The 129,350-nt window shown below is 45.5% G+C and overlaps 3 protein-coding genes across 5 annotated transcripts in view; 1 reads left to right on the top strand and 2 right to left on the bottom strand.

Moving 5' to 3' along the window:
* The window catches only part of slx4ip (SLX4 interacting protein), a 127,423-nt gene extending 82,212 nt beyond the window's left edge, over positions 1-45,211 (bottom strand). The window contains exons 1-4 of one of the 3 annotated variants that reach the window (XM_045702279.2): positions 44,879-45,211; positions 44,466-44,516; positions 14,960-15,096; positions 12,206-12,332 (exon numbers count right to left, since the gene is read on the bottom strand). In XM_045702279.2, the coding sequence (XP_045558235.1) occupies positions 12,206-12,332; positions 14,960-14,974 (142 nt within the window). In that variant the 5' untranslated portion in view covers positions 14,975-15,096; positions 44,466-44,516; positions 44,879-45,211. The remainder of the gene's footprint in view (positions 1-12,205; positions 12,333-14,959; positions 15,097-44,465; positions 44,517-44,878) is intronic. The other 2 variants (XM_045702278.2, XM_045702280.2) reach the window with 2 other exon arrangements.
* Positions 45,212-45,295: 84 nt separating this feature from the next.
* On the top strand, positions 45,296-53,539 carry mkks (MKKS centrosomal shuttling protein). Its single transcript, XM_014157932.3, has 6 exons — positions 45,296-46,566; positions 46,769-46,973; positions 47,178-47,365; positions 47,912-48,022; positions 51,569-51,852; positions 52,325-53,539. Exons 1-6 carry the CDS (start codon positions 45,769-45,771, stop codon positions 52,488-52,490), a joined length of 1,752 nt encoding a protein of 583 aa, XP_014013407.1. The 5' UTR covers positions 45,296-45,768; the 3' UTR covers positions 52,491-53,539.
* Positions 53,540-62,103: 8,564 nt separating this feature from the next.
* LOC106590888 (3-oxo-5-alpha-steroid 4-dehydrogenase 2) lies at positions 62,104-128,925 on the bottom strand. The gene is made up of 5 exons (XM_045702276.2): positions 128,577-128,925; positions 112,920-113,083; positions 112,173-112,274; positions 64,978-65,128; positions 62,104-62,449 (listed from the first exon to the last, which is right to left on the bottom strand). The coding sequence occupies exons 1-5, from the start codon at positions 128,867-128,869 to the stop codon at positions 62,383-62,385; spliced, it is 777 nt and encodes a 258-aa protein (XP_045558232.1). The 5' UTR covers positions 128,870-128,925; the 3' UTR covers positions 62,104-62,382.
* Positions 128,926-129,350: the final 425 nt, after the last annotated feature.

Here is a 129,350-nt window from a genome sequence, read left to right as displayed (position 1 = left end):
CTCATTCCTTCTCTCTCTTTCCCTCATTCCTTCTCTCTCTTTCCCTCATTCCTTCTCTCTCTTTCCCTCATTCCTTCTCTCTCTTTCCCTCATTCCTTCTCTCTCTTTCCCTCATTCCTTCTCTCTCTTTCCCTCATTCCTTCCCTTCTCTCTCTTTCCCTCTCTCATTCTCTCTTTCCCTCATTCCTTCTCTTTCCCTCATTCCTTCTCTTTCCCTCATTCCTTCTCTCTTTCCCTCATTCCTTCCCTCTTTCCCTCATTCCTTCCCTCTTTCCCTCATTCCTTCTCTTTCTTTCCCTCATTCCTTCTTTTTCTTTCCCTCATTCCTTTTCTCTTTCCCTCATTCCTTTTCTTTCCCTCATTCCTTCTCTCTTTCCCTCATTCCTTCTCTCTTTCCCTCATTCCTTCTCTCTTTCCCTCATTCCTTCTCTCTTTCCCTCATTCCTTCCCTCTTTCCCTCATTCCTTCTCTTTCTTTCCCTCATTCCTTCTTTTTCTTTCCCTCATTCCTTCTCTTTCCCTCATTCCTTTTCTCTTTCCCTCATTCCTTTTCTCTTTCCCTCATTCCTTTTCTCTTTCCCTCATTCCTTTTCTCTTTCCCTCATTCCTTTTCTCTCTCCCTCATTCCTTCCCTTCTCTCTTTCCCTCTTTCCTTCTCTCTTTCCCTCTCTCTCTTTCTCTCATTCCTTCTCTCTTTCCTTCTCTCTTTCCTTCTCTCTTTCCCTCATTCCTTCTCTCTTTCCCTCATTCCTTCTCTCTTTCCCTCATTCCTTCTCTCTTTCCCTCATTCCTTCTCTCTTTCCCTCATTCCTTCTCTCTTTCCCTCATTCCTTCTCTCTTTCCCTCATTCCTTCCCTCTTTCCCTCATTCCTTCTCTTTCTTTCCCTCATTCCTTCTTTTTCTTTCCCTCATTCCTTCTTTTTCTTTCCCTCATTCCTTCTCTTTCCCTCATTCCTTTTCTCTTTCCCTCATTCCTTTTCTCTTTCCCTCATTCCTTTTCTCTTTCCCTCATTCCTTTTCTCTTTCCCTCATTCCTTTTCTCTCTCCCTCATTCCTTCCCTTCTCTCTTTCCCTCTTTCCTTCTCTCTTTCCCTCTCTCTCTTTCTCTCATTCCTTCTCTCTTTCCTTCTCTCTTTCCTTCTCTCTTTCCTTCTCTCTTTCCTTCTCTCTTTCCTTCTCTCTTTCCTTCTCTCTTTCCCTCATTCCTTCTCTCTTTCCCTCATTCCTTCTCTCTTTCCCTCATTCCTTCTCTCTTTCCCTCATTCCTTCTCTCTTTCCCTCATTCCTTCTCTCTTTCCCTCATTCCTTCTCTCTTTCCCTCATTCCTTCTCTCTCTTTCCCTCTTTCCTTCTCTTTCTTTCCCTCTTTCCTTCTCTTTCTTTCCCTCTTTCCTTCTCTCTTTCCCTCATTCCTTCTCTCTTTCCCTCTTTCCTTCTCTCTTTCCCTCTTTCCTTCTCTCTCTTTCCCTCTTTCCTTCTCTTTCTTTCCCTCATTCCTTCTCTTTCTTTCCCTCTTTCCCTTTCCCTCTCTCTCTTTCCCTCTCTCTCTTTCCCTCTTTCCTTCTCTCTCTTTCCCTCTTTCCTTCTTTCTTTCCCTCATTCCCCCTCTTTCTTTCCCTCATTCCCCCTCTTTCTTTCCCTCATTCCCCCTCTTTCTTTCCCTCATTCCCCCTCTTTCTTTCCCTCATTCCCCCTCTTTCTTTCCCTCATTCCCCCTCTTTCTTTCCCTCATTCCCCCTCTTTCTTTCCCTCATTCCCCCTCTTTCTTTCCCTCATTCCCCCTCTTTCTTTCCCTCATTCCCCCTCTTTCCCTCATTCCCCCTCTTTCCCTCATTCCTTCTTTCACTCTCCCTCATTCCTTCTTTCACTCTCCCTCATTCCCCCTCTTTCCCTCATTCTCTCTCTCTCTCTCCTCTCCCTCCATCTTGACGTCTTCTGCTGCCCGTACCGTGGAGCAGAGCCAAGATGTTTGGTGGGAAAAGTTCTGTCTGTCCAGCCCTCTGAATAACATAAATAAATCACATGGCTATGAGCTAATCATCAATTCTCAAGTAGCCTGATAGAGGAAACAGTGTGTGTGTGTGTGTGTGTAAAGAAAAGCAGGGGAGGAACTGAACTGACATTTGGAAAATGGGCCATGTGGCTAAGAGAGAGACTGAGATCTGAACTGCGTCCCAAATTACATACTATTCACTACTTTCCATAGGGTGCGGTCAAAAGTAGTGCACTATAAAAAGGGAATAGGGTGCCATTTCCAATGCATACCTGGTCTGTAGATATAGCCGTCTGCCTATCACCCAGTGAACGTGTCAGACACACACACACACACACACACACACACACACACACACACACACACACACACACACACACACACACACACGGGGCTGGAGAACGTTAAAATCTGTTGATGGCTCATTTGACGTGCCAACAGCTGAGGGTGTCACAATGTTCTCACCCCCAGTAGCTAGATGAAGCCAATGTGATTCCACACTGGCACCAGCAACAAAACAACCACAAATACCCTTCCTATAGCCTTATAGGCCAGGTCCAGACAGAGACAGACAAATCCTCTTGGCCCTGAGACAATCTATACTAACACGCCTCACTACCACAAAAACGCACACACACACACACAGCCTGTCACCACGTCAAAATATGCTTTCCGTCTTCCTCGTCAAAATATGCTTTCCGTCTTCCTCGTCACTGCTGCTCAAAGCTTTCCCACCACACATTGACTGACTGACAAATAATGCACTTTACTTGCTTTGTTATTTGTTTATTTTGTCCATCTACGATAAGCTACCCCAAATTACATCCATCCATCCATCCATCCATCCATCCATCCATCTACTATAAGCTACCCCATATTAGGTGTATTTCTGATAAGCTACCCCATATTAGGTACACTTCCAGTCAAAATGTTGGAGACATCTACTCATTCAAGGGTTTTTCTTGATTTTTTTACTATTTTCTACATTGTAGAATAATAGTGAAGCCATCAAAACGATGAAATAACACATATGGATTCATGTAGTAAACAAAAAAAAAAAGTGTTAAACAAATGAAAATATATTTTAGATTTTAGATTCTTCAAAGTATCCACCCTTTGCCTTTGTGACAGCTTTGCACACTCTTGGCATTCTCTCAACCAGTGGTGAGGGGGCTGTGCTTTGGAAAAGTAGGTGTGGTTATAATCTACCTGGTTGGCCCGGGGGTATCGTCGGACGGGGCCACAGTGTCGGACGGGGCCCCGACACCCACTGTTTCAGTCCACAGTATCTATGCTGCAACAGTCTGTGCCAGGGGGCTAGGGCCAGTCTGTCATATCTGGGGGTATTACTCCTGTCTTACTTGGTGTCCTGTGTGATCTTAGGCATGTTCCCTCTAATTCTCCCATCTCTCTCCCTCTCCCCCCGGAGGACCTGAGCCCTAAGACCATGCCGCAGGAATACCTGCCATGACAACTCCTGGCTGTCCCCGTCCATGTCCACCTGGTCGTGCTGCTGATCCAGTTTCTGCTGTTCTGCCTGCATCCCGGACATGCTGTTTTCGACCCACTCTCTACCGCATCAGCTGCCTTGACCTCAGAATGCTCGGCTATGAAAAGCCAACTGACATTTACTCCTGAGGTGCTGACCTGTTGCATCCTCCACAACAGTGTTAACTCACAATTGTTTGTAAGGGTGCCACTTTGGGGTGAGACAATCAGAGGGCCGCACAGATCTTTAATTTGTTGTACCTTTTCTTCCAATATTATCATTTATCAATTGAGAGCAAATTCAGAGCACATTGGCTATAAGTTGATGTTTAATACATTGTAAGGCTGCATGATGTGACTCTAATGATGATTTCAAAAAAGTAACTTGAAAGGCATGAGCTCTGCTTAGTTTTTTGCGTGCAGGCTGTACACACTTCATCAGTCTCTCATTCTCAATTTGACAAGCACTTAATAATGCCTTGAATTTCCCGACGGCATTCCATTTGTGTGGTCGTAACGCACCCTAAAAAAAAAAAAGCCTTTTGTAGCAAATTGCCATTGTGATCCTTGGTCCGGAGTGCTGCATTGCACCCTTCTCCCGGATTGCTGTGCAATCCGAAATGCCTCTCACTCAGAGGCTCTGTCATGTGATCAGATCTTTCTCACAGGCTACAAGTTAAGACCGACATATTGGGGACGTAACTGCGCGTACTTATTCAATTCCTTTTCATCAGCCAACAAGATGAGTAGGCCTAATGAACAGCAAAAGCACTAGCCTATGTCAATCTACTATCCCCCATAGTACAAAAGTTGACCTATTCTATGCAAGAAATAAATATTCCAAACATAGTCCGAGACAGTGGTGGGATGCGATAGATCCCAAATTAATACAACCACTAGCATAAATAAAAAATAAAAAAAATGTTTTTACGCAATGTAGCTGACGCAACGGATCAGAACGTTTAGCTTTAAATGTTGATAAACTACTAGGCTATTTCTTCACATTATAAGCGCAGCAATGCACACATGGTAGTAGGCTTTAAGCGCGAATGTTCCAATAGCGGGAAAACACCATTCTCAAAAGTGACTGCAAATGTGATTATGTATGTAATGCTTGGTGAAAATGATCTTCCCCAAACTTGAAACTCACACACTGCTTATATATGCCAGTTAGGCTCTAAACCCCTTGTAAAGTGGATTAATGTGCTCAATTTTAATAAGTTATTTGGCCACTTTAGTTGTGATACAAAACCTTATGAAAACATATAGGCCTATGGGCTAAGGCTACATGAGGTGTGCGACTATGATTAGAAAAAGTCACAGGGAAAAAAAAAGCAGCGATTCTTGCCTTACTGTGGGCATCATTCACGTGTTAATATATACTGCTCAAAAAAATAAAGGGAACACTAAAATAACACATCCTAGATCTGAATGAATGAAATAAACTTACAAAATACTTTTTTATTTACATAGTTGAATGTGCTGACAACAAAATCACACAAAAATAATCAATGGAAATCCAATTTATCAACACATGGAGGTCTGGATTTGGAGTCACACTCAAAATTAAAGTGGAAAACCACACTACAGGCTGATCCAACTTTGATGTAATGTCCTTAAAACAAGTCAAAATGAGGCTCAGTAGTGTGTGTGGCCTCCACGTGCCTGTATGACCTCCCTACAACGCCTGGGTATGCTCCTGATGGGGTGGCGGATGGTCTCCTGAGGGATCTCCTCCCAGACCTGGACTAAAGCATCCGCCAACTCCTGGACAGTCTGTGGTGCAACGTGGCGTTGGTGGATGGAGCGAGACATGATGTCTCAGATGTGCTCAATTGGATTCAGGTCTGGGGAACGGGCGGGCCAGTCCATAGCATCAATGCCTTCCTCTTGCAGGAACTGCTGACACACTCCAGCCACATGAGGTCTAGCATTGTCTTGCATTAGGAGGAACCCAGGTCCAACCGCACCAGCATATGGTCTCACAAGGGGTCTGAGGATCTCATCTCGGTACCTAATGGCAGTCAGGCTACCTCTGGCGAGCACATGGAGGGCTGTGCGGCCCCCCCAAAGAAATGCCACCCCACACCATGACTGACCCACCGCCAAACCGGTCATGCTGGAGGATGTTGCAGGCAGCAGAACGTTCTCCACGGCGTCTCCAGACTCTGTCACGTGCTCAGTGTGAACCTGCTTTCATCTGTGAAGAGCACAGGGCGCCAGTAGCGAATTTGCCAATCTTGGTGTTCTCTGGCAAATGCCAAACGTCCTGCACGGTGTTGGGCTGTAAACACAACCCCCACCTGTGGATGTCGGGCCCTCATACCACCCTCATGGAGTCTGTTTCTGACCGTTTGAGCAGACACATGCACATTTGTGGCCTGCTGGAGGTCATTTTGCAGGGCTCTGGCAGTGCTCCTCCTGCTCCTCCTTGCACAAAGGCGGAGGTAGCTGTCCTGCTTCTGGGTTGTTGCCCTCCTATGGCCTCCTCCACGTCTCCTGATGTACTGGCCTGTCTCCTGGTAGCGCCTCCATGCTCTGGACACTACGCTGACAGACACAGCAAACCTTCTTGCCACAGCTCGCATTGATGTGCCATCCTGGATGAGCTGCACTACCTGAGCCACTTGTGTGGGTTGTAGACTCCGTCTCATGCTACCACTAGAGTGAAAGCACCGCCAGCATTCAAAAGTGACCAAAACATCAGCCAAGAAGCATAGGAACTGAGAAGTGGTCTGTGGTCACCACCTGCAGAACCACTCCTTTATTAGGGGTGTCTTGCTAATTGCCTATAATATCCACCTGTTGTCTATTCCATTTGCACAACAGCATGTGAAATATATTGTTAATCAGTGTTGCTTCCTAAGTGGACAGTTTGATTTCACAGAAGTGTGATTGACTTGGAGTTACATTGTGTTGTTTAAGTGTTCCCTTTTATTTTTTTGAGCAGTGTATATAAATTCACAAGTGATAGGCTAATATTGTCACCCATCAGACTATTCTTGATGTGAAATTTGTTTTGATTTTAGAATGGAGCATTATCATGCACCTGTCTCAAAAAATGCATGTCATCGATGCATTTAAATAGCGAACGGAGGACGCTTTTCCTTTTCCTGTGGCTTTTCATGCCAGCCAGGTAGGCTATAGTCCTGTTGTAAAGATAAGCAATGTGCTTAATATTAAAGAAAGTTGAGAAATAAATATAGTAGCTTTGCCTATAGAAAGATGATCATTAGCATCTGAGCTTGGAGAAGCCTAATTACCGTGACTAAACGGTCACGTGGAATTTGACTGCCTTCATGACTTGTGACCGCAGATGTGGCGGTAATATGGTCACCTGTAACAGCCCTAGTCCTGGATAACCCACCTTTTTCTTGTAATTTATTGAATGACAGAAGAGAGCCATCATAGTACAAATGCAAAAAATTCACAATGCCACTTTGGAACCAGGACTTGGAGGTAAATGTGGAGTTGTTTCAAATAGGGTTGATTGGTGATATGCGTTTCTTCCATTTCATGAATTTATGTTTTCCCAAATACGAATTGAGAATCATTGGATGCCTTTCTTTTTTTTAAGCCTTGGACCCAAAGTTGTGAATATACAGTATTTTAAAATCATATGTATTACATTTATGACTCCAAGCAAAAGGATAGTCTGCTGTCTATTGTTTAAGTGAACATCGGTTGTGCAGCCCAATAATACATTTCCATATGACGTATTCCAAGACCTCCAGATTTATTAGGTAAATGTAAAACATTCAATTTGACTTGAGATCTTTCCATTCCAAATAAAGTTGGAGACTAGGCCATTTATTTTCTTAAAGAAGTCGAATGGAATTGAAACTGGTAAGGCTTGGAATAAATACATCAACCTTGGTAATATATTCATTTTGATTAGGTTGACCCTACCTAATGTGGAAACAGGGAGAGTTCTTCATCTCTGAACATCGGAATCAATCTTATCTAGTAAAGGAAAGTAATTGATTTGATATGCCTCCTCCAAATTGCGTAGTATCAAAATACCCAGGTATTTCCTGTGTCTTTGTCCATTTTCACAGAAGTTATCATTAGAAATGGGCTTATAATATATGCTTACATAAATATTTATCCCAATTTACTTTGAATCCTAATACAGCACAATAAGTGTCCAAGAGTAGTACAACAAATGACAGAGAATGTTCTGGTTGAGATAAATACAGTAAAATGTCATCTGCATACAATGATATCACATGTTGTCTCTCCACCAATCTCTATTCCCCGGATTCCGCCAAGAATTAGAATTATTGATGCTAGGGGTTCCGTGGCTAAAGCAAATAAATAACTGGACAGAGGGCATCCCTGTCTGGTCCCTCTTTATAACTTAAATGGATCAGAGATTTGTCCATTTGTTTTATACCTGCTTTGGGGGGGGGGGCGGGACGGAGAATTTTTACAAATGGCACCATCCAGGAAATAAAATCCACCAAATATACCCATTTCAACCTATCAAACGCCGTTTCATTATCTAATGATACAGCCAATTTTGGAATGTTCAAATTCGTGGTATGATGATTTATATAGAATAAAAAAAATGTATTTATTCATTTTTTTAAATCGCTGGAGATTGTCTGAAGACATCCTATTCCGTATAAACCATGTTTGATCCAAGTGAATCAACAGTTGTTTTACTATTTCTATGTGAAAAGCCAATACCTTAGCAATGATTTCATAATCCACATTCAAAATTGATACTGGGCTGAAGGATCCGCATGACAATGGATCATTATCTTTCTTGTGAAGTAGGGTGATTCTAGTCATTTTTCTCTAGAGCTGCTGTGAGCATACACTACCGTTCAAAAGTTTGGGGTCACTTAGAAATGTCCTTGTTTTTTTAAAGAAAATCATTTTTTTTGTCAATTTAAAATAACATCAAACTGATCAGAAATACAGTGTAGACATTGTTAATGTTGTAAATGACTATTGTAGCTCGAAACGGCAGATTTTTATGGAATATCTACATAGACGTACAGAGGCCCAATTTCAGCAACCATCACTCCTGTGTTCCAATGGCACGGTGTTAGCTAATCCAAGTTTGATGAAAGTCTAATTGATCAATAGAAAACTCTTTTGCAATTATGTTAGCACAGCTGAAAACTGTTGTTCTGATTAAAGAAGCAATAAAACCCGGCCTTCTTTAGGCTAGTTGAGTATCTGGAGCATCAGATTTGTGGGTTCGATTACAGGCTCAAAATGTCCAGAAACAAATTACTTTCTTCTGAAACTCGTCAGTCCATTTTGTGCTGAGAAATTAAGGTTATTCCATGCGAGAAATTGCCAAGAAACTGAAGATCTCGTACAACGCTGTGTACTACTCCCTTCACAGAACAGCACAAACTGGCTCTAACCAGAATAGAAAGAGGAGTGAGAGGACCCGGTGCACAACTGAGCAAGAGGACAAGTACATTAGAGTGTCTAGTTTGAGAAACAGACACCTCATAAGTTCCTAACTGGCAGCTTCATTAAATACTACCCGCAAAACATCAGTCTTAACACCCACAGTGAAGAGGTGACTCTGGGATGCTGGCTTTCTAGGCAGAGTTGCAAAGAAAAAGCCATATCTCAGACTGGCCAATAAAAAGAAAAGATTAAGAGGGGCAGAACACAGACACCAGACAGAGGAACTCTGCCTAGAAGGCCAGCATCCCGGAGTCACCTATTCACTTTCTCAAATTAGACACTAATGTACTTGTCCTCTTGCTCAGTTGTGCACCGGGGCCTCCCACTTTCTATTCTGGTTAGAGCCAGTTTGCAAAACAATTGTCTGTAAAATTACACTGGGTATCTATCATTACCTGGAGATTTCCCATTTTGTAGACTAATAGCCTCAACAGCTCACCTAGGGAAATTATTCCGTCCATATTAATTTTCTCTTGTTCACTTATAATTGGCAAATTGGCCTTAAGGACATTTTCAATATCTCTTTCAACTTTTGTTCTCAGATTGATACAGTTTGTGATCACATGTTTTAAAGACTGAGCCTAGCTGCTAACTAGCTATCAAACTAGCAAGGTTTCCTTGAAAACCTGAACACAACCGCGACGCGGTTAGCTCTTGTGGCTAGGACCGCAGATAGCTCCAGTCTTGTTGATGTTTCCATCTGCCCTGTAACCTGCCCTGTCTGGAACTGCGTTGAGTACCAGCGTTAGGCTACGTTGCTACCATGTCATCCAAAGCCAGTGGGAGTAAGAGAAGACAGTGTTTCTCTATCACAGGTGACAGATCTTTTAAACCAACAAAAAGGGTTCTACAAGCAGTTGTTACAACTGGAAAAATGCTCTTTCCAAATAATGATGGACTCAACTAACAAAAGAATGGACGATCTGACCAAAGAGCTCCAGGACCTTAAGAACAGTTTGCAGTTCTCCCAGGGAGAGGTGGATGTCCTGAAAGAAACTGTGAATCATTATTACAGGTGACCAGGAAAACAGACAATCTGGACAATCCAGGAGGATTGACATCTTTATGGGTGGTATACCAGAATCTCCACATGAGAACTGGGCTGAGTCTGAGGAGAAAGTAAGAAAACCTGATCACTGAAAAGCTGCAGATTGATCATAAGAAGACTGAGGTGGAGCGCGCCCACATGTCTGGGAAACCTGTAACTAGCCCAGGTGACAGACCCAGGCTGGTAGTGGTCAAGTTCTTAAAGTTTAAGGACAAGATGACTGTTCTGGAGAGAGCCAAGTGCTTAAAAGAGGAACCAACATTTTCCTTAATGCGTACTACTCGGAAGCTGTGCGCCAGAAGCGGAAACAATTTAAGGGTGCTCTCGAGTGGCTAGGTGAGAGACCCAGGCCAGTTAGTATCTGTAGGACACACAAACAGCTCAACAGGTATGTCAACAGTGGCAACGGAAGCAGACATTTTCTATGTCCTCACCTCTGTTACCTCTGCGAGAACTGAAGGAAGGGACTATATGTGTAACTATGGGTATGACTAGGACTGACTAGGACTTGCCAAGTTAAACAAAAGCATACAAACTCCATATCACTCCTCGGGTCCATTGGGTGGGTCACACACACCTCCATATCAAGCCATTGGGTTGGGTCACATCCTGGGTGCACGAACAAAGTCGCCACCAAGTCCCAACTAGTCCTGTTTTTTGTTTTTTTAATTCCATCTCCTCCCACGCTGGATCCATCCTAGAACGTATCCCAAATGGCACCCTATTCCCTTTATAGTGCACTACTTATGACCAGAGACATATGTGGCCAGGTCAAAAGTAGCGCACTACATACGATCCCATTTTGGAACAAATACCCAGAAGATACAAACTGCCGCCATGACATGATAACACACATTCTGTTTTGCAACCGAATTCCCACCTTGACTGAATGCATTACAGTGTGTTTCTAGGCCAAACAACTGAATTCCCACCCTGACTGAATGAATTAGTGTGTTTCTAGGCCAAACTACTGAATTCCCACCTTGACTGAATGCATTACAGTGTGTTTCTAGGCCAAACAACTGAATTCCCACCCTGACTGAATGAATTACAGTGTGTTTCTAGGCCAAACTACTGAATTCCCACCTTGATTGAATGCATTACAGTGCGTTTTCTAGGCCAAACAACTGAATTCCCACCCTGACTGAATGCATTACAGTGTGTTACTAGGCCAGATGAGCATCATACAGGTGTTAAGTGAGGAGCAAGAATAAATCATTTTACTAATGTTTATGGATAGAGGTTATGAGAACAGGTAAACACAGGGACATAGAGTGGATACACCAGGACTGACTGACTAAAATGTAGATCAGATCAAACTTGAGAACATTGTCACTTTAATAATGTTTAAATAATGTTTACATACTGCTTTAATCATTTCATATGTATATACTGTATTCTATTCTACTGTATTTTAGTCAATGCCACTCCGACATTGCTCGATCTAATATTGATATATTTCTTAATTCCATTATTTTACATTTTGTTGTGAATTGTTTTTAGATACTACTGCACTGTTGGAGCTAGGAACAAAAGCATTTAGTTAGATATTACTGCACTTTTGGAGCTAGGAACACAAGCATTTAGTTAGATACTACTGCACTGTTGGAGCTAGAAACACAAGCATTTCGTTAGATATTACTGCACTGTTGGAGCTGGCAACTGTTGGAGCTGGCAACTGTTGGAGCTGTTCCTGTCACCTTCCCAACAGGTTGTTAGGAACACAATCATTTCGCTACACCTGCAATACCATCTGCTAAATATGTGTATGTGACCAAATAAAATGTATTTAATTTGAAACCTACAGCACTGATGGCTGTGTTTGTATCATGAAGGTTTTATGATGGTGATTGTGATAGGTTACTGATTGTTATGTCATATGATGTATAACAGCTGCTCAGACCTTGAAAGTTACAGCTCTTAGATAGCATCACTGTACTCTTTCGGCACGAGACAAAAATAAATACATTTTTGAAGGAAAGCATCAATATAGGTATTCTACAGACCGGGCAGCAGATGGAACGGATCTGGCTTAAAGGACCAACTAAGATTCCACACCTCCAGTCGGGTGCACTACGGCGTCCAAAGCTGACATTTACTTTAACTGGGTTACATGTTAAAGGACTACCTTTCACACAGAGGGGTTTGGCATGAAGCAGCTTTCTCTTGTGCTTGGGCTGTCCTCTCTTGTGAAGGGACGTACGGACGGACAGGGGTCAGAGGTTACAGATGAGAATCCTACCTTTCACACAGAGGGGGTTGGCATGTGGAAGCTCTCTCTTGTGTTTGGGCTGTCCTCTCTTGTGAAGGCAGTCTATGTAGAGCCTCACCCTCCGGTCCACAGCATCTCTCACCAGACTAGTGACCTCCTGGAGAGGATAGAGGACAAGATGGTACAGGGAGGGAGAAGGAGACATTATGGTAGAGGTACAACCACACCAGGTCCACAGCAGTCTCATGAGCAAAGACAGGGAGGAGATGCTAAGAGAGAAGTGGGGTGGAGTGGTACCCATCTATATTAATACACATCTCAGTGGGGTGGGGTGGTACCTATCTATATTAATACACCTCAGTGGGGTGGGGTGGTACCTATCTATATTAATACACATCTCAGTGGGGTGGGGTGGTACCTATCTACACTGCTCAAAAAAATAAAGGGAACACTAAAATAACACATCCTAGATCTGAATGAATGAAATAATCTTATTAAATTATTTTCTTTACATAGTTGAATGTGCTGACAACAATATCACACAAAAATAATCAATGGAAATCCAATTTATCAACCCATGGAGGTCTGGATTTGGAGTCACACTCAAAATTAAAGTGGAAAACCACACTACAGGCTGATCCAACTTTGATGTAATGTCCTTAAAACAAGTCAAAATGAGGCTCAGTAGTGCGTGTGGCCTCCAGGTGCCTGTATGACCTCCCTACAACACCTGGGCATGCTCCTGATGAGGTGGCGGATGGTCTCCTGAGGGATCTCCTCCCAGACCTGGACTAAAGCATCCGCCAACTCCTGGACAGTCTGTGGTGCAACGTGACGTTGGTGGATGGAGCGAGACATGATGTCCCAGGTGTGCTCAATTGGATTCAGGTCTGGGGAATGGGCGGGCCAGTCCATAGCATCAATGCCTTCCTCTTGCAGGAACTGCTGACACACTCCAGCCACATGAGGTCTAGCATTGTCTTGCATTAGGAGGAACCCAGGGCCAACCGCACCAGCATATGGTCTCACAAGGGGTCTGAGGATCTCATCTCGGTACCTAATGGAAGTCAGGCTACCTCTGGCGAGCACATGGAGGGCTGTGCGGCCCCCCAAAGAAACACCATGACTGACCCACCGCCAAACCGGTCATGCTGGAGGATGTTGCAGGCAGCAGAATGTTCTCCATGGCGTCTCCAGACTCTGTCACGTCTGTCACATGTGCTCAGTGTGAACCTGCTTTCATCGGTGAAGAGCACAGTGCACCAGTGGCGAATTTGCCAATCTTGGTGTTCTCTGGCAAATGCCAAACGTCCTGCACGGAGTTGGGCTGTAAGCACAACCCCCACCTGTGGATGTCGGGCCCTCATACCACCCTCATGGAGTCTGTTTCTGATCGTTTGAGCAGACACATGCACATTTGTGGCCTGCTGGAGGTCATTTTGCAGGGCTCTGGCAGTGCTCCTCCTGCTCCTCCATGCACAAAGGCGGAGGTAGCGGTCCTGCTGCTGGGTTGTTGCCCTCCTACGGCCTCCTCCACGTCTCCTGATGTACTGGCCTGTCTCCTGGTAGCGCCTCCATGCTCTGGACACTACGCTGACAGACACAGCAAACCTTCTTGCCACAGCAAACCTTCTTGCCACAGCTCGCATTGATGTGCCATCCTGGATGAGCTGCACTACCTGAGCCACTTGTGTGGGTTGTAGACTCCGTCTCATGCTACCGCTAGAGTGAAAGCACCGCCAGCATTCAAAAGTGACCAAAACATCAGCCAGGAAGCATAGGAACTGAGAAGTGGTCTGTGGTCACCACCTGCCGAACCACTCCTTTATTGGGGGTGTCTTGCTTATTGCCTATAATTTCCACCTGTTGTCTATTCCATTTGCACAACAGCATGTGAAATGTATTGTCAATCAGCGTTGCTTCCTAAGTGGACAGTTTGATTTCACAGAAGTGTGATTGACTTGGAGTTACATTGTGTTGATTAAGTGTTCCCTTTATTTTTTTGAGCAGTATATATTATTACACATCTCCGTGGGGTGGGGTGGTACCTATCTATATTATTACACATCTCAGTGGGGTGGGGTGGTACCTATCTATATTAATACACATCTCAGTGGGGTGGGGTGGTACCTATCTATATTAATACACATCTCAGTGGGGTGGGGTGGTACCTATCTATATTAATACACATCTCAGTGGGGTGGGGTGGTACCTATCTATATTAATACACATCTCAGTGGGGTGGGGTGGTACCTATCTATAGTAATACACATCTCAGTGGGGTGGGGTGGTACCTATCTATATTAATACACATCTCAGTGGGGTGGGGTGGTACCTATCTATATTAATATACATCTCAGTGGGGTGGGGTGGTACCTATCTATATTAATACACATCTCAGTGGGGTGGTACCTATCTATATTAATACACATCTCAGTGGGGTGGGGTGGTACCTATCTATATTAATACACCTCAGTGAGGCGGTGATGGTACCTATAAGGACACATACTAAAACATAAGTCCAGTATTTATTTATGGATTTTTTTTGGGGGGGGGGGGGGGGAAATCTTACTCAAATTACCTTTTTGTTATTGTTGATGTTGACGGTATTGACATTTTTATCCTGATACCTGTTATTATTTTCATTTTTATCCTGATACCTGTTATTATTTTTGTACCCTTCTTATTTTTTCTATTAAATGAAAAGTTGAGAAAAAAGTTTCCTCCCTCCAACCCTCACCACCCCCATGATCAACACACACCTTGTTTCCCATATCTCCATACCTCAGTGTGCTCCATAGTGAACCAGCTGGTTTCCTGTGGTGATCCGCGGCCCAGAGGCCCAATGATCTGGAGATCCAACAGCACCGCATAGCTCCCACACTGTAACACACACACCAGGTTGCTGAGAGGCTCCCACACTGTAACACACACAACAGGTTGCTGAGAGACTCCCACACTAACACACACAACAGGTTGCTGAGAGGCTCCCACACTGTAACACACACACACACACACACACACACACACACACACACACACACACACACACACACACACACACACACACACACACACACACACACACACACACACACACACCAGGTTGCTGAGAGGCTCCCACACTGTAACACACACACAACAGGTTGCTGAGAGGCTCCCACACTGTAACACACACAACAGGTTGCTGAGAGGCTCCCACACTGTAACACACAACAGGTTGCTGAGAGGCTCCCACACTGTAACACATACACAACAGGTCCCAGGGCCCTAACATCAGTTCTCCTTCCTTATCATGGCCCCAGGGCGCAAAAAATAAGTTCTCCTTCCTTATCATGGCCCCAGGGCCCTAACATCAGTCCTCCTTCCTTATCATGGCCCCAGGGCCCTAACATCAGTCCTCCTTCCTTAACATCGCCCCAGGACGCTTGCGTCCCACCCTAGTCAACAGCCAGTGGAATCGCGTGGCGCTAAATACAAATACCTCAAAAATGCCATAACTTCAATTATTTTACACCATTTTAAAGACAAGACTCTCGTTAATCTAACCACATTGTCCGATTTCAAAAAGGCTTTACAGCGAAAGCAAAACATTAGATTATGTCAGGAGAGTACCCTGCCAAAAATAATCACAGCCATTTTCAAAGCAAGCATATATGTCACAAAAACCAAAACCACAGCTAAATGCAGCACTAACCTTTGATGATCTTCATCAGATGACACTCCTAGGACATTATGTTATACAATACATGCATGTTTTGTTCAATCAAGTTCATATTTATATCAAAAACCAGCTTTTTACATTAGCATGTGATGTTCAGAACTAGCATACCCACCGAAAACTTCCGGTGAATTTACTAAATGACTCATGATAAACGTTCACAAAATACATAATTATTTTAAGAATTATAGATACAGAACTCCTTTATGCAATCGCGGTGTCAGATTTTAAAATAGCTTTTCGGCGAAAGCACATTTTGCAATATTCTGAGTACATAGCTCGGCCATCACGGCTAGCTATTTTGACACCCACCAAGTTTGGGGCTCACTAAACTCAGAATTACTATTAGAAAAATTGGATTACCTTTACTGTTCTTTGTCAGAATGCACTCCCAGGACTTCTACTTCAACAACAAATGTTGTTTTGGTTCCAAATAATCCATAGTTATATTCAAATAGCTCCGTTTTGTTTGTGCGTTCAGGTCACTATCCGAAGGGTGACGCGCGAGCGCATTTCGTGACAAAAAAAAAAATCTAAATATTCCATTACCGTACTTAGAAGCATGTCAAACGCTGTTTAAAATCAATTTTTATGCTATTTTTCTCGTAAAATAGCGATAATATTCCAACTGGGCAACGTTGTATTCATTCTGAAAGAAAAAAATGGAGTAGTCTCGTGAACGCACATCTCAGTCTCACTGTCCCCAGGCTGACCACTCACAAACTCTGCTGCTGTTCTTTGCCCAGAGACAGCAGACACCCCATTCCACTATCTGGCGGCTTCTGAGAGCCAAAGGAAGCCTTAGAAAATGTCACGTTACAGCACAGATGCTGTATTTTCGATAGAGATGCAACAGAAGGATAACAAATTGTCAGACAGGGCACTTCCTGCATGGAATCTTCTCAGGTTTTGGCCTGCCATACGAGTTCTGTTGTACTCACAGACACCATTCAAACAGTTTTAGAAACTTTAGAGTGTTTTCTATCCACATCTACTAATTATATGCATATTCTCATTTCTGGGCAAGAGTAGTAACCAGTTTAAATCGGGTACGTTTTTTATCCGGCCGTGCAAATACTGCCCCCTAGCCCAACAGGTTAACCTTTCTGGGAAGGGGGTTCTGCTAGCGGAACACCTGGCCTACAGCCAGTGAAATTGCAGGGCGCTAAATTCAAACAACAGAAAACTCATAATTAAAATTCCTCAAACATACAAGTATTATACACCATTTTAAAGATAAACTTCTCAATAATCCAACCACTTTGTCCGATTTCAAAAAGGCTTTACGGTGAAAGCACACCATGCGATTATGTTTGGTCAGTGCCTAGCCACAAAAAAAAAAAAAACATACAGCCATTTTCCAAAGAAGGAGAGGTGTCACAAAAGTCAGAAATAGCATTAAAATGAATCACTAACCTTTGATGATCTTCATCTGATGGCACTCCCAGGTTAGACAAAAAAATGTTTGTTTTGTTCGATAAAGTTAATCTTTATGTCCAAAAACCTCATTTGAAATTGGCGCGTTATGTTCAGAAATGCATTGTCTTAAACAAACATCCGGTGAAAATGCAGAGAGCCACATCAAATTACAGAAATACTCATCATAAACATTGATATAAGATACAAGTTTTATACATACAATTAAAGATACACTTCTTGTTAATCCAGCCGCTGTGTCCGATTTCAAAAAGGCTTTACGGCGAAAGCACACCATGCGATTATGTTAGGACAGCGCCTAGCCACAAAAAACCATACAGCCGTTTTCCAACAAAGGAGAGGTGTCACAAAAGTCAGAAATGGCGTTAAAATTAATCACTTACCATTGATGATCTTCATCTGATGGCACTCCCAGGTCTCCATGTTAGACAATAAATGTTCGTTTTGTTCGATAAAGTTAATCTTTATGTCCAAATACTTCATTTTTGTTCGCGCATTTAGTCCAGTAATCCATATGCACAAAGCACGGGCAGAAAGTCTAGACGAAAAGTCAAAAAAGTTCCATTTTAGTTTGTAGAAACATGTCAAACGATGTTTCTAATCAATCCTTAGGGTGTTTTTATCATAAATATTCAATAATGTTTCAACCGGACAATACTGTTTTCATTAGAAAGGAAAGGGAAGGGAACGGAGATCGCGGTCACGCGCGAGACTAAATTAAAGGCTTTCACCTCAGCCATCTGCTTAGAGTGCTCTTATTCACTCCCCTTTCACAATAGGAGCCTGAACAACTTCTAAAGACTGATGACATCTAGTGGAAGCCTTAGGAAGTGCAATCTGTCCCCAAAGACACTGGATATTCGATAGGCATTCACTTGAAAACTACAAACCTCAGAATTCCCACTTCCTGGTTGGATTATTCTCGGGTTTTCGCCTGCCATATCAGTTCTGTTATAGTCACAGACATTATTTAAACAGTTTTGGAAACTTTAGTGTTTTCTATCCAAATCTACTAATTATATGCATATTCTAACTTCTGGGCTTGAGTAACAGGCAGTTTACTCTGGGCACGCTTTACGTCCAAACTTCCCAATGCTGCCCCCTATCCCTAAAGAGTTTTAACATTAGCCCTCCTTCCTTAACATCGCCCCAGGGCCCTAACATCAGTCCACATTCCTTAACATCACCCCAGGGCCCAAACATCAGCACATCTAGAGTACCTTCATCCTCTTCTCCTCTATTGAGTGTCTATCCATCTCACCAGCCATGTCTTAAAAACTATACCCATCTCTTTAGAAACTAGACCCATCTATCTAGCCATCTCTTCAGAAACTAGACCCATATCTATACCCATCTCTTTAGAAACTAGACCCATATCCCTAGCCATCTCTTCAGAAACTAGACCCATCTCTCTAGCCATCTCTCCAGGCATCTCTCTAGAAACTAGACCTCTCTCTCTAGCCACCTCTCTAGAAACTAGACCCATCTCCCTAGAAACTAGACCCATCTCTCTAGAAACTAGACCCATCTCTCTAGAAACTAGACCCATCTCTCTAGAAACTAGACCCATCTCCCTAGAAACTAGACCCATCTCCCTAGAAACTAGACCCATCTCCCTAGAAACTAGACCCATCTCTCTAGCCATCTCTGTAGAAACTAGACCCATCTCCCTAGAAACTAGACCCATCTCCCTAGAAACCAGACCCATCTCTCCAGCCATCTCTTTAGAAACTAGACCCATCTCTCTAGAAACTAAACCCATCTCTCCAGCCGTCTCCCTAGAAACTCGACCCGTCTCCCTAGAAACTCGACCCGTCTCCCTAGAAACTCGACCCGGCTCCCTAGAAACTCGACCCATCTCTCTCCAGCCACCTTTAGAAATTTGACCTCTCTCTAGAAACTTGACCCCTCTCTCTAGCCACCTCTAGAAACTAGGCCCGTCCCCTCTAGAAACTAGGCCCGTCCCCTCTAGAAACTAGGCCCGTCCCCTCTAGAAACTAGGCCCGTCCCCTCTAGAAACTAGGCCCGTCCCCTCTAGAAACTAGGCCCGTCCCCTCTAGAAACTAGGCCCGTCCCCTCTAGAAACTAGGCCCGTCCCTCTAGAAACTAGACCCGTCTCTCTAGAAACTAGACCCGTCTCTCTAGAAACTAGACGCATCTCTCTAGAAACTAGACGCATCTCTCTAGAAACTAGACCCATCTCTCTAGAAACTAGACCCATCTCTCTAGAAACTAGACCCATCTCTCTAGAAACTAGACCCAACTCCCTAGAAACATCTCCCTAGAAACTAGACCCGTCTCCCTAGAAACTAGACCCGTCTCCCTAGAAACTAGACCCATCTCTCTAGCCATATTTGTAGAAACTAGACCCATCTCCCTAGAAACCAGACCCATCTCTCCAGCCATCTCTTTAGAAACTAGACCCATCTCTCAAGCCATCTCCCTAGAAACTAGACCCATCTCTCTAGAAACTAAACCCATCTCTCCAGCCGTCTCCCTAGAAACTCGACCCGTCTCCCTAGAAACTCGACCCGTCTCCCTAGAAACTCGACCCGTCTCCCTAGAAACTCGACCCGTCTCCCTAGAAACTCGACCCATATCTCTCCAGCCACCTTTAGAAATTTGACCCCTCTCTCTAGCCACCTCTAGAAACTAGGCCCGTCCCCCCTCTCTAGCCACCTCTAGAAACTAGGCCCGTCCCCCCTCTCTAGCCACCTCTAGAAACTAGGCCCGTCCCCTCTCTCTAGCCCCCTCTAGAAACTAGGCCCCTCCCCTCTAGAAACTCGACCCATATCTCTCCAGCCACCTTTAGAAATTTGACCCCTCTCTCTAGCCACCTCTAGAAACTAGGCCCGTCCCCCCTCTCTAGCCACCTCTAGAAACTAGGCCCGTCCCCTCTCTCTAGCCCCCTCTAGAAACTAGGCCCGTCCCCTCTAGAAACTAGGCCCGTCCCCTCTAGAAACTAGGCCCGTCCCCTCTAGAAACTAGGCCCATGTCTCTAGCCACCTCTCTAGAAACTCAACCATACTCTAGCCACCTCTAGAAACTCGACCCCTCTCTCTAGCCACCTTTCTTGAAACTCGGCCCGTCCCTCTAGAAACTAGGCCCGCCCCTCTAGAAACTAGGCCCGCCCCTCTAGAAACTAGGCCCGCCCCTCTAGAAACTCAACCCATGTCTCTAGCCACCTCTCTAGAAACTCGACCCATCTCTAGAAACTCGACCCATCTCTCTAGCTATCCCTGTAGAAAGAGGCAGTGTCTCTCGCTCTCTTGCTATCCCTGTAGAAAGAGGCTGTGTCTCTCTCTCTCTGTTCCAATCTCCGTGTCTCCCACTGCCTCTCCTCTCTCTGTTCCACTCTCCCTCCCACTGCCTCTCTCTGTTCCGCTCTCCCTCTGTTCCAATCTGTCTCCCACTGCCTCTCCTCTCTCTGTTCCCCTCTTGCTCTCCCCTTTTTCCTCCTCTCTTCAATTCTCTCTCTGCCTCTCTCCTTTTATATGTTAGAATGCAACCCCTCCCAGCTTGGAAACAAGTTTGAATCACCCAAACAAATTCCTCAGAAAAATCTCTCCTACAATGAGATATTCATTACCAGACTTTGAAGACAAGTACTGTTGTTGGGTTGGGAAGAATCTCCAGTCAAGTGGGATTAAAAGATCATATTAGTAAAGGGACAGTTGAGTAAATTACTCTGGCAAATGTTTTAATTTTGCACATGAAAGCATTGTAATTGACAGAGTAAACAGGAATGTAAGAGAGGAGCTGCTGTGACTTGTTCTACTCAAAGAGAGGCGAGTAGGAAGACTGCCCCCATGTGGTTGAAAAGGAAGCAACACTTTCTGAACAATATGTCCCTTTGGTAAACACTGCAGAACTTGACTCATATGTCATGGGGACTTCAAAATACAACATGCACAAGACTTATTTGAGACATCTATAGTCAGTTGAAGTGAGTGATTACTGACCTAAATTCCTCATATGCTGTATAACAGGGCTCTCCAACCCTGTTCCTGGAGAGAAACCCTCCTGTAGGTTTTTGCTCTAACCCTGTTCCTGGAGAGATACCCTCCTGTAGGTTTTTGCTCCAACCCTAATCTAGCACACCTGATTTTTAAGATGTATCAGGTCAGTTGAAACTGGGGTTGATGCAAAAACCTACAGGAGGATATCTCTCCAGGAACAGGGTTGGAGCAAAAACCTACAGGAGGGTATCTCTCCAGGAACAGGGTTGGAGAGCCCTGCTAACCACCATTAGGCGAGTTTCAGAACTGATAAGGCTACACAAAACGTCAAAAACGCTTAGTTGTAATTGACTGAACAGTTCAAAACAAACATAGCCCACATTTTTCAAAAACCATGTGACCTTTCAGAAATATGACAAAATAGAAGCTACAAAAGCCTTACGCCTGAACAGAACATGCTTTATGAACAAGCTACTGCCTTAGGCCTGAACAGAACAAGCTACTGCCTTAGGCCTGAACAGAACAAGCTACTGCAATTTTCCTGGGCCCCGGCAAACAATCCTGCAATTTGTTCTTCAAATGTTATAAGATAAATACCACTGATTGAAACATATTTGTTGAACAGTGGAGTAGGAAGTGCTGTACCACAATGATTACAAGGTCTCCTCTGACTGTCCATGTTTTTCCATGGTCTCCTGTCTCTATGGCCAGGCTATGGTCACAGAGCCCGTACGTTGGTAATGTCTCTGTTTGTTTGACGAGTTGTGCTAATTTGATATCTGTTCAGAATTTAATTTAGCCAATAATTAGACAGATTTCTATTTGTTATTCTCCCTCCCTCCCCCTCTCTCTCCCTCCCCTGTGGTCTTTGTCCGGCAGTGATCCATGGATGGACCGGTGGTTTCAACTCACTGCTTCCGACATTTACCCCCAATGCAGCGTGGGAACGCCAGGCTAAAGGCGGCAGGGGCCTGTCAGTCACACGTGCACATGTGTATGTGTGTGTGTGTGTGTGTGTGTGTGTGTGTGTGTGTGTGTGTGTGTGTGTGTGTGTGTGTGTGTGTGTGACTGCCACATAAGACACAGTCCCACGGTGACTTCCTGGACCAGACCAGTTCTACTGCTGCTCCTTGAGATCAGTCTCTCTCTCTGCCTTCTGAGATGTGAAAACACTATTTCCACCATTACAGCTGAGGGATAGGAATGTTCCCAGTGCTAGACTGATGTTCAGCTGGTGAAAATTTGAAATTGAAGCAGGCAGGGCATTGGTAGCCAACAAACAGCAATACGTCCTGACTGACATAAGGACTAGGAATTCAATGTACGTGGTGCAGAATTAGTAGTGACGGCTGGCCAGCCACATGGTACAGCCCTAGAGCCGAGGACTGACAGAAGGCTAATGCCTGAGGGATCAATAGGGTCTCTGTGTGAATGGATGGTCCGTATGGACGACAGACCTGAGTCAGTGACGGTGAAGCCCTTTAAAGATGGTGGTCTGATTAAGGTTGTGTTTGCTGGGGCCGGGGACCAGGCAGAGAGCCAGGTTGTGTTTGTTGGGGCCGGGGATCAGGCAGAGAGCCAGGTTGTGTTTATTGGGGCCTTGGGTCAAGCAGAGAGCCAGGTTGTCTTTGTTGGGCCTTGGGTCAAGCAGAGATCCAGGTTGTGTTTGTTGGGGCCTTGGGTCAAGCAGAGAGCCAGGTTGTGTTTGTTGGGGCCGGGGACCAGGCAGTGAGCCAAGTTGTGTTTGTTGGGGCCGGGGACCAGGCAGAGAGCCAAGTTTTTGTTGGGGCCTTGGGTCAAGCAGACAGCCAGGTAGCTGATTCCCAAACAACACCCTATACACTGAGTGGACTAAACATGGAGACTGACCAGGTGAATCCAGGTGAAACCTATGATCCCTTATTGATGTCACAATCGGTGTAGATGAAGGGGAGGAGACAGGTTAAAGAAGGATTTTGAGACATGGATTATGCATGTGTGCTATTCAGAGGGTGAACAGGCAAGACAAAAGATTTAAGTGCTTTTGAACGGGGTATGATGGATAGGTGCCAGGCGCACCGGTTTCTGTCAAGAACTGCAACACTGCTGGGTTTTTCAAACTCAACCATTTCCCGTGTGTATCAAGAACGGTCCACCACCCAAAGGACATGCACAACTGACACAACGGTGGACAGCATTAGAGTCAACATGGACCAGCATCCCTGTGGAACGCCTTCGAATACCTTGTAGAGTCCATGCCCCGACGAATCAAGGCTCTTATGAAGGCAAAAGGGGGGTGCAACTCAATATTAGGAAGGTGTTAATGTTTTGTACACAATGTAGTGGACTACTTTTGACCATAGCACTCTGGTAAAAAGATGGCGCTACCTATTCCCTATATAGCACACTGAGACCCTTAGAGGGTGTAGTTCTTCCTGATGTCCTGTATTACCTCTAAGTGTTGAAACACATCACCCCAACTGGTAATACACTCGTGTGTGTCCCGGCGATCGGTTCATAAAAAAGCATCCTATCAGGATGCTAAGGAATCGGTTTCCTCCTGAACTAGCATATTTTCCAGTCCCACCCCCCCAGAGACAAGCCTTTAAAGCTAGTTAAAGGGATACTTTGGGATTTTGGCGATGATGCCCTTCATCTACTGACCCAGAGTCAGATGAGGCCCTTCATCTACTGACCCAGAGTCAGATGAGGCCCTTCATCTACTGACCCAGAGTCAGATGAACTTGCGGATACCATTTGTATGTCTTTGTGTGCTGTTTAAAAGTCCTGTGCCATTATTTTATATTACATTTCAATTTCATCTTCAAAACAAATAAAATGTTATTGGTCACATGCAGATGTTATTGCGAGAGTAGCGAAATGCTTGTTTCTAGCTCCAACAGTGCAGCAATATCTACTAATATGTCAAATTTGTTTCGATTTAGAATGACCCATTATCAAAATGGGCAGGAACAGGGGCAGGGGGAAAAAGACATCAGCCGTATGCACTCAATAGCAAATGGAGGCCGTGCGCTTTCCGGCCGGTCCGTTTTTCAAGGCTACAGATTTGGCTACTCTGGTTTTATAGTGGAGCTGTGCTTAATATAAGCAGCTGAGAAAATAAATAACCAAGGTCATTTCACTCCACACATCAACCACTGTTTACGGGACATGCGCTCGCTGCGCGACAAGTGATATTTCACCCAAACGCTTTCTGTATGCCATGGGCTCTCCAAACTTGTTCCTGTAGCTACGTAGTGCTTCATTTGTGTAACCAAATTAAATCTGTTCGGGAACATCAATACTAACATGGTTTTTGTAAGTAAACATATTTAGGACCGAAACGAGCTGGTCGGTCCTATGAAGCAAAATCGTTTTTTTATATTGGATAAAAGTAGAGACTCCGAGCTAGAAAATTGTATATCATACACTGCAGTTGAGGAACAATGGGAAAATAATTCTGCTTTGAAAGTTGATAAACCTGTAACACGACGTTTGAGAAAATGGCCTTTGAATATTTTGGTAAACCTACTGGAGAGCTCTTCCATGTCTAAACCCATTCAGCATCGTTCACACCCTCTTAAGCCTTAGCCCCACCCATCTCTTCCAGGATTCACATGTGAAGCCATGTGCTAAACAGAGTGAGTAAGGTAGTGTAGTAAACAACCAAAGATTTCAAGACTAAAAGTGGTGAATGTAGTAGCAAAAATCTAATCCATGACCTATATCCTACTCTGACTTTGGTGCAGGTCATGTTGTTCTTCCTATTACCGTTTCTGATAAACATTATATCAAATAAAAATCAAAGTACATTTGTTACATGCACAGGATACAGAAGGTGTAAAACGGTACAGTGAAATGGTTACTTGCATATTTGCATAGTAGCAATATCAAAACTGGCAAGTGTCCCTATAAATATGTTATAATTATTAGATGATTCTTAGCCAGACACACTGGTCTAAATTGCTGGGTCATGTGAAAGAAATGCTACAAACCCCCCAGCCACATCTAGCTAAGTGGATGGGTCACTATTGTCTAGAAATGTACACATGTTCATGAAATACAATAGATTATAGTAATCACCCCCAGACACACCTGGCTAACTTGATGGGTCATGTAATAATCTGGTGAAGTGGAGTCTTTTGTTAAGACATGAAGCTAGCAAGGTAAACAATTAACCTAAATGCTGCTTTCAAGACAACTGGGAACTTGGAAAAATACAAGGTCAAATCATGACGTCAGTGATCTTCAGGTCGGAAAGTTGGAATTCCGAGTTGGATAAACGTTCAAACTGATTTTTCCCCAGTTGGAGCTAGTCTCTTTGTTGAGTTCCCAGTTGTCTTGAATGCACTAAACTCTGAGATTTGAGTTACGAGTCGCCCTCTCTGTGACGGATGCCATGGTTGCCATTAGTTTGACGATGTAATCCAGAGACAGGTGTTTTATACAACAAGCCTTCTGTGTTCTCTTTTAGACTCCCTCCGCATATTTGCAATCAAACGGCAGAATTTCTCCATCTCCATAGCTATCATACTCTGCCTCCACCGGGCATTCCACTGATTTCAAAACTCAGTAAAAACAATTTGTGAAAACACTGTTGATCACCGTTTCTTCCCCGTGATCAGAAGACTACAATGTCTGGTTCAATTAAAATGTGTTTACCTAAATCAAATCAAATTTCATTTGCCACATGCGCCGATTTAGATGCACTATTGTAAAGTGGTTGTTCCACTGGATATCATAAGGTGAATCCACCAATTTGTAAGTCACTTAGGATAAGAGCGTCTGCTAAATGACTTAAATGTAATGTAATGTAAATGAATACAACAAGTGTAGACTTTACCGTGAAATGCTTACTAACAAGCCCTTTAACCAACAATGCAGTGTAAGAAGAAGAAAATATTTACCAAGTAGGCTAAAATAAAAAGTTATGTAAATTGTCCGGTGGCAATTTTTATGAATTGCTCAGCAGTCTAATGGCTTGGGGGTAGAAGCTGTTGAGGAGTCTTCACGACTGTCTTGGTATGTTTGGACCATGATAATTCGTTGGCGATGTGGACACCAAGGAACTTGAAACTCTCAACCCGCTCCACTACAGCCCCGAGGGATTTCCTCATCGTCAGATTCATTTTCAGAGTCAGAAAGAGTCAGCACCGTCCTGCAGAATGTGGCAGACCAATCCGAACTCATGTCTCAGCATTGTCCAGCCCATCCATTATCTCAGCCAATCATGGCTAGGGGGAAGGTTCCTGACTTTTTCCGTGTCTAAACCAACTAGGCTCATAATTTAACAATTGTATTTGTATTTACAGGTGGCACGCAAGTTTGATATTAAAAGGCACACGAAAGTTCACATTTCAGAAGACATTTCTAACAAACAAAAAAACGCTTTTCGCAAAAATAAATTGTTTACGTTGAAATTAAGTAGTGACGTGCAACATAGGCCTAGTTCCTGAAACGAGTCACATTTCATTAAACTATTGACAGCCCCTCGGCAACCTCGAGAAAGAAATAAAGGAGAGCGAGGAGGAGATGGAAACACACGGTGAGATATTCTGTATAGCTAAAGGTAATGTCACCCAATTAATTATGAAAAATTCCATATTACTATGCTATTCAAAATGGCCCAATCAATTTTATTTAATGTTTTTCTGCCATGTGTAGTATGCAGGCCATGTATTGTATAAGGCACAATCACAATTATTTTACTTTTTTTTTTATCCCGGCCATGGGCTCATAAGCACTAATAGGCGTATGATTGTTTTGAATTTAGGGTCGGCAGGTAGCCTAGCGGTCGGAGCGTTGGGGCGGCAGGTAGCCTAGCGGTCGGAGCGTTGGGGCGGCAGGTAGCCTAGCGGTCGGAGCGTTGGGGCGGCAGGTAGCCTAGCGGTCGGAGCGTTGGGGCGGCAGGTAGCCTAGCGGTCGGAGCGTTGGGGCGGCAGGTAGCCTAGCGGTCGGAGCGTTGGGGCGGCAGGTAGCCTAGCGGTCGGAGCGTTGGGGCGGCAGGTAGTCTAGCGGTCGGAGCGTTGGGGCGGCAGGTAGCCTAGCGGTTGGAGCGTTGGGGCGGCAGGTAGCCTAGTGGCCACGCTTTTTGATGTATTTCAGAACTGCAGTTTCCTCTGCTTAAAGCAACAGTGAAGTGGGCAGGGCAGTATGGATTTATTCTGTTACATCTGCAAGCAGAGTCTGAACATCAGACAGGATGGCATTGTCTCCCTCGATCCGTGCAATGGCTACTGCTATAGGTTTCAGGAGTTTCAGACTGCTTACCACTCATCCAGGAGGATCCTCTTGATGGGGCTGTCCATATCAGCAGACTGTGACATGGCCATTTCTTGGAGAGACTCCTTCCCCTCCAGGAGACTGTCAAACATGATGACAACACCACCCCAACAGGTGTTGCTGGGCAGCTTCAATGTGGTGCTCTTAATCTTCTTACTTTGCTTGGTGAGGTAGATTGCTGCAGATAACTTGATGACCCTTCACATACCTAACCATTTCGTTGGCTCTCCATTGTTTTCAGTGCCATGATGTCCTTGAGGAGCAGATTCAATGCATGAGCAGCACAGCCAATGCGTGTGATGTGAGGGTAGGACTCCTCCACTTTAGACCAAGCAGCCTTCATGTTCGCAGCATTGTCTGTCACCTGTGCAAATACCTTCTGTAGTCCACGGTCATTGATGACTGCCTTCAGCTCATCTGCAATGTAGAGACCGGTGTGTCTGTTGTCCCTTGTGTCTGTGCCCTTGTAGAATACTGGTTGAGGGGTGGATATGATGCAGTTAATTATTCCTTGCCCACGAACATTCGACCACCCATCAGAGATGATTGCAATACAGTCTGCTTTCTCTATGATTTGCTTGACCTTCACTTGAACTCTGTTGAACTTTGCATCCAGCAAATGAGCAGATAAAGCATGTCTAGTTAGAGGGGTGTCTGCTAGGCGAAGAACATTCAGAAATCTCTTCCAATACACATTGCCTGTGAGCATCTCGAGGTGAACCAGTTGCATACGCAGCTCAAGCAAACATGCATCAGCATTTCTCAGACTACGTTCTTCCATTGAGTCAAAAAAAACTTCTGATTCCAGGAGGACCATGAGCTGTTGGCTATCGATAAGGGGTCCGATTCATCATTTTCACCTCGAATAGAAGTAGAGGGACTTTTGTCAGAGGTTGCTTGTTGTGAGCGCTGAGGGAACTTTATGCACTTGGCCAGATGATTCTGCATCTTTGTTGCATTCTTCACATATGATTTGGCACAGTATTTGCAAATGTACACAGCTTTTCCTTCTACATTAGCTGCAGTGAAATGTCTCCACACATCAGATAGTGCTCGTAGCATTTTCCTGTAAAGATAAGGAAAATAATACAATTCCATGTACGGATAAATAGTTAAGCAGTTAGATTAAACAACTCCTTTGTAAGATAAATGTTTTAAAATGAAACATGTATGGAAACAGGTGAATTAACACTCCTCAGTTAGCAGGCTCAGGCAAGCTAAAACCCACATGGTAGCAAAAACTAACTAGCAGAAATTGTTGACAAGTTAGAAATGATTTAAACACACTTTGCTGTAGGCTATTATTTACTAGTTAACAAAAAAATCATGTATGTCATGTAAAATATATTCACCCCACCCAGTATTGTAATCTAAATTTACCTTGGCTCAGACAGTGTAGTAGCGTGGGCTCAACAGCATCTCATTAGTGTGCAAGATCTTGAGAATCAGCTGTGCATGTGATGGAAGAATGCACTGTGCATGCAGAGGGTTGCAATTCCATTGAATTGGGGATAGTTTAACCAAAATATGCCACAAGACCTAGAATTCCCTCATGTGTATCCCACAAAAAAAAGGTTCACTGTTATAAGCTAACTGTTTTTGATGAATTTAAGCAAAATTCACAAAAGTCCAGGGCTTAACTTCCCATGGAGGATCCCCGGAAATTTACCGGAAAGTTCCCGACCCTTTGCAACCCTACTCGTGACCGCCGGTGTGTCGGTAATATGGTCACCGCAACAGCCCTAAATGTATTTGGGGCTTCTTGGAAGTGGGATCTTTGGAAGAAAGGTTTTCCTGAAGCAATTCCATCCTTACACAGTTGGCCTACATTCCAGACGAGTATTGATTATTCAATAATCAAATCAGCTGACCAGCGTCAGGAGTAGGTTATGCACAATCGCATTAGACATGGTTAGGGTAGTATGCTAACACAATTGACATTTGGTCTTGTCTAGTCCTCTATTCAGTCACACAGCAGCAGCAGCACCGTGTGAATATATGGGGATTCTCAGAAGTGGGGGGGGGGGGGGTTTAGCAGGAAGTAACTGGAATGGTATCAGGACAAACTAACACACTTAGCCTACATTCCAAATGATTAGGGTCTATTGATTACTCAATAATCAAATCATGTGATCAGCTTCAAAAAAGGTATCAATCATTTTCACTGGGCAGCCCAACCAAAGGCTGCATCGGACCATGAACACGTGACCACATCGTCAGCAAACCACAAAAGGGTGACCTGCCTGATCCTGAGGTGACCTCTGAGCTGACCTCGGGTTTGACTTATGACCCCCACGTGATCAGGCCTCTTTAAAGAGGATGGAATAATCCCTTTTGGGGGGGTGGGGGGGGGGGGCAGACAGCAGTAATAGAAACCACAAATGCCTGAATATCCATCCTAGATGAAAGGAGCTAACTACTGACACACAGAGCTGCTCCAATACTAGATTGTGTCTAAATGTAAGTCCTCTTCTTGTTTGAGACTTTCATGATACTACTACAGAAATACTTGAATACTGTAGGTGTGTCTGCTCCAAGACATTCAAACAAGACATTACAGGCAAGTGTTGCTGTTACTGGGAAGAGAGACAAACGATTTAGGGCCAACTCCAGAAGGAGGAGTCACCTTTTCATACGGTGTACTAAAACTGGGCCAACACGGTTTTGTGCTCTCCTCAACACAGGCTTCGTCTAGTTGTATAGAGGGCGTGAGGACGCAACAATACAACAGCACAGAGTGCTACTTAATACCAAGTCCTGTATTGTGTTCTGTCACAGTAGCGTGAATACACCGGAGTCCTTCTGTATGTCAGGGCTCAGCATCTCTATCCTAAACTCTCTTTTACACCAAGACTCTGATTAGCAGTGACCTGACAGAGGACAAACACAAAAGTGAGTGCTATGGGGCCATATTTATTTAGTTCAGTTACCTTTGCTTTCTTGGGTACAAAAACAATGATGGACATCTTGAAGCAAGTGGGGACAGCAGACTGGGACAGGGAGAGATTGAATATGTCCGTCATTCCTATAGGCCGAAACTCAAACAGGAAGTACCTCGCAGCCTTGCGAGGGTTAACACGCTTAAACGTCTTACTCACGTCGGCCACGATAAACGAGAGCTCACAGTCCACGAAGCGGGCGAAGAATGTGTTTTTAGCTTGTCCGGGAGCAAGACATCGGTGTCCGTGACGTGGCTGGTCTTCCCTCATGTCTGAGCCGTTGAATTGCGACTCCACTTTGTCTCTGTACTGACGTTTTGCCTGTTTGATTGCCTTACGGAGGGAATAACTACACTGTTTGTATTCAACCATATTCCCAGTCACCTTGCCATGGTTAAATGCAGTGGTTCACGACTTTCAGTTTTGCACGAATGCTGCCATCTATCCGCAGTTTTTGGTTTGGGTAGGTTTTAATAGTCACAGTGGGAACAACATCCTCTATACACTTCCTGGTGAACTCAGTCACCGTGTCAGTCTATACTTAAATGTTATTCTCAGAGACGACCCGGGAACATGATCCCAGTCCGCGTGATCAAAACAATCTTGAAACACAGATTCCGATTGGTCAGACTAGCGTTGAACAGTCCTTACTACAGGTACTTCCTGTTTGAGTTTCGGCCTATATGAAGGGAGAAGCAGGAAGCGTGATCTGATTTGCTGAAGGGAGGGCAGGGAAGGGCCTTGTAGCTTTTAACAGGCTGTTGATTGTGGCTTGTGGAATGTTACCCCACTCCTCTTCAAAGTTACTAAATCACTAACAGGGATGAAAACTAATTTGTGAACAACATTTGAGCGAAATAAGCTTTTTGTGTGTATGGAACATTTCTGGTATCTTATTTCAGCTCATGAAACATGGGACCAACACTTTACATGTTGTGTTCATATTTTTGTTCAGTATAAATAAAACATTTTCTACCCAGTCAGTCTAATCACTCAGTTAACCTGTTGGGGCTAGGGGGCAGTATTTGCACGGCCGGATAAAAAAAACGTACCCGATTTAATCTGGTTACTACTCCTGCCCAGTAGCTAGAATATGCATATAATTAGTAGATTTGGATAGAAAAACACTCTAAAGTTTCTAAAACTGTTTGAATGGTGTCTGTGAGTATAACAGAACTCATATGACAGGCCAAAACCTGAAGATTCCATGCAGGAAGTGGAAATCTGATTTGTGGAATCACGTTCAACACTTTGCCTATGAAACACACCGTGAGTTAGGATTCATTTAGCACTTCCTAAGGCTTCCACTAGATGTCAACAGTCTTTACAAAGTGGTTTGAGTCTTCTCCGGTAAAAACTGACCGAACGAGAGGCCTGGAAAGTTGGTCATAGGGGGAGGGCCATTACTACTATGATGCGGGCGCCCGTGGGTACCCTCTCGTTCCGAAACGTTTAGTAAGACAATGCAATCGTCCACCTTGAATATTAGTGAAGCTCTGATTGAAAAAGGCCCTAAAGATTTATGTTATACAACATTTGGCATGTTTGAACGAACGTAAATCTATTTTTTTGCACATTCGTGACGACAAGTCCCGCGCACTTCAGTACATTATGAGTAGCCTTCGGAACGAGCTAACAAAAAAGGAGCTATTGGGACATAAATTATTAACTTTTTCGAACAAAACTACATTTGTTGTGGACCTGGGATTCCTGGAAGTGCCTTCTGATGAAGATAATCAAAGGTAAGGGAATATTTACAATAGTATATTTGATTTTAGATGGTTCCAAGATGGCGCTAACCTGTATCGCCTAGCCTATTTTTCTGAGCATAGCACCTCGTTTATTGCAAAGTGTGATTTCCCAGTAGTTATTTTTAAAACTGGCATGCGGTTGCATTCACGAGATGTTAATCTATAATTCTTTGAATGACAATATTACATTTTAACAATGTTTTCGAATAGTAATTTTATAAATTGTAGCACTGATTCACAGGAAGCATTTGAGGGAAAATATTTTCTGAACGTCACGCGCCGATGTAAAATGCTGTTTTTATATATAAATATGAACTTTATCGAACAAAAAATGCATGTATTGTGTAACATGATGTCCTAGGAGTGTCATCTGATGAAGATTGTCAAAGGTTAGTGCTGCATTTTAGCTGTGTTTTGGGTATTTGTGATGCATGCTAGTTGCTTTGAAAATGGCAGTGTGATTATTTTTGGCAGGGTACTCTCCTAACATACTCTCCTAACATAATCTAATGTTTTGCTTCTGCTGTAAAGCCTTTTTGAAATCGGACAACGTGGTTCGATTCAGGAGAGGTGTAGCTATAAAATGGTGTAAAATAGCCATATGTTTGAGAAATTGAAGTTATAGCATTTATGAGGTATTTGTATTTCGCGCGACGCGATTACACTGGCTGTTGACTAGGGTGGGACCCAAGCGTCCCAGGTTCCCAGACAGGTTAATAAAGCAGTGGAATGGAGTACTATTTTCTACCCAGTCAGTCTAATCACTCAGTTAACCTCTATGGGCTACAACGACCGCAGAGGGTAGTGCGTACGGCCCAGTACATCACTGGGGCTAAGCTGCCTGCCATCTAGGACCTATATACTAGCCTCTTACATCTAGACGTTCCGCTAGCGGAACACCTGCTCCAATATCCAATGATAGGCGTGGCGCGAATTACAAATTCCTCAAAAAAACTAAAACTTCAATTTTTCAAACATATGACTATTTCACAGCATTTTAAAGACTCTCCTTTATCTAACCACACTGTCCGATTTCAAAAAGGCTTTACAGCGAAAGCAAAACATTAGATTATGTCAGGAGAGTACCGAGCCAGAAATAATCAGACACCCATTTTTCAAGCTAGCATATAATGTCACATAAACCCAAACCACAGCTAAATGTAGCACTAACCTTTGATGATCTTCATCAGATGACAACCCTAGGACATTATGTTATACAAAACATGCATGTTTTGTTCAATCAAGTTCATATTTATATCAAAAACCAGCTTTTTACATTAGCATGTGACTAGCATGTGACTAGCATTCCCACCGAACACTGCCGGTGAATTTACTAAATTACTCACGATAAACGTTCACAAAAAGCATAACAATTATTTTAAGAATTATAGATACAGAACTCCTCTATGCACTCGATATGTCCGATTTTAAAATAGCTTTTCGGTGAAAGCACATTTTGCAATATTCTCAGTAGATAGCCCGGCATCACAGGGCTAGCTATTTAGACACCCAGCAAGTTTAGCACTCACCAAAGTCAGATTTACGATAAGAAAAATGTTATTACCTTTGCTGTTTACATTTACATTTTACATTTAAGTCATTTAGCAGATGCTCTTATCCAGAGCGACTTACAAATTGGTGCATTCACCTCATGATATCCAGTGGAACAACCACTTTACAATAGTGCATCTAAATCTTTTAAGGGGGGGGGGGTTAGAAGGATTACTTTATCCTATCCCAGGTATTCCTTAAAGAGGTGGGGTTTCAGGTGTCTCCGGAAGGTGGTGATTGACTCCGCTGTCCTGGCGTCGTGAGGGAGCTTGTTCCACCATTGGGGTGCCAGAGCAGCGAACAGTTTGGACTGGGCTGAGCGGGAACTGTGCTTCCCCAGATGTAGGGGGGCCAGCAGGCCAGAGGTGGATGAACGCAGTGCCCTTGTTTGGGTGTAGGGCCTGATCAGAGCCTGAAGGTATGGAGGTGCCGTTCCCCTCACAGCTCCGTAGGCAAGCACCATGGTCTTGTAGCGGATAAGAGCTTCAACTGGAAGCCAGTGGAGAGAGCGGAGGAGCGGGGTGACGTGAGAGAACTTGGGAAGGTTGAACACCAGACGGGCTGCGGCGTTCTGGATGAGTTGTAGGGGTTTAATGGCACAGGCAGGGAGCCCAGCCAACAGCGAGTTGCAGTAATCCAGACGGGAGATGACAAGTGCCTGGATTAGGACCTGCGCCGCTTCCTGTGTGAGGCAGGGTCGTACTCTGCGAATGTTGTAGAGCATGAACCTACAGGATCGGGTCACCGCCTTGATGTTAGTGGAGAACGACAGGGTGTTGTCCAGGATCACGCCAAGGTTCTAATCACTCTGGGAGGAGGACACAAGGGAGTTGTCAACCGTGATGGCGAGATCATGGAACGGGCAGTCCTTCCCCGGGAGGAAGAGCAGCTCCGTCTTGCCGAGGTGCAGCTTGAGGTGGTGATCCGTCATCCACACTGATATGTCTGCCAGACATGCAGAGATGTGATTCGCCGCCTGGTTATCAGAAGGGGGAAAGGAGAAGATTAATTGTGTTCTTCGTCAGAATGCACTCCCAGGACTTCTACTTCAATAACAAATGTTGGTTTGGTCCCAAATAATCCAGTTATATCCAAATAGCGGCGTTTTGTTCGTGCGTTCAAGACACTATCCGAAAGGGTAAATAAGGGTGACGAGCATGGCGCAATTCGTGACAAAAAAATTATAAATATTCCATTACCGTACTTCGAAGCATGTCAACCGCTGTTTAAAATCAATTTTTTATGCCATTTTTCTCATAAAAAAGCGATAATATTCCGACCGGGAATCTGCGTTTAGGTAAACAGACGAAAGAAAATAAAGCATGGGGTCGACTCGGGCACGCGCCTAAGCCCATAGTACTCTGATCGGCCACTTGCCAAACGCGATAAAGTGTTTCAGCCAGAGGCTGCCTCGATATCGTTCAGCTTTTTCCCGGGCTCTGAGAGCCTATGGGAGCCGTAGGAAGTGTCACGTTATAGCAAAGATCCTCAGTCTTCAATAAAAAGAGCCAAGATGAAACACAACTTGTCAGACAGGCCACTTCCTGCATGGAATCTTCTCAGGTTTTGGCCTGCCATATGAGTTCTGTTATACTCACAGACACCATTCAAACAGTTTTAGAAACTTTAGGGTTTTTCTATCCAAAGCCAATAATTATATGCATATTCTAGTTACTGGGCAGGAGTAGTAACCAGATTAAATCGGGTACGTTTTTTATCCGGCCGTGTCAATACTGCCCCCTAGCCCTAACAGGTTAATAAAGCAGTGGAATGGAGTACTATTTTCTACCCAATCAGTCTAATCACTGCCTTTCCCATTTCTTCCTGCTGGAGGGTCTCCATGGCTCTGGTTAGTATCACTCTTCACCTTCTCTTATCTCTGTCCCAGACCTTCCCTCCCCCTCCATCCTCTCCCTCCCTTCCCCATCCATGCTGCTTCAAATCAGGCACTGAGTCCAAATGCTCAGAGAACCATCACTACCCACTATCACAGCCCACCCCCCCTGCCCTTTGCCATGGCTATCGCTGCGTATGAGAACCAGACCCCCTTTCCATTCCCCTGCACTTGCTCACATGCTAACAGCTCTAACATTATCCAATGGGCTCTGATCAAAATAAGTGCACTATATACGGAATAGGGTGCCATTTGGGTAGCAGCCAATCTGACATTAACCAGCCATGTGTTTCCATTATACAGACAGGGCAGCAGATGCGGTCATAGTCAATAAAACTGCATCTCTGTCTGATTCTTTCCTCCTTTTTATTTTCTACTCCCCCTCCTTCACAGAGTAGCACATTGTCATTCCCCTTCCATCACAATGTGCCACTCTGTGATGGAGGGGCAGGTGTAAATATGCCCCAGGCCCACATTATGATACAAGGCAGGTGTAAATATTCCTCAGGCCCACATTATGATATTTCCAGACAGTTTGTTTGCAGAGGAGTAAACTCCTGAGAAAAACCTCTTCTCATTCAGATGGATGTTAGCATCACACCTTAGAGCTCTGTCTATATTTCATAAAGAAAAGGACATAACCCAGAGGAGGAATTCACAGAGCAAGAATCGACAGGACTCTGCCTGAAGCTCTCACTGCATGCCAAATGGCAGCCTATTCCCTAGATAGTGCTCTAGTTTTGTCAAATAGTAGTGCACTATATAGGGAGTAGGGTGTCCGTTGGGATGCACACTGTACCAGAACAACTAACAATCCTCAGCAAACATCCTAAAGACAACACAGAGACAAACACCTGGGCTCATTAGGAGAATGGTCATCCTAACAGCATTCCAGGTGAAGCTGGTTGAGAGAATGCCAAAATTTGATTTGTTTAACACTTTTTTGGTTACTACATGATTCCATATGTGTTATTTCATAGTTTCGATGTCTTCACTATTATTCTACAATGTAGAAAACAGTAACAAAAAAAATAATAAAAAAAAAAAAACCTTGAATGAGTAGGTGTCCAAACTTTTGACTGGTACTGTAAGTCTTCGTGGGAGACGTGGCATTCCCTCTGAGGATAAACCTGATGCGACGATATCCAAGAAAGATAACCTACATACGTGACCACACAATCATGTCATTACAACGTCTATATTGGTATAATCTGGCATTCCAATAAGATGATAAAGGCCTATGTCCAAAGCATAGACTACACAGTTGTTACAGTACACATTGATAGCCTTCATGTTCCTGTTCAAAACTAATGGAAAAACATATATATTTTTTTTTTTTAAAAGAAGAAAAAAAAAAAAAAGGTTCTTCTTGCCTTGATGACGTCAAGAAGATCTACAACTACCGACCCTCAAGAGCCAGAAGAATTTCAGAACGGCTTTGGGATCCTAGCTGCAAGATGGAGGTTGTACCAGAGTAAGCCGACACCAGGTAGCCTAGCGGTTAGCGCGTTGGGGCGGCAGGTAGCCTAGCGCGTTGGGGCGGCAGGTAGCCTAGCGCGTTGGGGCGGCAGGTAGCCTAGCGCGTTGGGGCGGCAGGTAGCCTAGCGCGTTGGGGCGGCAGGTAGCCTAGCGCGTTGGGGCGGCAGGTAGCCTAGCGCGTTGGGGCGGCAGGTAGCCTAGCGCGTTGGGGCGGCAGGTAGCCTAGCGCGTTGGGGCGGCAGGTAGCCTAGCGCGTTGGGGCGGCAGGTAGCCGAGCGGTTGGGGCGGCAGGTAGCCGAGCGGTTGGGGCGGCAGGTAGCCGAGCGGTTGGGGCGGCAGGTAGCCGAGCGGTTGGGGCGGCAGGTAGCCGAGCGGTTGGGGCGGCAGGTAGCCTAGCGGTTGGGGCGGCAGGTAGCCGAGCGGTTGGGGCGGCAGGTAGCCTAGCGGTTGGGGCGGCAGGTAGCCTAGCGGTTGGGGCGGCAGGTAGCCTAGCGGTTGGGGCGGCAGGTAGCCTAGCGGTTGGGGCGGCAGGTAGCCTAGCGGTTGGGGCGGCAGGTAGCCTAGCGGTTAGAGCGTTGGGGCGGCAGGTAGCCTAGCGGTTAGAGCGTTGGGGCGGCAGGTAGCCTAGCGGTTAGAGCGTTGGGGCGGCAGGTAGCCTAGCGGTTAGAGCGTTGGGGCGGCAGGTAGCCTAGCGGTTAGAGCGTTGGGGCGGCAGGTAGCCTAGCGGTTAGAGCGTTGGGGCGGCAGGTAGCCTAGCGGTTAGAGCGTTGGGGCGGCAGGTAGCCTAGCGGTTAGAGCTTGTCAGAATGTGGGTTTTTGTTTGTCCACCCGCCTCTTGAGGATTGACCACAAGTTCTCAATGGGATTAAGGTCTGAGGAGTTTCCTGGCCATGGACCCAAAATATAAATGTTTTGTTCACCGAGCTTTCTTGCTTAGCGGTCTCAGGTTATATCGATATAGGACTCGTTTAACTGTGGATATAAATACTTTTGTACCTGTTTCCTCCAGCATCTTCACAAGGTAATTTGCTGTTGTTCTGGGATTGATTTGCACTTTTCACACAAAAGTATGTTCATCTCTAGGAGACAGAACGCGTCTCCCTCCTGAGCGGTATGACGGCTGCGTGGTCCCATGGTGTTTATACTTGCGTACTATTGTTTGTACAGATGAACGTGGTACCTTCAGGCATTTGAAAATTGCTCCCAAGGATGAACCAGACTTGTGGAGGGCAACAATTTGTTTTCTGAGGGCTTGGCTGAGTTCTTTTGATTTTCCCATGATGTCAAGCAAAGAGACACTGAGTTTGAAGGTAGGCCTTGAAATATATCCACAGGTACACCTCCAATTGACTCAAATGATGTCAATTAGCCTATCAGAAGCTTCTAAAGCCATGATATAATTTTCTGGAATTTTCCAAGCTGTTTAAAGGCACAGTCAACTTAGTATTTGTAAACTTCTGACCCACTGGAATTGTGATGCAGTGAATTATAAGTGAAATAATCTGTCTGTAAACAATTGTTGGAAAAATCACTTGTGTCATGCAAAGTAGATGTCCTAACCGACTTGCCAAAACTATAGTTTGTTAACAAGAAATTTGTGGAGTGGTTGAAAAACTAGTTTTAATGACTCCAACCTAAGTGTACGTAAACTTCCGACTTCAACTGTACAGCTAATATCGGGCGATTCCGATGTGTTCACCGATATATCATGCATCCCTAATTATGATGTTACAGTCTCTACCCACTGGTAGAGTAAGAGTATTATTATGATGTTACAGTCTCTTCCCACTGGCAGAGTAACAGTATTATTATGATGTTACAGTCTCTACCCACTGGCAGAGTAACAGTTTTATTATTCTGTTACAGTCTCTACCCACTGGCAGAGTAACAGTATGATTCTGTTACAGTCTCTTCCCACTAGGAAGGAACATTTATTAAACCTCCCAGAGAGAGAGTATTCTATATGAACTGGTGAGAGAGTGATGAGGCTTTTCTGAACTGTGCGTATGCAGGCAGGCATGCATGTGAAACAGAAAGAAGGTGAACGCCACGTCTAGTCAATAGGGGCAACAGGGCATTAGGGAGGACGTGAGAGACCAGTGCAGACGTCCATTGTTGCTTATCCTTAAACTTTCAATAAATGAAACATAAACAAAAAGAAGGAGACAAGTGGGCTTTCCGGGCTTTCTTGCTCTGCACTTTAAACACACGCATCTGGTGTGCATTACTCCTGGAAATCATGAGAGAATGGCCAGGGCTAGTTCAGGAGATTCCTCAGGCTCAGCCTCGCGCTGGTTAAACCAGCATGAATGCCCTAAGAGATATAAAGCAATACAATATACATGTAATGCTATAAAAAAAAAACTAGAGTCAGTTTAAGCTAGAGATATCTGCTTCTCAATACACTGCATCTGCCTACGTCGGCCTTCCGTATCTACGGTGGAAGGTGGCAGAGCTATAGCAGTATTTGTCAGACCAGGATACATCTAGAAAAGCAGTGCTCACGAGAAATTCTGTAGCATCCGAACGGCTTGGTTTACAAACTCATATGACCAGAAACATGGAAAAGATGAGACTCTCACGAACATGTTGGTTGTTTTGGGATACCATCCCCACAAGACTCATCTGAAGATTACACTCTTGGTACCGGGTTATCATTATTCCAAACAGAAATTAGAATTTCTATTGGACAATTTTGGTAGGTCCCTCTACTGTTTTGTTCAGCTTGCTTCCATTTAAGAAACGTTTTACAAAATCGCCATAACGAATACAACCCAATTTGAAAAAAAGTGAACGGATGTATTTTAGTGCCCAAAACAAAAGTGGTTAAATATTGGTTAAAAAAAAAACTTGAAATATAATGATCTTTCTTAGATGTCCCAGATATAGGACAGAAACTTAACAACAAACTTAATTTTGATTTATTTTTTGACTATATGTTTTGCCATGAATTAATATATTATTAAATGCATTATCTATGGGCTAATAGCAATAAGGCCAAATTCAACGGTTCATTTTATTTTTTTAAAACTTTTTTTAGTTTTTTTGTTTTTATACCTACAGGGGTCCTAAATATCTAAATCAACTAACTAAATGATCCTTGGTATGACCTTCTTAAAACAATTCCATTGTTACCTGACTATGGAAAAGGAACAGCAGACATTTGACAAAACCAGGGGGAAAGCTTCAAGTGGACAGACACTTTAAAAACAAGGCAATGAACAGCACTAGACCACCAGCCAAGGGCTTGCGATGGCGTTCACTTGAGTTATTGGAATCGCAGTTGGGCTCAAATTATGTAAATTGAGAGACAAGTCCCTAGAATTGAATTGAACAAGAACACATTGCTTGCACACTTGACTTATGAAATCAACTCATTTATGGCTGCAGATGCCCTGTGGAAGTGAGGCAAGACTTCTCAAATGTACAGCAACAGCTCCCTCTAGTGGTAGTCTAAATGACTAGTACTAACTGAAGAACACAGTGAACAAAACATTAATTATTACACCTTCCTAATATTGAGTTGGCGCAAGGACTCTAGAAGGTGTCGAAAGCTGTTACAAACTGCGCGGTCTGCGGTTGTGAGGCCAGTTGGACATACTGCCAAGTTCTATAAAAACGATGGACGCGGCTTATGGTAGAGAAATTAACATTTCATTTTCCATACGCACAAAATGTTGTGCACAAATTAGTTTACATCCCTATTAGTGAGCATTTCTCCTTTGCCAAGACAATCCATCCACCTGACAGGTGTGGCATATCAAGATGAATAAACAGCATGATCATAACACAGGTGCACCTTGTGCTGGGGACAATAAAAAGCCACTCTAAAAGATGCAGTTTTGTCACACAACACAATGCTACAGATAACTCAGGTTTTGAGGAAGCGTGCAATTGGCATGCTGACTGCAGGATTTTCTACCAGAGCTGTTTCCAGAGAATTTAATGTTAATCTCTCTACCATAAGCCGCTTCCAATGTCATTTTAGAGAATTTGGCAGTATGTCCATGCGACTTTACAACCGCAGAACATGTGTAACGATAGCCCAGGACCTCCACATCCGGTTTCTTCACCTGCGGGATCATCTGAGACCAGCCACCCGGACAGCTGAAGAAACAGAGGAGTATTTCTATAATAAAGCCCTTTTGTAGGGAAAAACTGGGCCTGGTTACCCAGTGGGTATACCCTCCCACGCCCACCCATGGCTACGCCCCTGCCCAGTCATGTGAAATCCATAGATTAGGGCCTAATGAATTCATTTAAATTGACTGATTTCCTTATATGAACTGTAACTCAGTAAACTGTTGCGTAATATAAATACATACACACAAAGAGAGAACCAAATAACTGATTAAAAAACACAATTTTGTAATTAAGGTCTACAGTAGCCTGAACAGCACCCTCTAGGGTAGCACCATGGTGTAGCCAGACACCAGCCTGTTTCTGTCCTCTTCAACACAAAACCAAGGAGGCTCATGATTCTCACCCACTTCCCATAGATTTAAACAGCAATTAATCATGGCTTCCGGACGACGTCCCACAATCTATCAGAGCTCTTGCAGTACGAACCGACATCTTGTCCATCCAATCAAAAGGATCAGATAGTTAATCTAGTACTGAAAGCAGAAACTAAAATCAGTATATTTCAGTTTAACCACAACATTTTTTCTACCTTTTCTGGAGGATTAAAACTGAAATTGTAACCAGTTCTGTATGGCTTGTTTAAGAAAGGGCGATACTTTAAACAAAATTCCATTTTCAATGAGTGGGAAATGAGAAGATGTAATCTGTATGAAGGCAAAAAGGCAATGTTTGAACAATGAGCCTTTCTTAATCTACTGGAGAACCATTTTGTGTTTAAGTATAATTTATGTATGAGTGAAGCTTTTAGTGAGAGGTTTAAAGCTTTAATATTTAATCATTTTTGCCCCCCAAATATTAATTATATCAATAGGCACATTTAATTTTGTCTGGTTTAGCATTCCAAATAAAATTGTATATTTTTTGCTCATATGATTTTAAAAAACGAGTCGTCTGGAGTAGGCAGTGCCAATAGTAAGTAAACTGTGATAGGACCAAAGAGTTAATCAATGTTATTTTTACTCTCCATGGTTGCAGAATCTTGTCTATTTTTGCTAACTTTCTAATGAAATTGTGGTAAGTTCATTTATATTCTTTGAGATGTAAATACCGAGTACGTCTCCTTCACCATCCGCCCATTTTATTGGTAAACTACAAGGTAGTGTAAACACTGTATTTTTTAACTATCCAATACGTAATATGGTACACTTGTCATAATTAGGTTTTAATTCAGAGAGGCTAGAAAAGTGATCAAGATCTTCAATGAGGCTGTGCAGGGATTCAGATTGCGGACTAGAGTCATCGGCATACATTGACGCTTTTGTTTTTAAATCGCCTGGATTTCTAACCCCTTGATGTTCTTGTTGGATATAATTTTAATAGCTAGCATTTCAATGGGCATAATAAATAGCTTACCATTTACAGACTTAGCTAATGCAGCTAATTTAGCCTACTCAACAACCTGACAGAGAGGAATGCTATTTACTCTAGCTAGCTGGCTAAGGCTATCGAACACTGCAACTCAAGGTAAGCTTTCGGCTTTATTCATTTATTCCCACCAGGGCCCGCCCGTGGGAGCTTCAAGTTTCTCGTGTCCACATCACTAAGAATGTATCATGGTCCAAACACCAACAGTTGTAAGGAAGGCAAGACCACACCTCTTCCCCCTCAGGAGGCTGAGAAGATTTGGCATGGGCCCTCAGATCCTGAAAAAGTTCTACCACTGCACCATCGAGAGCATCTTGACTGGCTGCATCACCGCTTGGTATGGCAACTGCTTGACATCCGACCGCAAGGCGCTACAGAGGGTAGTGTGTACAGCCCAGTACATCACCGGGGACGAGCTCTCTGCCATCCAGGACCTCTATACCAGGCGATGTCAAAGGAAGGGACAAAGAAATGTGTTAAAGACTCCAGCCACAGACTGTTCTCTCTGCAACCGCACAGCAAGCGGTACCGATGCACCAAGCCTGGAACCAACAGGACCCTGAACAGCTTCTACCCCCAAGCCATAAGACAGATAAACAAGACTGCTAAATAGTTAATCAAATGGCTACCCGGACTATCTGCATTGACACTTTTTTTGCATTAACTCACAAAGTTCTTTGCACATACGCTGCTGCTACAGTCTATTATCTATCCTGTTGCCTGGTCACGTTACCTCTACCTATATGTAAATATCTACCTCGTACCCCTTCACATCGACTCGGTACTCCCTGTATATAACCATGTTATTTTCTACTCGTTATTCACTGTGTATTTATTCCTTGTGTCAGTATTTCACTTTTTTTTAATCTTATCTTTAACTCTGCATTGTTAGAAAATAACCCGTAAGTAAGCATTTCACCGTTTTAGTCTACATCGGTTGTCTACAAAGCATGTGACAAATACAATTTTACTTGATTTGTTGTTCACCTTAGTCCATAAGCGAAGGGAAAGGTGAGAGTAGGAGAGCGCGTAGATGTCAGAAGGAATTATACATCGAGCATTAGTGATGAGGCTATTAAAAGTGAACTGTGTATTCAGGTGATCAGGGGTGTATTCATTCCGCCAATTCTGTTGAAAAACGTTTCCTAAACGGAAGCAAACGCAATGAAATGGGGAGGGACCTACATGAATTTGTCCAATAGAAACTCTCGTTTAAGTTGCAAAAAGGTATGTTTTTGCAACTGTTTGGACTAATGATTACACCCCAGATCAGCTAGATGCAGGCAAGAGTGCGCAAGGTGGTATTGAATGTGTCACTGTCTGCCACCTTGATTACTCCAACTTGTCTCTCGACCTGTACACCTACATTATAAACTTTAGTTCATAGGCTAGGTTGTAGCAACCTTGTGATGCGTATAGGGCAAATTCAAGTATCATGTAGTAACCTATCACTGTTACATTGAACTGGGTGAATGGAATTTGAATGACAGTCATCCAATATGCTCTGACAGAAATAAAGCCATACAAATTTTTTTTAAAAATGAATGGTCCTCCCTAATCTTGAACGGCTCAAACCGCCATTGCTTATGCTTAGTAGTTGCCAAAGTTCTGGAGCATGTCTTTTACCATTTTAAAATTTCAACTTCAATGTAGGGATGTCCCAAAGATCCCGGATTACAAGGACCACATCCAATCATCGAATGCGTCAAACATTACAGAATAAACTTGTTTATCAGTTACCTGAAGACAGAGCAATAACAGTCAGATGAATAAAACGTCTTTCCACTTACCTTGACAACAACCTTGTGAGGAGCCATTCTTGTTGAGTCTACTAGTAGTAACTACGACCGGAAACAAACACGTAACGTTAATGTTCTTTAGATTTGCCCACACCATAACCTTTCATAAACATCCCTATGATTTATATGACCTGATGGGGAACCACAAAGTAACCTAACTGTGGTTTTTGCTTGAGTCACAATAGCTAGCATACATTAGATATACAGCTATGGAACAACGGATAGTAATTGCAATACTTATTTTACCAGACTACTGTAGATGTTACCGTTGCGTTTGGGGCAGCAAGTATTGTAGCTAACGTTAGCTACAAAACTTTTCTCGTTGAACAAGAACATGACGTAAAAGCTAAGCAGCTAAACGAGTTAACGTTAGGCAGCTTGTAAGCCGTGTTTGTTGTATTTACCGTAGCTAAGCAAGGAAGAAACCGACTGTTATGCAATCATCTGACTTCTGGACGAGCTGTAACGTTAGCTAACTACGTTAATTTAATAGCTGCATACCAACTTATTTTCCACTAGTTACCACAGCCACAAGGTTAAAATGAGGCTTTATCGTTAAAAACACATTAAAACAAAGGTTATGGTTAACATTGTAGATACGTTTCAGGTTAGGGTTAGCTTTAAAATCAGATTAAAAAAATATGAATTCTAGAAATAGGCTGGTTTTAGACCTAATTATGACTTTGTGGCTGTAGTAACTAGTGACGACCATTTTCCGCCGAATGTTTTTGAAAATGTATCACGTGACTTTTAGGACCCCGTAGCGGGTCTTTGTTGTCATGGAAATGGTTTGGCTGGCCAACAGAAGCCTTTGTTTCTCATCAAATAACCTCCAGGAAAATACACATTTCACCATAGACAACGAATAGAATAATTAATATACTATTATAATACACATTTCACCGTGTATAGGTACAATAATTTCTGAGTAATCTGATTTAATCAACGTAATATATTATATTGTAATCAGGTATTTTTCAATATACCTAAAACTAACAGCTATCAGATTTTCGACCACAGAACAATCAAATACAGTAGCGTACTGTTGCTGTTTCGCAGCTCTAAAATATGAGTTAAATGTGTTTAAAGACAGAAAAAAATCCAAGGGTATATTTAGCAATACCAAAGGGTGATTTAAATCTTTGTAATCGATCAAAATCACACCCGAATTTATCAGAGAATGTGTGATATGATAGTATGTAGCTAACACTGGCTAGCCATGCAACATTTAATTTGGATGGCTTCTCGTCTTGTGTCCAGCTCCAATGATTTGCGCATGAAATAATAAGTAACTATGTCTCGAGTTACCAAGAAAGCGTCATCTGTCTGTACAGACAGCCCACTGAGCATGAGTGAAGTCTGTCAGAAGATGACACTGATGAGGCAGATCCTCACCTCTTGTTTCGGACCCAATGGCAGACTGAAGCAAGTCCATAACAACGTAGGTGGACACGTCTTGACCACCTCCACCTCTACATCCCTACTTCAAGCTGTTTCCTCATCGGAGCCGTTACTCAAACTTATAACTGCCTCCATCCTAAACCACCTGTCTCGGTTCAGTGACTGTGGTCTGTACACTGGCATCCTCTGTTTTTCCCTCATTGACCATGTTCAGAAGTCAGGCTTGAGACCAAGTGTTGCGATCAAAATCAACAAACAACTTTTGGAGGTTTGCACCAGTTTCCTCAACCAGGAGGACTGTGGCTGTAAAGTGAATGTCGATTTCAACAGCTGCCAGAGCTTGGTGACACTAGCCAGGAGTGTCATCTCTAGCAAACCTGCCTGTGTGTTGACTGAGGGTGAACAACAGCATATCAGCACGTTGGCTGTCCATGCCTTTCTACTGACTGTCCCCTGTGGTGACACCCTGAGCTCCCCAGTCCGTCTTGGTAGGACTGTGACTGTCTCCATCGAGGGACAGTTTGTTCTAGATTCTACAGTGTTTCCAGGTTTGCTGGTGAATGTCCCAGACATGCAGCTTCACCCCACAGACTCGGAGAGAATCAGACGGGGGCCCGGTCCCTTCCGACTGGCCCTGTTCACGGTGTCTCTCTCAGGGGATCTATCTGAGTTTGGAGAGGGCTTCCTGGAGGTAATGGTATACCTTACTTTTGCCACTAAATGCAATATTTTAGTAACCCCAAACATAAATGTACATATTGTCAAGGTTTTTATTCAAAAACTCGTTTTAACTTGAATGTTTTCTTTGTCTGTTTGTCAATGCAATATCCATGTATTTCAAAGTCTTTTGACTGCCATGTGGGTGTTTATTATTATACATTTGATCTTGAAAGGTGCACTGTGGAGCCCCTGACCCAGAAGACCTAATCCTGGATCAGTTACTGAAGCTGGGAGAGCAGGCAGTTACAGACCAGGTGGAGGTGTTTATGTGTCAGAGAGTAATACACCCTGTACTGCAGCATTACCTCCGGAGGCACGGGCTCTTGGTCGTAGAGAGACTCGGCATTGCACTCATTCAGCCCATTGTTCAAATGACAGGTAAATGTAATATACTGTAGTTATCAGTAATGCTTTACCCAGCATAGATATATTAGTATTTTGTAGTAGGTAGGTTAGTGCTGAGAATAAAATACATTTAGGGGCCTACTTTCTATTTTGTTATAATACATGGGTTTTTATATATAAATATAAATCCTACTAGATTCGAGAAAGCATTGGTTTTCATATCTCCCACTGTTCCAGGTGCTCAAGCAGTGGCATTGTACCAGACCCCTATCCCTCCTGAGGCCTATGGCCAGGTGAAAGGCTGCTTTGTCAGGACTGTTGGATCCAGAAAGATGCTGCATCTCCTTCCACCTCGGGAACCAGTACCAGCTGTCTGCACTATGGTCCTCTGCCACAGGAATGACACCATGCTCAATGAACTGAAGGTAGACTAGACTGAGCCTATTGTGTTCTATGTGTAACAGAGATAAGAGCGTGAAGTAAGCTCACTCCACAGCTAGCTTGAAATGTTGCCAATGTTGGTGTGATAGAATTGGAGGCGTGCTGACCCTGGTTTAAGCCCATTCAGAGGCTTGTTCAGGAAGGCAACGCTAAGGTAGCACCCTTTACATATGATCAATAAACTGAGGTAGGAACACTGACACCCTTTACATATGCTCAATGAACTGTAGGTAGACACACTGACACCCTTTACATATGCTCAATGAACTGTAGGTAGACACACTGACACCCTTTACATATGCTCAATAAACTGAAGGTTGGAACACTGACACCCTTTGCATATGCTCAAATAGTCAAATAATAACAGTCTACCTATACTCCGAATGTAATCCAGGCCTGTCTTAGAAGTGTAATCTAGTTCCTCTCGTTGTTTAGATCATGTTAGAATCTTGCTAAATGTTTTTCTTGGAGGCAATGATTTTTGTATTGATCTGTTGTTACTCTGTGTCTCTGTGGTTGTGATGTTCCAGGCTGCGTGTCAGAGGGCAGAGCATGTGTTGAGGCTGACCCTGAGAGACCCAGTAGGTCTGCTGGGAGGAGGATGCACTGAGACACACATGGCAGCCTACGTCAGTAACAAGGTCTGTACAGTGGTTGCTCCTTTAAAAGTTGAGTCATGCTGCAGCATTCTGTGGCACGTTATTTAATTGTCAGCCATGTCTTACGTAAATGCAAGTTAGTGCTAGTTTGACCACCAGAGGGCAACTTTGAGAAGCATTTGATAGTCTCCCATATTGGCTTTACTAGAGAATTTAAAACCTTTTTTATAATAACGTAGTACATGGGATTGATTTTAAGAAATGTGGCTTAATTAATTTGATTAATATTATGGTGTTTCTATTCCGAGAAAAACGAAACCCTCAGGGTTTCCGTTAGGATGGAATGGAAAATATTGTGCTGTACAACGTGACGGTCGGGAGTAGGCTACTGCATAAGAGGATTGGAGGATTGTAAATTAATATCTAAGGGGCATAACATTTCCACACCCTAATTGTAGTGTAACCAATACTAATTTTGCCTATGGTAGGCCTACAGCATATCTAAAAATATTTTTTTCAATGATGTGACCCTCCTCCAATAATTACATTTAGAGGATTGGAGGTTTCTAAATTAATACCTAAGGGGCATTTTCCGTTAGATATTCTCAGATATTCTCACAGATCCTAAGGGGCTTTTATATAATTATAAATGAATTAATAATAGTAATCGCTTTGTTAATTAAAAGTAACACTATTTTGGAGATTATTTCGTTTTTCTTTTAAACGACATTGAGTGATTGTAATTTGAGTAAAGGCCAGAATAATATTTATAAAGGCCAAAATATAGCCCTGCTAATAGCCATAATGATGCTGTACAACGTGACCATGTGTGTTTGAAAGAGTATTTTCCAGTAAGCAACCATTTGTTTGCCATCATTAGACAGCTTTGTTCCAATATTTCTGTAATTCAGTGATATTTATTCCCATAGTAATTTGTTATGGATCCATAACTAAATCAACATCTGCATTTTGAAAGATTATTTTTATCATTATTTTATTAACGAAAGCATAAAGGTGCTGATGAAGAAATACAGTACTGTACAGTATATGCTTTTACATTTGGATAATAAAGCATTTAAAGCATTTTGCAGATATAAGCCAACTGCATTTGTTTATTAGGCTACTGTGTAGTCTTACAAGTAAACATAGCCTACAATACATACTGTAGTAAACATGGGAAAGTGCCTAATTCCTTACATAAGGGAGAGCAGGCCATGTCCAGACTTTCTCGGTGACCTCAAGTACCTTCAATAATGGCTGTACTAGAGAATGCGGGCACGTGGGAGACCGGGGTTCAATTCCCCGACGGGTAGGAAGGAGTCCTTGTAAATAAGAATTTGTTCTCAACTGGATGTGCTATTTCATAGTTTTGATGTCTTCACTATTATTCTGCAATGTAGAAATGTAAAAATAAAGAAAAATCCTGGAATGAGTAGGTGTGTCCAAACTGGTACTTGCTTAATTCATTTGATTAATATTATGGTGTTTCTATTCCATGAAAAACAAAAAACCCTCTGGGTTTCCGTTAGGATGGAACGGAAAATATGGCGCTGTACAGCGTGACGGTCGGCAGTACAGTACTGGCTATTTAGCTAAAGAATCCCAATGTCGTGCCGGCAGGGCACGTGGGAGACCGGGGTTCAATTCCCCGATGGGAAGGAAGGAGTTGACTGTCCTTGTAAATTAGGTAGTTGTTGTGAAATTGTTAGGTTACTTGTTAGATATTACTGCATGGTCGGAACTAGAAGCACAAGCATTTCGCTACACTCACATTAACATCTGCTAACCACGTGTATGTGACAAATAAAATTTGATTTGATTTCTGATTTGATTAGGACTCCAGTCTACCATAACACTATACTGTACCTAACAGCCTACGTCAGTAACAAGGTCTGTAGGACACCAGTCTACCATAACACTATACTGTACCTAACAGTCTACGTCAGTAACAAGGTCTGTAGGACGCCGGTCTTCCATCTTATAGCTTGGCACGTGTGACACATAAGCCTTTATAAATACATCAGTGTTATTAACACCCTAAGGTCGATTTCCCCCGTGGAAATAATAATAAAATAAATAAAAGAATCCCCATAAAAATATGTCAATTTAACTTGGAGATATCTGGGGTTTTTTTTGCATTGGATACGTCTCAATCCAATGTCGGCCTTCCTCATCTGCACAGGAAGGTGGCAGAGCTACAGCAGTGTTTGTCAGACCATGAAAAGTCCCGAAAATCGGCCTTCTCACAAAATAGTATGTAGTGTCCAAACGGTTTGGCCTACAAAACTATTATGACCCCTCTGTGGAAAAGATGAGACTCTCTGTAGTGTCCGAACAGTTTGGCCTACACACTAATATGTGTAAAGATGGGACTCTCAAGAGCACGTATATGTCGGTTGTTTTTATCTAGGACGCCCACAGGCCTCGTCAGAAGGTCCAGTTCATTCTGAAAGTATTCAGACCCCTTGACTTTTTTCCACATTTTGTTACATTACAGCCTTATTCTAAAATGGATTAAATACATGTTTTTCCTCATCAATCGCAGACAATACCCCATAATGACAATATACCCCATAATGACAATATACCCCATAATGACAATATACCCCATAATGACACAATACCCCATAATGACACAATACCCCATAATGACTCAATACCCCGTAATGACTCAATACCCCATAATGACACAATACCCCATAATGACACAATACCCCATAATGACACAATACCCCGTAATGACACAATACCCCGTAATGACACAATACCCCGTAATGACTCGATACCCCATAATGACTCGATACCCCGTAATGACACGATACCCCATAGTGACTCAATACCTCATAGTGACTCAATACCCCTTAATGACTCAATACCCCATAATGACTCAATACCCCATAATGACAAAGAAAAAACAGCTTTTGAGAAAATAAATGGTTCCTAATCTTTCTTATATTTATCAGGATAGACGCTAAAGAACAAACTTCCTTTACATTTTTTGGAGGGGGGACTATCTGTTGTTCCATGTGGTGAATCTGTTATTCAATGCGTTTGTATGGGCTAATAGCAGTAAGGCCAAATACACATTTTTCATCAAATAATTGTAAAAAAAAAAAACAATTGTGGAATACTTCAAGGGGTTTTTAAAATTCAAAATGAACTAGCTAATTGATCCATGGTATGACCTTCTTAAAACAATTCCATATAGCCTAGTACAGCCCCCCCCCCCCCCCCCCCTCCCCCCGCTTAGACTCTGATGGATTAAGCACTAATAACACAATAACAGTTATTACTGTTAACCAATAAGGTTTATATCATTGTTATTACATACTGCTCAATAACACTGATCCAGAATTACTCATTTATGACTGATTTCATGTGGTCCTATGTGGCTCAATTGGTAGAGCATGGCGCTTACAACGTCAAGGGTTCGATTCCCGCTGTGGCTACCCACTGAAAAAGACATTCACAAACGATTAAGTCGCTTTGGATAAAAGGGTCTGGTAAATGGCGTATATAGTTATATTATTATATTATATTTGCTGATTTTAAATGATTGAAATCTAATGTTATCTAATCCCGTCACAGGGCACTACTGAAGCAGCGGAGGCAGCGTTATCCCTGGGAGTCTCCCAGTCTCATTACCTACTGGGACTGAATGGATTCTGCTCCTCCCTGGAGACCGTAGCGCTGGCGCTGGAGCACGATGGAGGAACCAACCTCGTAGACCTCACCTACGCCCACCACTGGCCTGTGCCCCAGGGAGAGGGACTCCAGCGGGGTGATGAAGGTGAGGTTCCAGCCACCTGTGGCTGTGGCCTGGTGGAGAGGAGCTCCAGGCCTGGGCTGGAGTGGACCCCCCTCAACACCAGGTACCCACCATAGATTCATGAATATGTTGATGTTGGACGTTGTATGTGATGTATGTTATTGGATGTGATGTATGTTTTTGGATGTGATGTATATTAGTGTATGTTGTTGTCAGTGATGTGTGTTGTATGTTATTGTATGTGATGTATGTTGTTGTCTGTGATGTGTGTTGTATGTGATGTATGTTGTTGTCTGTGATGTGTGTTGTTGTTGTCTGTGGTGTGTTATGTTGTTGTCTGTGATGTGTGTTGTTGTATGTTGTTCAAATCAAGCTTTATTTGTCACATGCGCCGAATACAACAAGTGTAGACTTTACCGTGAAATGCAGTTGGATGTTTTTGTATGTGATGTATGTTGTTGTATGTGATGTATATTGTTGTATGTTATTATATGGGATGTATGTTGTTGTATTTTATTGTATGTGGAAGAGGATGTGTGTATGTCCTCTGAATAAACAAGCTTTACGTTCACCAGGTACCCTTTACGTCATGCCCCCCTGGTTGTGGGTAAGGACACTACCCCTACCCCTCAGCTCAGGGTACTGGACTCCTTCACAGCCAAACTCAATGCTCTGCAGGTTGCCGTGGAAATGGCTAATCTGGTACTGGACATTGGATACGTCATCCAAGATGTCAACTGACACCAACCTCTCTCTCTCAATTCAAAGGGGCTTTATTGGCATGGAATGTGTTTACATTGAAATAAACTGTAAACAAAACAATGACAATCAGCTTTTAACAGTTAACATTACACACAAACCTTTCAAGAGAATACCAACATTTAAAATATGATATTACTAGCGGTTAAAAAATCTAGTATAACATTTAAAATGTTACATAAGCTAGGTGTTGTGACAATGTGCAAATAGTAGACTGTACGAATGACAGGGGTGGGAATGAATAGGCAGATAGATATAGGTTTTATTACATTGTTGTTTCTGACCCACTGGTCGACCTTTTCGTGTGGCAGCAGGTCACACATCTTGCTACTGTGATTGCACACTGCGATATTTCGCCTAGCAGATACAGGAGTTTGTCAAAATTATATGTGTTCGATTTCTTTGTGGGTTTGTGTAATTTGAGGGAAATATGTGTCTCTAATATGGTCGTACATTTGGCAGGAGGTTAGGAAGTGCAGATCAGTTTCCACCTCATTTTGTGGGCGGTGGGCACATCTTCTCTTGAGAGCCAGGTCTGCCTACGGCGGCCTTTCTAAATAGCAAGGCTATGGTCACTGAGTCTGTACATAGTCAAAGCTTTTAATTTTGGGTCAGTCACAGTGGTCAGGTATTCTGCCACTGTGTACTCTCTGTTTAGGGCCAAATAGCATTCTAGTTTGCTATGTTTTTTTGAAAATTCTTTCAAGTGTGTCAAGTAATTATCTTTTTGTTTTTCTCAAATTTTGGTTGGTTCTAATTGTGTTGCTGTCCTGGGGCTCTGTGAGGTCTGTTAGTGTTTGTGAACAGAGCCCCAGGACCAGCTATTCTCTAGGTTAATCTCCTTGCAGGTGAGGGCTTTGTGCAATGTTTGGTAATCGCTTTCCTTTAGGTGGTTGTGGAATTTAATGTCTTTTTTCTGGATTTTGATCCCTAGTGGGTACAGTAGGGGGGAAAAGTATTTGATCCCCTGCTGATTTTGTACGTTTGCCCACTGACAAAGAAATTATCAGTCTATAATTTTAATGGTAGGTTTATTTGAACAGTGAGAGACAGAATAACAACAAAAATATCCAGAAAAACGCATGTCAAAAATGTTATAAATTGATTTGCATTTTAATGAGGGAAATAACTATTTGACCCCCTCTCAATCAGAAAGATTTCTGGCTCCCAGGTGTCTTTTATACAGGTAACGAGCTGAGATTAGGAGCACACTCTTAAAGGGAGTGCTCCTAATCTCAGTTTGTTACCTGTATAAAAGACACCTGTCCACAGAAGCAATCAATCAATCAGATTCCAAACTCTCCACCATGGCCAAGACCAAAGAGCTCTCCAAGGATGTCAGGGACAAGATTGTAGACCTACACAAGGCTGGAATGGGCAGCTTGGTGAGAAGGTGACAACATTTGGTGCGATTATTCGCAAATGGAAGAAACACAAAAGAACTGTCAATCTCCCTCGGCCTGTGGCTCCATGCAAGATCTCACCTCGTAGAGTTGCAATGATCTTGAGAACGGTGAGGAATCAGCCCAGAACTACACGGGAGGATCTTGTCAATGATCTAAAGGCAGCTGGGACCATAGTCACCAAGAAAACAATTGGCAACACACTATGCCGTGAAGGACTGAAATCCTGCAGCGCCCGCAAGGTCCCCCTGCTCCAGAAAGCACATACACATGCCCGTCTGAAGTTTGCCAATGAATATCTGAATGATTCAGAGGACAACTGGGTGAAAGTGTTGTGATCAGATGAGACCAAAATGGAGCTCTTTGGCATCAACTCAACTTGCCGTGTTTGGAGGAGGAGCAATGTTGCCTATGACCCCAAGAACACCATCCCCACCGTCAAACATGGAGGTGGAAACATTATGCTTTGGGGGTGTTTTTCTGCTAAGGGGACAGGACAACTTCACCGCATCAAAGGGACGATGGACGGGGCCATGTACCGTCAAATCTTGGGTGAGAACCTCCTTCCCTCAGTCAGGGCATTGAAAATGGGTCGTGGGTGGGTATTCCAGCATGACAATGACCCAAAACACACGGCCAAGGCAACAAAGGAGTGGCTCAAGAAGAAGCACATTAAGGTCCTGGAGTGGCCTAGCCAGTCTCCAGACCTTAATCCCATAGAAAATCTGTGGAGGGAGCTGAAGGTTCGAGTTGCCAAATGTCAACCTCGAAACCTTAATGACTTGGAGAAGATCTGCAAAGAGGAGTGGGACAAAATCCCTCCTGAGATGTGTGCAAATCTGGTGGCCAACTACAAGAAACGTCTGACCTCTGATTGCCAACAAGGGTTTTGCCACCAAGTACTAAGTCATGTTTTGCAGAGGGGTCAAATACTTATTTCCTTCATTAAAATGCAAATCATTTTATAACATTTTTGACATGCGTTTTTCTGGATTTTTTTGTTGTTATTCTGTCTCTCACTGTTCAAATAAACCTACCATTAAAATTATAGACTGATCATTTATTTGTCAGTGGGCAAACGTACAAAATCAGCAGGGGATCAAATACTTTTTTCCCTCACTGTATTTATATAATTGGGATGTCAATTTTTGTAGTAAAAATAAAGAAAACCCCTGGAATGAGTAGGTGTGTCCAAACTTTGACTGGTACTGTCTATGTAGATATCTAGGTAGATCTCTACTGTCTATATGTAGAGATCTAGGTAGATCTCTACTGTCTATATGTAGATATCTAGGTAGATCTCTACTGTCTATATGTAGATATCTAGGTAGATCTCTACTGTCTATATGTAGATATCTAGGTAGATCTCTACTGTCTATATGTAGATATCTAGGTACATATCTACTGTCTATATGTAGATATCTAGGTAGATCTCTACCGTCTATATGTAGATATCTAGGTAGATTTCTACTGTCTATATGTAGATATCTAGGTAGACCTCCACTGTCTATATGTAGATTTCTAGGTAGATCTCTACTGTCTATATGTAGATATCTAGGTAGATCTCTACTGTCTATATGTAGATTTCTAGGTAGATCTCTACTGTCTATATGTAGACATCTAGGTAGATCTCTACTGTCTATATGTAGATATCTAGGTAGACCTCCACTGTCTATATGTAGATTTCTAGGTAGATCTCTACTGTCTATATGTAGATATCTAGGTAGATCTCTACTGTCTATATGTAGATTAGGTAGATCTCTACTGTCTGTATGTAGATATCTAGGTAAATCTCTACTGTCTATATGTAGATCTCTACTGTCTATATGTATATATCTAGGTTATGATCTCTACTGTCTATATGTAGATATCTAGGTAGATCTCTACTGTCTATATGTTGAGATCTAGGTTATGATCTCTACTGTCTATATGTAGATATCTAGGTAGATCTCTACTGTCTATATGTACATACCTATGTTATTATCTGTCTATATGTAGACACCTAGCTTATGATCTCTACTGTCTATATGTAGATATCTAGGTAGATCTATACTGTCTATGTGTAGATATCTAGGTAGATCTCTACTGTCTGTATGTAGATATCTAGGTAAATCTCTGTCTATATGTAGATCTCTACTGTCTATATGTAGATATCTAGGTTATGATCTCTACTGTCTATATGTAGATATCTAGGTAGATCTCTACTATCTATATGTAGATATCTAGGTTATGATCTCTACTGTCTATATGTAGATCTCTACTGACTATATGTAGATATCTAGGTTATGATCTCTACTGTCTATATGTAGACATCTAGGTTGATCTCTACTGTCTATATGTAGATATCTAGGTTGATCTCTGTCTATATGTAGATATCTAGGTTATGATCTCTGTCTATAAGTAGATATCTAGGTAAATCTCTGCTGTCTATATGTAGATATCTAGGTAAATCTCTACTGTCTATATGTAGATATCTAGGTTGATCTCTACTGTCTATATGTAGATATCTAGGTAGATCTCTACTGTCTATATGTAGATATCTAGGTAGATCTCTACTGTCTATATGTAGATATCTAGGTTGATCTCTACTGTCTATGTAGATATCTAGGTAGATCTCTACTGTCTATATGTATTTATCTAGGTAGATCTCTACTGTCTATATGTAGAGATCTAGGTAGATCTCTACTGTCTATATGTAGATATCTAGGTAGATCTTTGTCTATATGTAGAGATCTAGGTAGATCTCTGTCTATATGTAGATATCTAGGTAGATCTCTGTCTATATGTAGATATCTAGGTAAATCTCTGCTGTCTATATGTAGATATCTAGGTAAATCTCTGCTGTCTATATGTAGATATCTAGGTAAATCTCTACTGTCTATATGTAGATATCTAGGTTGATCTCTACTGTCTATATGTAGATATCTAGGTTGATCTCTACTGTCTATGTAGATATCTAGGTAGATCTCTACTGTCTATATGTAGATATCTAGGTAGATCTCTACTGTCTATATGTAGAGATCTAGGTAGATCTCTACTGTCTATATGTAGAGATCTAGGTAGATCTTTGTCTATATGTAGAGATCTAGGTAGATCTCTGTCTATATGTAGATATCTAGGTAGATCTCTGTCTATATGTAGATATCTAGGTAGATCTCTGTCTATATGTAGATATCTAGGTTATGATCTCTGTCTATATGTAGATATCTAGGTTATGATCTCTGCTGTCTATATGTAGACATCTACGTAGCTCTCTACTGTCTATATGTAGACATCTAGGTAGCTCTCTACTGTATATGTAGACATCTAGGTAGATCTCTACTGTCTATATGTAGATATCTAGGTAGATCTCTACTGTCTATATGTAGATATCTAGGTACATATCTACTTTCTATATGTAGATATCTAGGTTATGATCTCTACTGTCTATATGTAGACATCTAGGTAGATCTCTTCTGTCTATATGTAGATATCTAGGTTGATCTCTACTGTCTATGTAGATATCTAGGTTGATCTCTACTGTCTATATGTAGAGATCTAGGTAGATGTCTGTCTATATGTAGAGATCTAGGTAGATGTCTGTCTATATGTAGAGATCTAGGTAGATGTCTGTCTATATGTAGATATCTAGGTTATGATCTCTGTCTATAAGTAGATATCTAGGTAAATCTCTGCTGTCTATATGTAGATATCTAGGTAAATCTCTACTGTCTATATGTAGATATCTAGGTTGATCTCTACTGTCTATATGTAGATATCTAGGTTGATCTCTACTGTCTATATGTAGATATCTAGGTAGATCTCTACTGTCTATATGTAGATATCTAGGTAGATCTCTACTGTCTATATGTAGATATCTAGGTTGATCTCTACTGTCTATGTAGATATCTAGGTAGATCTCTACTGTCTATATGTAGATATCTAGGTAGATCTCTACTGTCTATATGTAGAGATCTAGGTAGATCTCTACTGTCTATATGTAGAGATCTAGGTAGATCTCTACTGTCTATATGTAGATATCTAGGTAGATCTTTGTCTATATGTAGATAACTAGGTAGATCTTTGTCTATATGTAGAGATCTAGGTAGATCTCTGTCTATATATAGATATCTAGGTAGATCTCTGTCTATATGTAGATATCTAGGTAAATCTCTGCTGTCTATATGTAGATATCTAGGTAAATCTCTGCTGTCTATATGTAGATATCTAGGTAAATCTCTGCTGTCTATATGTAGATATCTAGGTAAATCTCTACTGTCTATATGTAGATATCTAGGTTGATCTCTACTGTCTATATGTAGATATCTAGGTTGATCTCTACTGTCTATGTAGATATCTAGGTAGATCTCTACTGTCTATATGTAGACATCTAGGTAGGTCTCTACTGTCTATGTAGATATCTACTGTCTATATGTAGACATCTAGGTTGATCTCTACTGTCTATATGTAGACATCTAGGTAGATCTCTACTGTCTATATGTAGATATCTAGGTACATATCTACTTTCTATATATAGATATCTAGGTAGATGTATACTGTCTATATGTAGATATCTAGGTACATATCTACTTTCTATATATAGATATCTAGGTAGATGTATACTGTCTATATGTAGATATCTAGGTAGATGTATACTGTGTATATATGTAGATATCTAGGTAGATCTCTACTGTCTATATGTAGATATCTAGGTACATGTATACTGTCTATATGTAGATATCTAGGTAGATCTCTACTGTCTATATGTAGATATCTAGGTACATATCTACTTTCTATATGCAGATATCTAGGTAGATCTCTACTGTCTATATGCAGATATCTAGGTAGATCTCTACTGTCTATATGTAGACATCTAGGTGTCATGACGTGGCCCTTTTTGGGTATAGCTAGTGGCTTCCCCCTCTCTCTCTCCTACACCCAGGTTTTGTTATCTCACGTCGTACATACCTGGAGGAGACTCTCTCCCCCTGGCCACGCAGAAAGAAACACAAAGAAAAAACAGAGGATTTCACATGGCGAACTCCTAAATCCCCAAAATGGGGTTTGATACAAAATGTCCACTTGTGGGAATGGTCCGTTGACACTTAAGGGACGGCTGTGACGAGTGTTTTTCATTTGGTGACCTCAGAGAGGACAGGAAACACACATAACTATATCTCTGAATATGTACATTTCTCAATTATGGGGTTTGCATCTAATTCTTGTAATAAAATTAATGATTAAAGATTAAACTATTTGTGAAATGATGTAATATGCTGTTAAACCTTTAAAACCTCTTGGAGACCCCTTCCCGCTCTGATCCCGTTAACGGGATTGATTTTGACAACAGCAAGTGAAAAATCAGCGCCAAATTCAAAACAACAAAAATGTCATAATTCAAATTTCTCACACATACAAGTATTATACACCATTTTAAAGATAAGATTCTCTTTAATCTAACCACATTGTCCGATTTCAAAAAGGCTTTACGGCGAAAGCAAAACATTAGATTATGTTAGGACACCACCTAAACAAGAAAAGCCACACAGCCATTTTCCCAGCAAGGAGAGACGTCACAAAAACCAGAAATACAGCTAGAATTAAGCACTAACCTTTGATGATCTTCATTAGATGACACTCATAGGACTTCATGTTAAACAATACATGTATGTTTTGCTCGATAAAGTTCATATTTATATCCAAAAACCATATTTTACATTGTCGCGCAATGTTCAGAAATGTTTTCCCTCCGAAACTTCCGGTGAATGAGCACAATGAGCACACATATTACAGAAATACTCATCATAAACTTTGATCAATATACAAGTGTTATGCACAGAATTATAGATAAACATCTCCTAAATGCAACCGCTGTGTCAGATTTAAAAAATGCTTTACGGCGAAAGCACACTTTGTAATAATCTGAGTACTGCGTTCAGACCACAACAACAAGCCAACCAGAAACCCGCCATGATGGAGTCAATAAAACTAAGAAATTACATGATAAATATTCACTTACCTTTGATGATCTTCATCAGAATGCACTCCAAGGAATCCCAGCTCCACAATAAATGTTCGATAAAGTTTATCTTCTGAAGCTAAGCAGGGTTGGTCCTGGTCAGTCCCTGGATGGGAGACCAGATGCTGCTGGAAGTGGTGTTGGATGGCCAGTAGGAGGCATTCTTTCCTCTGGTCTAAAAAAATAAATATCCCAATGCCCTGTGTAGGGTGCCGTCTTTCGGATGGGATGTTAAACGGGTGTCCTGAACACTGAGGTCATTAAAGATCCCATTGCACTTATCGTAAGAGTAGGGGTGTTAACAACGGTGTCCTGGCTAAATTCCCAATCTGCCCCTCATACCATCACGGCCACCAAATCATCCCCAGCTTACAATTGGCTTATTCATCCCCCTCCTCTCCCCTGAAACTATTCCCCAGGTCATTGCTGTAAATGAGAATGTGTTCTCAGTCAACTTACCTGGTAAAATAACGGTAAAATAAATAAATGTCCAAATACATCCATTTTGTTCGCGCGTTAGGTTCACTATCCAAATCCACAAGTCGTGTCCTTACTTAGTCCAGACAAAAAGTCAAAAAAGTTATACTACAGTTTGTAGAAACATGTCAAACGATGTATAGAATCAATCTTTAGGTTGTTTTAAACATATATCTTCAATAAAATTCCAACCAGACCTATCCGTTCTCTTTAGGAATGAATATGAACTCAGCTCGCTCCCAAGTCTCTGCGCGTGACTGAACCCATGCCTTATAATGGGACACCTACTTCCTTGGGCTGTTATTCCCTTCAAATTCACCATAGAATCCTCAAACAATGTTCTAAAGACTGTTGACACCTAGTGGAAGCCTTAGGAAGTGCAAAATGAACCCTAAGTCACTGTATACTGTAAAGGTAATCACTTGAAAAAACTACAACCTCAGATTTCCCACTTCCTAGTTGGATTTTTCTCAGTTTTTTGCCTGCCATATGAGTTCTGTTATACTCACAGACATCATTCAAACAGTTTTAGAATCTTCTAATAATATGCATATCCTACCTCCTGGGCCCGAGTAGCAGGCAGTTTAATTTGGGTGCGTTTTTGATCCGGCCGTGAAAATACTGCCCCCTATCCCTAAGAGGTTTTAATATGAAAGATTTTCCCTTTAACATTTAACTAAGTCATTGGCCCGCCCCTGTGAGCACAGACATGATCTGGCGTCATGGAACAGCCCTTTTCTACTGTTACAAATAAAACCCCTTCCTGAGGAAATCCTCTTCGGACCACAAAAACCTCCGTGTCCACTAAGGTTACGATGGTTGTTGAATTCCTAACCATACCACGTGGAGCATTGGCTACACGGCTGGAAATGGTTAAACTCTGAGACTATCGATCCTGACAGAATAAGAGCAAATCTTAGATACTAATTACTAGTCTGCAGCTAGAAATTATGTCAACCTGGGATGCGAAGACCGACAACCGCCGAAACATCTAAACTATGGGAACATTTCTGAATGGCACTCTGAAGTAATCATTTTAACCACGAAAGACTTGATCTTCAGGGAAACAGAGAGAGAGAGACTCGGATGAACTCTCCAACAGACAGACGGACGATTCCAACAGAGATCACGACGACACACTGAGCGTAAATATATATTGAATACAGTTATTCCCGAATGAGTGAGCGTTCATGTGCAAAGGGTTAGCATTTCAATTCATGTAATTATCAACTGCAGTGATTCCTTTTTTGTCTTTCCCGCCCTTTTCGGTCCACACCACTTCCCTTTGTCCACCAAGCCGTCATATCGGCTTAGCCCACTAGGGAACCTCCCATATGATTTCCTCGTAACCATATCTACTGTTTATTTGCTTATGCATTTCTGTGATTATTTAGTTCGTTAGTAAATAAATTATTAAAACAATTGGTGCATGGATGATTCAAAGTAAAGGCTGGGTTCGTGCTGATAACCAACAATTTACGATGTTTGGAATGAGACTAACGTGAGGTAAAGAATAATTAATTAATTAGAAGACTAATTGATCAGATATTAAAATATCTGAAGCGTTATATTAGGAAAATTATAACTTGGTAATCTGAAGATTTTCCTTGCTGCCCCGACTTCCAAGTCAATTACATTTACATGATTAGTTTCATCACATAATAATAATAAATTCAGAGAATTGATTTGATAAAATAACAGTCTTCACTTTAATGATGCCAAAGACACGACATAGGTTATGATTTCTACTGTCTATATGCAGGTCATCTAGGTAAATCTGTACTGTCCATATGTAGATATCTAGGTAAATCTCTACTGTCTATATGCAGGTCATCTGATCATATCTGGACTTTGTCCCAAATGTCACATTATTCCATAAATAAAGTACTGCACGACTTTTAACCAGAGGACCATATAGGGAATAGGGTGCTATTTGGAATGCAAGCCCGATCTAAAGAGCTTGATTGGGTTGGAATGCAGGAGCTTCATCTGTTCTTTAGAAGATGAATGGAATCAGAGCTTTCCGTGACCTGGGGTAGTTATGGAATTTCTCATGGTAGTACCTGTGACAGAGGGTTAGAACAAGGATCATGAATAAATGTACATTACCAGATTTTGTCAAATGTCTACCATAGGTTTAGCCTGGTCTTCCATTCTGACCTCCTTTCACGTCATTGTGTATCAAAACCAAATGTAAGCTTGCGAGATCAGGACGGGCGTACAAGGCCACCATAGGTTGGTCAAGCATCAACAACTAGGTAGATCTCTACAGTCTATACGTAGATATCTAGGTTATGTCATCTAAGTCAAATCAAAGTTTATTTGTCACATGCGCCGAATACAACAGGTGTAGACCTTACAGTGAAATGCTTACTTACAAGCCCTTAACCAACAATGCGGTTTTAAGAAAATACCCCAAAAAGTAAGAGATAAGAAAAACAAATAATTAAGGAGCAGCAATAAATAACAATAGCGGGGCTATATACAGAGAGTACCGGTACAGAGTCAATGTGGAGGCTATATATACGGGGGACCGGTGTCGGGGTAATTGAGGTAATATGTACAGTTGAAGTCGGAAGTTTACATACACTTAGGTTGGAGTCATTAAAACTCGTTTTTCAACCACTCCACAAATTTCTTGTTAACAAACTATAGTTTTGGCAAGTCAGTTAGGACATCTACTTTGTGCATGACACAAGTAAATTTTCCCAAAAATTTTTACAGACAGATTATTTCACTGTATCACAATTTCAGTCGGTCAGAAGTTTACATACACTAAGTTGACTGTGCCTTAAAACAGCTTGGAAAATTCCAGAAAATTATGTTATGGCTATAAAAGCTTCTGATAGGCTAATTTACATAATTTGAGTCAATTGGAGGTGTACCTGTGGATGTATTTCAAGGCCTACCTTCAAACTCAGTGCCTCTGCTTGACATCATGGGAAAATCAAAAGAAATCAGCCAAGACCTCAGAAAAAAATGGTAGACCTCCACAAGTCTGGTTCATCCTTGGGAGCAATTTCCAAACACCTGAAGGTAGGACATTCATCTGTACAAACAATAGTACGCAAGTATAAACACCATGGGACCACGCAGCTGTCATACCGCTCAGGAAGGAGACGCGTTCTGTCTCGTGGAGATGAACATACTTTGTTGCGAAAAGTGCAAATCAATCCCAGAACAACAGCAAAGGACCATGTGAAGAGGCTGGAGGAAACAGGTACACAAGTATCTATATCCACAGTTAAATGTCACTGGTGCTTCCTGCTGTTGGATATTCACAAAATCATTTTGCTTTAATTTTTGCTTGTAAGCAGGGATCAGGAGGATAGAATTATGGTCAGATTTGCCAAATGGAGGGCGAGGGAGAGCTTTGTACGCGTATCTGTTTGTGGAGTAAAGTTGGTCTAGAATTGTTTTCCCTCTGGTTGCACATTTAACATGCTGATAGAAATCAGGTAAAACTGATTTAAGTTTCCCTGCATTAAAGTCCCCGGCCACTAGGAGCGCCGCCTCTGGATGTTTTCCTGTTTGCTTATCACGGTATATAGCTCATTGAGTGCAGTCTTAGTGTTAGCATCGGTCTGTGGTGGTATGTAGACTGCTACGAAAAATACAGAAGAAAACTCTGTAGGTAGATAGTGTGGTCTTCAGGTTATCATGAGATACTCTACCTCAGGTGAGTAAAACCTTAGATATTGTGCAGCAGCTGTCATTTACATATATGCAAAGGCCCACGCCCAGAGTCTGCTGTTCTATCCTGCCGATAGAGTGTATAACCCGCCAGCTGTATGTTCTTAATGTCGTTGTTCAGCCACGACTCGGTAAAACACAAGATATTACAGTTTTTAATGTCCTGCTGGTAGGACATACATGCTTTCAGATCATCCCATTTATTTTCCAGCGATTGAACATTACCTAGCAGGACGGAAGGCAAAAGCAGATTAGCCTCTCATCGCCTGAACCTCACAAGTCACCCTGATCTTTTCCCGCGAAATCTCAATTTCCTTCTCCAGGAAATGACGGGGATCTGTCTGTAGTATATCCCTCCCATCTGACTCATTGAAGAAAAACTCTTAGTCTAATCTGAGGTGAGTAATCACAGTTCTGATGTCCATAAGCTCTTTTCGGTCATAAGAGACGATAGCAGCAACATTGTGTACAAAATAAGTACAAAACATGTACAAAACATTATGTACAAACAAAATAGCATGGTTGGTTAAGAGCTGATAAGACCGCAGCCACCCACTCCAGCACCATCTTTTATGAGTTAATCTAGTGTCTATATGTAGACATTTAGGTAAATCTCTACTGTCTATATGTAGATATCTAGGTAGATCTCTACTGTCTATATGTAGATATCTAGGTAGATCTCTACTGTCTATATGTAGATATCTAGGTAGATCTCTACTGTCTATATACAGCTAATTTGATCATATCTGGACTTCGTCCCAAATGGTAACCTATTCCCTACATAAAGTACTGCAATACGTTTTACGAGAGGACCACATATAACATAGGGTGCTATTTGAAATGCTATAACCTGTATAGATTATTTTGCTGTAGTAAAGATTATGTGTGCCTAATGTACCTGTGATGGTGGAATGCCCGTCGCCCAATAAAGCACAGACTGCAGAAGGCAAAGGAGAAGGTAGTCAGCGACCAGGTTGCGATGGCGTAGCCCAACCACTCCACAATTTCACCAAAGTAGTTGGCCCCCGACACATACTGAAACAGACCCCCTGGGGGAGAGGACACATACTGAAACAGACCACCTGGGGGAGAGGACACATACTGAAACAGACCCCCTGGGGGACAGGACATATACTGAAACAGAACACCTGCGGGAGGGGACACCTACTGAAACAGAACACCTGGGTGAGAGGAAACATACTGAACCAGACAACCTGTGGTTGGGGAGAGGACACACACACACTGAAACAGACCACCTGGGGGAGAGGACACACACTGAAACAGACCACCAGGGGGAGAGGACACACTGAAACAGACCACCTGGGGGAGAGGACACATACTGAAACAGACCACCTGGGGGAGAGGACACCTACTGAAACAGAACACCTGGGTGAGAGGAAACATACTGAACCAGACAACCTGTGGTTGGGGAGAGGATACACACACACTGAAACAGACCACCTGGGGGAGAGGACACACACTGAAACAGACCACCAGGGGGAGAGGACACACTGAAACAGACCACCTGGGGGAGAGGACACATACTGAAACAGACCACCTGGGGGAGAGGACACCTACTGAAACAGAACACCTGGGTGAGAGGAAACATACTGAACCAGACAACCTGTGGTTGGGGAGAGGATACACACACACTGAAACAGACCACCTGGGGGAGAGGACACACACTGAAACAGACCACCAGGGGGAGAGGACACACTGAAACAGACCACCTGGGGGAGAGGACACATACTGAACCAGACCACCTGGGGAGAGGACAAATACTGAACCAGACCACCTGGGGGAGAGGACACATCCTGAAACAGACCAACTGGGGGACAGGACACATCCTGAAACAGACCACCTGGGGGAGAGGACACATCCTGAAACAGACCACCTGAGGGAGAGGACACATACTGAAACAGACCACCTGCGGTGGGGGAGAGGACACATACTGAAACAGACCCCGTGGGGGAGGGGACACATACTGAAACAGACCACCTGCGGTGGGGGAGAGGACACATCCTGAAACAAACCACCTACGGTGGGGGAGAGGACACATCCTGAAACAGACCACCTGGGGGAGAGGACACATCCTGAAACAGACCACCTGGGGGAGAGGACACAACCTGAAACAGACCACCTGGGGGAGAGGACACCTATTGAAACAGACCACCTGGGAGAGAGCACACATACAGAAACAGACCACCTGGGGGAGAGGACACATACAGAAACAGACAACCTGGGGGAGAGGACACATACTGAAACAGACCACCTGGGGGAGAGGACACATACTGAAACAGACCACCTGGGGAGAGGACACATACTGAAAAAAAAGCAACCTGGGGAGATGACACATACTGAAACAGACCCCCTGGAGGAGAGGACACATACTGAAACAGACCACCTGGAGGAGTAGACACATAATAAAACAGTCCTCCTGTGGTGGGTTAGAGGACACATACTGAAACAGAATTCCTGGGAGAGAGGACACATACTGAAACAGACCACCTGGGGAGAGGACACCTACTCAAACATAACACCTGGGGGAGAGGACACATACTGAAACAGACCTCCTGGGGTAGAGGACACATGCTGAAACAGACCTCCTGGGGGAGAGGACACCTACTGAAACCGACCCCGTGGGGGAGGGGACACATACTGAAACAGACCACCAGGGGGAGAGGGCACATACTGAAACAGACCACCTGCAGTGGGGGAGAGGACAAACACTGAAACAGACCACCTGGGGGAGAGGATACCTACTGAAACAGAACACCTGGGGGAGAGGACACATACTGAAACAGACCAACTGGGGGAGAGGACACCGACTAAAACAGACTACTTAGGGGAGAGGACACATACTGAAACAGACCTCCTGGGGGAGAGGACACATGCTGAAACAGACCTCCTCGGGGAAAGGAAACATATTTTAACAGTCCTCCTGTGGTGGGTTAGAGGACACATACTGGAACAGAACTCCAGGTGGAGAGGACACATACTGAAACAGACCACCTGGGGAGAGGACACCTACTGAAACAGAACACCTGGGGGAGAGGACACATACTTAAACAGACCCCCTGGAGGAGAGGACACATACTGAAACAGACAACCTGGGGAGAGGACACATACTGAAACAGACCACCTGCAGTGGGGGAGAGGACAAACACTGAAACAGACCACCTGGGGGAGAGGATATCTACTGAAACAGAACACCTGGGGGAGAGGACACATACTGAAACAGACAAACTGGGGGAGAGGACACCGACTAAAACAGACTACTTAGGGGAGAGGACACATACTGAAACAGACCACCTGGGGGAGAGGACACCTCCTGAAACAGACCAGCTGGGGGAGAGGACACCTACTGAAACAGACAGGCTGGGAGAGGGCACATACTGAAACAGACCTCCAGGGGAGGGGACACATACTGAAACAGACCCCCTGGGAGAGAGGACACCTATAAAACACACTACCTGGGGAAGAGTACACCTACTGAAACAGACCACCTAGTGGAGAGTACACATACTAAAACGTTCCCCTGGTGGAGAGGACACATACTGAAACATACCTCCTGTGGTGGGGGAGAGAACACCTTCCGAAACAGACAGCCTGGGGAGAGAACACCTACTGAAACAGACCACTTGGGAGACATGACACATACTGAAACATACCTCTGGGGGAGAGGACACATACTGAAACTCAACACCTGGGGGAGAGGACACATACTGCAACAGACCACCTGGGGAGAGGAAACACACTGAAACAGACCACCTGGGGAGAAAACACACAAACTGAATCAGACCAACCGGGCGAGACGACACCTATGAAACACACCACCTGGGGGAGAGGACAGCTACTGAAACAGACCCCCTGGGGGAGAGGACACATAAAGAAACAGACGACCTGGGGGAGAGGACACATACTGAAACAGACCACCTGGTGAGGGGACTCACACTGAAACAGACCTCCTGGGAGAGAGGACACATACTGAAACAGACCCCCTGGGAGAGAGGACACCTATAAGACACACTACCTGGAGAAGAGTACACCTACTGAAACAGACCACCTGGTGGAGAGTACACATACTGAAACATTCCCCTAGTGGAGAGGACACATTCTGAAACAGACCAACAGGGGGAGAGGACTCATACTGAAACAGACCTGCTGGGAGAGATGACACACACTGAAACAGACAACCTGGGGGAGAGAACACATACTGAAACAAACCACCTGGGGGAGAGGACACATACTGAAACAGACTACCTGGGGGAGAGGACACCTACTGAAACAGACCCCCTGAAGGAGAGGACACATACTGAAACAGACCAAATGGGGAGAGGAAACCTAATGAAACAGACCCCCTAGGGAGAGGACACATACTGAAACAGATCACCTGGGGAGAGGACACATACTGAAACAGACCTCCTGGGGGAGAGGACCTATTCTGAAACAGACCACCTGGGGGAAAGGACACATACTGAAACATACCTCCTGTGGTGGGGGAGAGAACACATATTGAAACAGACCACCTGTGGGAGAGGACACCTTCCGAAATAGACCACCCGTAGGAGAGAACACATACTGAAATAGACACCCTGGGGGAGAGGACACATCCTGAAACATACCCCTGGTGGAGAGGACACACACTTAATAAGACCACCTGGGGGAGAGGACACATACTGAAACAGACACCATGGGGGATAGGACACATACTGAAAAAGATCGCCTGGGGAGGGGACACATTCTGAAACATACCACGTTGGCGAGAGGACACTTACTGAAACAGACCACTTGGGCGATAGGACACCTATGAAACACACCACCTGGGGGAGACGACACCTACTGAAACAAACCACCAGTTGAGAGTACACATACTGAAACATTTCCCTGGTGGAGAGGACACATACTGAAACAGACCACCTGGGGGAGATGACACAAACTGAATCAGACCACCCCCGTGAGAGGACACATTCTGAAACAGACCACCTGGGAGAGATGACACACACTGAAACATACAACCTGGGGGAGAGGACACCTACTGAAACAGACTACCTGGGGGAGAGGACACATTCTGAAACAGTCCACCTGGGGGAGAGGCCACATACTGAAACAGACCACCTGGAGGAGAGGAAACACACTGAAACAGACCTCCTGCAGGAGAGGACCTATTCTGAAACAGACCACCTGGGGGAGAGGACACCTACTGAAACAGACCACCGGGGGGGAGAGGACACATACTGAAACAGACAGCCTGGGAGAGAGGACACATACTGAAACAGACCACCTGGGGTAGAGGACACATACTGAAACAGACCACCTGGGGAGAGAACACCTACTGAAACAGACCACCTGGAGGAGATTAAACACACTGAAACAGACCTCCTGTGGGAGAGGACCTATTCTGAAACAGACCACCTGGGGGAGAGGACACCTTCCGAAATAGACCACCCGTACGAGAGAACACATACTGAAACAGACACCCTGGGGGAGAGGACACATCCTGAAACATACCCCTGGTGGAGAGAACACACACTGAATAATATCACCTGGGGGAGAGGACATATACTGAAACAGGCCACCTGGGGAGAGGACACATACTGAAACAGACACCCTGGGGGAGAGGACACATACTGAAAAAGACTACCTGGGGAGGGGACACATTCTGAAACGGACCACGTTGGCGAGAGGACACTTACTGAAACAGACCACTTGGGGGATAGGACACCTATGAAACACACCACCTGGGGGAGACGACACATACTGAAACAAACCATCTTGGAGAGAGGACACATACTGAAACCGTCCTCCTGTGAGAGAGGACACCTATGAAACACACCACCTGGGGGAGAGGACACCTACTGAAACAGACCACCTAGGGGAGAGGACACATCCTGAAACAGAACCTTGGTGGAGAGGACACATACTGAAACAGATCACCTGGGGGAGATGAAACAAACTGAAACAGACCCACTGGGGAGATGACACCTACTGAAACAGGCCACCTGGGGGAGAGGACACCTACTGAAACAGACCACCGGGGGGAGAGCACACATACTGAAACAGACAGCCTGGATGAGAGGACACATACTGAAACAGACAGCCTGGGGAGAGAACACCTACTGAAACAGACCGCCTGGGAGAGATGACACATACTGAAACATACCTCTTTGGGAGAGGAGACATACTGAAACACAACACCTGGGGGAGAGGACACATTCTGCAACAGACCACCTGGGGAGAAGAAACACACTGAAACAGACCACCTGGGGAGAGGACATATCCTGAAACAGACCACCTGGAGGAGATTAAACACACTGAAACAGACCTCCTGTGGGAGAGGACCTATTCTGAAACAGACCACCTGGTGGAGAGGACACCTTCCGAAATAGACCACCCGTAGGAGAGAACACATACTGAAACAGACACCCTGGGGGAGAAGATATAAACTGAAACATACCCCTGGGGGAGAGGACACATCCTGAAACATACCCCTGGTGGAGAAGACACACACTGAATAAGACCACCTAGGGGAGAGGACACCTACTGAAACAGACCCCCTGAGGGAGAGGACACACTCTGAATAAGACCACCTGGGGGAGAGGACACATACTGAAACAGGCCACCTGGGGAGAGGACACATACTGAAACAGACACCCTGGGGGAGAGGACACATACTGAAAAAGACCGCCTGGGGAGGGGACACATTCTGAAAAACAACACGTTGGCGAGTTGACACTTACTGAAACAGACCACTTGGGGGATAGGACACCTATGAAACACACCACCTGGGGGAGACGACACATACTGAAACAAACCATCGTGGAGAGAGGACACATACTGAAACCGTCCTCCTGTGAGAGAGGACACCTACTGAACCAGACAGCCTGGGAGAGAGGACACATAATGAAACAGACCACCTGGGGAGAGAACACCTACTGAATCAGACCACCTGGGAGAGATGACACATACTGAAACATTCCTCTTTGGGAGAGGACACATACTGAAACACAACACCTGGGGGAGAGGACACATACTGCAACAGACCACCTGGGGAGAAGAAACACACTGAAACAGACCACCTGGGGAGAGGACATTTCCTGAAACAGACCACCTGGAGGAGATTAAACACACTGAAACAGACCTCCTGCGGGAGAGGACCTATTCTGAAACAGACCACCTGGTGGAGAGGACACCTTCCGAAATAGACCACCCGTAGGAGAGAACACCTACTGAAACAGACACCCTGGGGGAGAAGACACAAACTGAAACATACCCCTGGGGGAGAGGACACATCCTGAAACATAACCCTGGTGGAGAGGACACACACTGAATAAAATCACCTGGGGGAGAGGACACATACTGAAACAGACACCCTGTGGGATAGGACACATACTGAAAAAGACCGCCTGGGGAGGGGACACATTCTGAAACATACCACGTTGGCGAGAGGACACATACTGAAACAGACCACTTGGGGGATAGGACACCTATGAAACACACCACCTGGGGGAGACGACACCTACTGAAACAAACCACCTGGTGGAGAGTACACATACTGAAACATTTCCCTGGTGGAGAGGACACATACTGAAACAGACCACCTGGGGGAGATGACACAAACTGAATCAGACCACCCCCGTGAGAGGACACATTCTGAAACAGACCACCTGGGAGAGATGACACACACTGAAACAGACAACCTGGGGGAGAGGACACCTACTGAAACAGACTACCTGGGGGAGAGGACACATTCTGAAACAGTCCACCTGGGGGAGAGGCCACATACTGAAACAGACCACCTGGAGGAGAGGAAACACACTGAAACAGACCTCCTGCAGGAGAGGACCTATTCTGAAACAGACCACCTGGGGGAGAGGACACCTACTGAAACAGACCACCGGGGGGGAGAGGACACATACTGAAACAGACAGCCTGGGAGAGAGGACACATACTGAAACAGACCACCTGGGGTAGAGGACACATACTGAAACAGACCACCTGGGGAGAGAACACCTACTGAAACAGACCACCTGGAGGAGATTAAACACACTGAAACAGACCTCCTGTGGGAGAGGACCTATTCTGAAACAGACCACCTGGGGGAGAGGACACCTTCCCGAAATAGACCACCCGTACGAGAGAACACATACTGAAACAGACACCCTGGGGGAGAGGACACATCCTGAAACATACCCCTGGTGGAGAGAACACACACTGAATAATATCACCTGGGGGAGAGGACATATACTGAAACAGGCCACCTGGGGAGAGGACACATACTGAAACAGACACCCTGGGGGAGAGGACACATACTGAAAAAGACTACCTGGGGAGGGGACACATTCTGAAACGGACCACGTTGGCGAGAGGACACTTACTGAAACAGACCACTTGGGGGATAGGACACCTATGAAACACACCACCTGGGGGAGACGACACATACTGAAACAAACCATCTTGGAGAGAGGACACATACTGAAACCGTCCTCCTGTGAGAGAGGACACCTATGAAACACACCACCTGGGGGAGAGGACACCTACTGAAACAGACCACCTAGGGGAGAGGACACATCCTGAAACAGAACCTTGGTGGAGAGGACACATACTGAAACAGATCACCTGGGGGAGATGAAACAAACTGAAACAGACCCACTGGGGAGATGACACCTACTGAAACAGGCCACCTGGGGGAGAGGACACCTACTGAAACAGACCACCGGGGGGAGAGCACACATACTGAAACAGACAGCCTGGATGAGAGGACACATACTGAAACAGACAGCCTGGGGAGAGAACACCTACTGAAACAGACCGCCTGGGAGAGATGACACATACTGAAACATACCTCTTTGGGAGAGGAGACATACTGAAACACAACACCTGGGGGAGAGGACACATTCTGCAACAGACCACCTGGGGAGAAGAAACACACTGAAACAGACCACCTGGGGAGAGGACATATCCTGAAACAGACCACCTGGAGGAGATTAAACACACTGAAACAGACCTCCTGTGGGAGAGGACCTATTCTGAAACAGACCACCTGGTGGAGAGGACACCTTCCGAAATAGACCACCCGTAGGAGAGAACACATACTGAAACAGACACCCTGGGGGAGAAGATATAAACTGAAACATACCCCTGGGGGAGAGGACACATCCTGAAACATACCCCTGGTGGAGAAGACACACACTGAATAAGACCACCTAGGGGAGAGGACACCTACTGAAACAGACCCCCTGAGGGAGAGGACACACTCTGAATAAGACCACCTGGGGGAGAGGACACATACTGAAACAGGCCACCTGGGGAGAGGACACATACTGAAACAGACACCCTGGGGGAGAGGACACATACTGAAAAAGACCGCCTGGGGAGGGGACACATTCTGAAAAACAACACGTTGGCGAGTTGACACTTACTGAAACAGACCACTTGGGGGATAGGACACCTATGAAACACACCACCTGGGGGAGACGACACATACTGAAACAAACCATCGTGGAGAGAGGACACATACTGAAACCGTCCTCCTGTGAGAGAGGACACCTACTGAACCAGACAGCCTGGGAGAGAGGACACATAATGAAACAGACCACCTGGGGAGAGAACACCTACTGAATCAGACCACCTGGGAGAGATGACACATACTGAAACATTCCTCTTTGGGAGAGGACACATACTGAAACACAACACCTGGGGGAGAGGACACATACTGCAACAGACCACCTGGGGAGAAGAAACACACTGAAACAGACCACCTGGGGAGAGGACATTTCCTGAAACAGACCACCTGGAGGAGATTAAACACACTGAAACAGACCTCCTGCGGGAGAGGACCTATTCTGAAACAGACCACCTGGTGGAGAGGACACCTTCCGAAATAGACCACCCGTAGGAGAGAACACCTACTGAAACAGACACCCTGGGGGAGAAGACACAAACTGAAACATACCCCTGGGGGAGAGGACACATCCTGAAACATAACCCTGGTGGAGAGGACACACACTGAATAAAATCACCTGGGGGAGAGGACACATACTGAAACAGACACCCTGTGGGATAGGACACATACTGAAAAAGACCGCCTGGGGAGGGGACACATTCTGAAACAGACCACGTTGGCGAGAGGACACATACTGAACAGACCCCCTGGGGGAGAGGACACCTATGAAACACACCAACTGGGGGAGAGGACAGCTACTGAACAGACCCCCTGGGGGAGAGGACACCTACTGAAACAGATCACCTGGGGTGAGGATACACAATTAAATAGACCACCTGGGGAAGAGGACACATCCTGAAACAGACCACCTGGGGGAGAGGACCTATTCTGAAACAGACCACCTGGGTGGAGAGTACACATACTGAAACATTCCCCTAGTGGAGAGGACACATTCTGAAACAGACCAACAGGGGGAGAGGACTCATACTGAAACAGACCTGCTGGGAGAGATGACACACACTGAAACAGACAACCTGGGGGAGAGAACACATACTGAAACAAACCACCTGGGGGAGAGGACACATACTGAAACAGACTACCTGGGGGAGAGGACACCTACTGAAACAGACCCCCTGAAGGAGAGGACACATACTGAAACAGACCAAATGGGGAGAGGAAACCTACTGAAACAGACCCCATAGGGAGAGGACACATACTGAAACAGATCACCTGGGGAGAGGACACATACTGAAACAGACTTCCTGCGGGAGAGGACCTATTCTGAAACAGACCACCTGGGGGAAAGGACACATACTGAAACATACCTCCTGTGGTGGGGGAGAGAACACATATTGAAACAGACCACCTGTGGGAGAGGACACCTTCCGAAATAGACCACCCATAGGAGAGAACACATACTGAAATAGACACCCTGGGGGAGAGGACACATCCTGAAACATACCCCTGGTGGAGAGGACACACACTTAATAAGACCACCTGGGGGAGAGGACACATACTGAAACAGACACCCTGGGGGATAGGACACATACTGAAAAAGATCGCCTGGGGAGGGGACACATTCTGAAACATACCACGTTGGCGAGAGGACACTTACTGAAACAGACCACTTGGGGGATAGGACACCTATGAAACACACCACCTGGGGGAGACGACACCTACTGAAACAAACCACCTGGTGGAGAGTACACATACTGAAACATTTCCCTGGTGGAGAGGACACATACTGAAACAGACCACCTGGGGGAGATGACACAAACTGAATCAGACCACCCCCGTGAGAGGACACATTCTGAAACAGACCACCTGGGAGAGATGACACACACTGAAACAGACAACCTGGGGGAGAGGACACCTACTGAAACAGACTACCTGGGGGAGAGGACACATTCTGAAACAGTCCACCTGGGGGAGAGGACACATACTGAAACAGACCACCTGGAGGAGAGGAAACACACTGAAACAGACCTCCTGCAGGAGAGGACCTATTCTGAAACAGACCACCTGGGGGAGAGGACACCTACTGAAACAGACCACCGGGGGGGAGAGGACACATACTGAAACAGACAGCCTGGGAGAGAGGACACATACTGAAACAGACCACCTGGGGAGAGAACACCTACTGAAACAGACCACCTGGAGGAGATTAAACACACTGAAACAGACCTCCTGTGGGAGAGGACACCTTCCAAAATAGACCACCCGTACGAGAGAACACATACTGAAACAGACACCCTGGGGGAGAGGACACATCCTGAAACATACCCCTAGTGGAGAGAACACACACTGAATAATATCACCTGGGGGAGAGGACACATACTGAAACAGGCCACCTGGGGAGAGGGCTCATACTGAAACAGACACCCTGGGGGAGAGGACACATACTGAAAAAGACTACCTGGGGAGGGGACACATTCTGAAACGGACCACGTTGGCGAGAGGACACTTACTGAAACAGACCACTTGGGGGATAGGACACCTATGAAACACACCACCTGGGGGAGACGACACATACTGTAACAAACCATCTTGGAGAGAGGACACATACTGAAACAGTCCTCCTGTGAGAGAGGACACCTATGAAACACACCACCTGGGGGAGAGGACACCTACTGAAACAGACCACCTAGAGGAGAGGACACATCCTGAAACAGAACCTTGGTGGAGAGGACACATACTGAAACAGATCACCTGGGGGAGATGAAACAAACTGAAACAGACCCACTGGGGAGATGACACCTACTGAAACAGGCCACCTGGGGGAGAGGACACCTACTGAAACAGACCAACGGGGGGAGAGGACACATACTGAAACAGACAGCCTGGATGAGAGGACACATACTGAAACAGACAGCCTGGGAAAGAGGACACATACTGAAACAGACCACCTGGGGAGAGAACACCTACTGAAACAGACCGCCTGGGAGAGATGACACATACTGAAACATACCTCTTTGGGAGAGGAGACATACTGAAACACAACACCTGGGGGAGAGGACACATTCTGCAACAGACCACCTGGGGAGAAGAAACACACTGAAACAGACCACCTGGGGAGAGGACATATCCTGAAACAGACCACCTGGAGGAGATTAAACACACTGAAACAGACCTCCTGTGGGAGAGGACCTATTCTGAAACAGACCACCTGGTGGAGAGGACACCTTCCGAAATAGACCACCCGTAGGAGAGAACACATACTGAAACAGACACCCTGGGGGAGAAGATACAAACTGAAACATACCCCTGGGGGAGAGGACACATCCTGAAACATACCCCTGGTGGAGAAGACACACACTGAATAAGACCACCTAGGGGAGAGGACACCTACTGAAACAGACCCCCTGAGGGAGAGGACACATACTGAAACAGACCAAATGGGGAGAGGACACATACTGAAACAGACCATCTGGGGAGAGGACACATTCTGAAACAGTCCACCTGGGGGAGAGGACACATACTGAAACAGACCACCTGGAGGAGAGGAAAGACACTGAAACAGACCTCCTGCAGGAGAGGACCTATTCTGAAACAGACCACCTGGGGGAGAGGACACCTACTGAAACAGACCACCGGGGGGGAGAGGACACATACTGAAACAGACAGCCTGGGAGAGAGGACACATACTGAAACAGACCACCTGGGGAGAGAACACCTACTGAAACAGACCACCTGGAGGAGATTAAACACACTGAAACAGACCTCCTGTGGGAGAGGACACCTTCCAAAATAGACCACCCGTACGAGAGAACACATACTGAAACAGACACCCTGGGGGAGAGGACACATCCTGAAACATACCCCTAGTGGAGAGAACACACACTGAATAATATCACCTGGGGGAGAGGACACATACTGAAACAGGCCACCTGGGGAGAGGGCTCATACTGAAACAGACACCCTGGGGGAGAGGACACATACTGAAAAAGACTACCTGGGGAGGGGACACATTCTGAAACGGACCACGTTGGCGAGAGGACACTTACTGAAACAGACCACTTGGGGGATAGGACACCTATGAAACACACCACCTGGGGGAGACGACACATACTGTAACAAACCATCTTGGAGAGAGGACACATACTGAAACAGTCCTCCTGTGAGAGAGGACACCTATGAAACACACCACCTGGGGGAGAGGACACCTACTGAAACAGACCACCTAGGGGAGAGGACACATCCTGAAACAGAACCTTGGTGGAGAGGACACATACTGAAACAGATCACCTGGGGGAGATGAAACAAACTGAAACAGACCCACTGGGGAGATGACACCTACTGAAACAGGCCACCTGGGGGAGAGGACACCTACTGAAACAGACCAACGGGGGGAGAGGACACATACTGAAACAGACAGCCTGGATGAGAGGACACATACTGAAACAGACAGCCTGGGAAAGAGGACACATACTGAAACAGACCACCTGGGGAGAGAACACCTACTGAAACAGACCGCCTGGGAGAGATGACACATACTGAAACATACCTCTTTGGGAGAGGAGACATACTGAAACACAACACCTGGGGGAGAGGACACATTCTGCAACAGACCACCTGGGGAGAAGAAACACACTGAAACAGACCACCTGGGGAGAGGACATATCCTGAAACAGACCACCTGGAGGAGATTAAACACACTGAAACAGACCTCCTGTGGGAGAGGACCTATTCTGAAACAGACCACCTGGTGGAGAGGAAACCTTCCGAAATAGACCACCCGTAGGAGAGAACACATACTGAAACAGACACCCTGGGGGAGAAGATACAAACTGAAACATACCCCTGGGGGAGAGGACACATCCTGAAACATACCCCTGGTGGAGAAGACACACACTGAATAAGACCACCTAGGGGAGAGGACACCTACTGAAACAGACCCCCTGAGGGAGAGGACACATACTGAAACAGACCAAATGGGGAGAGGACACATACTGAAACAGACCATCTGGGGAGAGGACACATTCTGAAACAGTCCACCTGGGGGAGAGGACACATACTGAAACAGACCACCTGGAGGAGAGGAAAGACACTGAAACAGACCTCCTGCAGGAGAGGACCTATTCTGAAACAGACCACCTGGGGGAGAGGACACCTACTGAAACAGACCACCGGGGGGGAGAGGACACATACTGAAACAGACAGCCTGGGAGAGAGGACACATACTGAAACAGACCACCTGGGGAGAGAACACCTACTGAAACAGACCACCTGGAGGAGATTAAACACACTGAAACAGACCTCCTGTGGGAGAGGACACCTTCCAAAATAGACCACCCGTACGAGAGAACACATACTGAAACAGACACCCTGGGGGAGAGGACACATCCTGAAACATACCCCTAGTGGAGAGAACACACACTGAATAATATCACCTGGGGGAGAGGACACATACTGAAACAGGCCACCTGGGGAGAGGGCTCATACTGAAACAGACACCCTGGGGGAGAGGACACATACTGAAAAAGACTACCTGGGGAGGGGACACATTCTGAAACGGACCACGTTGGCGAGAGGACACTTACTGAAACAGACCACTTGGGGGATAGGACACCTATGAAACACACCACCTGGGGGAGACGACACATACTGTAACAAACCATCTTGGAGAGAGGACACATACTGAAACAGTCCTCCTGTGAGAGAGGACACCTATGAAACACACCACCTGGGGGAGAGGACACCTACTGAAACAGACCACCTAGGGGAGAGGACACATCCTGAAACAGAACCTTGGTGGAGAGGACACATACTGAAACAGATCACCTGGGGGAGATGAAACAAACTGAAACAGACCCACTGGGGAGATGACACCTACTGAAACAGGCCACCTGGGGGAGAGGACACCTACTGAAACAGACCAACGGGGGGAGAGGACACATACTGAAACAGACAGCCTGGATGAGAGGACACATACTGAAACAGACAGCCTGGGAAAGAGGACACATACTGAAACAGACCACCTGGGGAGAGAACACCTACTGAAACAGACCGCCTGGGAGAGATGACACATACTGAAACATACCTCTTTGGGAGAGGAGACATACTGAAACACAACACCTGGGGGAGAGGACACATTCTGCAACAGACCACCTGGGGAGAAGAAACACACTGAAACAGACCACCTGGGGAGAGGACATATCCTGAAACAGACCACCTGGAGGAGATTAAACACACTGAAACAGACCTCCTGTGGGAGAGGACCTATTCTGAAACAGACCACCTGGTGGAGAGGAAACCTTCCGAAATAGACCACCCGTAGGAGAGAACACATACTGAAACAGACACCCTGGGGGAGAAGATACAAACTGAAACATACCCCTGGGGGAGAGGACACATCCTGAAACATACCCCTGGTGGAGAAGACACACACTGAATAAGACCACCTAGGGGAGAGGACACCTACTGAAACAGACCCCCTGAGGGAGAGGACACATACTGAAACAGACCAAATGGGGAGAGGACACATACTGAAACAGACCATCTGGGGAGAGGACACATTCTGAAACAGTCCACCTGGGGGAGAGGACACATACTGAAACAGACCACCTGGAGGAGAGGAAAGACACTGAAACAGACCTCCTGCAGGAGAGGACCTATTCTGAAACAGACCACCTGGGGGAGAGGACACCTTCCGAAATAGACCACCCGTAGGAGAGAACACATACTGAAACAGACACCCTGGGGGAGAAGACACAAACTGAAACATACCCCTGGGGGAGAGGACACATCCTGAAACATACCCCTGGTGGAGAGGACACACTCTGAATAAGACCACCTGGGGGAGAGGACACATACTGAAACAGGCCACCTGGGGAGAGGACACATACTGAAACAGACACCCTGGGGGAGAGGACACATACTGAAAAAGACCGCCTGGGGAGGGGACACATTCTGAAAAAGAACACGTTGGCGAGTTGACACTTACTGAAACAGACCACTTGGGGGATAGGAAACCTATGAAACACACCACCTGGGGGAGACGACACATACTGAAACAAACCATCGTGGAGAGAGGACACATACTGAAACCGTCCTCCTGTGAGAGAGGACACCTACTGAACCAGACAGCCTGGGAGAGAGGACACATAATGAAACAGACCACCTGGGGAGAGAACACCTACTGAATCAGACCACCTGGGAGAGATGACACATACTGAAACATTCCTCTTTGGGAGAGGACACATACTGAAACACAACACCTGGGGGAGAGGACACATACTGCAACAGACAACCTGGGGAGAAGAAACACACTGAAACAGACCACCTGGGGAGAGGACATTTCCTGAAACAGACCACCTGGAGGAGATTAAACACACTGAAACAGACCTCCTGCGGGAGAGCATCTATTCTGAAACAGACCACCTGGTGGAGAGGACACCTTCCGAAATAGACCACCCGTAGGAGAGAACACATACTGAAACAGACACCCTGGGGGAGAAGACACAAACTGAAACATACCCCTGGGGGAGAGGACACATCCTGAAACATACCCCTGGTGGAGAGGACACACACTAAATAAAATCACCTGGGGGAGAGGACACATACTGAAACAGACACCCTGTGGGATAGGACACATACTGAAAAAGACCGCCTGGGGAGGGGACACATTCTGAAACAGACCACGTTGGCGAGAGGACACATACTGAACAGACCCCCTGGGGGAGAGGACACCTATGAAACACACCAACTGGGGGAGAGGACAGCTACTGAACACACCCCCTGGGGGAGAGGACACCTATTGAAACACATCACCTGGGGTCAGGATACACAATTAAATAGACCACCTGGGGAAGAGGACACATCCTGAAACAGACCACCTGGGGGAGAGGACCTATTCTGAAACAGACCACCTGGGGGAGAGGAAACATACTGAAACATACCTCCTGTGGTGGGGGAGAGAACACATACTGAAACAGACCACCTGTGGGAGATGACACCTTCCGAAACAGACCACCTGGGGAGAGAACACCTACTGAAACAGACCACCTGGGAGACATGACACATACTGAAACATACCTCTGGGGGAGAGGACACATACTGAAACTCAACACCTGGGGGAGAGGACACATACTGCAACAGACCACCTGGGGAGAGGAAACACACTGAAACAGACCACCTGGGGAGAAAACACACAAACTGAATCAGACCAACTGGGCGAGACGACACCTATGAAACACACCACCTGGGGGAGAGGACAGCTACTGAAACAGACCCCCTGGGGGAGAGGACACATAAAGAAACAGACGACCTGGGGGGGGGGACACATACTGAAACAGACCACCTGGTGAGGGGACTCACACTGAAACAGACCTCCTGGGAGAGAGGACACATTCTGAAACAGACAGCCTGGGAGAGAGGACACATACTGAAACAGACCCCCTGGGAGAGAGGACACCTATAAGACACACTACCTGGGGAAGAGTACACCTACTGAAACAGACCACCTGGTGGAGAGTACACATACTGAAACATTCCCCTAGTGGAGAGGACACATTCTGAAACAGACCAACAGGGGGAGAGGACTCATACTGAAACAGACCTGCTGGGAGAGATGACACACACTGAAACAGACAACCTGGGGGAGAGAACACATACTGAAACAAACCACCTGGGGGAGAGGACACATACTGAAACAGACTTCCTGGGGGAGAGGACACCTACTGAAACAGACCCCCTGAAGGAGAGGACACATACTGAAACAGACCAAATGGGGAGAGGAAACCTACTGAAACAGACTCCCTAGGGAGAGGACACATACTGAAACAGATCACCTGGGGAGAGGACACATACTGAAACAGACCTCCTGCGGGAGAGGACCTATTCTGAAACAGACCACCTGGGGGAAAGGACACATACTGAAACATACCTCCTGTGGTGGGGGAGAGAACACATATTGAAACAGACCACCTGTGGGAGAGGACACCTTCCGAAATAGACCACCCGTAGGAGAGAACACATACTGAAATAGACACCCTGGGGGAGAGGACACATCCTGAAACATACCCCTGGTGGAGAGGACACACACTTAATAAGACCACCTGGGGGAGAGGACACATACTGAAACAGACACCCTGGGGGATAGGACACATACTGAAAAAGATCGCCTGGGGAGGGGACACATTCTGAAACATACCACGTTGGCGAGAGGACACATACTGAAACAGACCACTTGGGGGATAGGACACCTATGAAACACACCACCTGGGGGAGACGACACATACTGAAAAAAACCACCTGGTGGAGAGTACACATACTGAAACATTTCCCTGGTGGAGAGGACACATACTGAAACAGACCACCTGGGGAAGATGACACAAACTGAATCAGACCACCCCCGTGAGAGGACACATTCTGAAACAGACCACCTGGGAGAGATGACACACACTGAAACAGACAACCTGGGGGAGAGGACACCTACTGAAACAGACTACCTGGGGGAGAGGACACATTCTGAAACAGTCCACCTGGGGGAGAGGACACATACTGAAACAGACCACCTGGAGGAGAGGAAACACACTGAAACAGACCTCCTGCAGGAGAGGACCTATTCTGAAACAGACCACCTGGGGGAGAGGACACCTACTGAAACAGACCACCGGGGGGGAGAGGACACATACTGAAACAGACACCCTGGGAGAGAGGACACATACTGAAACAGACCACCTGGGGTAGAGGACACATACTGAAACAGACCACCTGGGGAGAGAACACCTACTGAAACAGACCACCTGGAGGAGATTAAACACACTGAAACAGACCTCCTGCGGGAGAGGACCTATTCTGAAACAGACCACCTGGGGGAGAGGACACCTTCCGAAATAGACCACCCGTACGAGAGAACACATACTGAAACAGACACCCTGGGGGAGAGGACACATCCTGAAACATACCCCTGGTGGAGAGAACACACACTGAATAATATCACCTGGGGGAGAGGACACATACTGAAACAGGCCACCTGGGGAGAGGACACATACTGAAACAGACACCCTGGGGGAGAGGACACATACTGAAAAAGACTACCTGGGGAGGGGACACATTCTGAAACGGACCACGTTGGCGAGAGGACACTTACTGAAACTGACCACTTGGGGGATAGGACACCTATGAAACACACCACCTGGGGGAGACGACACATACTGAAACAAACCATCTTGGAGAGAGGACACATACTGAAACCGTCCTCCTGTGAGAGAGGACACCTATGAAACACACCACCTGGGGGAGAGGACACCTACTGAAACAGACCACCTTGGTGGAGAGGACACATACTGAAACAGATCACCTGGGGGAGATGAAACAAACTGAAACAGACCCACTGGGGAGATGACACCTACTGAAACAGGCCACCTGGGGGAGAGGCCACCTACTGAAACAGACCACCGGGGGGAGAAGACACATACTGAAACAGACAGCCTGGATGAGAGGACACATACTGAAACAGACAGCCTGGGAAAGAGGACACATACTGAAACAGACCACCTGGGGAGAGAACACCTACTGAAACAGACCGCCTGGGAGAGATGACACATACTGAAACATACCTCTTTGGGAGAGGAGACATACTGAAACACAACACCTGGGGGAGAGGACACATTCTGCAACAGACCACCTGGGGAGAAGAAACACACTGAAACAGACCACCTGGGGAGAGGACATATCCTGAAACAGACCACCTGGAGGAGATTAAACACACTGAAACAGACCTTCTGTGGGAGAGGACCTATTCTGAAACAGACCACCTGGTGGAGAGGACACCTTCCGAAATAGACCACCCGTAGGAGAGAACACATACTGAAACAGACACCCTGGGGGAGAAGATACAAACTGAAACATACCCCTGGGGGAGAGGACACATCCTGAAACATACCCCTGGTGGAGAAGACACACACTGAATAAGACCACCTAGGGGAGAGGACACCTACTGAAACAGACCCCCTGAGGGAGAGGACACATACTGAAACAGACCAAATGGGGAGAGGACACATACTGAAACAGACCATCTGGGGAGAGGACACATTCTGAAACAGTCCACCTGGGGGAGAGGACACATACTGAAACAGACCACCTGGAGGAGAGGAAAGACACTGAAACAGACCTCCTGCAGGAGAGGACCTATTCTGAAACAGACCACCTGGGGGAGAGGACACCTTCCGAAATAGACCACCCGTAGGAGAGAACACATACTGAAACAGACACCCTGGGGGAGAAGACACATCCTGAAACATACCCCTGGTGGAGAGGACACACTCTGAATAAGACCACCTGGGGGAGAGGACACACTCTGAATAAGACCACCTGGGGGAGAGGACACATACTGAAACAGGCCACCTGGGGAGAGGACACATACTGAAACAGACACCCTGGGGGAGAGGACACATACTGAAAAAGACCGCCTGGGGAGGGGACACATTCTGAAAAAGAACACGTTGGCGAGTTGACACTTACTGAAACAGACCACTTGGGGGATAGGAAACCTATGAAACACACCACCTGGGGGAGACGACACATACTGAAACAAACCATCGTGGAGAGAGGACACATACTGAAACCGTTCTCCTGTGAGAGAGGACACCTACTGAACAAGACAGCCTGGGAGAGAGGACACATAATGAAACAGACCACCCGGGGAGAGAACACCTACTGAATCAGACCACCTGGGAGAGATGACACATACTGAAACATTCCTCTTTGGGAGAGGACACATACTGAAACACAACACCTGGGGGAGAGGACACATACTGCAACAGACCACCTGGGGAGAAGAAACACACTGAAACAGACCACCTGGGGAGAGGACATTTCCTGAAACAGACCACCTGGAGGAGATTAAACACACTGAAACAGACCTCCTGCGGGAGAGGACCTATTCTGAAACAGACCACCTGGTGGAGAGGACACCTTCCGAAATAGACCACCCGTAGGAGAGAACACATACTGAAACAGACACCCTGGCGGAGAAGACACAAACTGAAACATACCCCTGGGGGAGAGGACACATCCTGAAACATACCCCTGGTGGAGAGGACACACACTGAATAAAATCACCTGGGGGAGAGGACACATACTGAAACAGACACCCTGTGGGATAGGACACATACTGAAAAAGACCGCCTGGGGAGGGGACTCATTCTTAAACAGACCACGTTGGCGAGAGGACACATACTGAACAGACCCCCTGGGGGAGAGGACACCTATGAAACACACCAACTGGGGGAGAGGACAGCTACTGAACAGACCCCCTGGGGGAAAGGACACCTACTGAAACACATCACCTGGAGTGAGGATACACAATTAAATAGACCACCTGGGGAAGAGGACACATCCTGAAACAGACCACCTGGGGGAGAGGACCTATTCTGAAACAGACCACCTGGGGGAGAGGAAACATACTGAAACATACCTCCTGTTGTGGGGGAGAGAACACATACTGAAACAGACCACCTGTGGGAGATGACACCTTCCGAAACAGACCACCTGGGGAGAGAACACCTACTGAAACAGACCACCTGGGAGACATGACACATACTGAAACATACCTCTGGGGGAGAGGACACATACTGAAACTCAACACCTGGGGGAGAGTACACATACTGCAACAGACCACCTGGGGAGAGGAAACACACTGAAACAGACCACCTGGGGAGAAAACACACAAACTGAATCAGACCAACTGGACGAGACGACACCTATGAAACAAAACACCTGGGGGAGAGGACAGCTACTGAAACAGACCACCTAGGGGAGAGGACACATCCTGAAACAGAACCTTGGTGGAGAGGACACATACTGAAACAGATCACCTGGGGGAGATGAAACAAACTGAAACAGACCCACTGGGGAGATGACACCTACTGAAACAGGCCACCTGGGGGAGAGGACACCTACTGAAACAGACCACCGGGGGGAGAGGACACATACTGAAACAGACAGCCTGGATGAGAGGACACATACTGAAACAGACAGCCTGGGAAAGAGGACACATACTGAAACAGACCACCTGGGGAGAGAACACCTACTGAAACAGACCGCCTGGGAGAGATGACACATACTGAAACATACCTCTTTGGGAGAGGAGACATACTGAAACACAACACCTGGGGGAGAGGACACATTCTGCAACAGACCACCTGGGGAGAAGAAACACACTGAAACAGACCACCTGGGGAGAGGACATATCCTGAAACAGACCACCTGGAGGAGATTAAACACACTGAAACAGACCTCCTGTGGGAGAGGACCTATTCTGAAACAGACCACCTGGTGGAGAGGACACCTTCCGAAATAGACCACCCGTAGGAGAGAACACATACTGAAACAGACACCCTGGGGGAGAAGACACAAACTGAAACATACCCCTGGGGGAGAGGACACATCCTGAAACATACCCCTGGTGGAGAAGACACACACAGAATAAGACCACCTAGGGGAGAGGACACCTACTGAAACAGACCCCCTGAGGGAGAGGACACATACTGAAACAGACCAAATGGGGAGAGGAAACCTCCTGAAACAGACCATCTGGGGAGAGGACACATTCTGAAACAGTCCACCTGGGGGAGAGGACACATACTGAAACAGACCACCTGGAGGAGAGGAAAGACACTGAAACAGACCTCCTGCAGGAGAGGACCTATTCTGAAACAGACCACCTGGGGGAGAGGACACCTTCCGAAATAGACCACCCGTAGGAGAGAACACATACTGAAACAGACACCCTGGGGGAGAAGACACAAACTGAAACATAGCCCTGGGGGAGAGGACACATCCTGAAACATACCCCTGGTGGAGAGGACACACTCTGAATAAGACCACCTGGGGGAGAGGACACATACTGAAACAGGCCACCTGGGGAGAGGACACATACTGAAACAGACACCCTGGGGGAGAGGACACATACTGAAAAAGACCGCCTGGGGAGCGGACACATTCTGAAAAAGAACACGTTGGCGAGTTGACACTTACTGAAACAGACCACTTGGGGGATAGGACACCTATGAAACACACCACCTGGGGGAGACGACACATACTGAAACAAACCATCGTGGAGAGAGGACACATACTGAAACCGTCCTCCTGTGAGAGAGGACACCTACTGAAACAGACCACCAAGGGGAGAGGACCTATTCTGAAACAGACCACCTGGGGGAGAGGACACATACTGAAACATACCTCCTGTGGTGGGGGAGAGAACACATACTGAGACAGACCTTCTGTGGTGGGTTAGAGGATACATATGGAAACAGAGTTCCTGTGGTAGAGGAAGCCTACTGAAACAGACCACCTGGGGGAGAGGACCTATTCCTAAACAGACCACCTTTGGGGAGAGGACACATATTGAAACATACCTCCTGTGGTGGGGGAGACGACACATCCTGAAACATACCCTTGGTGGAGAGGACACACACTGAAACAGACCACCTGGGGGAGGTTACACCTACTGATACAGACCACCAGGGGGAGAGGACACATACTGAAACAGACAGCCTGGGAGAGAGGACACATACTGAAACAGACCACCTGGGGAGAGAACAACTACTGAAACAGACCACCTGGGGGAGAGGAAACACACTGAAACAGACCACCTGGGGGAGAGGACACATACTGAAACATACCTCCTGTGGTGGGGCAGAGAACACATACTGAGAAAGACCACCTGTGGGAGAGGACACCTACCGAAATAGACCACCCGTAGGAGAGAACACATACTGAAACAGACACCCTGGGGGAGATGACACAAACTGAAACATACCCCTGGGGGATAGGAAACATCCTGATACATACCCCTGGTGGAGAGGACACATACTGAATCAGACTACCTGGGCGAAAGGACACATACTGAAACAGATACCCTGGGGGAGATGACACAAACTGAACCAGATCGTCTTGGGGAGACGTCACATTCTGAAACAGACCACGTTGGCGAGAGGACACTAACTGAAACAGACCACTTGGGGAGAGGACACCTATGAAACAAACCACCTGGGGGAGAGGACACATCCTGAAACATACCCCTGGTGGAGAGGACACCGTTGAAACACACCACCTGGGGGAGAGGACAGCTACTGAACAGACCCCCTGGGGGAGAGGACACCTACTGAAACAGACCTCCTGGCAGAGATGACACACACTGAAACAGACCACCTGGGGGAGAGGACACGTACTGAAACAGACCCCCTGGGGGAGAGCACGCACTCTGAAAAAGACCTCCTTTGTTGGGTGAGAGGACACATACTGAAACAGACCACCTGAGGGAGAGTTCACCTACCAAAACTGACTACCTGGGGGAGAGGACACATACTGAAACAGACCCCTTGGGGGAGAGGCCACATAAAGAAACAGCCCACCTGGGAAGAGGGCACATACTGAAACAGACCGCCTGGTGGAGAGTACACATACTGAAACATACCCCTGGTGGAGAAGACACATACTGAAACAGACCAACTGGGGGAGATGACAAAAATTGAAACAGACTACCTGAGGGAGAGGACACCTACTGAAACAGACCCCCTGAGGGAGAGCACAAATTCTGAAACAGACCAAATGGTGAGAGGAAACCTACTGAAACAGACCCCCTGGGAAGAGGACACATACTGAAACAGACCTCCTGGGGGAGAGGACACATACTGAAACAGACCTATTGGGGGAGAGGACACATGCTGAAACAGACCCCCTTCGGGAGAGGACTCATACTGAAACAGAACCCCTGGGGGAGAGGACACATACTTAAACAGACCACCTGGTGGAGAGGACACATATTTAAACAGACCACCTGTGGGAGAGGACACATACTGAAACAGACCTCCTGTGGTGGTGGGAAGGACACACACTGAAACAGATGACCTGTGGGAGAGGACTCCTACCGAAACAGACCACCCGTAGGAGAGAACACATACTGAAACAGACACCCTGGGGGAGATGACACAAACTGAATCAGACTCTCTGGGGAAGAGGACACTTACTGAAACAAACCACTTGGGGGAGAGGACATATCCTGAAACATACCCTTGGTGGAGAGGACACATACTGAAACAGATCCCACGGGGGAGAGGACACATTCTAAAACAGACCACCTGTTGTGGGGTAGAGGACACATACTGAAACAGACCACCTGGTGGAGAGGACACATACTGAAACAGACAGCCTGGGAGAGAGGACACATACTGAAACAGACCACCTGGGGAGAGAACAACTACTGAAACAGACCACCTGGGGGAGGTTACACCTACTGATACAGACCACCAGGGGGAGAGGACACATACTGAAACAGACAGCCTGGGAGAGAGGACACATACTGAAACAGACCACCTGGGGAGAGAACAACTACTGAAACAGACCACCTGGGGTAGAGGACACATACTGAAACAGACCACCTGGGGAGAGAACACCTACTGAAACAGACCACCTGGAGGAGATTAAACACACTGAAACAGACCTCCTGCGGGAGAGGACCTATTCTGAAACAGACCACCTGGGGGAGAGGACACCTTCCGAAATAGACCACCCGTACGAGAGAACACATACTGAAACAGACACCCTGGGGGAGAGGACACATCCTGAAACATACCCCTGGTGGAGAGAACACACACTGAATAATATCACCTGGGGGAGAGGACACATACTGAAACAGGCCACCTGGGGAGAGGACACATACTGAAACAGACACCCTGGGGGAGAGGACACATACTGAAAAAGACTACCTGGGGAGGGGACACATTCTGAAACGGACCACGTTGGCGAGAGGACACTTACTGAAACTGACCACTTGGGGGATAGGACACCTATGAAACACACCACCTGGGGGAGACGACACATACTGAAACAAACCATCTTGGAGAGAGGACACATACTGAAACCGTCCTCCTGTGAGAGAGGACACCTATGAAACACACCACCTGGGGGAGAGGACACCTACTGAAACAGACCACCTTGGTGGAGAGGACACATACTGAAACAGATCACCTGGGGGAGATGAAACAAACTGAAACAGACCCACTGGGGAGATGACACCTACTGAAACAGGCCACCTGGGGGAGAGGCCACCTACTGAAACAGACCACCGGGGGGAGAAGACACATACTGAAACAGACAGCCTGGATGAGAGGACACATACTGAAACAGACAGCCTGGGAAAGAGGACACATACTGAAACAGACCACCTGGGGAGAGAACACCTACTGAAACAGACCGCCTGGGAGAGATGACACATACTGAAACATACCTCTTTGGGAGAGGAGACATACTGAAACACAACACCTGGGGGAGAGGACACATTCTGCAACAGACCACCTGGGGAGAAGAAACACACTGAAACAGACCACCTGGGGAGAGGACATATCCTGAAACAGACCACCTGGAGGAGATTAAACACACTGAAACAGACCTTCTGTGGGAGAGGACCTATTCTGAAACAGACCACCTGGTGGAGAGGACACCTTCCGAAATAGACCACCCGTAGGAGAGAACACATACTGAAACAGACACCCTGGGGGAGAAGATACAAACTGAAACATACCCCTGGGGGAGAGGACACATCCTGAAACATACCCCTGGTGGAGAAGACACACACTGAATAAGACCACCTAGGGGAGAGGACACCTACTGAAACAGACCCCCTGAGGGAGAGGACACATACTGAAACAGACCAAATGGGGAGAGGACACATACTGAAACAGACCATCTGGGGAGAGGACACATTCTGAAACAGTCCACCTGGGGGAGAGGACACATACTGAAACAGACCACCTGGAGGAGAGGAAAGACACTGAAACAGACCTCCTGCAGGAGAGGACCTATTCTGAAACAGACCACCTGGGGGAGAGGACACCTTCCGAAATAGACCACCCGTAGGAGAGAACACATACTGAAACAGACACCCTGGGGGAGAAGACACATCCTGAAACATACCCCTGGTGGAGAGGACACACTCTGAATAAGACCACCTGGGGGAGAGGACACACTCTGAATAAGACCACCTGGGGGAGAGGACACATACTGAAACAGGCCACCTGGGGAGAGGACACATACTGAAACAGACACCCTGGGGGAGAGGACACATACTGAAAAAGACCGCCTGGGGAGGGGACACATTCTGAAAAAGAACACGTTGGCGAGTTGACACTTACTGAAACAGACCACTTGGGGGATAGGAAACCTATGAAACACACCACCTGGGGGAGACGACACATACTGAAACAAACCATCGTGGAGAGAGGACACATACTGAAACCGTTCTCCTGTGAGAGAGGACACCTACTGAACAAGACAGCCTGGGAGAGAGGACACATAATGAAACAGACCACCCGGGGAGAGAACACCTACTGAATCAGACCACCTGGGAGAGATGACACATACTGAAACATTCCTCTTTGGGAGAGGACACATACTGAAACACAACACCTGGGGGAGAGGACACATACTGCAACAGACCACCTGGGGAGAAGAAACACACTGAAACAGACCACCTGGGGAGAGGACATTTCCTGAAACAGACCACCTGGAGGAGATTAAACACACTGAAACAGACCTCCTGCGGGAGAGGACCTATTCTGAAACAGACCACCTGGTGGAGAGGACACCTTCCGAAATAGACCACCCGTAGGAGAGAACACATACTGAAACAGACACCCTGGCGGAGAAGACACAAACTGAAACATACCCCTGGGGGAGAGGACACATCCTGAAACATACCCCTGGTGGAGAGGACACACACTGAATAAAATCACCTGGGGGAGAGGACACATACTGAAACAGACACCCTGTGGGATAGGACACATACTGAAAAAGACCGCCTGGGGAGGGGACTCATTCTTAAACAGACCACGTTGGCGAGAGGACACATACTGAACAGACCCCCTGGGGGAGAGGACACCTATGAAACACACCAACTGGGGGAGAGGACAGCTACTGAACAGACCCCCTGGGGGAAAGGACACCTACTGAAACACATCACCTGGAGTGAGGATACACAATTAAATAGACCACCTGGGGAAGAGGACACATCCTGAAACAGACCACCTGGGGGAGAGGACCTATTCTGAAACAGACCACCTGGGGGAGAGGAAACATACTGAAACATACCTCCTGTTGTGGGGGAGAGAACACATACTGAAACAGACCACCTGTGGGAGATGACACCTTCCGAAACAGACCACCTGGGGAGAGAACACCTACTGAAACAGACCACCTGGGAGACATGACACATACTGAAACATACCTCTGGGGGAGAGGACACATACTGAAACTCAACACCTGGGGGAGAGTACACATACTGCAACAGACCACCTGGGGAGAGGAAACACACTGAAACAGACCACCTGGGGAGAAAACACACAAACTGAATCAGACCAACTGGACGAGACGACACCTATGAAACAAAACACCTGGGGGAGAGGACAGCTACTGAAACAGACCACCTAGGGGAGAGGACACATCCTGAAACAGAACCTTGGTGGAGAGGACACATACTGAAACAGATCACCTGGGGGAGATGAAACAAACTGAAACAGACCCACTGGGGAGATGACACCTACTGAAACAGGCCACCTGGGGGAGAGGACACCTACTGAAACAGACCACCGGGGGGAGAGGACACATACTGAAACAGACAGCCTGGATGAGAGGACACATACTGAAACAGACAGCCTGGGAAAGAGGACACATACTGAAACAGACCACCTGGGGAGAGAACACCTACTGAAACAGACCGCCTGGGAGAGATGACACATACTGAAACATACCTCTTTGGGAGAGGAGACATACTGAAACACAACACCTGGGGGAGAGGACACATTCTGCAACAGACCACCTGGGGAGAAGAAACACACTGAAACAGACCACCTGGGGAGAGGACATATCCTGAAACAGACCACCTGGAGGAGATTAAACACACTGAAACAGACCTCCTGTGGGAGAGGACCTATTCTGAAACAGACCACCTGGTGGAGAGGACACCTTCCGAAATAGACCACCCGTAGGAGAGAACACATACTGAAACAGACACCCTGGGGGAGAAGACACAAACTGAAACATACCCCTGGGGGAGAGGACACATCCTGAAACATACCCCTGGTGGAGAAGACACACACAGAATAAGACCACCTAGGGGAGAGGACACCTACTGAAACAGACCCCCTGAGGGAGAGGACACATACTGAAACAGACCAAATGGGGAGAGGAAACCTCCTGAAACAGACCATCTGGGGAGAGGACACATTCTGAAACAGTCCACCTGGGGGAGAGGACACATACTGAAACAGACCACCTGGAGGAGAGGAAAGACACTGAAACAGACCTCCTGCAGGAGAGGACCTATTCTGAAACAGACCACCTGGGGGAGAGGACACCTTCCGAAATAGACCACCCGTAGGAGAGAACACATACTGAAACAGACACCCTGGGGGAGAAGACACAAACTGAAACATAGCCCTGGGGGAGAGGACACATCCTGAAACATACCCCTGGTGGAGAGGACACACTCTGAATAAGACCACCTGGGGGAGAGGACACATACTGAAACAGGCCACCTGGGGAGAGGACACATACTGAAACAGACACCCTGGGGGAGAGGACACATACTGAAAAAGACCGCCTGGGGAGCGGACACATTCTGAAAAAGAACACGTTGGCGAGTTGACACTTACTGAAACAGACCACTTGGGGGATAGGACACCTATGAAACACACCACCTGGGGGAGACGACACATACTGAAACAAACCATCGTGGAGAGAGGACACATACTGAAACCGTCCTCCTGTGAGAGAGGACACCTACTGAAACAGACCACCAAGGGGAGAGGACCTATTCTGAAACAGACCACCTGGGGGAGAGGACACATACTGAAACATACCTCCTGTGGTGGGGGAGAGAACACATACTGAGACAGACCTTCTGTGGTGGGTTAGAGGATACATATGGAAACAGAGTTCCTGTGGTAGAGGAAGCCTACTGAAACAGACCACCTGGGGGAGAGGACCTATTCCTAAACAGACCACCTTTGGGGAGAGGACACATATTGAAACATACCTCCTGTGGTGGGGGAGACGACACATCCTGAAACATACCCTTGGTGGAGAGGACACACACTGAAACAGACCACCTGGGGGAGGTTACACCTACTGATACAGACCACCAGGGGGAGAGGACACATACTGAAACAGACAGCCTGGGAGAGAGGACACATACTGAAACAGACCACCTGGGGAGAGAACAACTACTGAAACAGACCACCTGGGGGAGAGGAAACACACTGAAACAGACCACCTGGGGGAGAGGACACATACTGAAACATACCTCCTGTGGTGGGGCAGAGAACACATACTGAGAAAGACCACCTGTGGGAGAGGACACCTACCGAAATAGACCACCCGTAGGAGAGAACACATACTGAAACAGACACCCTGGGGGAGATGACACAAACTGAAACATACCCCTGGGGGATAGGAAACATCCTGATACATACCCCTGGTGGAGAGGACACATACTGAATCAGACTACCTGGGCGAAAGGACACATACTGAAACAGATACCCTGGGGGAGATGACACAAACTGAACCAGATCGTCTTGGGGAGACGTCACATTCTGAAACAGACCACGTTGGCGAGAGGACACTAACTGAAACAGACCACTTGGGGAGAGGACACCTATGAAACAAACCACCTGGGGGAGAGGACACATCCTGAAACATACCCCTGGTGGAGAGGACACCGTTGAAACACACCACCTGGGGGAGAGGACAGCTACTGAACAGACCCCCTGGGGGAGAGGACACCTACTGAAACAGACCTCCTGGCAGAGATGACACACACTGAAACAGACCACCTGGGGGAGAGGACACGTACTGAAACAGACCCCCTGGGGGAGAGCACGCACTCTGAAAAAGACCTCCTTTGTTGGGTGAGAGGACACATACTGAAACAGACCACCTGAGGGAGAGTTCACCTACCAAAACTGACTACCTGGGGGAGAGGACACATACTGAAACAGACCCCTTGGGGGAGAGGCCACATAAAGAAACAGCCCACCTGGGAAGAGGGCACATACTGAAACAGACCGCCTGGTGGAGAGTACACATACTGAAACATACCCCTGGTGGAGAAGACACATACTGAAACAGACCAACTGGGGGAGATGACAAAAATTGAAACAGACTACCTGAGGGAGAGGACACCTACTGAAACAGACCCCCTGAGGGAGAGCACAAATTCTGAAACAGACCAAATGGTGAGAGGAAACCTACTGAAACAGACCCCCTGGGAAGAGGACACATACTGAAACAGACCTCCTGGGGGAGAGGACACATACTGAAACAGACCTATTGGGGGAGAGGACACATGCTGAAACAGACCCCCTTCGGGAGAGGACTCATACTGAAACAGAACCCCTGGGGGAGAGGACACATACTTAAACAGACCACCTGGTGGAGAGGACACATATTTAAACAGACCACCTGTGGGAGAGGACACATACTGAAACAGACCTCCTGTGGTGGTGGGAAGGACACACACTGAAACAGATGACCTGTGGGAGAGGACTCCTACCGAAACAGACCACCCGTAGGAGAGAACACATACTGAAACAGACACCCTGGGGGAGATGACACAAACTGAATCAGACTCTCTGGGGAAGAGGACACTTACTGAAACAAACCACTTGGGGGAGAGGACATATCCTGAAACATACCCTTGGTGGAGAGGACACATACTGAAACAGATCCCACGGGGGAGAGGACACATTCTAAAACAGACCACCTGTTGTGGGGTAGAGGACACATACTGAAACAGACCACCTGGTGGAGAGGACACATACTGAAACAGACAGCCTGGGAGAGAGGACACATACTGAAACAGACCACCTGGGGAGAGAACAACTACTGAAACAGACCACCTGGGGGAGGTTACACCTACTGATACAGACCACCAGGGGGAGAGGACACATACTGAAACAGACAGCCTGGGAGAGAGGACACATACTGAAACAGACCACCTGGGGAGAGAACAACTACTGAAACAGACCACCTGGGGGAGAGGAAACACACTGAAACAGACCACCTGGGGGAGAGGACACATACTGAAACATACCTCCTGTGGTGGGGCAGAGAACACATACTGAGAAAGACCACCTGTGGGAGAGGACACCTACCGAAATAGACCACCCGTAGGAGAGAACACATACTGAAACAGACACCCTGGGGGAGATGACACAAACTGAAACATACCCCTGGGGGATAGGAAACATCCTGATACATACCCCTGGTGGAGAGGACACATACTGAATCAGACTACCTGGGCGAAAGGACACATACTGAAACAGATACCCTGGGGGAGATGACACAAACTGAACCAGATCGTCTTGGGGAGACGTCACATTCTGAAACAGACCACGTTGGCGAGAGGACACTAACTGAAACAGACCACTTGGGGAGAGGACACCTATGAAACAAACCACCTGGGGGAGAGGACACATCCTGAAACATACCCCTGGTGGAGAGGACACCGTTGAAACACACCACCTGGGGGAGAGGACAGCTACTGAACAGACCCCCTGGGGGAGAGGACACCTACTGAAACAGACCTCCTGGCAGAGATGACACACACTGAAACAGACCACCTGGGGGAGAGGACACGTACTGAAACAGACCCCCTGGGGGAGAGCACGCACTCTGAAAAAGACCTCCTTTGTTGGGTGAGAGGACACATACTGAAACAGACCACCTGAGGGAGAGTTCACCTACCAAAACTGACTACCTGGGGGAGAGGACACATACTGAAACAGACCCCTTGGGGGAGAGGCCACATAAAGAAACAGCCCACCTGGGAAGAGGGCACATACTGAAACAGACCGCCTGGTGGAGAGTACACATACTGAAACATACCCCTGGTGGAGAAGACACATACTGAAACAGACCAACTGGGGGAGATGACAAAAATTGAAACAGACTACCTGAGGGAGAGGACACCTACTGAAACAGACCCCCTGAGGGAGAGCACAAATTCTGAAACAGACCAAATGGTGAGAGGAAACCTACTGAAACAGACCCCCTGGGAAGAGGACACATACTGAAACAGACCTCCTGGGGGAGAGGACACATACTGAAACAGACCTATTGGGGGAGAGGACACATGCTGAAACAGACCCCCTTCGGGAGAGGACTCATACTGAAACAGAACCCCTGGGGGAGAGGACACATACTTAAACAGACCACCTGGTGGAGAGGACACATATTTAAACAGACCACCTGTGGGAGAGGACACATACTGAAACAGACCTCCTGTGGTGGTGGGAAGGACACACACTGAAACAGATGACCTGTGGGAGAGGACTCCTACCGAAACAGACCACCCGTAGGAGAGAACACATACTGAAACAGACACCCTGGGGGAGATGACACAAACTGAATCAGACTCTCTGGGGAAGAGGACACTTACTGAAACAAACCACTTGGGGGAGAGGACATATCCTGAAACATACCCTTGGTGGAGAGGACACATACTGAAACAGATCCCACGGGGGAGAGGACACATTCTAAAACAGACCACCTGTTGTGGGGTAGAGGACACATACTGAAACAGACCACCTGGTGGAGAGGACACATACTGAAACAGACCACCTGTGGGAGAGGACACCTACAGAAATAGACCACCTTGGGGAGAGGACATATCCTGAAACATACCCTTGGTGGAGAGGACACATTCTGAAACAGATCACCAGGGGGAGATGACACAAACTGAAACATTCCCCCTGGGGAGAGAACACCTACTGAAACTGACCACCTGGGGGAGAAGAAACACACTGAAACAGTCCTCCTGCGGGAGAGGACCTATTCTGAAACAAACCACCTGGGGGAGGGGACACAAACTGAGACAGTCCACCTGTGGTGGGTTAGATGACACATACGGAAACAGAACTCCTGGGGTAGAGGAAACATACTGAAACAGACAACCTGGGGGTGAGGATACACAATTAAATAGACCACCTGGGGGAGTGGACACATCCTGAAACAGACCACCTGGGGGAGAGGACACATACTGAAACATACCTCCTGTGGTGGGGGAGAGAACACGTACTGAAACAGACCACCTGTGGGAGAGGACACCTACCGAAAAAGACCACCCGTTGGAGAGAACACATACTGAAACAGACACCCTGGGGGAGATGACACAAACTGAAACATACCCTTGGGGGAGAGGACACATCCTGAAACATATCCTTGGTGGAGAGGACACAAACTGAACCAGACCATCTTGGGGAGAGGACACCTACTGAAACAGACCTCCTGGGAGAGATGACACACACTGAAACAGGCTACCTGGGGGATAGCACACACTCTGAAACAGAACTCCTGTGGTGGGAGAGAGGACACATACTGAAACAGACCACCTGAGGGAGAGTTCACCTACCAAAACTGACTACCTGGGGGATAAAACACATACTGAAACAGACCCCCTGGGGGAGAGGACACAAAGAAACAGACCACCTGGGGGAGAGGACACATACTGAAACAGACCACCTGGGGAGAGGTTACATACTGAAACAGACCACCTGGGGAGGGGACACATACTGAGACAGACCTCCTGTGGTGGGGGAGAGAACACATACTGAAACAGACCACCTGTGGGAGAGGACACCTTCCGAAATAGACCACCCGTAGGAGAGAACACATACTGAAACAGACACCCTGGGGGAGAAGACACATCCTGAAACATACCCTGGTGGAGAGGACACACACTGAATAAGACCACCTGGGCGAGAGGACTCGTTCTGAAACAGACCACGTTGGCGAGAGGACACTTACTGAAACAGACCACTTGGGGGAGAGGACACCTATGAAACACAACACCTGGGGGAGAGGACACATACTGAAACATACCCCTGGTGGAGAGGACACCTATGAAACACACCACCTGGGGGAGAGGACATCTACTGAACAGACCCCCTGGGGGAGAGGACACCTACTGAAACAGACCTAATGGGAGAGATGACACACACTGAAACAGGCAACCTGGGGGAGAGGACACATTCTGAAACAGACCTCTTGTGGTGGAGGAGAGGACACACACAGAAACAGACCACCTGAGGGAGAGTTCACCTACCAAAACTGACTACCTGGGGGAGAGGACACACACTGAAACAGACCCCCTGGTGGAGAGGACACATAAAGAAACAGACCACCTGGGGTAGAGGACACATTCTGAAACAGACCACCTGGGGAGGGGACTCACACTGAAACAGACCTCCTGGGAGAGATGATACACACTGAAACAGACCCACTGGTGGAGAGGACACATAAAGAAACAGACCATCTGGGGGAGAGGACACATACTGAAACAGACCACCTGGGGAGGGGACACATACTGAATCAGACCACCTGGGGGAGAGGACACATACTGAAACAGACCACCTGGGGAGGGGAAAGATAGTGAAACAGACCACCTGGGGGAGAGTTCACCTACCAATACAGACTACCTGGGGGAGTGGACACATACTGAAACAGACCCCCTGGGAGAGAGGACAAACACTAAAACAGACCACCTGGGGGAGATGACACAAACTGAATCAGACCACACTCCCGAGAGGACACATTCTGAAACAGATCACCTGGGGAGAGGACAGCTACTGAACAGACCACCTGGGGGAGAGGACTCACACTGAAACAGACCTCCTGGGAGAGATGATACACACTGAAACAGACAACCGGTGGGAGAGGACACATACTGAAACAGACCACCTGGGTGAGAGGACACATACTGAAACAGACCACCTGGGGAGAGGACACATACTGAAACATACCCCTGGGGGAGAGGACACATATGGAAACAGACCCCCTGGGGGATAGGACACATACGGAAACAGACCCCCTGAGGGAGAGGACACATATTGAAACATACTACCTGGGGGAGAAGACACATACTGAAACAGGCCACCTGGGGGAGGACACATACTGAAACAGACAGCCTGGCGGAGAGGACACATAATGAAAAAGACCGCCTGGGGAGGGGACACATACTGAAACAGACCACTTGGGGGAGAGGACACATACTGAAATAGACCACCTGGGGAAGGGACACACACTGAAACAGACCACCTGGGGGAGAGGACACATACTGAAACAGACTACCTGGGGGAGAGGACACATACTGAAACAGACCACCTGGGGGAGAGGACACCTATGAAACACACTACCTGGGGAAGAGGACACCTACTGAAACAGACCACGTGGTAGAGAGTACACATACTGAAATATACCCATAGTGGAGAGGACACATACTGAAACAGACCACCTGGGGAGATGACACAAACTGAATCAGACCACACTCCCGAGAGGACACATTCTGAAACAGATCACCTGGGGAGAGGACAGCTACTGAACAGACCACCTAGGGAGTGGACACGTACTAAAAACAGACCACTTGGGGGAGAGGATGCCTACTGAAACAGAGGACCTGGGGTGAGAGGACATATGCTGAAGCTGACCCCTTGGGGGAGAGGACACATACTGAAACAGACCCACTGGGAGAGAGCACAGATTCTGAAACAGACCTCCTGTGGTGGGGGAGAGGACATATACTGAGAAAGACCACCTGAGGGAGAGTTCACCTACCAAAACTGACTACCTGGGGAAGAGGACACCTACTGAAACAGACCACCTGGTAGAGAGTACACATACTGAAATATACCCATGGTGGAGAGGACACATACTGAAACAGACCACCTGGGGGAGATGACACAAATTGAATCAGACCACACTCCCGAGAGGACACATTCTGAAACAGATCACCTGGGGAGAGGACAGCTACTGAACAGACCACCTAGGGAGTGGACACGTACTAAAAACAGACCACTTGGGGAAGAGGATGCCTACTGAAACAGAGGACCTGGGGTGAGAGGACACATGCTGAAGCTGACCCCTTGGGGGAGAGGACACATACTGAAACAGACCCACTGGGAGAGAGCACACATTCTGAAACAGACCTCCTGTGGTGGGGGAGAGGCCATATACTGAAAAAGACCACCTGAGGGAGAGTTCACCTACCAAAACTGACTACCTGGGGGAGAGGACACAAACTGAAACAGACCCCCTGTGGGAGAGGACAAACACTAAAACAGACCACCTGGGGGAAAGGACACCTATGAAACACACTACCTGGGGAAGAGGACACCTACTGAAACAGACCACCTGGTGGAGAGTACACATACTGAAATATACGCATGGTGGAGAGGACACATACTGAAACAGACCACCTGGGGGAGATGACACAAACTGAATCAGACCACACTCCCGAGAGGACACATTCTGAAACAGATCACCTGGGGAGAGGACAGCTACTGAACAGACCACCTGGGGGAGAGGACTCACACTGAAACAGACCTCCTGGGAGAGATGATACACACTGAAACAGACAACCGGTGGGAGAGGACATATACTGAAACAGACCACCTGGGTGAGAGGACACATACTGAAACAGACCACCTGGGGTAGAGGACACATACTGAAACAGACCACCTGGGGAGAGGACACATACTGAAAGAGACCCCATGGGGAGAGGACACATACTGAAACAGACCACCTGGGGAGAGGACACATACTGAAACATACCCCTGGGGGAGAGGACACATATGGAAACAGACCCCCTGAGGGAGAGGACACATATTGAAACATACTACCTGGGGGAGAAGACACATACTGAAACAGGCCACCTGGGGGAGGACACATACTGAAACAGACAGCCTGGTGGAGAGGACACATAATGAAAAAGACCGCCTGGGGAGGGGACACATACTGGAACAGACCACTTGGGGGAGAGGACACATACTGAAAAAGACCGCCTGGGGAGGGGACACATACTGAAACAGACAGCCTGGCGGAGAGGACACATACTGAAACAGACTACCTGGAGGACAGGACAACAACTAAAACAGACCACCTGGGGTAGAGGACACATACTGAAACAGACCACCTGGGGGAGAGGACACATACTGAAACAGACTACCTGAGGGAGAGGACACATACTGAAACAGACCACCTGGGGAGAGAATACACATACTGAAACAGACCACCTGGGGAGAGGACACATTCTGAAACAGACCACCTGGGGAGAGAATACACATACTGAAACAGTCAACCTGGGGGAGAGGACACATATTGAAACAGGTCACCTGGGGGAGAGGACACATACTGAAACAGACCACCTGGTGGAGAGGACACAAACTGAAACAGACCCCCTTAGGGAGAGGACAGCTACTGAACAGACCCCCTGGGGGAGAGGACACATACTGAAACAGACCTCCTGGTGGAGAGGACACGTACTGAAACAGACCTATTGGGGGAGAGGACACATACTGAAACAGACCACCTGGGGTAGAGGACACATACTGAAACAGACCACCTGGGGAGAGGACACATACTGAAAGAGACCCCATGGGGAGAGGACACATACTGAAACAGACCACCTGGGGAGAGGACACATACTGAAACATACCCCTGGGGGAGAGGACACATATGGAAACAGACCCCCTGAGGGAGAGGACACATATTGAAACATACTACCTGGGGGAGAAGACACATACTGAAACAGGCCACCTGGGGGAGGACACATACTGAAACAGACAGCCTGGCGGAGAGGACACATAATGAAAAAGACCGCCTGGGGAGGGGACACATACTGGAACAGACCACTTGGGGGAGAGGACACATACTGAAAAAGACCGCCTGGAGAGGGGACACATACTGAAACAGACAGCCTGGCGGAGAGGACACATACTGAAACAGACTACCTGGAGGACAGGACAACAACTAAAACAGACCACCTGGGGTAGAGGACACATACTGAAACAGACCACCTGGGGGAGAGGACACATACTGAAACAGACTACCTGAGGGAGAGGACACATACTGAAACAGACCACCTGGGGAGAGAATACACATACTGAAACAGACCACCTGGGGAGAGGACACATTCTGAAACAGACCACCTGGGGAGAGAATACACATACTGAAACAGTCAACCTGGGGGAGAGGACACATATTGAAACAGGTCACCTGGGGGAGAGGACACATACTGAAACAGACCACCTGGTGGAGAGGACACAAACTGAAACAGACCCCCTTAGGGAGAGGACAGCTACTGAACAGACCCCCTGGGGGAGAGGACACATACTGAAACAGACCTCCTGGTGGAGAGGACACGTACTGAAACAGACCTATTGGGGGAGAGGACACATACTGAAACAGACCACCTGGGGTAGAGGACACATACTGAAACAGACCACCTGGGGAGAGGACACATACTGAAAGAGATCCCATGGGGAGAGGACACATACTGAAACAGACCACCTGGGGAGAGGACACATACTGAAACATACCCCTGGGGGAGAGGACACATATGGAAACAGACCCCCTGAGGGAGAGGACACATACTGAAACAGGCCACCTGGGGGAGGACACATACTGAAACAGACCACTTGGAGGAGAGGACACTTACTGAAACAAACCACCTGGGGGAGACGACACATACTGAAACAAACCATCTTGGAGAGAGGACTCTTACTGAAACAGAGCACTTGGGGGAGAGGACATCTATGAAACAGACCACCTGGGGGAGAGGACACATACTGAAACAGACCTCCTGGGGGAGAGGACACATACTGAAACAGACCTATTGGGGGAGAGGACAAATGCTGAAACAGTCCACCTGGTGGAGAGGACACATACTGAAACAGACCTCCTGTGGTGGTGGAAAGGACACATACTGAAACAGATGCCCTTTGGGAGAGGACTCCTACCGAAACAGACCACCCGTAGGAGAGAACACATACTGAAACAGACACCCTGGGGGAGATGACACAAATTGAAACATACCCCTGGTGGAGAGGACACAAACTGAACCACACCATCTTGGGGAGAGGACACGTTCTGAAACAGACCTCGTTGGCGAGAGGACACTTACTGAAACAGACCACTTGGGGGAGAGGACACCTATGAAACACACCACCTGGGGGAGTGGACACATCCTGAAACATACCCCTGGAGGAGAGGACACCTATGAAACACACCACTTGGGGGAGAGGACAGCTACTGAACAGACCCCCTGGGGGAGAGGACACCTACTGAAACAGACCTCCTGGGAGAGTTGACACACACTGAAACAGGCAACCTGGGGGATAGCACACATTCTGAATCAGAACTCTTGTGGTGGAGAGGACACATACTGAAACAGACCACCTGAGGGAGAGGACACAAAGAAACAGACCACCTGGGGGAGAGGACACATACTGAAACAGACCACCTGGGGAGAGGGCACATACTGAAACAGAACACCTGGGGGAGAGGACACATACTGAAACAGACTACCTGGGGGAGAGGACACCTACTGAAACAGACCCCGTGAGGGAGAGCACACATTCTGAAACAGACCAAATGGGGAGAGGAAATCTACTGAAACAGACCCCCTGGGGAGAAGACACATACTGAAACCGACCACCTGGGGGAGAGGACACATACTGAAACAGACCACCTGGGGTAGAGGACACATACTGAAACAGACCACCTGGGGAGAGGACACATACTGAAACAGACCATCTTGGAGAGAGGACTCTTACTGAAACAGAGCACTTGGGGGAGAGGACATCTATGAAACAGACCACCTGGGGGAGAGGACACATACTGAAACAGACCTCCTGGGGGAGAGGACACATACTGAAACAGACCTATTGGGGGAGAGGACAAATGCTGAAACAGTCCACCTGGTGGAGAGGACACATACTGAAACAGACCTCCTGTGGTGGTGGAAAGGACACATACTGAAACAGATGCCCTGTGGGAGAGGACTCCTACCGAAACAGACCACCCGTAGGAGAGAACACATACTGAAACAGACACCCTGGGGGAGATGACACAAATTGAAACATACCCCTGGTGGAGAGGACACAAACTGAACCACACCATCTTGGGGAGAGGACACGTTCTGAAACAGACCTCGTTGGCGAGAGGACACTTACTGAAACAGACCACTTGGGGGAGAGGACACCTATGAAACACACCACCTGGGGGAGTGGACACATCCTGAAACATACCCCTGGAGGAGAGGACACCTATGAAACACACCACTTGGGGGAGAGGACAGCTACTGAACAGACCCCCTGGGGGAGAGGACACCTACTGAAACAGACCTCCTGGGAGAGTTGACACACACTGAAACAGGCAACCTGGGGGATAGCACACATTCTGAATCAGAACTCTTGTGGTGGAGAGGACACATACTGAAACAGACCACCTGAGGGAGAGGACACAAAGAAACAGACCACCTGGGGGAGAGGACACATACTGAAACAGACCACCTGGGGAGAGGGCACATACTGAATCAGACCACCCTCGCGAGAGGACAAATTCTGAAACAGAACACCTGGGGGAGAGGACACATACTGAAACAGACTACCTGGGGGAGAGGACACCTACTGAAACAGACCCCGTGACGGAGAGCACACATTCTGAAACAGACCAAATGGGGAGAGGAAATCTACTGAAACAGACCCCCTGGGGAGAGGACACATACTGAAACCGACCACCTGGGGGAGAGAACACATACTGAAACAGACCACCTGGGGTAGAGGACACATACTGAAACAGACCACCTGGGGAGAGGACACATACTGAAACAGACCCCCTGTTGTAGGGGAGAGGACACCTACTGAAACAGACCCCCTGGGGGAGAGGACACATACTGAAACAGACCCCTGGTGGAGAGGACACAAACTGAACCACACCATCTTGGGGAGAGGACACGTTCTGAAACAGACCTCGTTGGCGAGAGGACACTTACTGAAACAGACCACTTGGGGGAGAGGACACCTATGAAACACACCACCTGGGGGAGTGGACACATCCTGAAACATACCCCTGGAGGAGAGGACACCTATGAAACACACCACTTGGGGGAGAGGACAGCTACTGAACAGACCCCCTGGGGGAGAGGACACCTACTGAAACAGACCTCCTGGGAGAGTTGACACACACTGAAACAGGCAACCTGGGGGATAGCACACATTCTGAATCAGAACTCTTGTGGTGGAGAGGACACATACTGAAACAGACCACCTGAGGGAGAGGACACAAAGAAACAGACCACCTGGGGGAGAGGACACATACTGAAACAGACCACCTGGGGAGAGGGCACATACTGAATCAGACCACCCTCGCGAGAGGACAAATTCTGAAACAGAACACCTGGGGGAGAGGACACATACTGAAACAGACTACCTGGGGGAGAGGACACCTACTGAAACAGACCCCGTGACGGAGAGCACACATTCTGAAACAGACCAAATGGGGAGAGGAAATCTACTGAAACAGACCCCCTGGGGAGAGGACACATACTGAAACCGACCACCTGGGGGAGAGAACACATACTGAAACAGACCACCTGGGGTAGAGGACACATACTGAAACAGACCACCTGGGGAGAGGACACATACTGAAACAGACCCCCTGTTGTAGGGGAGAGGACACCTACTGAAACAGACCCCCTGGGGGAGAGGACACATACTGAAACAGACCCCCTGTGGTAGGAGAGAGGACACATACTGAAACAGACCCCTGGGGGAGAGGACACCTACTGAAGCAGACCCTCTGGGGGAGAGGACACCTACTGAAGAAGACCCCCTGGGGGAGAGGATACATACTGAAACAGACCCCCTGTGGTAGGGGAGAGGACACCTACTGAAACAGACCACCTGGGGGAGAGGACACATACTGAAACAGACCCCCTGTGGTTCGTTTTCAGACGGGATTTACTTGTTTTTGTTTAGTTTCAGTTAGTTTTCAGACTTTATTTAATCGTTTTAATTTCGTTTTAGTGTTAGGGACAATAAGTAGCCTTATGCATGGGAGGTTAGGATACAGCTGGTGTGCATTCGGAAAGTATTCAGACCCCTTGACTTTTTCCACATTTTGTTACGTTTCAGCTTTTTTCCCCTCATCAATCTTCACACAATACCCCATGGTGACAAAGAAAAACAGATTTTTAGGAAATGTTGCAAATTGATAAATAAATAAAAAACAGATATCATATTGTATTCAGACCATTTACTCAGTACTTTGTTCAAGCAACTAATGGCAGAGATTGTAGCTTTGAGTATTCTTGGGTGTGACGCTATAAGCTCGGCACACCTGTATTTGGGGAGTTTCTCCAAGTCTTCCTTGCAGATCCTCTCAAGCTCTGTCAGGTTTAATGAGGAGCGTCGCTGCACAGCTATTTTCAGGTCTCTCTAGAGATGTTCGATCGGCTTCAAGTCCGGTCTCTGGCCGGGCCAATCAAGGACATTCAGAGACTTGTCCCGAAGCCACACCTGCGTTGTCTTGGCTGCGTTGTCCTGTTGGAAGGTGAACATTCGCCCCAGTCTGAGGTCCTGAGCACTCTGGAGCAGGTTTTCATCAAGGATCTCTCTGTACTTTGCTCTGTTCACCTTCCCTCGATCCTGACTAGTCTCCCAGTCCCTGCAACTGAGAAACCTCCCCACAGCATGATGCTGCCACCATTATGCTTCACTGTAGGGATGGTGCAAGGTTTCCTCCAGATGTAACGCATGGCATTCAGGCCAAATGGTGCCATCTTGGTTTCATCAGAGTGAGAATCTTGTTTCTCATGGTCTCGCTCTTTGGAGCTCTGTCAGAGTGACCATCGGAGTCTTGGTCCCCTCCCTGATCAAGGCCCTTCTCCTCCAATTGCTCAGTTTGGCCAGGCGGCCAGCTCTAGGAAGAGTATTGGTGGTTCCAAACTTCTTCCATCTAAGAATGATGGAGGCCACTGTTTTCTTGGGGACCTTCAATGCTGCAGACATTTTTGTATCCTTGCCTCGATCTGTGCCTCGACACAATCCTGTCTCGGAGCTCTACGGAAAATTCCTTCGACCTCATGGCTTAGTTTTTGCTCAGACATGCACTGTCAACTGTGGGATCTTATATAAACAGCTGTGTGCCTTTCCAAATCATGTCCAATGAATTGAATTTACCACAGGTGGACTCCAATCAAGTTGTAGAAACATCTCAAGGATGATCAATGGAAACAGGATGCACCTGAGCTTAATTTCGAGTCTCATAGCAAAGGGTCTGAATACTTATGTAAATAAAGTATTTTCGTTTTTTATTTCTAATAAATTTGAAAAATTTCTCAACCTGTTTTTTCTTTGTCATTATATGGTATTGTGTGTAGATTAATTAGGAAAAAATGTAATTTGATCAGGCTGTAACGCAACAAAATGTGGAAAAAGTAAAGTGGTCTGATGCTTTCCCAATGCACTATATTCCAGTACTGTTTATTAATGTGTTGTAGACCTATAGCAGGGGTACAGCAGTACTATTTATTAATGTGTTGTAGTCCTATAGCAGGGGTACAGCAGTATTATTTATTAATGTGTTGTAGACCTATAGATGGGGTATTCCAGTACTATTTATTAATGTGTTGTAGACCTATAGCAGGGGTACAGCAGTACTATTTATTAATGTGTTGTAGACCTATAGCAGGGGTATTCCAGTACTATTTATGAATGTGTTGTAGACCTATAGCAGGGGTATTCCAGTACTATTTATTAATGTGTTGTAGACCTATAGCAGGGGTTTTCCAGTACTATTTATTAATGTGTTGTAGACCTATAGCAGGGGTATTCCAGTACTATTTATTAATGTGTTGTAGTCCTATAGCAGGGGTACTAGAGTACTATTTATTAATGTGTTGTAGACCTATAGCAGGGGTATTCCAGTGCTATTTATTAATGTGTTGTAGTCCTATAGCAGGGGTATTCCAGTACTATTTATTAATGTGTTGTAGACCTATAGCAGGGGTATTCCAGTACTATTTATTAATGTGTTGTAGTCCTATAGCAGGGGTATTCCAGTACTATTTATTAATGTGTTGTAGACCTATAGCAGGGGTATTCCAGTACTATTTATTAATGTGTTGTAGTCCTATAGCAGGTGTACTAGAGTACTATTTATTAATGTGTTGTAGTCCTATAGCAGGGGTATTCCAGTACTATTTATTAATGTGTTGTAGACCTATAGCAGGGGTACTGCAGTACTATTTATTAATGTGTTGTAGTCCTATAGCAGGGGTACTAGAGTACTATTTATTAATGTGTTGTAGTCCTATAGCAGGGGTATTCCAGTACTATTTATTAATGTGTTGTAGACCTATAGCAGGGGTACTGCAGTATTATTTGAGATGGTGTGGTCACACACATTTCCGAGGTGGCAAAGGTCTGGATGGATGTTGTCATTTATCGCCGTAGTAACAAACCCCCCACCTCGCAACCCATGCAGCCCCAAACTGTTCACACCCTTCTTGTTTGCAATGAGAAACATTTGCAGGTTTAAAGCTCATTTTCTGCAATTCTAAACATTTTCCACATCTTATGTGTGTTCATATGATACCAGGAGTCAAATCCTGACAAAATTCCCCAAAATAAAATGTCTCACCATCACTTTATTCTGAAATTGTTTGTGGGTTCTGTTCAGATTAACGTTGAGGTTGGTTGGGTTTTTCCCCCTTTTATCTCTGTTCCACACATTCTGCCATCTTCTGACACTAAAATACATTTGCTTTTGTCCTTTCCAGCAATGTACTCAAAATAATCCCAAATTGTTTTTTGCCTTTTGTGGTGTTTTTTTTTTACTCCTATGGTCTGTGCTGATGTCTTCCCTGTTAGCTAGTGTTAGCTAGTGTTAGCTAGTGTTAGCTAGTGTTAGCTAGTGTTAGCTAGTGTTAGCTAGTGTTAGCTAGTGTTAGCTAGTGTTAGCTAGTGTTAGCTAGTGTTAGTGATGCACCGACCAGGCCTATTTGAAACTATCTACTAGCAGCATTTACCCGCAAGATTCAGACACATCTGTCAGGTGGATGGATTATCTTGGCAAAGGAGAAATGCTCACTAACAGGGATTTAAACAAATTTGTGTGCGTATGGAACTTTCCTGGGATCTTTTATTTCAGCTTATTAAACATGGGACCAACACTTTACATGTTGCGTTTATATTTTTGTTCAGTGTATAATAACTTTAGTGGGAAGACATGACACTTTGTCATTATAGTGTAAACAAGTAGTAGTTTGGGTTTTAGATATTACAATAGGGTTAAAAGTCACTAGATGTCACGCCCTGACCTGAGAGAGCTGTTTTTCTCTGTTTAGTTGGGTCAGGGTGTGATATGGGGTGGGCATTCTATGTATTTTATTTCTATGTTTTGGCCGGGTATGGTTTCCAATCAGAGGCAGCTGTCTATCGTTGTCTCTGATTGGGAGCCATACTTAGGCAGCCTTTTCCCACCTGGGGTTTTGTGGGTAGTTATTTTCTGTTTTGTTATTCTGTGACCTGACGGAACTGTTTGGCTGTTTTCGGTTTGTTTCTTTGTTAGTGTTTTCATTGTCTAAATAAATAGAATGAACACTCACCACGCTGCGCTTTGGTCCCCTCCTTTTGACAGCCGTAACAGAACTACCCACTAGAGGTACAAAGCTAGTAGCCTGGATCCATTCCCTTTTGTACTGTCTTGCTATGGCAATTATCAGAATCTAAACGTCCACACAGCCACATTCTAGATTATTGGACCATTGGTTTTTATAGTTTTTGAATTCTTGCCAAGTGAGAATAACTTGAAAAAAAGGAGTTGGCAAGACAGTACACAACCAATTACCTTCAGAAGTCACATAATTAGTTAAATAAAGTCCACCTGTATGCAATCTAAGTGTCACATGATCTGTCACATGATCTCAGTATATATACACCTGTTCTGAAAGGCCCCAGAGTCTGCAACACCACTAAGCAAGGGGCCCCACCATGAAGACCAAGGAGCTCTCCAAACAGGTCAGGGACAGAGTTGTGGAGAAGTACAGATCAGGGTTGGGTTATAAAAAAATATATCCGAAACTTTGAACATCCCACAGAGCACCATTAAATCCATTATAAAAAAATGGAAAGAATATGGCACCACAACAAACCTAGCAGGAGAGGGCTGCCCACCAAAACTCATGGACCAGGCAAGGAGGGCATTAATCAGAGAGGCAATAAAGAGACCAAAGATAACCCTGAAGGAGCTGCAAAGCTGCACAACAGAGATTGGAGTATCTGTCCATAGGACCACTTTAAGCCGTACATTCCACAGATCTGGGCTTTACGGAAGAGTGCCCAGAAAAAACCCATTGCTTAAAGAAAAAAAGAAGCAAACACATTTGGTGTTCACCAAAAGGCATGGGAGGAGACTCCCCAAACATATGGAAGAAGGTACTCTGGTCAGATGAGACTAAAATTGAAGGACTTGAAGGAGCTGGATCAGTTTTGCCTTGAAGAATGGGCAACAATCCAGTGGCTAGATGTGCCAAACTTATAGATACATACCCCAAGAGACTTGCAGCTGTAATTGCTGTAAAAGGTGGCTCTACAAAGTATTGACATTGGGGGGTGAATAGTTATGCGCGCTCAAGTTTTCCGTTTTTTGTCTTATTTCTTGTTTGCATCTTCATAGTGGTAGGTATGTTGTCTAAATCAAATGATACAACCCCCCCAAAATCCATTTTAATTCCAGGTTGTAAGGCAACAAAATAGGAAAAATGCCAAGGGGGATGAATACTTTCGCAAGCCACTGTATACCTTTAGGGATCTTGTAGATGACTTCTCCAGGCTGTCTCAGGTTTCGTAGAAGATAGTCACTGTGGACGTTGATAGCCATGCCCAGGAGAAACAGGGTTGAACCTGGTAAAATAAACACTTGGTTTTTATTTGAATCAATGGTAGAAAGCTGCGGTGAAGAATTTGTCAACTATCTGCAAGTCCATCGATTTAAGGGATGCGCTCACCAAAATGACATAATGGTTTCCTTACCCTGTAAGCAGTCTATGGCCAAGGTATGACTGCAAATCCATGCTTGGTTTAGTTTGCCTGGCACTGTTTCGACATGCTAACGTTTTACCATTCGTGACACAAATCCCATTCATGTCATGGGACCGATATTAGCATTGTTGATGCATCATATTCAAATCATCTATAAGTGACTTTGTTAAACTTCTCAATCAATTTTAGATACTTTTGGATGATTTGGACATGATGCCCCCCAAAAAAAGGTCATATCGGTCCCATGACCTGAATGGGATTTGTGTCACAAATGGTAAAACATTAGCATGTGAATGCAGCGCCAGGCAAACTAAACCAAAGCATGTAATTTGGGTGAACTATCTATTTAAGTTCTAATCACTTTTTGAGGAGAATCATTGTAGTGTGAAAACATTGTTTGCTATAACAACAACTACAACACCAAGACTTTTAAGTGTTGATTAAAAGAAACATCTTGATCAATTAGTAAACTCAGGTTTATCTCTTGACCCTCAGAAATGTTTGTACCAATGAGGAAGCGTGTGTCAGAGGTCCATGTGGGGTGGTAGTGGGCACAGTGGACCAGGTAGTGACTCTGTGTGAACCCGTTCAGACTGCAGAACACCCCCGCCTCTATCATGACATGGAGGGGAAACGGTCGTCCTCGCATCAGCACCGAGTACACAAACGTCCTGGCAGCATGGGAGGGAAAAAGAAGAAGGAGTGAAAATAAGTACATGACAGGGTAGAAACTACACTGAGTGACAGGTTAGGAACTACACTGAATGACAGGGTAGAAACTACACTGAGTGACAGGTTAGGAACTACACTGAATGACAGGGTAGAAACTTCACTGAGTGACAGGTTAGGAACTACACTGAATGACAGGGTAGAAACAACACTGAGTGACAGGGTAGAAACTACACTAAGTGACAGGTAAGGAACTACACTGAGTGACAGGGTAGGAACTACACTGAGTGACAGGTTAGGAACTACACTGAGTGACAGGTTAGGAACTACACTGAATGACAGTGTAGAAACTACACTGAGTGACAGGTTAGGAACTACACTGAATGACAGCGTAGAAACTACACTGAGTGACAGGGTAGACTCTACACTGAGTGACAGGGTACAAACTACACTGAATGACAAGGGTAGAAACTACACTGAGTGACAGGGTAGAAACTACACTGAATGACAGGGTAGAAACTTCACTGAGTGACAGGGTAGAACTACACAGAGTGTACAAACATTAGGAACACATGTTCTTTCCATATCATAGACTGACCAGGTGAATCCAGGTGTAAGCTATGATCCCTTTTTCATGTCACATGTTAAATCAACTTCAATCAGTGTAGATGAAGGGAAGGAGACAGGTTAAAGAAGTATTTTTAGGTCTTGAGACAACTGAGACATAGATTGTGTATTTGTGTCATTCCGTGGATGAATGGGCAAGACAATAGTGCCTTTGAATGTGGTATGGTAGTAGGTGCCAGGCGTAACGGTTAGAGTGTGTCAAGAACTGCAACGCTGCTGGGTTTTTTCACGTTGGACAGTTTAGCCTGTGTGTATCAAGAAGGGTCCACCACCCAAAGGATATTCAGCCATCTTGACAGAACTGTGGGAAGCATTGGACTCAACATGGACAAGCATCCCTGTGAAACTCTTTCCACACCTTGTGGAGTCCATTCCCTGACCCATACATAATGCATTCATAAGCAGTACATAATGCATTCATAACCTATACATAATGGATTCATAACCCATACATAATGCATTCATAACCTATATATAATGCATTCATAACCTATACATAATGCATTCATAATCCATACATAATGCATTCATAAACCATACATAATGCATTCATAAGCAGTACATAATGCATTCATAACATATACATAATGAATTCATAACCCATACATAATGCATTCATAACCCATACATAATGCATTCATAACCCATACATAATGCATTCATAAGCAGTACATAATGCATTCCACAAGTTTACATTTTTTGTTGTCACAGTGATGTCATGTGTTTAAGGTCCTAGCTCAGTCGATAGAGCATGACGCTTGAAACGGCAGGATAGTGAGTTTGATTCCTGGGAAATGAATGCACGTGTGACCATGTTGATTTGGATAAAATCGTATACTAAATGGCATGTAATATTGTTAAAGTCACTTGTACTTAAATGATCAATGTGCAGTTGTTGATACTGTTGTGTCACCACATGGATAGAATAGAATGGAAACAGTTCATCTGTTTCTTGTATGTGTTGGGGGCAGTGCTTGACCTGAGTTTATTCCATGTATACCAAATCAAATTGTATTTGTCTCATGCGCCGAATACAACAGGTGTTGACCGTGAAATGCTGACTTACGAGCCCTTAACCCATCTTCCTCGACTTTCTTCACTGCCTCAACGTATGACAACTTCTACACTACTCTGACCCTGGAAACCTCAACCTGCCTCTCTCGCACGGGACATTTCTGATCCCCAGCCCCATGGGCACCCCTACAATTAATACATACCACTACTTTCCCCAATACTACACATTTCTTTGTCTCATGCCCTTCTGCACACTTCTAAAAACCTTGGACCATCCCTCCTACACACTGCTGCCACATGCCCATAAGCTTGACACCTGTAACATCTTAATTTTATTCGGGAACATACGCTTGTAGAGTATAACTTATATAGCCTAACTTCACTTTGACGGGTAAAGACTCAACATCAAAACTCAAAAGAACAGACAACGACTCTTCTGTTTCACCACCCTGTGTGCGTCGCATCAAACGACGAGCATCATATACACCGGGAATTGTTCCTCTCAGCTGGTCAACTTTAAAATTTACTGCCCTTTTCTTGAGAGGGAAACAATTCACTTCTCTTGCCCCCATTTGTTTTACTCCGAGCGCATTCTCCCTCTGACCAATAGAAAAACAAACAATTATCACTAGACCACTTCTAGTTACCCTCACCGATTCCACATGACTCAACTCTTTTTTTCAACCACCATGAAACCACAAAAGGATCAGCCAACAGGCAAGAGTCCACTTTTTCCAAAACCTTCACTTCTACTGTCACAGACTCATCTTTTTCCTGATCCTTGGTGCATACCTCTGTCTCCGATAACTTCACCACACCTACCACCTCCGATATTTCACCCTCATTCACTTCCATTTCTCCTCCTCTGTCTTCAGCTCCCTCTGTTTACATTTTCTACCGTTCTTCTTTAACAAACCATCTCCCTTTTGTCCACCATTTTTATCCGACTCAAGCTCACCCTCTTCTTCCCTCTCTCGCTCTTAGACCTCCTCTCTCTCTCTTTTTCCCTCTATTCCTCCTCCGTTTCCAAGTATTCGTCTCCTTATGATAATACTGCACTACTCCTGCCAACCATCTTGTTCTTGCTTTCTCTCGGGACTCCATTTTCCGCCGAGGCGCCTGCCCTCCTCCCTCTCCTTGTCTCTCTCCCCCAACCCTCGATATTTCAACCTGCGTGTCCTGATCGCTTATGGTGTGGGTGAACAAAATCAACGTGCGCTCGATGGCGTGCACTCGATGGCGTGCGGAAGCGTGCGTCCGGTTTGGTCAGCATGTTATAAAAATATGACCCAGGATGACAGCCTCACCCAAACCTCCTCGCCCTCCTGACCGACGTGTTCAATGCTTCCTTCAGTACTCCCCACTTGGTAAACAGTTTGACCACATCATTAAAAAACAAGTACATCTTGATCACTGATTCACAATTGGAAAAGACGTTTAAAGTACTCCCACGGGTAGTCTTCAGACCCGCCCCCAACATCAGTCACATGGTGGTGAGGTCTGATCTTCCACCAGTGCCACGTAGAAGCTTTCTAGACAAAGTGCAGGATGGTAACTATAGATGTGGCCGATGTACCCAGTGTAACTTCACTAACAAATGCACAATGTTCAATCAACCGATTACGGGCCAGACCATTAAGATCAAGGGCATCATTACATGTTCCACAAAAAAATTGATTTAAACTCAGCAAAAAAAGAAACGTCCCTTATTCAGGACCCTGTCTTTCAAAGATAATTTGTAAAACTCCAAATAACTAAACAGATCTTCATTGTAAAGGGTTTAAGCACTGTTTCCCATGTTTGTTCAACGAACCATTAACAATTAATGAACATGCACCTGTGGAACGGTCGTTAAGGCAATAACAGCTTACATACGGTAGGCAACTAAAGTCACAGTTATGAAAACTTAGGACACTAAAGAGGCCTTTCTACTGACTCTGAAAAACACCAAAAGAACGATGCCCAGGGTCCCTGCTCATCTGCATGAACGTGGCTTAGGCATGCTGCAAGGAGGCATGAGGATTGCAGATGTGGCCAGGGCAATAAATTGCAATGTCCATGCTGTGAGATATCTAAGACAGCGCTACAGGGAGACAGGACGGACAGCTGACCGTCCTCGCAGTGGCAGACCACGTGTAACAACACCGGCACAGGATCGGTACATCTGAACATCACACAAGAGCCCGGGTCTCAATCCCATTGAGCACATCTGGGACCTGTTGGATCGGAGGGTGAGGGCTAGGGCCATTCCCCCCAGAAATGGCCGGGAACATGCATGTGCCTTGGTGGAAGAGTGGGGTAACATCTCACAGCAAGAACTGGAAAAGCTGGTGCAGTCCATGAGGAGGAGATGCACTGCAGTACTTAATGCAGTTGGTGGCCACACCAGATACTGACTGTTACTTTTGATTTTGACCCCCACCTTTGTTCAGGGACACGTTATTCCATTTCTGTTAGTCACATGTCTGTGGAACTTGTTCAGTTTATGTCTCAGTTGTTGAATCTTGTTATGTTGATACAAATATTTACACATGTTCATTTTGCTGAAAATAAACGCAGTTGACAGTGAGGACTTTTTTTTTTTGCTGAGCTTGCCTGATCAAATGTATTTGTGATCTATGCTATGTAGGAAAAACAAAACGAGCTCTGTAAACAAGGATAGCAGAACACAGGAGTAAGAATATTAAGTCTCTACCTTTATCCAATGTAAATAACAGAAATTCACATTTTACTACATAAGTCCGAATCCAGGTGGTGAGTCACATATCAGGACCCTGTGGCTGCGCATGTCATGGAGGCTCGTCACAATATTAGCTCTTTGAGATACGTTGGTATCGAACATGTTAAGGCTCCTAGGAGGGGGGGAGATACTGATAATCTATTATTGAGAAGAGAATTGTATTGGATTCCCTGTTTGTGTACCATGTCTCCTAGAGGTCTGAACCATGAGTTTGATATCAGACCATTTCTAACCTGAAAATGTTACTTTACTTTGATTTCCCTTGCCTTCCAGGTTACCCACTTGGTCATTTTGTAGATATATATTATTTTCTGGAACCATTACATGTACCCATCTCATTGTTATTTAATTATTAGAGATATACAAATGTTTTTTACACCCACATGCGTCATGTCCGTAATGGTTATGTGAGGTGAAATGAGTATATTTGGGGATGTGAACACACAGTGTGGTTGACCAGAGTGTGTTTCACCCACTGTGAAACCACAAATGGATCAGCCAACAGGCAAGAGTCCACTTTTTCCATAACCTTCACTCCTACTGTCACAGACTCATCTTTTTCCTGATCCTCGGTGCATACCTCGGTCTCCGATAACCACCACACCTACCACCTCCGATATTTCACCCTCATTCACTTCCATTTCTCCTCCTCTGTCTTCAGCTCCCTCTGTTTACATTTTCTACCGTTCTTCTTTAACAAACCATCTCCCTTTTGTCCACCATTTTTATCCGACTCAAGCTCACCCTCTTTTTCCCTCTCTCGCTCTTAGACCTCCTCTCCCTCTCTATTCCCTCCATTCCTCCTCCGTTTTCCAAGTATTCGTCTCCTTATGATAATACTGCACTACTCCTGCCAACCATCTTGTTCTTGCTTTCTCTCGGGACTCCATATTCCGCCAAAGCGCCTGCCCTCCTCCCTCTCCTTGTCTCTCTCCCCCAACCCTCGATATTTCAACCTGCGTGTCCTGATCGCTTATGGTGTGGGTGAACAAAATCAATGTGTGCTCGATGGCGTGTGCTCGATGGCGTGCGCAAGCGTGCGTCCGGTTTGGTCAGCATGTTATAAAAATATGACCCAGGATGACAGCCTCACCCAAACCTCCTCGCCCTCCTGACCGACGCGTTCAATGCTTCCTTCAGTACTCCCCACTTGGTAAACAGTTTGACCACATCATTAAAAAACAAGTACATCTTCATCACTGATTCACAATTGGAAAAGACGTTTAAAGTACTCCCACGGGTAGTCTTCAGACCCGCCCCCAACATCAGTCACATGGTGGTGAGGTCTGATCTTCCACCAGTGCCACGTGGAAGCTTTCTAGACAAAGTGCAGGATGGTAACTATAGATGTGGCCGATGTACCCAGTGTAACTTCACTAACAAATGCACAATGTTCAGTCACCCGATTACGGGCCAGACCATTAAGATCAAGGGCATCATTACATGTTCCACAAATTTTTTTATTTAAACTCAGCAAAAAAAGAAACGTCCCTTATTCAGGACCCTGTCTTTCAAAGATAATTTGTAAAAATCCAAATAACTTCACAGATCTTCATTGTAAAGGGTTTAAGCACTGTTTCCCATGCTTGTTCAATGAACCATTAACAATTAATGAACATGCACCTGTGGAACGGTCGTTAAGACACTAACAGCTTACATACGGTAGGCAACTAAGGTCACAGTTATGAAAACTTAGGACACTAAAGAGGCCTTTCTACTGACTCTGAAAAACACCAAAAGAACGATGCCCAGGGTCCCTGCTCATCTGCATGAACGTGGCTTAGGCATGCTGCAAGGAGGCATGAGGATTGCAGATGTGGCCAGGGCAATAAATTGCAATGTCCATGCTGTGAGATATCTAAGACAGCTCTACAGGGAGACAGGACGGACAGCTGACCATCCTCGCAGTGGCAGACCACGTGTAACAACACCGGCACAGGATCGGTACATCTGAACATCACACAAGAGCCCGGGTCTCAATCCCATTGAGCACATCTGGGACCTGTTGGATCGGAGGGTGAGGGCTAGGGCCATTCCCCCCAGAAATGGCCGGGAACATGCATGTGCCTTGGTGGAAGAGTGGGGTAACATCTCACAGCAAGAACTGGAAAAGCTGGTGCAGTCCATGAGGAGGAGATGCACTGCAGTACTTAATGCAGCTGGTGGCCACACCAGATACTGACTGTTACTTTTGATTTTGACCCCCACCTTTGTTCAGGGACACGTTATTCCATTTCTGTTAGTCACATGTCTGTGGAACTTGTTCAGTTTATGTCTCAGTTGTTGAATCTTGTTATGTTCATACAAATATTTACACATGTTCATTTTGCTGAAAATAAACGCAGTTGACAGTGAGAATACTTTTTTTTTTTTGCTGAGCTTGCCTGATCAAATGTATTTGTGATCTATGCTATGTAGGAAAAACAAAACGAGCTCTGAAAACAAGGATAGCAGAACACAGGAGTAACAATATTAAGTCTCTACTTTTATCCTTTTATCCATAACAGAAATTCACATTTTACTACATAAGTCCGAATCCAGGTGGTGAGTCACATATATGGACCCTGTGGCTGCGCATGTCATGGAGGCTCGTCACAATATTAGCTCTTTGAGATACGTTGGTATCGAACATGTTAAGGCTCCTAGGAGGGGGGGAGATACTGATAATCTATCATTGAGAAGAGAATTGCATTGGATTCCCTGTTTGTGTATCATGTCTCCTAGAGGTCTGAACCAAGAGTTTGATATCAGACCATTTCTAACCTGAAAATGTTACTTTACTTTGATTTCCCTTGCCTTCCAGGTGACCCACTTGGTCATTTTGTAGATATATATTATTTTCTGGAACCATTACATGTACCCATCTCATTGTTATTTAATTATTAGAGATATACAAATGTTTTTTACACCCGCATGCGTCATGTCCGTAATGGTCATGTGAGGTGAAATGAGTATATTTGGGGATGTGAACACTCAGTGTGGTTGACCTGTGTGTTTCACCCACTGTGAAACCACAAATGGATCAGCCAAAAGGCAAGAGTCCACTTTTTCCAAAAACTTCATTGCTAATGTCACAGACTCATCTTTTTCCTGATCCTCGGTGCATACCTCGGTCTCCGATAACTTCACCACACCTACCACCTCCGATATTTCACCCTCATTCACTTCCATTTCTCCTCCTCTGTCTTCAGCTCCCTCTGTTACATTTTCTACCGTTCTTCTTTAACAAACCATCTCCCTTTTGTCCACCATTTTTATCCGACTCAAGCTCACCCTCTTCTTCCCTCTCTCTCTCTTAGACCTCCTCCTCCCTCTATTTTTCCCTCCATTCCTCCTCCGTTTTCCAAGTATTCGTCTCCTTATGATAATACTGCACTACTCCTGCCAACCATCTTGCTCTTGCTTTCTCTCGGGACTCCATACTCCGCTGAGGCGCCTGCCCTCCTCCCTCTCCTTGTCTCTCTCCCCCAACCCTCGATATTTCAACCTGCGTGTCCTGATCGCTTATGGTGTAGGTGAACAAAATCAACGTGCGCTCGATGGCGTGCCCTCGATGGTGTGCGCTCGATGGCGTGCGCAAGCGTGCGTCCGGTTTGGTCAACATGTTATAAAAATATGACCCAGGATGACAGCCTCACCCAAACCTCCTCGCCCTCCTGACCGACGCGTTCAATGCTTCCTTCAGTACTCCCCACTTGGTAAACAGTTTGTTCACATCATTACAAAAACACTGGTACATCTTGATCACTGATTCACAATTGGAAAAGACGTTTAAAGTACTCCCACGGGTAGTCTTCAGACCCGCCCCCAACATCAGTCACATGGTGATGAGGTCTGATCTTCCACCAGTGCCACGTAGAAGCTTTCTAGACAAAGTGCAGGATGGTAACTATTGATGTGGCCGATGTACCCAGTGTAACTTCACTAACAAATGCACAATGTTCAATCAACCGATTACGGGCCAGACCATTAAGATCAAGGGCATCATTACATGTTCCACAAAAAAATTGATTTAAACTCAGCAAAAAAAGAAACGTCCCTTATTCAGGACCCTGTCTTTCAAAGATAATTTGTAAAAATCCAAATAACTTCACAGATCTTCATTGTAAAGGGTTTAAGCACTGTTTCCCATGCTTGTTCAATGAACCATTAACAATTAATGAACATGCACCTGTGGAACGGTCGTTAAGACACTAACAGCTTACATACGGTAGGCAATTAAGGTCGCAGTTATGAAAACTTAGGACACTAAAGAGGCCTTTCTACTGACTCTGAAAAACACCAAAAGAAAGATGCCCAGGGTCCCTGCTCATCTGCATGAACATGCCTTAGGCATGCTGCAAGGAGGCATGTGGACTGCAGATGTGGCCAGGGCAATAAATTGCAATGTCCATGCTGTGAGATATCTAAGACAGCGCTACAGGGAGACTGGACGGACAGCTGACCGTCCTCACAGTGGCAGACCACGTGTAACAACACCTGCACAGGATCGGTACATCCGAACATCACACAAGAGCCCAGATCTCAATCCCATTGAGCACGTCTGGGACCTGTTGGATCGGAGGGTGAGGGCTAGGGCCATTCCCCCCAGAAATGTCTGGGAACATGCATGTGCCTTGGTGGAAGAGTGGGGTAACATCTCACAGCAAGAACTGGCAAATCTGGTGCAGTCCATGAGGAGGAGATGCACTGCAGTACTTAATGCAGTTGGTGGCCACACCAGATACTGAATGTTACTTTTGATTTTGACCCCCACCTTTGTTCAGGGACACATTATTCAATTTCTGTTAGTCACATGTCTGTGGAACTTGTTCAGTTTATGTCTCAGTTGTTGAATCTTGTTATGTTCATACAAATATTTACACATATTAAGTTTGCTGAAAATAAACAAAGTTGACAGTGAGAGGACGTTTCTGTTTTTGCTGAGTTTACCTGATCAAATGTATTTGTGATCTATGCTATGTAGGAAAAACAAAACGCGCTCTGAAAACAAGGATAGCAGAACACAGGAGTAACAATATTAAATCTCTACTTTTATCCAATGTAAATAACAGAAATTCACATTTTGCTACATACAGGTTGATGGAGCATCAACATCAACCCGTACCTGATCCACTAGAGTCTCTTTTGTAGTGATTCTGTTGTTTCAACTGGATGAACATGATTGTCAAACAAATAGTCTCTTGGCATAATACGGGAATAAGGATTTCATTATCAAATAAATGCCTAGCTTTAGCAAAATCCTCATTAAACATGTCAAGTAGTTTATTCTTGTTAGTCACATCCATTGAATTTGAGGTCAATTTCAGCAGAAGACCAAAGGAGTTTGTGTTAGCATTCATGGATTTAATGGTTTTCCATCATTTCGTGGGGTTATTGAGGTTTGCCTTGGTAGATTCATAATAGAAACTAGATTTGCATTTTTGTATTAACAAAGTGCACTTATTTCTCAGTGCCCTGAATAACTGCCATTCAGCCCGAGAATGACCCTTTCCGGCTTTGGCCCATTGTGTACTTCGTTTATGGATCCAATCAGATAATTCCCCTGTAAACCAGGGATTGTCTCTACCTTTTACCTGGTACTTTTTGAGAGGGGCGTGTTTATCACAGATAGTAGAAATAATAGAATGAAAATAGAAGAATGCCTCTTCGATATCTGGAATAAGCACAATCCTATCCCAGTTGCATGCATAAAGTTCATGCAGGAATGTCTGCACACAGAACTGCCTAAAATTTCATTTGACTATGAACCGACAGGGCACTTTGGGGATGTTGGTGTCTCTAATACAAGCAACTGCACAATGATCACTTAAATCATTAGCGAAAATACCAACAGGCCGAGTATTTATGCCGGATTGATTTGATTGTTTGTTAGAGTAACACCAATAAGTGTTGACTTGGAGATGTCTTTTGGATTGATTGAGTCTTGTGACTTGCATTTATAATTTGAGTAAAATGTAGTATATTGCACAGTCCTCTTCTGGCCTCGGAGTTTGGAGATAACCAATCCCAGTTTAAATCGCCCATAAGAACCATTTCACCCCCCCCCCCCAACCACGCGTCAGTTCAGCCAGAGAATCCAGGGATTCTACTTTTGCAGATGGAAATCTAAGTTCACAGCTTTGAATAATTGCAGCTTCAATGCTAAAAACTCAAACTGTTTTGGTTTAGATAAAAACCTCAGTAATCACATATCTGTCTTTAATATAGATGGCTATACCTCCCCCCTTACTTTGTCTGTCACATCTATAAACATTATAACCATCCCAAGCCTACAGACTGATTTAGAACAGATTTCTTAAGCCAGGTCTCGGACAGCACTAAGACATCTGGGTCAGCAGTGTGTACCCAGACTTGTATCATGTCCAATTTTGGCATTAAACTCTTCACATTAATATGCATCAGTCCCAACCCTGATCTAGTTTTTAAATCATTTGGAGTGGGAAGTTCATCCATAGCCAATGGGTCTGGGTTTGGGTGAATGTTTCCTGATCCATAGCCAATGGGTCTGGGTTTGGGTGAATGTTTCCTGATCCATAGCCAATGGGCCTGGGTTTGGGTGAATGTTTCCTGATCCGTAGCCAATGGGCCTGGGTTTGGGTGAATGTTTCCTGATCCATAGCCAATGGGCCTAGGTTTAGGTGAATGTTTCCTGATCCATAGCCAATGGGTCTGGGTTTGGGTGAATGTTTCCTGATCCATAGCCAATGGGCCTGGGTTTGGGTGAATGTTTCCTGATCCGTAGCCAATGGGCCTGGGTTTGGGTGAACGTTTCCTAATCTGTAGCCAATTGGCCTGGGTTTGGGTGAATGTTTCCTGATCCATAGCCAATGGGCCTGGGTTTGGGTGAATGTTTCCTGACACCAAAAAGCAGCAGAATAATAAAACACCTCGATTTGTTTCTTCCTAAAAATCTTTCTGCACTTAGATGATTTAAAATAAATCAAAACTACAGTCATCTGATACAACAAACACAGTTTTTAGCCAGACCAAACCCTGTTGATGAGAAAGTTTTATGACCATGTCACAGTAGGAGTCAAATGGTAACACAATCAGATCCCTCTGAAAGATGATAATTACTATACCATCAGTCAAAGTAGGGTTTAGCGGTATCTCTGGTGTAAGGAGATGAGATTGTTTTTTTATTGTTTAGACTACACAATGAGCCATAACCCATGTAGGCAGCAATTAAAACCATTTGTACAAAAACACCAATTTTAACCACTGAATCTCTAACAATTCACTAAAACAAAAATAAAACAATATTAAAATATACTGAGTCACTCTTTCGAAACCTTAAATTCCCTAAAAGCATTTCAGCTGTAGCCTACAGGTCTAGTAGACTTAGAAACCAAGTGAGTGCCCAAGTATTGTTGTGACAGGGATTTCACCAAGTGTGTGGTTCTGGTCAATGCACCCAGTCGCCTTGCAGTAGGCTGCCGCACAGTGAGGCAGCAGCGGGCCCAGTAGACTGGCCAATCACCGGTGGCGAGTCCACACAGCAGGGGTATCCTGGGCTAGTTAGCCCAGCGCATCTAGACGTTATGTCACAGCGCAGATACCGACCTCCGGCTTCCACCACACAGCACAACAAGGCAGCAGAGGAGGCAGAAGTCTACAGTAGAATGGCGAAACACAGTTGAAAAACCTGACCGGTGAGGATTATCCAAAGCTAGTCGGCCCAACGTGTCTAGACCGTCAGTCACAGCGCAAATGTATCATCTCTTGGCTTTCAGGGAGGGCACCACACCGGCTGTATCTCCTCCTGTAGAAACCAGCAGATGTCACTGCTTGGTTTACTAGCGAATTTAACCCTTTGATCCTGTAGGATTTTAGATTTTACCTGATATTTAATGACAACTTTCGCAGCCTATAACGGTTTTGCTAAGTAATAAATTATTTGAACATTTAACCAAACAAACAGTTTGACACAACATGCTCAGCGAAACTGCCCTGCCGCCATCTTGATCTGTCATGAATAGATTAGAGACCAGTCTATCATCACCATGATGAATAGATTAGAGACCAGTCTATCATCAACATGATGAATAGATTAGAGCCCAGTCTATCATCAACATGAATAGATTAGAGACCAGTCTATCATCAACATTAATAGATTAGAGTTCAGTCTATCATCAACATGATGAATAGATTAGAGGCCAGTCTATCAACAACATGAATAGATTAGAGGCCAGTCTATCATCAACATGAATAGATTAGAGACCAGTCTATCATCAACATGATGAATAGATTAGAGGCCAGTCTATCAACAACATGAATAGATTAGAGACCAGTCTATCATCAACATAATGAATAGATTAGAGACCAGTCTATCATCAACATGAATAGATTAGAGACCAGTCTATCATCAACATAATGAATAGATTAGAGACCAGTCTATCATCAACATAATGAATAGATTAGAGGCCAGTCTATCATCAACATAATGAATAGATTAGAGACCAGTCTATCATTAACATGAATAGATTAGAGTCCAGTCTATCATCAACATGAATAGATTAGAGACCAGTCAAACATCATCATGATGAATAGATTAGAGGCCAGTCTATCATCAACATGATGAATAGATTAGAGACCAGTCTATCATCAACATGAATAGATTAGAGGACAGTCTATCAACATAATGAATAGATTAGAGTCCAGTCTATCATCAACATGAATAGATTAGAGGCCAGTCTATCATCAACATGAATAGATTAGAGGCCAGTCTATCATCAACATGAATAGATTAGAGACCAGTCTATCATTAACATGAATAGATTAGAGACCAGTCTATCATTAACATGAATAGATTAGAGCCCAGTCTATCATCAACATGAATAGATTAGAGACCAGTCTATCATCAACATGAATAGATTAGAGCCCAGTCTATCATCAACATGAATAGATTAGAGACCAGTCTATCATCAACATGAATAGATTAGAGGCCAGTCTATCATCAACATGAATAGATTAGAGGCCAGTCTATCATCAACATGATGAATAGATTAGAGGCCAGTCTATCATCAACATGATGAATAGATTAGAGGCCAGTCTATCATCAACATGAATAGATTAGAGACCAGTCTATCATCAACATTAATAGATTAGAGACCAGTCTATCATTAACATGAATAGATTAGAGCCCAGTCTATCATCAACATAATGAATAGATTAGAGGCCAGTCTATCATCAACATGAATAGATTAGAGACCAGTCTATCATCAACATGAATAGATTAGAGATCAGTCTATCATTAACATGAATAGATTAGAGCCCAGTCTATCATCAACATAATGAATAGATTAGAGGCCAGTCTATCAACAACATGAATAGATTAGAGGCCAGTCTATCATCAACATGAATAGATTAGAGACCAGTCTATCATCAACATGAATAGATTAGAGCCCAGTCTATCATCAACATGAATAGATTAGAGACCAGTCTATCATCAACATGAATAGATTAGAGGCCAGTCTATCATCAACATGAATAGATTAGAGGCCAGTCTATCATCAACATGATGAATAGATTAGAGGCCAGTCTATCATCAACATGATGAATAGATTAGAGGCCAGTCTATCATCAATATAATGAATAGATTAGAGGCCAGTCTATCAACATAATGAATAGATTAGAGTCCAGTCTATCATTAACATGAATAGATTAGAGACCAGTCTATCATCAACATGAATAGATTAGAGACCAGTCTATCATTAACATGAATAGATTAGAGCCCAGTCTATCATCAACATAATGAATAGATTAGAGGCCAGTCTATCATCAACATGAATAGATTAGAGACCAGTCTATCATCAACATGAATAGATTAGAGATCAGTCTATCATTAACATGAATAGATTAGAGCCCAGTCTATCATCAACATAATGAATAGATTAGAGGCCAGTCTATCAACAACATGAATAGATTAGAGGCCAGTCTATCATCAACATAATGAATAGATTAGAGACCAGTCTATCATCAACATGAATAGATTAGAGACCAGTCTATCATCAACATGATGAATAGATTAGAGACGAGTCTATCATCAACATGAATAGATTAGAGACCAGTCTATCAACAACATGAATAGATTAGAGCCAGTGTAACATATCACCATGATGCGTACAGACATGTTTCACAGGTTAATTTGAAAATAATGTTTTTTTATACTGTTATAGCATCACATTTTGACCCCACAGTTTATTGTTCATCTCTGACTATGTTGAAGAACTGTGCACACAAAAATGTGTGTGTGTGTGTGTGTGTGTGTGTGTGTGTGTAGCTGAAGTCATACTGCACTGAGCTAACATTTGATCTGTCCTTCTTCCAAGCTCCTTTAAACAGTACGGAGCAGGAATACTATATCTCACACACACACACGCACACACACACCTGCACACACACACACACACACACGCCTGCACACACACACACACACACACACACACACACACACACACACACACACACACACACACACACACACACACACACACACACACACACACACACACACACACAGGTTGATGTTAATTATCATGAGTCTTCCCCTTAACCAGGCCAGCTGTAAAGTCAACATTTTCTATATTGTAAAAATTAATGAATAGAAAAAAAGTGCTTTTTGGTCTTAATTTAAAGTTAGGGTTAGGATTAGGGGTTAGGGTTAGGATTCGGCATTAGGGTTAGTGTTAGGGTTAGGATTAGACGTTAGGGTTAGGCATTAGGGTTAGGCGTTAGGGTTAGGCATTAGGGTTAGTGTTAGGGTTAGGATTAGGCGTTAGGGTTAGGCATCAGGGTTAGGGTTAGGGTTAGGCGTTAGGCGTTAGGGTTAGGCATTAGAGTTAGGGTTAGGGTTAGGCATTAGGGTTAGGCGTTAGGGTTAGGGGTTAGGGGTTAGGGTTAGTGTTAGGGGTTAGGCGTTAGGGTTAGTTATTAGAGTTAGGGTTAGGCATTAGGGTTATGCTTTAGGGTTAGGGGTTAGGAGTTAGGGTTAGGGTTAGGGGTTAGGAGTTAGGGTTAGGGTTAGGGGTTAGGGTTAATTTGCCACAGTCAGTCAGTAACACTCTTTCTCTCTTTACTGCACAGACAGTACAGGGCTGGCAGTACAGTACCTCTGAAAGTAGTGCAGACAAAAGGTCCCCAGTAGCAGGCTGGTCCCCAGGCTGGACTCCGTGTGGTTGGCTGTGGTAGTCATCATCATCAGTGGCACCAGGAGAGAGGGGAGCTCCTGGAGGAACCAGGCCAGTCTAGCAGGCACCATCCTGGGCATGGAGGAGTAGGAGGAGGACAGCCCCAAGTCCAGGTAGCGTCCGTAGGGGGCCTGGGTCAGACGCACCAGGTGGCTCACTCCCACCAGGAATAGCACACAGCTCAGGGTGTTGATTAGGTTGTCCCAACACTGCATCGTCAGGGTCAGAGCTCTGCCTTTCGTCTCAGTGCCGACAAGGTCCTAAAAATGACGAGTGGTTCGCACACAAAATGTTTTTTGTTTTTTTTGTATATTCTTTCTTGCTTTTTACAGCAGGAAAATAACACAGATGTGTCGGTGTGTTTGTCACCTCCTTCGGTGTGTCAGGGTTAACGAGGATCACAGGCAGTGAGGCAGATCAATCTCCCTCTCTCAGGGTTAACCAGTCTGCCCAACTCCTCCCCAGAGGAAGCAGCACCACACCAGTCCTCTTTCTGCTGAACTGAAACACCACAATATTTCCAGATCCTTCCTCTGTGTGTGTCTGTTGACTCATGTCATGTTGAGGTCTTGTGAAGGTGTTCATTGTGGGGGGGGGGGGGGGGGGGGTCATAGAGTCATAGAGTACCAGTCAAAAGCTTGGACACACCTACTCATTCAAGGGTTTTTCTTTATTTTTACTATTTTCTACATTGTA

The sequence above is a fragment of the Salmo salar genome, chromosome 19 (genome assembly GCF_965601325.2).
Source record: "Salmo salar chromosome 19, fSalSal1, whole genome shotgun sequence".
Classification (NCBI taxonomy): Eukaryota; Metazoa; Chordata; class Actinopteri; order Salmoniformes; family Salmonidae; genus Salmo; species Salmo salar.
Note: the sequence above shows the minus strand (reverse complement) of the source record. Positions and strands in the feature narration are given on the sequence as shown.

Bases quoted from the DNA above. Each gene is read 5' to 3' on its own strand.
- mkks (XM_014157932.3), top strand. From the start codon at position 45,769: ATGTCTCGAGTTACCAAGAAAGCGTCATCTGTCTGTACAGACAGCCCA. The intron at 46,974-47,177 runs GTAAATGTAATA...CCACTGTTCCAG, and splicing joins GCCCATTGTTCAAATGACAG to GTGCTCAAGCAGTGGCATTG. The intron at 47,366-47,911 runs GTAGACTAGACT...GTGATGTTCCAG, and splicing joins CCATGCTCAATGAACTGAAG to GCTGCGTGTCAGAGGGCAGA.
- LOC106590888 (XM_045702276.2), bottom strand. From the start codon at position 128,869: ATGCAGTGTTGGGACAACCTAATCAACACCCTGAGCTGTGTGCTATTC. The intron at 113,084-128,576 runs GTACTGTACTGC...CCATGCTGCCAG, and splicing joins TGTCTGCACTACTTTCAGAG to GACGTTTGTGTACTCGGTGC. The intron at 62,450-64,977 runs GTACATTAGGCA...CCTCTGTCACAG, and splicing joins CGGGCATTCCACCATCACAG to GTACTACCATGAGAAATTCC.